Source organism: Thunnus albacares, chromosome 17, assembly GCF_914725855.1.
Source record: "Thunnus albacares chromosome 17, fThuAlb1.1, whole genome shotgun sequence".
Lineage (NCBI taxonomy): Eukaryota > Metazoa > Chordata > Actinopteri > Scombriformes > Scombridae > Thunnus > Thunnus albacares.
The window spans coordinates 13,976,068-14,120,246 of NC_058122.1; the positions used below are offsets into that span (position 1 = coordinate 13,976,068).

General features: G+C 38.9%; 3 long non-coding RNA genes across 5 annotated transcripts; 1 reads left to right on the forward strand and 2 right to left on the reverse strand.

Moving 5' to 3' along the window:
• Positions 1-3,771: 3,771 nt before the first annotated feature.
• LOC122966337 lies at positions 3,772-18,046 on the reverse strand. The gene is made up of 3 exons (XR_006398370.1): positions 17,954-18,046; positions 13,357-13,358; positions 3,772-3,783 (listed from the first exon to the last, which is right to left on the reverse strand). It is a non-coding gene; the product is annotated as an uncharacterized LOC122966337 (long non-coding RNA).
• Positions 18,047-30,795: 12,749 nt separating this feature from the next.
• LOC122967734 lies at positions 30,796-33,420 on the reverse strand. 2 transcript variants are annotated; one of them, XR_006398667.1, is made up of 3 exons: positions 33,004-33,420; positions 32,802-32,921; positions 30,796-31,275 (listed from the first exon to the last, which is right to left on the reverse strand). It is a non-coding gene; the product is annotated as an uncharacterized LOC122967734 (long non-coding RNA). The 2 variants fall into 2 exon arrangements; XR_006398666.1 differs by having other exon boundaries at positions 30,796-31,289; positions 33,004-33,419.
• A 79-nt stretch (positions 33,421-33,499) lies between these two features.
• On the forward strand, positions 33,500-76,923 carry LOC122967733. 2 transcript variants are annotated; one of them, XR_006398665.1, is made up of 5 exons: positions 33,500-33,880; positions 60,841-61,094; positions 76,077-76,195; positions 76,302-76,357; positions 76,531-76,923. It is a non-coding gene; the product is annotated as an uncharacterized LOC122967733 (long non-coding RNA). The 2 variants fall into 2 exon arrangements; XR_006398664.1 differs by having other exon boundaries at positions 33,504-33,880; positions 76,302-76,923.
• The last annotated feature ends 67,256 nt before the right edge of the window (positions 76,924-144,179 follow it).

The window sequence follows — 144,179 nt, forward strand, 5'->3', positions numbered from 1 at the left end:
AAAAAAAAGTGATATCCAGAAGGAAATCAATTAAATAGCTTGATGTGATTGAGATGCTCACTTAATCTTGTAGTGAGACAGACTAATATAAAATATGCTCACGGATCTCACAGGCAAGCCCCCTTAGCACAATAAAGATGGATATTATTAGCTGCTGATAGAGTATTTATCTCTCTCTATATTTTAATAACTGCCCAGTGTTTAGAGGGTTTGTAGGAGGAATGCACAGCACATCCTCAAGAGAACTGCTGGTCTCATCTTTAAGCTTAGTGATCAGAAAAACAAACTCTCACTTTAAATTAAGCAATTGCAAATCAATTAACCTTAAGATGATGTAGTTTGCCTCATCTGAAGGTGACACAGGTGCTGTTTGAGTAGCTTATGTGTTCCTGGTGTGTATTTTATCACTTCACATGGATGTGCGATCATCATCATTAATACTTGAGTGACTGTATGAAGATACATGATAATTATCTAGTATTTATTCAAATGTATCTAGAGTAATACACTTTTAATAGCTGGTTTGAGGCTATCATTTTACAGTTACTTTTAACACACTGTGGTTACAGGTCTATTAAGTGAAGCCTATTGATATTTCTGTGGCTGTACTACTGAACTTCCTTTTGGTTGAACAATGTTAATTACTAAGCTGGCAATCAAATCAAATGATTAATAGTTTGGGTAAGTCAATAAGTACGTAGTTCTGCTTTTCTGATAATCAGAGATGCATGCACTTTATAATTTCTGCAATTTGTCATTTTTGAAGGAATGACAATATATTGGAGTAAAAGTGCACTTAATTCACTGTATGTTACTGTGTAAAACTACAACATACATTTGTAACACTTGAGTTTTACTTACATACACCTTTACACACATATCATGCGATATACAGCACATACATATAACCCATGTATCATCACACATTGTAATGATTTCTCAAAGTTACCATTTACTCATGTCTTTCATTTACAGTTTTAATGGCAGTCTCTTGACCCTGAATGAATATTTTAGTAAGTTTACTTTACAAGTTTCAACTTTGTACATTTTTTGAGAAGGTTGTAAGGAGGGTATGGCATAAGAAAGTGTCAGCATTGCTTCAGATTCAGTGTATTTCACTAAGACGTAGGAAATATAAGGGCAATAAATGTTGTTTACCTGTATTGACAATAGCAGTGAAGTCTGTGAAAACACTCATTCCTATTTAAAATTCTCAGTCAAGCTCTGGGACTCACCCCAAACAACTCTGTGCAACTGGATCTCAAAAGGTCTGCTGCTGTCTCATAATATCATAACTGCGGGTGCTGTCTGCCAACTGTGGCTGTTTTTGATTAGAAGTGGGACACAGGGGATAGAGCGCGCTGAGGTCCAGCTGCAGCAGGTCGTGGCTGGGCTTCGGATGCCGAGGACGGGGTATGGGGTGGGGGCTTGGCAGTGTCCACACCCAGGGCACACAGGAGATTAAGATAGAACCTTCTGGATGTGTAAGGTTGCCAGATGTTGTCTGGACCAAATGTAAAGCCGCCTGGCCCAGCAGACACTAGCCAAGAGAAAGACAACAGCTGTGCCTTTGTCATGGCATCCAGTGGGCTTCAATTGCTGGACTATCAGCTGCCTGAGTTTATGAGGTTTGGGCTTGCTCACCACAGGGCAGAATAAATTTGGCAATGTTTATTTGTCTTTTTACTGTTCAAACAAACAGCATTGTACTGAGTCAATCTCACACTGCCACAGTCTTTCAGTCACTACTGAAAGAAAACTATGCCAGTTTTGTTTAACTTTGCTGGATGATAATTTATGTCATTCTTTGGAGTCACGCAAGGCTGTAAGTGCCACATCATGTCAAGCAGGCTGTAATCTTGGATCACACTGTAGAAGGTCAGTATCGTACCACAAAACATCATTATGTTACTGTGATAATATTGCAGAGTTCAGACTCACAGTTGCAGTTACCACAAAAGGAAAAAAGTGTTTGTTTATTTCTCAACATACACATATTGAATGGAGAACTAAATCCTTAAAGGAATTATGTGTAGCTTTGTCTAGAGATCAGTATCAGTGATGGGGAATGCGGTTCTGCTGCTGACCCAACATTTCATCTTGTATTTTTGTATTTTAATATATTTATGTATTTTAAACGACTTTGTTTGTTGATGTGGTGTCCTATATTGTTAACTGTCCTATTTTGCTTTGGGTTTTTTTTTTGGTGATGCATGGTGAAACCAAAGCTAATTTTCCACATTGTGGACAATAAAGTTCCTCCCTTCCTTCCTCCTTCTTTAGTTTTTTTTTTATTTTATCTTCTATCTTCTCCTCCCCCACATCTCCTGTGGGGGAGCATATCTACTTATTTTGGTGTGTGTGTACAGATGTACTGTGTGTAGTTTGGGTGCATTAATGTGACTGTCATATCCAGGAAAAGGCTAACATCACAGTACAGAGCAATAAACAGTCTGATTTTCAACATTACATAAGTGTAGGCATGACACTTCACTGGCAGATACAGTATATCACTGAACTCTGTAACTCTGAAGATGAGCTGTTAAAACTTCCTGGTTTTTAGCTGATACTCATTGTAGGGGTTACTACACTTGGAAATTAATATTGTGCACTTGTAAGATTAAAAGGGACACCACCTCCATTGATTAATGAATTAAATAGGAGGAAAATTATTTACATCAAATGAATCAGTCTTTTATCTGAAAGTCGTGACCTCTGAATACAGGGATCTTCATCTCTGTTGTAAAGAAAGACACAAATACAATGACTTGGCGATAAATCAAGGTGTTAATTGAACTATCAAGGGATAGGGATTAATAGGGAACACTAAGCATATATACATTTATACAACTTAATTTATACAATGAATGAATGCATGAATGAATGGGTAAATTAAATTAACAAGTTATTGCCGGCAGAATGAATTATTTAATGAATGAATGTTATCAAAAATGAGTCAAAAGCACACTGAGGGGGCCAAGACTAACAGAAGCCAATTAAAATTTAATTTTGAATAGCTCTTTGTATCAACTCTCAAACAGAATGCATGGAAGATGGTTAACTCTAACTGTCTCTTCATGGAGGGCTGATGATGATGAGACAACCTCCCCAGGGAGTGCAGCATAGCACAAAGATCTTCAGGGGGGCTGAGGTGACAGCCAGATGAGAACATCTGTGGTTCAGTGGAGCACTTTGGTGCAAGACTTCCCAGGACAGTGATCCAATGCTGGAACACACAGCAGGGGTGTGTGTTCCAGTCTTGGTGCATTCAGTGGCAGGCTGGAGAGTTGAAACTGGGGCTCTAACTACCAAAGAGTCTTGAAACATTTTTTTAAAAAAAGTTGACAACATAAAAAAAGGAGATTACAAAAATAATAGATTATTCATATGGCAAACGGCATGCAATGGCTAATGGTACTTGGCCTGTGGCTTTAGGCATCTATTCAGTCTTTCTTCTTAGTTGAAAGTTTCTTTTCTAGAGCTCTCAGCCAGAGTAAAAAAGGGACAATGCCTGAAATGCAATGAATGGACCATCACAACAAGGCTGGCAGAAAAAGGGGAGAAGTAGCAGCAGAGACCAGCAAGCACCAGACAAAAGTTATAAACCGTCTTATAGTCTAGGAGCCATGTTTTGGAAGAAAGGGGTTCCTTAGTGCTCTTTTGAGGGAATGCCTTGGATTACTAATTAATACCTTTGTGTGGAGAGAGAACTGGCCTTCAGCTAAAAGGGAAATAATTTTACTCTTGTCTTATACATGCTTGCAATTGGATACTGACTCATTTCTGTCATCAGTGCTGACATCTCATGAAAACCAGTGGGAAAACACTTAGAAACTGCAATATTGATTAACCAAATAAATACAGAATAAAATCAATACCTTCATTTTCTAATCTGTAAAAACTATTAAAAAAGGTCTACATGATCTTAGCACTGAACCCATAGCTAAATAATAAACTTACACTGGTTAATATCAAATATACTCATGTGCTACCTTGTAAATTAACAGATTTTGAAACACAGTTTGAATTTCCCATATCAAAATAATTAAATTGTTCTGAAACATAATAAAGGTAAACATTGGTTAGACAAGTCAAAATATTTAATTTTACACATTTTAGTAGCATTTTGTCTATTCTAGGTACTCATTGTGAATAAAAAGATGAGAGGAGGAGAGGTACACACTCAGAAAGGAATGTAGACTTCTTCCAAAATGTATGACTTTAGAGATAGTGTGAGTGGAGGGTGATTCATCCAGGTTGGGGCAGTCTGTTTGTATCTGAAATGAAAAACAAAGTTGTTAATTCCAACTGTCCATTTTCCCTTTGTGGCTGGGAAAGGCTGAGTTTTTAGTTCTGTTCAGTGTTTTTTCCAGACATCCCTCATGCCTTTAGGTCAGATGTCAGACTACACAGACAGACTGTTAGACCAAAAGAAATCATAATGTTTTTGAAAGAATTTTAGCTTCTTTTTGTATTCCTGGGTTCGTCCCGAACATCATGGTGAGCATGACCTCATTGTTGTTCTCTGTGTTTACTGAAAAATAATTACTTTCAGCAAATCCTTTAAGACAGTGGTTTCAGAAAATATGAATGTCCATATGTATGGTAACACATTTTCATGCTATATTAGTTAAGTAAGATAGCATATTATTTTTATGAGCTGAATTACACTGATGAAGCAACGTATTAAAACATAGTGCTGCAGCACTTCAGTTACACGCATGACCTGTGTGATGATAAAACCTAAGTGCTGTTGCACAGTACATAAATGGGTCATATGAATCATACAATATAAAGTGGATTTTTGAGTACTGCAATAGTGGCAGCAATAAAATTGTATTTTTATTTTATTGTGTGTGCAGTGATTTATGAAGCTCATGTGTTAATGTAGCTCATTCAGCTACACTGAATGAGTTCATGTCCTTTTTTATGTGTCAACTAATGCTTAACCACACCTGAAAATGCACAAAGAAATGTGGGCAGGTTGTCCATGTGTTCACCCTTAAAAAATTATTTTAAGTGAGACTTGGTTTTATTTTTACAAAAATGTTATAAGGGAATCAGTATCACCTGCACATGATAGAACAGATATATAGGCAGCTGTATACTGAACTACAGTATTTTCAGCAAGTAGATTTTAAGGTGACCAAATAACAGCAGATTATGTTCAATGGAAATATTTTACACACATTATACACTATTACATCTATCTCACACCTCAGCCAAGCTGCCAAGGGTCAAATCAGAGCAGAATGAAAAACTAAGTCCATACATTTTTGCCAGATTTGCTATTTCTAGTGTTTTCATTGCTTTGGGATAAGTTAAGTGTTCCAACAGCCAAGTGATTTTCTGAGATTGATGTAAACAGCACCTGTAGAGGCTTAACTATGAAATTCAGGAAGATGGGCTGTTACATAACCCGAGCAAACAGATTTTGCACTGGTGGAGATTGGCTCAGTGTAATATTCAAGCTCTCTTGTGCCAGAAAGTGTATACGTATGTTTGTTGAATGGTTGCATGGGCAATGCCAGAGAGTAGGGTTGCCACCTTGCTGAAATGGAAATACAGAATGCTGGCGGGTAGTGAGTCTACTACTGAAGTCTACCCGTCAGTAGTAGACTTATCTAAAGATATAACATAAAAATACCCTCATACTTGGTTGTGAGAAGTCCTATCCATACCATACGTAATCACATCAAGGAAACTGCAACGGCTTCAACCATTTACCAGACCAATTCTCGCTCTACAATGAGTAATCATGTCAGCGAATAATAAGCAAATAAAACATAACCCAGCCAGGACCCAGCCAGCTAGATTTTGGCCTAAATGCGCACACTCAGCTGGACCGTAATGGCCAGATAGCTGTGAGGCTTACAGGCCTGCATGTCAAACAATTTAAATTTATTTTTAGATACGCAACACAACATGTGCAATTGCTCACATATTTAACTATGGGACTCATAGCTCTGCACTCCAAATAATTTCTGTTTTGCAATCATCTATGCAAATATTTATTCAGATCTTCTTGCTTTTGTCTACCTTTCAAAGACCCATTATTTCAAAAATTAAATAATTGTCATGGTAAATGTTCCAAGATTATCAATATAAACTCTGTATTTGTGTGTGAGAGTGGAAAAGCTTGATAGACATAGCAACAGTTACTAATAGGGAGGAGGGTTAGCAAGCGGTCAATTATGCACTTCAAATCCCTGTGCTATAACCCTATTCACAAAGTGGCTCTGCTGTGCACACACGGTAGTAATATAATACAACATAACACTAGTTATATGGGGTTAAGGTGAGGTGAAATCAATGTCTAGACAGACAGACACAGCACAGGTAACAGATTTCAGACAGGCTGAAAACAGAACTGATATTTTATTTTAAAAAATGCAAAAGGAACAGATTTTGAGGACAATTTGTAGCACAAAAAGCTGTTGAGTAAGTTTCACAACTGCCACTCTGATGCTAATCAACTCCCTGTGCACCCTTGTGAAAATTTGTTTTCCAAGTTGTTATGACTGGTCTTAAGGACGAACTAATACCAAGATGAATCTTTATCATCTTGTATGACAGTCACATCATTTCAGTGCCCCTAGAATGTTGTATCGTCTAGTCCCTAGAACCGCAGCCATAGTAGGTGTTTTTTCCTCTTATTGCCAAAGGGGGCAGCATTGAGCTCATTCCACGCTTGAAAACAAACTTGGTCAAGGGACATAAAAGGGAAGACTAACCAGCCCCGTAACTGTGAATTCAGTATTCACAGGTGGGCCGGACTTTAAACATGATTGGAAACATATACTTTTACAGGGTGCCTGAAAACACATATCACATGACCATTCATGTACACTGGGAATGTGCATACCAGTGTAAACACTGAAAGTCAGTAAATCAGTCTGCACTGATCTAAAATTAATGTGGGTAATTCTTACAGTATCTGCTGTCCACTGCTGTTTATACTGTATGAAAAGCTTCTCCTTCAGTTCATTAAGTCCCTGCAGCATCTGAAGGCAGCAGGACTGGTATGTTGATAAATTCACAGGCTCTGAAAAGTGTTGTTTACCTCCATTAAATCACCTGATGACACCAGGCTGACACTATAACCACACACACCCCTACACCAGACTGGTCAACTCAATATTCTGCTTTTTTATGAAGGAGACTTCAGGATAGTAGGGCTCATCAGCCTCTTTTCCAACTTTCTTTTTAGAAAAAGTAGCATCTCATGTTTCATCCTTGAAACACATTGCAGTGCAAACACTATTGTGTAACATTAATTACTTAACTATGTGACTATGTAAGAGGTGAGATACATTAGAATTATTGCTGAAATAGTGTTGGTCAGATATAATCATATAAAAGGCTTTACCAAATCAATCAAAATTCTTTATTTTTTTATCGTTTATTATGTTGTTATAGTAAGTAACTGATGGAAAACACTAATCCATCTGTCTTTGGGTGCAGATTTGTGGTGATGCGTGTGCATGTTGTGACACTCTGAACTGTCCAGACATTTCCTGAAGAAAAGCTTTCCTTTTGTTGAGCTGTCATTATCGCATTTAACTGTTACTGGCACAACTGTTTCAGAGCCATGAGACCAGTGATGTGACTGGCTGAGAGAGTATTTATTAATCACCACATCCACTGATTTATATTCATCTTCACTCAGCCCTTTTGCATGTTGCGCTGCTGCACACACGTACCAAAATAGTATGTGCGCATAGAGAGGCCCACACAGTCCGTGCACCAGACCTACCATGCTGTGCTTGCCATTTATTATTCAAATTTCAACTGAGGGTGCAAAATATTAAATTGAGGGGGCAATGAATGCTTTTGCACCCTAGTAGAACAAGGCCTGGATCATCGTTTTCAAAAGTCTCCATTTTTGCCCGTCCAGATTAAAACACAATCCCGAAGTTTTCAAACTAAAACAGGGTCAGCAGGGTTTTCAAAAGTCTTCATTTTAGGGGTTTGAATGCCGGCCTTGTGAGTAAAAAAAAGCAAACTATCAGCCTAGCTAACTGTGTCCTCTCCTGGTACTGCAAGAGTTACCTATGACTATTCCAGCTCTGAAACAAAAATTAAGATGCTAGTCCAGCCTGAGAAATTCAATGAGCAAACAGCACAGAGACAGTGAGCGTTATCACTGCAACAAAAAACAGCTAATTTCTTAAGCAAAATACAAAATCCTCCTTACAAATAATTGCATCATCACACAAGCTGTGTGTGCACTTCAGCAGAATATGATGACAACAGGCTAGGATGCAAAACACGTGACAGCCACTCCCTCGTACCACACAAAACCAACAAAATCTCATGTAAGCCTACACATCATGACAGCGTGCACCCAGCCAAGCAACCATTAGCAACATGTGCATAATCACAGCTGAGTTGGTATATTTACAGATTGACCAGTAATTCTGCATAATGACTGTTTGGCAGTGGCAGCCAGAATACAGTCAGTTGGCACAGCGGCCTATTAGATTTTAAATAATTTACACTTTAATGGTCGCATTACATTACTTGAAAACAAAGTTCTGGAGTTGAAAAGCCTTGGTTTTCTGCACCAAATTAGCTCTGGTGAAGGTCTTCCTTTGCCAATTAACAACAACTTTTCATTAAAAGTTAACCTTGAAAAGGGTATGGATAATAAATTCGCAATGATGTCCTCCTCACTAGCGGTAACATTACTCAGCTTGTTTATCTGTTTATCCCCAGTGGCGGGTTTAACCCTCAACCTCATAGGTCACCTTTAATCTCACGGTTATGTGTGGGATTTGATGGTTGACAGTAGGCTGCTAAATCACAATGAAATTATGCACCAAAAGAGGTGCAAATGTAAGCACAAATGCAAAACAAATATTTTTTCTTTTTGTGGGGGGCAAACACTTGGTTTGAGGAAAGAGAGCTCTCTTTGTCGCAGTTTGCTGGTCTAATGAGCAATAAGTGCAACAGTTTGTCAGCCTCTCTGTTAAATTATTTGTTAATCAGTGGTCTGTGTGTAGTTATAGTGTGTGATTTGCAAGTGCCAGTAACTCAAACTCTGACTCTTGATGCAGGCTTAAAAGAGGTGACAGACTGATGGATTTGGATGGAAAATGCAGCATGTGGTTGTGATTTATCAAAGAGACTCACCAATAGATGCATGTTGATTCACTGGTGTGCATAGAGCAAGTTGCTGTCTGCTTTGATGCTCCCCTGCAGCTGATTTAATTTTACTGATTATATCCTGTATTGAAACATACCTGTATGATTATGGGTGAAACTTCGCCAATACACAATACAGCAATCTGATTAAACATTCATGCACGCAAACATAATGTTTAAATGAATGTGCATAATGTTTGTGTACATGAATTTCATTGGATTATTGTCTCCACTGTGTTGGCCCCAGAGCTCTCTGTGTTCTTGGCAACTTAGATGGTTGATGTTGTGGTTCTCTGTGTTTGATCCATATTTCACAAAATATCCAACTCCGAGAGACATGTTGAGAAAAGGTGGACACCAGAGATGCTGGAGTTTGTGTGTTTCTGTATATATGTTATTCACTATTATAGCAGACCTGTCATATATTTATATTGTGGCAAAACTGAGTGATTCCTTTTTCTTGCTATTCAGAAATAGACCATGGACATTTATGGTGTGTGGGCACTCAGCAATTTTATTTTATTGCAATATTTTCTGAAGAAAAGCTTAATGAGATTAAGTAGACTTATATCTTGTTGAGAAATGAGTTGAGAACTTAGTTTTATAAATTTAGAGGGTTCATTTGAATTTGACTAATTACCATATTCACTGATAATATGTTGAGAGGAACTGTGTGTTATCAGTGACTAACAGAAAAACTCTAGATTAGCCTCATTAAAACATTTAAAAAATGTGATTTCATGCGGCAAGCGTTGACATGTCATCCAGTCTTTAAGGAACATTTAAAATATAATAAAAGGATGTTTTGATTTTCACATTTTTGTACTCAAATATCAAAGTGAATTAATGAATTGATGTTATTGTTGCAGTATAGTCTAATTACATGTTTCTGCTGATATATAAAGCTCCTCTCTGTCTTGCCACCCCTCTAAGTCACCCAGTAGCCACTACAGTTCAAAAAACCCAGGAGCTGTCACTTGATGGTCGACAGCTCAGGTTTTGTGGTGACAAACTTAGCTGTGAAGCATGGCAGCTATTGTTTTCTCAAGCAGAGAAGACATCAAAATCTGTTAGCAGTGGTAACCACTTGAATACAATGGAATATACAGCGAATCATTTAGTTCCAAACTTCTTACTGCTACAAAAGAGAATACTTCCACTTCTCCTCCACAGGAGTTCCCAAATTGCCTACATCACACTAAGCGGCCATCATTAGTGTGAGATGCTCCTCTGAAAGTTGTCGCAGCCACTTCTGTTCTCTGTTCTCTGAAGGTGTCATGCCACTGGTGTCCTCCACACTGACTCAACCTCTCCCCTTCCTGTTGTGTGCCCCCCCCCTCCACCCCTCACTTTCACTTGTCCCTTTTCACAGTCTTTCTCTGGCTGGGAGAGGATTTGGCAACACCCGGATTTAAGACAGCTGTGCCATGTGAGATAAATGGAGCGGAATGTATCCCAGACATCAGATGATAATACTGCGGCACAGATGTGCCTGCACTTGTTAATTTGTTTGAGCAGATATACGCCATAAGCTGGGCATAGATAGTGACCTGTGCTTAAAGGCTACTTGAAAACATCCGATATGAAGGAACATTGTAGTGGTGGTGGACGTGTGGTGGCATAAGGTAGATTTGTGTTTTGAATGATAATAAAAATATCAAGAGGTCATTGATAGCTAAAATTAGATAATTAAGCGTCATTCTGTGTCTTTGTTTCACTTTCACAGGAAAACCAAATCTCAGTATCTCCACATTCACTAGGAAATCAGTTTGAAGGAATTTTGAGGCCTTATATTTTCTCAATTCCAAAAACTTTAAAAGATTTTTAAGGACCTTCAGAGCCTTGAAATTCATTCACTAAAATTGAATTTGCTTTCTCACATTCGTCCATCACAGCATTCACAATGTTGAATAAGTGAATATAAGTCTTTGTGCTGGAAATCTTTAATGCACTTCGGACCAAGTGTCCATCCATTTAAACATGCCACATTTACAAACACAATACAAGAATACCAATGACAAAGAGCAGCAGATCACAATGTCTCAGGCACGCTGAATTTGTAACATTTTTCAGGCGGCTTAACTACAGTCTTATTTCAAAGCTGCAGTTCCTTTCAAAAACATTAATCAAACTTATTTAGACTCAGTAGTTGTATTTTTGAGTTACGACAACATTTTTGATCAGAATTTCTGAACCATGCCTGATCCTCATAGCAGCCTCACCTTTGATAAGCAAGTTCTGTTTCTGAGAACTGACAAATACATCGAAAATCAAAGTGAAATTTTGTCAACATGGAGAAGGTAATCCATGCCTTTCTCTTTCCTTACCTACTGAGAGCACTCACCAGCATCTTAACTCCAAACAGGGAGACCCTATAATTACACACATCCTGGTTTCACTTCACTGGTTACCTGTCTCTTTGGAAATTGATTTCAGCATTTAGCTGATGAAATTTAAAGCTCATCTAGGTTTTGCGCCTACAGACATTAATGATATTTTAATCCCACATGAGCCAGAAGACAGCTTGAGATCCTTGGGAAGAGCTGTTCTGGCTATACCTTAGTCAGAGCAGAGTATGGCTGGTGGATGAGCATCAGACATTCTGAAAAAATAATGATGGCAGTTAAATTAGAGCTGAAATGGTTAGTTGAGAAAAAAAGGCAAATGTTTTGATAATTGTTTATTGTTTAAGTCATTTTTCAAGCAAAAATGCCAAATATTCCTCAGTTTCAACTTCTCAGTTGTGAGGATTTGCTGCTTTTCTTTGTCTTTTCTGATAGTAAACTGAATACGTTTTGAAATGTTTGTCAGGCAAATATAAACAATTTCACCTTTGGCTTTTAAAAATTGCAATGAGCAATATTCACAATTTTTTGATATTTTATAAACAAAACGATTAATTGAGACTAAAATAATTCAGTCGCAGACCAACTTTAAACACTTGTTTTCAAGCAATTATTTGCTTTTAACTGTTTTCTGTTATATTTTCAGTCTCTGTCCCTTGTGTGTTTCTTTTGTCCCCTGTATTTTGTCTCACAGTACGTTTGAGCTACTAAGCACCTTTTCGTTTAGCAGGACAATCTTGCAATTTTCTTGCATTCCTCGTTGTGCCCATGTCAGCGACCAAAACCCATAAAACCTAAAGCAAGGAATCATTTATTCAGAGTTTGAATTATTCAGAATTAAACATCTTCTTGTCTGCAGAACAAACTCTGCAACAAATTTTGCCTAATCACATCCGGGCTTTCATTTTGGTTACTATAAGTTTCTTGCTCACTCTCTCTCTCTGTCTCTTTCTGTCTCTCTCTCTCTTACCCTTGCCTGGTTTGCAAATGTGTTGGCACATCTACGTATGTATTTTGAATAGAATGTGTGCAGATTGTTGGCATAAAGCAGTGACGTAGGCAGAAATTGTATTTTGGATGGGCCAATACAAAAGTGGGTGGGCCATCTTTTCCCAGAAAAATGGACATGAAATGAAAAGTTAGAAGAAGAAAAAAGAGACAAAAAAAATGAGCGACCAGGTTACTTTGCAACATTCTGCATCACAAAGGCAATACAGCAAAACACTGCCTATCCGACATGCTCAACCAACAGAGCATCAGTCTATAAAGGCTGTACACAACAGTATGGACAAAAAGCCGTCTTTAGCCTATCCAGCCTAAAATACAGTATATATGCATCGATAAGAGCAGCTGTGCATCGGCTCTACAGCACACGGCACTGTTAATTAACTATTTTATTGCAGAAAGTGGAAACTAAATGTAAGCTGTTGACAAAACCAGAAATCGCATATGTAACATATCCCTTGTGCATTCATTATAGCCTACAGCCATTATTGCTTCAGTACTGGTCAGCTCATGAAAAAACAAATTTGTACATTTTACAGAGAACTGAACCCTTACACTCTGTTTTATCAAGAAAACTGTCCATACCACTTTGATGAGTAGCACCTTGATTTTATTTAAATCTCCTGACACGTCAACAGGATCAGTCAGGATCTAATGGTTTGGTTTGAAATTGTTCAGAGTAAAGCAGCCTTCCTGATAAATCCTAAGCTCCATCAGAGCTGTCTAAAAAATTTATTTCAGAAGATAAAAGTTTAATTCTGTTTTCTCTGAAGAGTTTCCTCTGTCCTGTCAAGTTGATAACTACAGTTTTTAGTAGTCGAGCTGCCGGAGACACTTCTAACCAGCATGTGTCAACCACGTCTCACGCTTCATTTCCCTACTCCACTATGTTTACGTGCAGGATCTATATTTGCCAGACCGGCTCACACACGAAAGAAAAAAAATAAAAATAAATAAAATATATATATATATTGCAATAACACAAGTGGGCCTATATTTTGGCAGCCACACACGTCATGTCATCAATAAATAAAGTTTATATTTATTTCCTCATATATATATTTTATATGTGTTACAAAATGCATTTTGATCAAACTTGGCTGGGTGGGCCAGTGAGTAATGTGGGTGGGCCAGTGTCGCCCAGACCCATTACTGGCTACACGCCTGGCATAAAATATCACCCACTGGCTCTGAAGGCCACAGTCATATAGCATTCTTTTTGTCCTCTCAGCCTCTTCCTTACTTTCTGCATCAACATCAGATATTCTTTTATAGCAGTCTCAGAGGGAAACGAGGAGGGAGGCTGCGCACTGAGCGCTGACCCACACTGAATGCAGACATTCTCCGCTCTACCCTGCTCTAATTCCTAATTTTACCCACAGTTGTACATGCAGCTCAAAGCGTTCACACAGTCCGCCTGTCACTGCTTCTTCATTCACCACATTTTTCATCACAGAACAAACCACAGAGCTGTGTTTTTTTTTTGTCTGTTTATAAGTCACACCTGTTCGAACCCAATTATGTGACTACTCTGTCTGCTGGGTGACTGAGGCTGAGTGACACATACAGTGAGGCTGCTGGAAGGAATACATGACCTTCTTACTGTGAGGCAGCAATGCTAACGACTGAGCCCCCATGCTGCCAGACAGACAATCACGCACACAGACATTTGTTGTTGTTTAAACAAGAACATTTATTGCCAGTGGCTTGAGATTATTATGGGGAAGATAACTTGATCTCAAAGCAATTATCTTTGTTTCAGGAATGTTCCATTAAAAGTGTTTTTTATCTAAAAATAAAAGAGAATAAGGGAGATAATTAGAGGTGCTTCAATCCAACTTTTCCCTCCTGATACATGAATTCAAACTTTCTGCCAATTCGAGCTACCAATTCAATACATGCTCTTGTTCCAGAATTTAAAATGTGTGTATCTTGCTGTGTTTAACATTTTTATGTAAGGTTACATAAAGCCAAGGATTGCTATGGCACTAAAAGAATTTGCAGCTTGCTGTGACTGAATAAATGCCAAATGTCATAAAATTCCATGTCTGTATCACTTACAAAGTGTCAAACTATATTTAATGTGAATACTTTATCCGTCTAATATTGTCTGTATTGGTGCTAATACTGATCTTGCCAACAATACTAACAGGAAAGACAAATGGTTATAGAAAAGCCTTGAAAATAGACAAAATGATTTTTACATACACATTCTTCTACCCTTGACTTATTGTCAATACACAGACTGTACACGGATGCTTTTTCAATGCAGTGGCTCGTTGCTTGCAGTAATGATTTAGCAAAAGAATTTTATGCCTATCCAATCACTGGAAATGCTCTGTCAGTCACTTGATGCAAAACATCCATAAAATGTCTCTTTCATATTTCAGGGAGATATTAGAAAACATGGCATGGAATATAGAGATTTTTCTACTGTGTTTGCCATACAGGCCTGTTAGTGTTGTGGCAAATCTTTACATATAAAACTTCTCTTGTTTAGTATTCATGGAGAGATTTTGCTTTAGTCTTTTGGATAAAGTTAACCATGAATATAAATAAGGAATGTATATATATTCTAAAAATCAGGTTATCAAATACTTGTGAGGATGGAGAACTTTTTTGGAAACTCACTGCCACTGTCGCTGCATCTAAAACAATATCCTCTCTGAGCTCTTACTTTCTCTTCAGTACGTGTTAGTCCTATTTTCCTTACTCGGTACCGTGGTGTGTATTTTGGAGCTTGACGTATGAACTTAAAGGGAGACCTTCTTCTGCAACCTAGCCGTGTTTGTGTGTGTGTGTGTGAAGTAAAATCCGTGACTTGACACAATGAGTCACTGTATTTGTGTGTATTCAGTGTGCGTATGTGCATATGTGTGTGTTTGATGTTCTTGCTCTCTGCGAGGACGGTTAGGTATCATTGTCTTCGACTGCTGCTGGAAAGACTTCTGTGGCTCCCCATCCGCTGTGGGCTGACAGGAGGGACTGCTATATGACAAGCCATTGATGTTTAGATGATCTAAGAGGACACTCTCTGCTCTCTCCCTCTCTCTCACAGTGTGTGTGCGTGCAAGAGAGAATAAGTGAGTTTGAAAAAAAAAAAGTTATAGCTGATTGTCTTTTGAAAGCAACTGAGATTTGATCTGAAAATATATCTTAAACTCCATCTGTGTCCCCACATGAAAATCTCATTGAAATCACAACACTAGATATAAGAGAGGGAGGAGAAGTAGATGACCACAGTGAGACTACCCAACTGCTGCCACAACTACATTTGCATGCAGAAGACAAATTCAGTTGCCTCCTCCCACTCATGTAAACAGATACGGTACATACTAACAAAAATGAACAGGTGCACGAAGACCTGATAAAACAAAATCCCAAATGGCAGGGGCCTGAAGTACAGATAAGTAAGTAGTTTAAACTTCCACTGAAAAGTTTTTCTTATAGCTAAAAGTTAGTAAAAATATAAGTGCAAAAGGTATCTTCAGTTTTTGTGTGACTGCAGCAGACAGTAAACCAACACAAACCCAAGTAGACTGTGTCAGAATCAGATTGGCATGATCAGTATAGGGGAAATTAGGAAAAAACATATGCATCATAATGTGAAATGTTGTTGATTTAGTAAAGAATGAGCTGAGGATGAGGATGCAGAACCCTGGCTGGAGAGAGAGAAGATCCAGAGAGACTGAAAAAACATTACTGGGTGAATCTTTCACACTCAAGTGATTACTGTGTTGCTTTAATTGATTTTTGCCTGTAACATTTTCCAGTTTGAGAAAGTTTTGGATGATGCAAAACTGGAAAGCTGGAATTCACAATGTTTTTTATTGGTAAATTGTTGTTGTACCCATCTGTATGATAGGATATAGTGAAAGTGCAATTGGCTTTTTCACAGCAGGTATTTTTGAGACAGAAAAATGACAGAATCATTGTTTCAGCAAGTGCAACAAAACAATATATGTTTACATCCTAGTGACAAAGACATCCAGGGGCTGTAGTAATTATGATGGGAAAGGAGGACATGAGTTAATATTATAATAGAGCGACAGAGTCCACGTAGGAAGGAGGTCCGGGTGGATGGATGAGTCAACAAGTTAACATTGTTTTTTTTGGAAACTATGGCTCCTTAGTGTCCCTTAACCTTAATCTGCGGTTATTATAAAAACCAAGACAATGAAGGTCCCCTAAACTTAAAGTATTTATTTTAATCCAAAACACAATGTTTCCCTAAACTTAACCAAGTGATTTTTGTGTCTAAACCTGACCAAACATGAAACATATTTATTATCCAAAAGTGAGTTGTAATGTTTTCGAAGAACAGACAAATGAGGTTGTCAACAACTAACAATAGAGGCGTCAGATCAGAAAATGCTTCTATGTGTCGCTCTGTGCGTGGACCAATGACATATTTTGCCATCCAATATGGAGTACTTGTTGACATTCTGACTTGTAAGTAGGAAAAGCACAAGTATTACTAATAACTTAAACAATGACTCAAGTGTCACAGTAAGTCTGATCACTGAAATACACCAGACATGGACCTTTTTTTTTCAACAATGCATCATCTTACGTCACTCTCCCCATCCCAGCCTATTCTCCAGCATAATAGTGCATATATGATGTTGCACTGTTATGTAAAATAAGAGTTATTCTCAAAAAGGACAGATGCATATTTGCAGTTTCAAGCTCTGTGCTACTTTGAAACCATCCTCAGGAGCAGGTAGAGGTGTCAGGAAACAGCTAATAAATACCAGGTGTGCCAGCTCAGCAGCATCTGTTAATGTCTCAACATCATGTAAAAACTTTCACTTCCTTTGATATCCTTCATCTTTTTTAAATAGTGTTGTGTCCAGAAGGGAAAAAAAAATTCTTAATGCGTGGCCTGTTTAAAAATTGTATTCTGATGTTTGAAGTTTGGTTTAGGTTGGCTGTTTTTTATGTCTAACATATTGTTTTTGTTCTGAAACTTTGGCTTTGGATGCAGGCATAGAGAGGAAGGAGTGAAGGACCTGAAGCTTTGGAGGCCAGCCATCATCAACCACTTAGCAATTTCATTCAGACATTTAATCTAATTTATTATTTGGGTCAGTGCACGTATTAAATATTATATCACTGAATGTGATTTAAACTTTTTTTTTATCTCCCCCAGCATATGAATTCAGCCCTGATGGAGTCTCTCAGAGATGTCACCAAAGACTATGAGACAGCAGTACTGCCCTGTCCTCCACTGCACCGGAGTGCCTTTCCAGATCCTGCCAGCAGATCACCAAACACGAGGATGATTTAACACAGTCCTGTGTTAAATCATCACACTTGATGATTTAACACAGTGTGTGAAACCCAGCACGGATGTTGTGGTTCTCAGTTTGCAGTTTGACATTATTACAAGTCAGATTAATTCTTCAGTTGAACTCATGTTTACCAAGAGGTTACATTTTCAGATTCATACAGACTTTGTTATTTATTTATTTATATGTGAAACCTGGTAAGAGATTTATATGAAATTTGGGGGAAAAATTTAGATCATGAATGACTGAGTGATGGGGTATTTTGAACATTTTCACTATTTATTTATGGTTATTATATTTTTTTTAAAAAACTGTCTCATGATTGTGTGTCTCTGTGGGTATTTTGATGTATAGCCAGGCGCAGATTGAAACATTCTGAAATAGCTAATTAGTTCAATTCAACTCAATTCAATTTATTTATATAGCACCAAATCATAACAGAAGTTATCTCAGGGCACTTTTCACATTGAAATTAAGCACTGTGCACCTTTGGTGGTATCCTCCCTCTGCTTTGTAGTTGTTTTAAAAGGGTAAATTGGTATTTTTTCATTTTACCATATACTATGTTTGAGATACATCCATTAAAAACTTAAATTCAGTATATAGGATCTAGCATATTTCATACCAGTGTTTTATAGGTTAGTGGTTTCCTGCTGTTACTCTATGTGTTAAAACACTTACTGATCAGTTTGATGGTGATAGTAACTTCCAAGTTAGTGTTTTGAATTTTGGTAGTTGGATTAAACCTTGGTTTACATGTGTATTACACTATGTGCCTTACTTTACTCAGTGCAGTTGGAGAATATTAGAATGTACTAATAGTTTTTATTGATGTAAGTTTGTTAGTATTAGCTGCTAATGCCTGCAGGCCATTAATGCAGCATCTGTTTGATAATTATGAAGCTGCTCTTAACAGCATAAGACTTTAATACATCCAAACACTTGGTTGTTATTGTGATAACTATTAATTGTCACCTAAATAAGGCCATTGAAACCCTTTGTAATGTCCTCTGTTGTCCTGTTAAAAACCTAGATTAGTTATAGATATATATGTGTATATATCTATAAGCTAACGCTGGTTAGCGTCAGGTTTGACAGGTCACACATGTCTGATCTTCACTTCAATAAGTGATATACCATAAAAATGTTACCTAGTTATTTGATATTTTTATCAACAAGAAAGTTAAACCACTTCATAAAAGTGACACAAGATGTTCCTTTATCTTTGCTGTTTTTTGAATATATTGTATTGAAATCTAGGCATTTTCCCCATTGTTTTATTATATCAGTAGTTAATTATAGTAATAATTTCTTGGGGTTTTTTTTTCAATCAAATCATGGGATATTAAATCGGGAGAGAGCAGAGCATTCATACAAAGACTGCTGTAAAGTAGGTTTTCATGGTTACAGCGGCAGGTCAGTATGACATGAAATGTAATGACCAGGTAGTACATAGATACTTTTCCCCCTAAATACTTTTTCCCCTTGTAAGAGTGGGCTTCTCAGCCAAATTATGCATATTTATCATTTCATGCCTTACATAAATAATCAGAAGTGTATTTCAAGTGAATATTAAGGATGTGGTCAGCTTGAAGAACTGGGTCCCAGTCTAGCTGTCACTTTCTATGTTATTAAAAAAAACTGAATTTGTGACGCCATGCAATGTAATATTCACACATGCAAATTGGAAATCCACCCCCTTTCTGTGTAAATAATGGTTGTACAGTAAAAGCTTGCAGCTAGTAGACCCAAGACTCTCCATCTATACCTACTATTTTCAAATACATTTGCCATTAAAGCACAAAAACCGTGCTTTAAAGCCCAAAGCTAAAGGTAAGTTCAAGGTAAGGTGTAGTCTTTGTAGTTAAATACTATCAACAGTGGCACATTATTACGAAATCTCTCCTAAGGAGGGCTTGCAATTCGGACGTCAGTGCAAAAGTAAACTTTAAAATGAGCTCCCAAGAATACAAGTTTTGTTGCATTATTAATGGTCACACTGAGACCAGATAGGGGTAGCGTAAAGGAAGAAAGGTGGAGAAAATGCAAGAAAAAGGAACAAGTAGGAGAGAGAGAGAGAGATGATGGCAAGAGGGAAAACAAGAACAAGAAGGCAGGAAAAATGGAGAAAAAACAAGCATAAAAATGAAAAAAGAAACCAATAAATACTGAGAAAAAAACAAGAAAGAAAGTAAATGACAGAGGATAAAAACAGCCAGAGAGAAATAGATTAAGATAGATCAAGTAGATCGATCTCATTTGAGCTCATTCAACCAATTAAACCAGTTCCCAGCTTTCTCCTCATGCGTGCTTCTGTCTGTGCCCGATCAGCAAGCCTCGCAGTCTGTGCCATCCTGACTCGCAGTACCTGAAGCACACGGTAAATTATTCAGAAATATCAGCACTGTGCTGAACAAACTCTAAAACTGATTGTCCCTGAACTTTTCATATCTGGTCCTATATGGTTGCTTGTTCTTTTGTAGTCATAAATCTCTTTCTCTCTCTCTCTCTCTCTCTCTCTCTCTCTCGCTCTCTCTGTCTTTCTCTTCTCCTTATGCACTTACTTATTCCATCATGAACAGGCTGGAAACAAAGCACGCTGTAACAGGACAGAGTGAAATTAATGCATCACGAGTAGTCTGGAGTGGTGCAGATGAGAGTTGTCCCTGGTTATCTCCAATCTGGATACAGCAAGCATTAGGATATCAGGCTTGAGGCACAAGACTGAAAATAGGGCACAGGCTGAGATACAGTGCAAGCTCTATTGATCTATTACAGTGAACAATGATTCGCAGGGTGGAAAATGGTATGTGATGGGAACTGGATTGTTTTCTAGCTTTGTGTGAAGTATCTCCTCAGCCATGCAAGCAAATGATAATGTCCTAATTGGAGCTATATTAAATAAAGGAGTTTTCAGAAAATAGCAGATCTTCTATATCTTACAGCACTGGCAGCAGATGAGCCACATTTGCAACTTTCATAATACCTCAACACCTCCCATTCCTTTGTTCTCTGACCCAGTTTGCTTCCCTCTCTTCCCTCTCAATGTCCCACCTCCAGACTCACCTCAGGGGCATCATCCCTCTGGCCCATAATCTTCATCCACACAGAGCGCAAACAATAACTCTTAAACCTAATTCCTCTTTATTTCCCCTGAGTGCAGTATTGAGTATGATTTTCAATAAAAAAGATTTAGTTTCCTCAATCAAAAAAAGGATATCTCGAAGCTTTAAGCTATGTTCACTCACTCTTACACGTCCTCTTGTTGTCAGTGTGATTGCTCAGTGTTGGTCTGCCAGGTATCGGGAAGTTTTATTGCTACTGTATATCACAAAGCATCAGCCCATTGGATCTTATGTGGGAGTCTTTCAAAACTCTAAATTGAACAAAACACAAAGGAGATACTAAACTGCAGCAGCGCTGCAGTTTTTATAAAGTTCTATTTTACTCAGTGGATACGGTGCTGTATGAGTCACACGTAACAGCATCACTTTTTGCCCACAAACAAAAGTTCTGTGACGTGATTTTTATTGAGACTTGGTAGTTTCATCATCTCCTCACCGTAGTGCTGCAGGCTGACAACGAGCTGCAGCTGTCAGAGGGATACAGGAGAGATACTTTCACTCCACACATCACACACATCCATCCATCAACTCATCCATCCCCTCCCTGCCATCCAACCTTCCCTCTCTTGGTGTCAGATTCAAATGCTGTCTAGAGGAAGGCTCACAGCAGTGTAAGAAACCTGTAAGTTGGCATTGGCAAAAACCATAAAAAATGAATGTGTTTTTGTATTGTGCTCTAGGGGAGGCTATCAAACCACCTTCTAAAGGCACCGAAACAGCTTCCTCTTTGTAGAACAAAGACAACTGGTTCCAGAAGTCTCACAGAGGATGGCACCCAAAACCTCAAAAGATGGAGAGAATCTGGTGCTTCTTCAGTTTTATTAACAAGAGTGAATTTTAGTGCCAAAGGTGAATGAAGAATATTTTGTCATTTATTGAATTTTAAAAATGTTGATGAATAATTCAAAATTGCATTAGTTACTTTGATGGATCAAAATAATTTCTGGGGCTGTGCAAGGTTTTTTGGATTGTGGACCGTTACAAAACAGGATGAAAGCCAGCAGTATTGAGGTGTATAGTGTGGTGGAAAAATGAGCAGCATCAATCCAAGAGGGATTTTTTCAGAGCTTTGATTTTTTTTACTTGCAAAAATAATTACAAAAAGTTCCACAACACTTACAAAGACATAAAAAGGTTGGTGGACAAAAACTGGACTTGCAGGTTCAGCAGGTTTCCATAGCAGAGATGATACACAACCTAACCCCTCTCTCTCTGACACACAGCACTACTCTTTCACCCAGCACTTATAGTTTAGGCCCCTACTGGCCCCATTACAGAGCAAAGGGTAAGTGAAAATGCACAGTGAACTTACAATTTAACCTTAATAATATATATATATATACAAAACACAAAGGACTTTTGACTACTACAGATTAAATTAAAATGCATAATAATACATAATAAACTGAAGTAATACCAAACAAAAAACAATTTTAAATAAATCTCCTCTACCTACTGCCGTCTCTCTCCACTGACTACTTGGTACAGCCTAACAAGGTTATTTGGCAGCAGCTGGAGCCCTGTGGCTGCATTCTCAGGTGTTCACCCCAAGAAAACATGCCCAGCAGGAAGTAGACCTCAAAGAGAAAGCAATTAGTAAGGGTTCCAAAACAAAAGCACAACATAGCAAAATGAACTTCCTGTATTAGTCTATGACCAACTTAACAAAGACAATGTTCAATTGTGTTTTTCACCCTAGTGCTTTCTAGCTCCCTCACAGGCTGCTGTATGGGCAGAACATTCAAGGCTGCAGCCCCAGAGATTTTTTTCTTTAGCTCTGAATAATTCTCCACTTTGAGCGGTTTGGCACTAAAGAAGACAGCAGTGTTGTAATTTTGTATCTTCAGTGAACAGAACGGAGGCAAGAACAATGACAGATGGCTTACAGGAAAATATGTGGAAATATTTGTTTCTTATTAGCTGACAGGTGTCTGTTAATTCTTCAAGTGATGGGGCTACTATGCCAAACACTAGATCACACAGTCAGTCAGTGTGGGGAAAATATGGATATCGGTGATTTTTTATCACTAAAGGAGTTGAAGCTGAAGCAGTGGCATGAACATCCTCTCATGTTGGTGTGTAAATGTCTGTATGAGTTCCAAGTAACGTGAACATGATATGAGCAGAGCATAGCTAACGTACTTTGCACTGCATTGTAGCCAGCTAAACCGTTAGCAATGATAGCTTAGTTGTGCCTCCCCTTGGCTAGCGACGCCAAACTAGCCTAGTCTTGTGTTAGATTGCCAAAAAGTTTCATATTTTATCAGTCTGGTAGTCCTACAAACAGTGATAACACCTAAGGCAAGTTTTATGAGAAATCCAACTTTTTTACTGATCATGTCATACATTGACAGCTAAGTTACCACAGCTTCCATAAAACAAAACTTTAGGCTACTAGCTTAGCTGATAACGTTAGTCAGTTTAAAATGCTGGCTCACTCACGAGCGATGTCAGATTAAGCTAGAAAATAAACACTGAATGTAATTGATTAAGATTGATTTAGTAAGTCAGTGGCAGGTGTAATATACCGTATATTGTGTAATCATATATTGTGGTTCATATCAAGTAGGTCCATCAGCAATAATTTTGCAACCAAATTATGAAAGTTTACTCATTCACTTTGAGTAGTTAGCAGTTTTCAACTCTCATTCATGAAATTGACATTGTATTATGGGTTTTGAGGATTTTTCATCATAAAGGCCTTGTAATAATAGTAATAGGTATCTGATATGATGCTCATTTTGGTTTGAGACATTCAAGTGGCTGGAATATTTATGTGCAGATTACATGGTAAATCAAATCCAAACTTTTCCTTCCTTCTCCAATTTTCACATTTTTAAGCAATGTGTATCCCTAACATGCAAGAAAAAATGCATGGAAACAGTCTGTTTAGAAGTACATTTTTTAAAGTTTTTTGATGGAGATGAATCTGGGCTCATGATGATGGTTAACAGTCCAGCCAAGTTCCCTGAGCTGCTATATGGTTACTCACATACACTTCAAGATAGCATAATTAAACACAGGGTCAAACACACAAGGAGGCAGACAAACTAACAAGCAAACCATCCAATATTTCAAGTTAAGCCAGGGCCAGAGGGCCAGGGCCTTTTCTAGAACTGATTTGGTATCCTGTCTTTCCCTCTTCCTGTTCTGTTCCAAGGTGTCAACATTAACTTTTCTCTATTGATGCAAAAAAAGTCTCAATGATGGACAGTTTATTATAATATAAAAGGCATATTTAATGTTGCTTATGCACATAAAAAACGTAAATACTTACTACTACTTACATACTTACTTGACTAGCTAACACTTTTCAATATAGTATACAAAATTGTGAGTAGTTCATAATAACAGTAATAAAAACTGATAATAATAAATTATTAATAAGTAGTTCTTGAATACAGTAACTCAGAATCAAGGACTATATAGTAGATACAGATGAGCTACTAGAGAACAGACAAGGAGGTGCTGTATCAATCACTCATTAAGTAATTATTAGTTCATACTACAAATATCTGTCAACCAACATACTGACCACTTTCTCCACGATGATGCTGATTAACTCTGAACTAGATGGTGAGCTGTATCTGGTTTGTTATTAAGGATCTAATTGTGAACTCGCCACTAAAAACTCAGTAGCTACTTGTTAGTTTTATAGGATGATGCTTTACTTTACTTTGAAAAGCAGATAAATGGTAGGAAATAGGTATTCAAGAAGTAATGAGGGACTATGTAGTAACTACTCATGATGCGCCATTTAACTAGAGGGTGCACATAAAGAGTAACTAATGGTTAAGTAATCAGTAATTAATGAGTCTTTTGTGCCGTAGGTTGAGTCACAGATATTTATGAACTAATCATTACCAGTCTGTTCATCATTATCTATTATAAAGGTCTCAATTCTGAGTTACTGAGGAACTACTTATTAACGACTCATCAATTATCAGGTTGTTACTAATTCATTCCTCACTCGTTCCTTTGTAACTACTCACAGATTTGGTGTACCATATTGTATACCCTTAAATATGTGAATGTCATGATATACACAATGCAGCAAAAATAAAGGTCCATATAATAATGATAAAAATGACTGATGGAATTTGTATATCACTGTGATGAATTATAAATAATTACACAGCAACATGCAGCAACTGATATGTCGCAGTGTCCTATAGTTTTCCCTTATAGCCAATATGCTGAAGGATCTGAAACGACACACTACTAAGTGGAGAAAAAACATAATGATGATATTTATGATGAATGAAGTGTGATATATTGGTCATTCAATACAAAATTGTGTTTGCAGCAGTATCAATAAGCTCTAAATTTGTACAGCCTAGATTCAGTGGACCATGACCTAATTCTTATGAATGAATGGAGAGTGCTTGTGTGAAATGCTCTAAGGAAGGAATGATCTGTCTATCTTTCAATCCATCTGTGTGTCTAAATTAATTTGAATACTTGCTGTTGTTTTGTCTCACTGTACAGCTTCAGTTTCAGTGAAGAGGTGTTTTGTGAATTCAGCTTGTGTGTCAGGTTAGCGGGAGGAAGAGTGTGTGGGAGAATGTCTGTGGAGGGCTGTTACATGGAGTGAAGAAAATTACTAAGTGCATAATCATCACTGCTTAACAGTTTGATAAAACATTACCACACTGAATGCAGCTTCGGAGTGGTGTGGCATGTTAATGCCTTACTGCGGTTATCAGGCGATGGTGGTGTTTTTAAATTTAAGCACACATAAAATTATTATGAGGCATTCCCTTCAGGTGTTTAAATGAAATCTGACATTAAGAAATAAATTGTTTCACAGAGTGGCCATGAATGATTCTTACATATGATCCCTCTCATAGCAGTATAAAGAAGAGGTAGAATGATCACTTGCAAGTTTATGTTTAGTGTTTAACAATTGACTACTGTTGTCAATATTTGAGCTCCCTTACTGCGTCTGCATCCTTGAAACAGAGTGCAAAGACTGTGTTATGAACGCTTCAAGAGGGTGAGGCTGCAAATAAACAAACAGGATGCTGCTTGTGCAGCTTGTGGGTTCACGAACACTCCAGTTTGAGTATTAAAATTAACAAACATGAAATGAAAAACTTGGAATTGATGAAAGTGCATTTTAGATTTGCAAAGGAATTGTTAAACCTTTATGTAGTTTTCTAAATTTCCTTCATGATTTCATAGAAGGTGGCAGAGGAATTGCTTGGTGTTGTTTTTTGCCTTTTACAGTATCTACTGCAGCCCCCGCCAGGAATATTCTGTATATTATGCAAACTAATATATTAATGTGTACATAAATGTAAGACTCATGGATCCCTGCTGTATTTTGTGTTGCTGTTGCCATTTACATGGATGTCTTGAATCTCTACAGAAAGTATATAACCATCATTTATAAAATATCTCGAGATGTCTAAATAGTCAGTAAAAAGCAGGAAGCAAATTGGTCCTGAATGAAAAAAAAAAAGATTTAACTAATTATTTTACATTTAGTATTCAAGTTGTGTGTCAGTTATTTTCCGATGTACATATTACATATCGATCATCCACATTTCCATACCCTGGGGCTTCACACAGGATAGGCCTGAAGGCCAGTTTAACGTTCACTTGTTTTACTCTTTGACATCCACCAAGAACATATCTCTTTTGAAACAGCAAATATATCATGCAGCATGGTTGTTGTGGCATGTTAGATCAATGCAAAACACACTTGCTAAAATGGTCCCTCATGCCTTGTTTGTTCCACAGAAATATGATGTAACCCCCTGGGTTATCTTGTTCACAAACCCTAGGATATTTTCCATGTTTCTATGTGTATGGTTTCATAACATGTAATGTTGTGTTTGAATGTCTGTAACTATTTACATGGGGAGCTAATTTTGTAACTATTTACATGGGAGGTAGTGTGATTTACTGATGACAGTGAATGCAGCATAAGAATTTCAGTTGAAAGTAAAAAAATATGGACATAGCCACCGTGATGTCACCCAGTGTGTGGCTCCGGCCGTCGCGATCTTGGCAGTGCCTGACTCTGCCTAACTCCTGACTAATCTGGCACCCAGCAGTCATCTTCTACAGAATATTCTCGTCAAGACAATGAGCTCTGGCGGTAATCTAGAATTCATAGAAACTTAGTTACATTCGTAACTCTTGTTCTATGTCTTTCTTCCTGAATCTGTACTCACCGAGAATCAGTTGCAGACCGAAGGAACAGACAAAACTGCTGTCACCACAGGATAGGGGGCAGCCACGTTAACTCTGTAGAAGTAGGAAAAGGTACAGGAAGAAGCCCAAGCAGCTGCAGCACAGATGTCACTCACTGGAACACCTTTCAAGGTGGCCCAAGAAATGGACATATTCCTGGTTGAATGACATTTCACCAGTGGGACCTTGAGGCCCCTGTGCCTGTATGCGTGAGATATGGTATCGATGACCCTGTTCAAGAACCTGTTTAGACCAAGTACAACCCTTTCTGTGCCCTCCATAACAGACAAACAGCGCACCAGTCTTACAAAACCAAATGCATTGCCCTGAGACTTGCAAGGCAAGGTGAGGCCCACTGAAGGAGCCCCTGTGTCTGGTGCCCCCCTGGTGATTCACATGAGGTTAACAAGAAAGGAAGAAATGCCTGAGGGCTAAGTGTACCGCACGTAGCCCTGGCACATTAATGTGCTGGAGCCCAGGTTCCCCTGACTGCCCTGTGGTTCCACATAGCCTGAGAAACACTTGGCTACAAATCCAATTAAACCAGCACCTGTACTGCTGTAAGGCTAGTGATATAATGTTAGAAAGAGAAACATTCAGCTACAAATCCAGAGTCACCGGTAATTCACACAGGTCACCCTGGTAGGTGTAATTTCATGTAATTACTGTTAACAGTGTTAAGTCAGTAGCCAAGGAGCAAAACAAAACACTCTTCTCTATGGTTCTCCGACTGTTGACACAGCTGTTGTCATGAGACGAAAACACCTCAGCAAGTCTAGTGTAGTGGTCAAGTATAAAACCCACCCAAGCTAATACAGCACATGATAGAAATTAAGCTGCAATGAGCAGAGGCGCTAAGTGGGTAAGTTAGCAGGGCACGCCTGCAGAGGAAATAAAGTTGGCTTCTTACTTGGAAAAGTCCAACACTTTGTGGTCAAAGTTTCAGCAATACTACCGGCGGAGATGAGCACTGGTTATGCAGCCTCTGGAGGACAGAAATGTAGCTCCAACTGATAGGTTACAAGGCTACTGGCATAGGCAGTAAAGCACTGATGCTAGCTAATGCTAACAGCATTCATGACCTGTGTGTTTAGGTGAGAAGATGAAAAGGAGACAATTGCTGGGTGCTAGGTCCCTTTATCAGGTTGCTTGCGTCACCCTGGTCACACATGTGACTTTGTTGGTATTATGTCTCGATGTCCTGTGCATACGTGTGATGCATTTCCAGATATTTCATACCATTTCTGATGGTCAGAAAGAATGAAATAGAACTTGAAATAAATTTTAAACTACAGTCAGTTTACATTCCATCACATCACACTGTGCTCCCTGTGTGATGTACTTACCAGGCCAGCTCCCTGAATAAAAAAAAATACTAAAAACCTTCTTCAAGGCCTCAGTGTCTCTTTTTCATGTGATGGTCTGGATAGAGAAATGCCAGGATGTTACTAATGAACACAAGTAGCGATGCCTGGAGAACTCGCCTTTTCATGGCTACTCAATGAACTGATTAGCCATTCCTTTTCTGCATTTGAAGCCAATCAAAGTAGCTGACAGAGCTTAATCACTTGATATATCCTTTCATTCCTCAAGCGTTTTTTTTTCCCGGTTTACATATTTGTTTTCAATTATGCTTAGAGCTGCTTTTACTCTTGGGCGCTAGAATTGAAAAATGGCTAAAAACCGCTAAAGAGCAGGACGTAGAGGAATCAACAAACAAATGTAGCAGTTGCAGTCTCTTGATGTTAGGCACGTGCAGGGATAATAGCTCATTAGGCCTTACGGTCTGTGAATGATAGCTTATAGTGATCATGATAAGCCATCATTCGCTTTAATTAGGGAAAATGCATTCATCTTCCGCTGTGTTCTCTGCTCACACTGGATTCTCCTTGGGGATTCTCTCACTCTCTTAATTCCTCTCGCCTGCCTCCTCTATCTGTCGTAAGACGATGTAAGAGAAGAGGTGCACAATGTAATACACTTCTCAGTAATGCACTTCTTAGTATTAAAAGAGCCAAGTATTAGTGGCACCAGGATGGCATAATAATTAAGAAGACTATCTTTTCTCCTGCAAGATACATTAATGCCCTGTGGCAGTGCTGCCCTGTTCAAGTGTCCTTGAGTGCCACTTTTTGGTTGCAGATGTGTTGCTAACCTTGATGTATGACCTCCCTATTGAGATTGTAGTTATGTCTCTGCAATCTTTCGTGTATCCCAAAAACCTGCTGCTTATATTATAATTTAGGCTTAAATAGCTTTCAAGAGTCATTAACTCAACAACTGTACTCATTTACCCAGTGACCTGTTTAATGGAGTTTAGCAGAAGTTCACGACGCCTACTTCATTCATCTTTCTCTCCTCTTCTGTTTCATTCATCACTCCTTTTAGGCACACCTCGTAGCATCTATCAATTCATTCATCATACACCTTGTCCTGTTAGTTTTAAGTCAAGAGAAAGCTCACTCCTGATTCACGCTGTCCTGGGGCCCATTTCACCAAATTTGCAACATGCAAACTGCAACATGAGATAATTTCCTCCTACCATGACTTCGATACCAGTTCCTGAATGATACTTTTTTTGGTACCAATTCTATAAAATCCATTTTAACAAAAAAATTACATATTACGGTACACATCTTAAGTTTTATTTTTCAGGTCTTTGGCATTTTTCCACTCAAACCAGTTTTGAAACAAAAAATAAACCTATTTACCACTACTTGAAGTTGTTAATATAATATCAATAAATAAAAATGTATGAAAGCCGGAATCAAACTGAGAACCTTAAGATTAGATGACTGCTCTATCTCCTCCTGAGTCCTGAGCCACTGCCACCCCAACAAAAAATATTACAGTACAAAGGAACAAAATGTAAAAGATACAATAAATCAGTGCAAATAGTTTTCATTGGAAAACGGACCGTTGCAAGTCAGTGTCTAGTGCTCACTGTTGCATTCTTAGGACCTTTACATCTTAGAGGTTTTACTCAGCAGTTCTTCTTCAGAAAAATCAACATGTCTGCTTTCTTCAGGTAACAGACGAGCCCACTCCTGGCTGATGGTGTCCCCAGCAGTAGAAAATGTACACTCTGAGGCTGTGGATGATGCTTGCACACAGAAACACCTGGATGCCAAGTCTGAAAGCACTGACAGTGTCGTTCATGTTCTACCACCAGGTCACTGGACTCACTGAGGTTAGGGTAGATGGCAGTGGCAGCTGGTGACTCAAAAAATTGGGGCGGACAGGAGGAAAACCAACCCATGGCGTCATGTTATTTTACACTAGTTGGCTACTTATCTCTACTTTCTTATGTTCAAGTTATGTTCTTATGCTCAAATGCAGGGCAGTGCAGAGACCTTTAGAGGGGCTGGTGCTTAAAGTTAAAAAGGGGCACAGGAATAAGATTTTAAAACATACACCAACACAATTTATAGCATAACCTATTGAATTATAGCAACCCATATTCAAACAGAATGTAACATGGAATCTTACAACAAACCGCATCATACTATATCATCATCCCTTATCCGATAAAATCAGAGCGGGGTACAATTTTATATGCCAATAAAACAATTTGCTTTCAAAAACAAAAACCCCTGAGTGGTGAAAAGGCTGCTTCTTTAAAGACATTTTTTTTAGCCCTGGAGTGTTTCAGATGTGTCATTTAAACAACAAAATTAAACAAAGCCAACTTCAAATTTATATTATTGTTCTACTGTGACAACAGATTTATGTTCTTATCAAAAACAGACAACATATCATATGATTTACATGTGTTTCCTTTGTATTTGCTGAGTACATAGAAATAAAGCACCACAAAGCTTATAATCTGATAGAGGTACAGATCAGTGCTAAACACTAGAAAGACTGAACACTAAAAACATTCACAGATCTAAAAGTGTAGGTTCACATCAAAAAGTGTTGTGCATGCATCACAACCCGGCTCAAGGCTGGACAAAGGAGGGGAGACCACACATGAGTTATAACTAAAGATAGATTTAATGTACATAACTTAAAAATAAATGAAACCAAACACAACCACAAACAACATGGTGAAAGCCAGAGGGAAGAGGGCAAATGACTGACTGCCTCCAGCTTATATGGAAGCTGGACAGTCCAGGTGACCTGAATCCTCCTGACGACCAAACTCCACCCAACAGGCTCCTGCAGGTAGAGGTCTGTTCAGAGAGGGTCATCACACACATAACAAATACATGACTTACACACTTTTATCTAAATGCACGACATACAAACACTGTTGTTATTCTAGTTATTTTTTACTATTTAAAAAGCCTTAATTCTAGTTCATTTAAGCTTATTACTCAATATACGACTCAGCTTAAAAACAAACAAAAATGAAGAAATTCTTACAAGCAAGCAGCCAGACCTCCTGCACACTTATTCACAAATCACACAACATCAACAGGTGACTGAACAACCACTCAAGTAAAAAGTGAATGAATTCCACAGACAGCTCACTTCAACAGCTTCATTGTCCAGGCAAACTACCTATAGTACATTTATGATCTCTTTGCCGCATTCTTGTTATGGAGATAAATTCACAGCCACAGAGAGACATTTAACCATCAGAGAAGAAATGTGCGACCAAAGAGACAGAGAGAGAGAAGGTGTATCTGACTCATGTTATGTGATATCTTCTTTCTTTCATGGAGATGAAGTGTCCATGTCATAACATCCATTTGTTAACAGAACTTTGTTGCTGCTGGTTAACTAGTCTGATATCTTTAGCAACAATGACAAACAGGCCACTCACCAGAGGCTTCCTGCTGCTGCCATTCCCCCCAGTCCAGATCCATTCTCGCTGTTAGCTTAACAACAGTCCTCAACAGTCCTTCAGGACTGCTACAACAAACTAACTATTGTGTTGGATAATGCAAGTAGCTATTTACTACTCGATAACAAAGGGAAATGTAGCTGCTAGATCTAAAAAAAGGAAATTTGGACTCTGTTGAAAAGGCCCAAACAAAATGTAATTTTTTAGTAATGCGTTTAAAAGTAGTTCCCAATTTGCATGTTATAATATCTTAATATGCTACTGTATGAATTGATCTATCACTTTACCACATACAGTGGTAGAGAGTTGAAGATAAAATTTGGAAACTGTCATTGGACCAACACAATGTCAATATTGTATTCTGCTCGTTGATTGGTTAAGGAGGATGTCCTCCCTTAAAGCGTCATTTTACATGTTTTGGCCAATCATAGATTAGCATGAAAAAAAAGAAGTACATTAAATTGATATGAGATCCCAACAGCAGGAGCCCATCCTCCTCTACTTTCCACCACCACTTCACAGACTGACCTTTCCCTTCTTGCCTGCCCTGCAAGTGTCTCTGTTCAAGCATTTTAATCAGAATTTCAATAATTGATTTTTTCCAAAGAAGAGATAAAAAATTATTTTATAAATGACGCTGAGATTTGACAATGGTTTATTTCAACCAATTACTCTTTTTTTTCTGCCTCTATGGACAAGCCTCCTCTGGTAGATGGTAAACCTCGGCAGCGCTGTATCTCTTCCTGAACCTTCTCTGCAGAGCTGACAGTGTCTTATGATCTTACTTCAATTGCCATGTTCTCCTCTGCAAATAGCTCCTTAAGGGCAGAGATCTTTGGCTGCTTCTGCGAACAAAAAAGAAAAGGAAAAAAGAAAAAGAAAAATAGGACACTACCAGGGTATCAGTGTTGCTACTGCAGCTGTACTGTCTTCATCATGAGTCGTCATCATGGTCACTGGCTGTCTCTTCAAGATCCTGTTCAATCTGCCGGTCCTCGGTCATTTCATCTTTATTCTGTATTCAATAGATTATGAAGGTCATATACATCGATCTACAATGGAAGAGGAGAAAAAAAATTACCAATAACAATAAACACCTGTTGTGAGGTCCTATTCATGAGCTTCTCCTCTAGTCTGGTCCGCACTCTATCTGCCACTTTCGTCTTGAACCTTGGGTCCAAGGCTGTGCCCTCCAAGAACTGCCTGATGCTCTCATTGTGCAAGACAAAGACATAGTATAGTAGTCAGGTCTCTGGGTATACCTAATGAAAACAACTAGGCAGTGCTGCTGCTCCGCCTACGCAGAGTACGCAGAGCGCGTGGGCCCTCAAGTACCAGGCTGGGGGCTCCCAAAATTAACGCTCAGTAGGGGCCCGCTGGGGATGTAGTGCTCGACCCCGCGGGTGCAGCAGGAATAGGAGAATTTAACTCTCTCAGCTTCTTCTATTCATTCTCTATGGTGGTTCTTATCACAATGGGTGTAATACCCCCTCCCACCACAGTGTGGGTTGCAATAGTAGAATGGCACTGTCCGTATTTCTGCTCGTTAACTCTGCGGGAGGTGAAGACCGCAGAAGCAGCGATTCAAAGTTAATGACTAATTTCGCTGAAAACTTTATCCAAAATATGAGATATTCGCGTCTTTTTATATTTATGGTGAATGAAACTTGCCAGACAAAGTTTCAGCCCTCTGAGGCTCATTAAGAGCTATTTGCGATCGTGTGTGGATGAGGCCAAACTATCCAACCTCACTTTGCTGGGTGTTGAGCGGGAGCGAGTGCATGAACACTAATGACTAAGTGGTTGGCAGGTTTGCCACCTTGAAGGAGAGGAGGATGAAGTTTTAAAAGGGGCCGTGAAATGTACAAAGTTTGTTAAACTGTTCGGATTATTTTGTTCCATGGAGGATGGAGAAATACACAAATGGACTAACGTTACACTAAACTACAGCAGTCTAAGCAGGGACAACAACTGGTGAGTGAAAAATCCATAGTCTTTATTTCTTTATTAACTTAAAAGTTGGTTATGAAGAAATGAGTCATAATGTTAGATTAATGTGTTGTTTAACTCCATTTTTACCGCATCTCAGCACCTGTATGTGTCACTGCCTGTGGTGTTGTAGACTGTCCACTTTGTCTTTGAATAGGCCTTGTAGTGTTGTGATGGCAACTACTTTGTCCTTTACACTGAATTCATCCAGAAAATCTCCTATCTTGTCTGCTATAATGTTCCCTGTCTGGGGTGTGTACACCGTCCTTGTATGCAGGATTTTCTCCTTCATGGTATCCCCTTCACATAATGGACTGAAACAGTTAAGTAGAGGTCCCACACCACACTCGTCCACCCATCAGCACTCACAGCCACATCCCTCACTCTCTCTTGACATTTTCCTTCTCTACTGCAGGTATGAGTGTATTTGAGCATGTCTCTTCTGGGGGCCTGAGACTTGGGGTTTAGGGCTCTTATCATCTCCCTATAATTGACAGAATACAAAATATCAACAATAGCATGGTTATATTAATACTGCTTATTATAGAAGTCAAATTATCTAGGCCAAAAGATTACCTCTGGTATATTTGCCAATTACCTTTAAGTTACAACAACACCCTTTACAACGTACTTACCTTACCACTGTAGAAAAAGGTAGCAAACCTTTAACAATAAAGTTGGAGCCCTGTGGCGCTCATCTTTCTTTTCCTTGGAAATTTTTCCTTTTTCTGCCAGTGTGAACAGATTGACACTCAATGGCATTGTGCTCACACCAGGGTGGACAGGGGCAGAAGCTAATGTGAAGAGCTTAGCTGTTTAGCCAGCTGACCCAATAGATAAGCACATTTCTGCTCTTAAATTTATTCCATGGACCTTCAAGTGTTCCATTAAATTTGGAGCCACACTTTTGCATTTTTTACACCGTCGCAAGGCACACTGTGGTCATACACACACACACACGTGAGCCCTGTCTCTGAGAGTAATGTAGTGTTTTTCCTGCATGCCTCTGCGACATGTAACGTTAGCTTATCACCAGCAGCATTATTACTTGTTGGTATAAACATGCTGCATACTTATTGGTTCACTGACAATGATGAGATTAACTCCTTAGGTATTGGCACCGAATGACAGGGCATTTTTTAACACTTGGTAGTATCGAAGCAATTCGGTCGGGCCCCTGGTGTCATGGGGCCAGCTAAGGTAGACATCTGGAGATCAATATGATGACTTTTTACTTAAATGTACAGCAGGTGGCACCAATGAAATGGAAACTAAGTTATGAATTTCTATACCTATTTATCACCTTTAATGTTTGTACTTAAACTAAGGAAGGTATTTCAAACCAGAAATTGACACAAAACTGAAATGTGGGCCTGGGGATTTAGCCTTGCCAGTGGCAGAAAAGAACGTCAACAACCAGAATTTTAGCAAGTTTTCTCCAAAGATGTATTCTCATGACAAACTGAGACATCTGGCACCATAAAAATATCATCTAAGCAAGTGAGCCCCAAATTGTATGAGAACCGATGTTGACTTGGCAGATAAAAACACCTCTGTTGTACTCCTAGAATCCCTATATTTTTCCTTTTTGTTGATTTTGACAGAAAACCATGAATTCTATACAACCACCCCTTCATAGCTGGAAAGCCTGATACACCGCATGAGCATTCAATCTGGACAGAATTCAAGACTCGACCTACTGTTATTCAAGGGAAAATGTCCTTTATGATAGCACTATGCTTAAAAGGTACAGTGTTGTTATTACTAATGGGTCTATTCAAAGAACACTCCTACATTGACATTCACACCAGTGCTGTAGTAGCAAGAGGTTAAAACCATGATTTTTACCAAAGGGCTGTACTGAAAGCATCATGCTACATTGTAACTGTACACAATCATAACTGTAGTGAAAGAGTTTGATTAATTTGACATGCAAGTGCTGTTGATGAATGGTGTTTGCAGAGTAAATCAGCTCCATGTACAGTGTAAAGGATAAAAACCTTAAGTAAATTGTAATATGCATAATAAATGATACTAAACAGAAAATATTCAAGAAACTTTCCATTTAATTTAAAAGTAAGCTGCCAACATCATTTGCACAAAGACAGAAAAATTTAAAAAAAACAGACACAACTGAAGGCACACTGGAGAGAAAGTAACTGTTTCTCTTGCACAATGCATTTATCAAATGTATCATTGACATGACACATGATGACTAAGTACTCCTGACTTTGCTACATTTAATATATTTTCTGTGTGTAGACATTTTAGTCTTTAAAAACAAACAACTGTTGCATAATGTATGCTCGTAACAGATCTTCGGTGGTTCTGGTTCCACGTTGCCTCATTGACATTGCATGTATGTTCAAAAAGAACCTTTTAACTGATACTATGTCAATATAGTAACTAATAATCTAATACGACAGAACAAAAGCTAGTTTTACTGACAAAAAAGTACAAAAATACTTGTAAAATGCAGTGGTATTGTTAAACCCAACCCACTGATGCAGATGTCTACTGCTTTGAAATACCATATGACAACCCACTAAAGCATAGGTTAAAATACAGTTAGCAGCAGTATGTCTCTATGTCTCTTCAGTGAAGTTTGACCTTCAACTGTGTTCTCTACTGAGCGCAGTCGTCTTACAAAATGAAATCTGGCTTTTTTTTTCTTTTTTTTTTTTTTTTGATGAAAGGGAAATTAGATTTCCCAGAATGCTCTGCCTGGTGGGCAAGGCGGATAAACCAACTAAGCTGAAGACTTGGTAAACATTTCACTTTTCATCATGAAAACCTCTCAAAATGTGCTTAAGAGGCGTCTGAAGATTCTCAGTGCTCCAGGTCAGGAGATCTGCAAGTAGCAACTCGAAGGCAACTGGGCCTGCTTTTTTGTTGACGATTCATCCAAGAGAAGAGGTGAAACATCCTCAAAACCTAACAGCAAGTCCAATTGCCTTTGACCTACTACTTGTGGATAAGGGGTGCAATCTTACATATATCTCAATCCTTAAGTCTCTGCACACTGAGTGAACAGTGATTTGGCAGCCGTTCTGTGTCAACAAAGCCCAACATATTCATGCACAGCTGTTCAACAGCAATTCTGCGTGATTTCTGTTCGGCGATTCCTAGTAAATACCACATACTGTTAACCAACACAACACTGTCAACATGAGAGATCCCTCATTATGCAATCTCAGTACTGTCAGATTCTGCTACTGTTGACTGAAAAGAAATACAGTCCTGTACAGACTTATTTCAGAATGGTTGTGGCTCAATGAAACTACTTGGGCTTGATTAATACATACGTTGATGGCAGGAGACAGAGAAAGAAAGGAAAATTCAGAGGGTTTGATTATAATAAAGGTCGTCTTTAAATCTAGCAGCATGTCGCCGTCATTACTAAAGTATGCTTGGATGTAGCACTGATGAGCCAGAACACTTTGTCTCCCCTCCAAGACACATAAAAGCTGAAGTGGATTAATCATTCATGCTAAAGGTCCAACAGCCTCAAGTACCCAGCAGCAATGACAAGGTCTTATGTGCATGCATGAAAACCTTGGGACCTCTACTGTTTGTTTGAAAGTCTCCCATCACTAACCCTCTTCTTTATACTGAGCTGAAATATTGATTAGCATTCAAGTCTGCATTCCCATCTCAATCATACCACTAACCAGTGGAGTACTTCTCAAAGCCCTAATCAAATTTCATTCCTTCTACAAGACTGTAAATTATTGTCCATATGGGATCAATTTAATCTTTCTATCATATAGAGTGTCTTCCATTAAATGATAAACTTAATATATTTGCAAATATAGGAAATTGCAAAGATTTTGGAGATTCTTTGGCCTAAACTACAAAGCATCATTTTTCTGTCTCAGCACAAGGACACTAGTTAAAGGAGAGCAGATTTGTTGACAGTCTTGTTATTAACCCAGCGCTCATAGTCTGCTTGAGAGGGACTAAGAAAGAGAAACAGGAGAAGGTCGTTGTGATCACTGGGAGTTGAGTAGCTGTGCCTGCCTCTTTCCCTTCAGTGGTGAACAAACATCTTTTTAGCATGCATAGTGTTTGCTTGGCCTCTTTGCATGTATGTTTTTGCATGCATTGTCGAGGTGTTTTGTTTCAGGCATCAGAGGTGTAGCGGTCTATCTCATAGGCTACTCGTTTTGCTGAAACAACACTGACCCCTCTGTATTGATAAACTGCGAAGACATATTGACCAATTTACTGGTGACTGGACACCCTCCCCACCGTGGAAAGTTTTGTATGTTGTGTGGGTTATGAAAAGATCCCAAGTGGTCGTAAGAAAAAGGGGGTTGCTGAAAGATTCATAGAACCCTCGTTCAACAGGCGTTTCCATGGCAACACAACAGTCTCTGGCTAAAAGAACCGAAGGCCTCAATGCAGACGCAGTTCCACCGCCTCAAAGACCCTTTGATTTCTATGTACACAGAGAAACACAGACACGCACGCAAACACACACAGCTCTTTTTTTGTGTGTGTGTGTGTGTTTTAATATTGTGACATGAAATTTCCCTGCTCATTTTTGTGCCCCTCTTGGAAATCAGTTTAATCTCATTCTTGCTTTGCAATAAACACTTGACTTGATTTCTAACAACTCAAAGACAAACATTGTTTTCCTCATTTGAATTCAGCGACGAGTTTAAACAGATTTCCACGCTGTTACACAACTGATTAGATGCAATTACTTGGATACGGGATATTTGGATGAACGTGGGCAAAGTTTTAAATGATCATCTGCAAATTTGTCCTCCCTCATACTCATACAAGAAAAATTCAAACACATGCTCCTCCATAATACGGGTGCTTTGTTAAAATGCAAGTCTCATTTCGGACATATTTGACCTGAGGGACATGTGTCATTCATTATTCCTTAACAAGGTAGATCCCTTTTCATTTTTCTACAAATTGCCCCTTGCTATCCATAGACTCTGGCAATTAACCGTCCACCCACAGTGTAAGGTTCCCTTATTTCATAAATAAAGCATTCTTCTAAGTGAAACAATTTAGTGCACAAGCAGACAAGGAAGAGGTATTATTCTTGCAGCATCTCATAGACCCCAGCTAAGATTTGGGTGAGGTCTCACCGCATCTCCTCTTAACAATCAGTCTAACAGAGACAAGGGGGGCACAAGGGGAGCAATATCTGCTTACAGAGCATGCATGCTGAATAATAAAATGCTAAATATGTCAAAGCCCCTGTGAGACTATAGCAATGAAATAGGCTACTTAATGAAGAAATAAGATGCTCTACATCATTCAACTTTCATTCATGTTTTGGCGGATTCAGCAATTGAATTTACAACCTTAACATAATGCACTTTTCCACAAAAAAACAAACAAAAAAATAAAACAACAAAAACACACATAATTCAGTCCAACATGGCTACTTTTGCAGACATACAGTACTAATAAGGCTGCCCTGAAGAAGCAGTCACATATACTTGTAGGATTTGTGATGCTAAAGACTATATGATGAAGTGAGAGGTCTGACCTAATTTGTCCATACATTCAGTTTTAATCCTTGTACTCAAACTTCCACAAGACTCTGGCAGTGCTATGTAAAATCTGTGCATAGGAAGGCCATCAAGCAGTGCACACAATACAGAATGAAGTGCAGAGGTTAGTAATGACTAGGTTTTAGCTCTTTAACACTGCTCCATCTTAATGTTGCACAAGCTAGGTGCATTCTTGCACTGTGTGATAGGTTACTTAAAACAAAAAGCTGCCTTGGACAAATGTTTTTTTCTTTTTTTCTTTTTACTCTTCCCTCACTTTGTTGAATTTTGTCTGAAGGCCTTTCAGCCCCAGCAGGCCTTGAAGCTAAGCTCACTACATAAATCACACACACACACACACACACACACACACCTGGGCCCAACAGCTCTACTTTCTCATCTGAACGACACAACCATCCTGATTCTCACTGGAGAGATTAAGAGATTACAGAACTCTCTTGCTGTGTGTGTGTGTGTGTGTGTGTGTGTGTGTGTGTGTGTGTGTGTATGTGTGTTGTGTATGTGTGTGTGTCTGTGTGTCTGTTCGTTCCTTTGCCTGTGTGTAATGGTGGTGCGTGGGTGGGGGAACACGTGGTGGACCTGTCTGTAAGTAGGATCTTGAATTTCAGTTTTCAGTTTATGCATGTTGTCACACATGTGGGTGTGTTTGTGTCTGCATGTTTGTGGAGTAGCAACTACCTACATTGTGTTTGTTCAAAATATGTTTGGTCCTCTCTGCATGCATTTCAGTACATCAGTACACAGATCCTAAATATTGTCTGCATGATTGTTTGTGTGTTTAATGACTCTTTAGAAAGCTATTTTCTGGACCCTGAAAAGAAACCAAATTATTATCTGTTTCCTACTGTGCTGTTTTTCATAACGCATGTTCCAAAGAGGCCAGCTGTAAAGCCATTTAATGCTGCTTTAGGTTTTAATTGACCATCTCATATTGACAAAGAACCATGGAATGAAGACTGAAAGCATTTCTCATCTCAAATGTATGTTTCTGTTTCTGATTTATTCCAGCCTTTCCCACTGAACAAATCACATCTTTGATGACGTGTGAGCATCAGCGTGTCTGGTATTTAGAAATTTTGCATTAGTGGCGTCTGGGGATGACAATGACGTCAAAACAGAAGGACATGCCATTGTCCCAATACAAACAAAAAACTTCAGCTGTAAGAGAAAATATCACAGAAGATAAAGGACGCAAGAAATGACAAATCTCTTTGTATCAGATGAGTTATTTGATACATGTGTCTGTGCCTACAGCCAGCACTTTTCTTTCAAAAATCTAGGAGTTAAAAAAATGAATGTGAAAAACTGGATCACCTAACTGGATATAGTCTGTAGCAGAGAGAAGTTTAAGCTTGCAGTGACCCCTGCTGTTATTTACCAAGTATTACAGTTGTGTTTCTTTATGTATTGGCTTGTAGGCAACAAGCAGCATACGGCAGGTCTATACTTTAGAAGATATTAATGTCACTTTGACATATAAATGTGCACGTGTTTAAAGGTATGGCCAGAATCTAAATAATTGTCGCTCAAGTAAAGATTTCCTGGTTATGATTTAATCATTATTTAACAACTTCATGACTTCTACTTGCTATGCTGGAAGACCCCATGATGCTTGTTATACTGTAGATATATAGACTCAAATCTGCCAGTTAATCATGTATACTTATGTATGTCACTTATGTATCTATATTGAAAATCATTTGAGAGTTACATTTACAAGGTCCGATCATATGGTATTGGATTGAATTAGAAAGATAGAGTCATAAAGAATGAAAGAAATGTACCATTATGTCCTAAGAATCATGAGATCTGAGTAAAATTTAGCCATAACTCAAATGATCTTAGCTCAATTTATAAGTACAGTTAAGAGAGTCTTAGTTATGTTGTATAGTTGCCTGAAAAAGAAAGTGACCATGTTGTCGGGTAAGTTTATTTTTTATTTGTGTTGACAGAATTGTATTTTATATGGAATAATGTTTGGACCTAATGATTTTATTTGATCATGTAAATTTATTCTATGTTTGTATTGTGATATTTAGCATTAGCTGACATTAGCTTATCAGGGATTCATTCAAGGACTTGCGTTACATCCAAAAGGATTACCAAGATCCTTGAAGTCAGATGAGTTTCTCTCTGTTTGACACAGAAGCAGAAATTGCTCTTAATGGGGATGTCCATTTTGGACATATATTGTGTGTAGATAAAGCATGAAAGAGAACTGATATCGACTGACTGAATGTCAAGTTTTCATATATTGAATAGTCTTAAAAAAATGAAATTAATAAATAAGATTAAATAAATGAATAAGCCGAGCTACTGGGGATGCACAAGCCAGTGCATTCTTAGCTGTTCCCAAGCCCAGATAAATGGGGAGAGTTGTGTCAGGAAGGGCATCCGGCGTAAAACCTATACCAAATCAAATATGCGGATCATAAATCAGACTTCCATATTGAATTGGTCAAGGCCTAGGATACCAACAGTCACCACCGCTACTATTGACCAGCAGGGTGCTGGTGGAAACTATGCTACTGCTGGGAGAAGGAGAGGGGGAAAGGCATGTCTGGAGGCAGCGGGAGAGGAGGAAAGGTAGAAGTGTGGAGATGAGAGTTGGAACTCTGGATGTCGGCACTTTGACTGATAAAGAGAGAGAGTTGGCTGATATGATGGAGAGAAGGAAGGTAGATATACTGTGTGTGCAAGAGTCCAGGTGGAAGGGGTTGAAGGCCAGGAGCATCAGAGGTGGGTTCAAACTGTTCTATCATGGTGTGGATGGGAGGAGAAATGGGGTAGGGGTAATCCTGAAGCCAGAGTATGTCAAGAGTGTGTTGGAGGTGAAGAGAGCGTCAGACAGGGTGATGAGTATGAAGCTGGAAATTGACGGTGTGATGATGAATGTTTCAGCACATATGCCCCACAATGGGGTGTGAGATAGAGGAGAAAGAAGAATTGAGCTGGATAAATTGGTGAGGAGTATACCCAAGGAGTGGTGATTGGAGCAGACTTAAATGGGTATGTTGGTGAATGGAACAGAAGTGATGAAGAGGAGATGGGCAGGTATGGTGTCAAGAAGAGGAATATGGAAGGACAGATGGTGGTGGATTTTGTGAAAAGGATGGAAACGGCTGTGGTGAATATGTATTTCAAGAAGAGAGAGGAGCACAGGGTGACGTATAAGAGTGGAGGAAGGCACAAACAGTTGGACTATGTCTTATGCAGAAGGTACAATCTGAAACAGACTGCAGACTGCAAGGTGGTGGCAGGGGAGAACGTAGTTTGGCAGCATCGGATGGTAGTCTGTAGGATGACTTTGGAGACCAAAAAGAAGAAGAGAGTGAAGGTAAAGCCAAGGATCATATGGTGGAAGTTGAAGAGGGAAGACTGTTGTGTGGAACTCAGGGAGGAGTTAAGATGGGCGCTAGGTGGTAGTGAAGAGTTGCCAGATGGCTGGGTAACTACTGCAGAAGTAGTGATGGAGACAGCTAGGAAGGTACTTAGTGTGTCATCTGGCCAGAGGAAGGCAGACAAGACTTGGTGGTGGAATGAGGAAGTACAGTTAAGTGTACAGAGGAGGAGGTTGGCAAAGAAGTGGAATATCCAGAAAGATGAAGAAAGTAGAGGAGTACAAGGAGATGTGGCGGAAGGTGAAGAGAGAGGTGGTGAAGGCCAAATCACATACCTGCGGAGGCATGGAGATGTCTGAGGAGATAGCAGTGGGGTTCTTAACTAGATTGTTTAACACAATCTTGAAAAGTGAGAGGATGCCTGAGGAGTGGAGATGAAGTCTACTGGTACCGATTTGTAAGAGTAAGGGTGATGTGCAGAGCTGTAGTAACTACAGAGGTATAAAATTGATCAGCCACAGCATGAAGTTATGGGAAAGAATAGTGGAAGCTAGGTTAAGAGGAGAGGTGATGATTAGTGAGCAGCAATATGCAATATTTACTTTGAGAATGTTAATGGAGAAGTATAGAGAAGGTCAGAAGCAGTTGCATTGTGTCTGTGTGGATCTAGAGAAAGCATGTGACAAGGTGCCGAGAGAGGAGGTGTGGTATTGTATGAGGATGTCGGGAGTGGCAGAGAAGTATGTAAGAGTGGTGAAGGCTGTATATGAGGACAGTGTGACAGCGGTGAGGTGTGTGGTTGGAGTGACAGATGGGTTCAAAGTGGAGGTGGGATTACATCAAGGATTGGCTCTGAGTCTTTTCTTGTTTGCAATGGTGATGGACAGGTTGACAGACGAGATAAGGCAGGAGTCTTCATGGACTATGATGTTTGTGGATGACACTGTGATCTGTAGTGAGAGTAGGGAGCAGTTTGAGGAGAGCCTGGTAAGGTGGAGGTATTCACTGGAGAGAAGAGGAATGAAAGTCAGTAGGAGCAAGGGGAATACATGTATGTGAATGGGACAGTGGAATGATGAGGATGCAAGGAGTAGAGGTGGCAAAGGTAGATGAGTTTAAATAATTGGAGTCAACTGTTCAAAGTAATGGGGAGTGTGGAAGAGAGGTGAAGAAGAGAGTGCAGGTAGGGTGGAGTGGGTGACGAAAAGGAGGTGGAGGTGGCAGAGTTGAAGATGCAAAGATTTCGTTGAGAGTGACGAAGATGGACAGGATTAGGAATGAGTATATTAGAGGGACTGCTCAGGTTGGACGGTTTGGAGGCAAAGTCAGAGGCCAGACTGAGATGGTTTGGACAGGTGCAGAGGAGAGATGCTGGTTATATTGGAAGAAGGATGCTGAAGATGGAGCTGCCAGGCATGAGGAAAACAAGCAGGCCAAAGAGGAGGTTAATGGATAGGGTGAGGGAAGAAATTCACGTGGTTGGCACAGCAGAGGAAGATGCAGAAGAGAGGAAAAGATGGAAATGGATGACCCATTGTGGCGACCCCTAACAGGACCAGCCAAAAGAAGAAGATGCAGTCTTAATGATGCAGACTCTTAAAATGTACATTCACTACTGCTAGTTTAAAGCACCTGCTATTCCAAAATGTTTGACAGTATAGAATAACTTTTTCAAGCATGCCAGCTAAAATGGTATTGCTGTATGTAATCCACCATTTGTCCGATTATTAATTTAGTAAGACACATTCTCACACAATCTCACACATACACACACACACACACACACACACACACACACACACACACATACACACACTATTACTCGGTTACCTTCTTTCAGCACCTAATGAGAAAAGACTTTCTTAACTCCTTAATTTGCTCTGTGCTAATAGAATGCAGTGGGAAATGAGCTTCTAACAGCTTCTCGCTGCCCTCTGCCTCGACTCCTGTCTCTCTGTTGCCTCTTTTCTTTCATCCACCTTTCCTCTCCTCCCCTCCCTTTTTCCTGCCCCTTCCTTAATTCCCTCATCCCTTATCTCCCCTCCCTTTTTGACTCCTGTCTTCTCATTCTCCCTCCGCTCAGCTCAGAACACCCACTGCTCATGGCTGAGCGGTGGGCGCTCTCTCTCCCCTGAAGCCTGTCCCACGCTGAGGGCCTTGCCAATTAATGGCTGTCATGTTTGCTCTCTGGCGGAGCTGCCGTAAGTGGTGCGGACAATTTGTATTACAGAGGGTCCATCTCATGCATGGGTGAACTAGGTGATGGGGCCTGCCTGAGCTAATGGGCTGTGGATGCAGAGAGGCCATAGACCCCAAGCACTCCACAACTGGAGGACTTAAGTAGGTGCTAGTTAAATGCAGTATTCAGCCTGGACAGAAACTACATGGTTACAGAAAATGGCAGGTATATGCATGGACAAGCATCATAGGTCACTCATGCAAACTGAGAGGCACACAGCTGTATGTGTACGTGTATAGTTGTGTGCTTCTTCCTCCCTCGCTCGTTCTCTCTTGTGCAGGCCCCTGTCTGCTGCTTTATGCCATCCAGACTTCTATAATTGGATCAAGCACTACAGATCACCTCTCATTACCTAAACTGACAGGGCCTGTCTTGGCTGCTTTGAGAGAGGACAAACAGCAAGACAAAGGAGAACATGGGTGGGAGCTCTGTGTGTGTGCTCATGTTTGTGTGCTTGTGTGAACCGGTGTGAAAAAGTGTTGTCCTGAACATTAAAGTTTCAAATGCATAAAATATCAATGCTTTGACCCTTGGTTGTAGGTGAATCACCATCAAACATCATGCAACATAAAATTGGCTGTGTTTGTTGTAATGTAGGAATACGTCACCCATTCATACTGTATGTGTTGAATAGTTTTTGCAGGCTTTTGCTACATAGACAATTGTTAGTGGGATAAATGTGTTGTTGTTTTCATTTATATTAATATGATGAATAAAATATGTTTATGAAACAGTGAGCATTTACTGTAGCTGATATAACTGATGATCAGTCACAAAATGGCTCCAGATAGGTACGCTGAGGCTTGTGTATTCCCCCATTTTTATTGCTCATTTATTTGTTTATTGGTGTGTTTCTGTCCAATCTCCACAGGTGGTTGCTAAAACCCCTGGAGCAGGGGAAAGGTCAGCCAATCTGCATAATGTCCTATTACTGGTAATATGGGAAGTGATTGGATTCAGGCAGGCTGGCAATTCAAATTTTCATTTTGTATTTCATGTGTATGTGTGAATGATCACCAAGCAAGTTATGTGTGTAAGTGAGTGTGTGCGTATGTGTGTGTGTGTGCACTACATATATTGTGACTGCTATGCAATGATAACTTAACTCTGTATTGTACCAATATGCTTATATATACTTACATATATACTGTACATAACCACCTATTATATGTATATAATAGGTGTCATTGTCCTTTACCATCTAATATTTATCTCAGCACTCTTTGCACTCTTCATTGCTTTGCACTATTTATATCCTGTTACAGTTCACAGAAACGGTTTCACCTATATATAGTCATTCCTTGTGTATATTCCTGAATATCGTTGTGTTGTTATACTGTGTTGTTATTCTGTGTTGGTATAGATACCGATGATTCTGATACTGATATTCTTATATACTATATGTGCTGTATAAGCTGTATAAAAATACTTTCATAAATATCAGTCGAGGAAAAAGTTTTTGTTCCTGAAAGTGTATTCAAAAGACAGATGTTGCCACTTGTGTCTCTCCTTGGGGGCGACGCGGGTAATTGTTCCATAATTAATACATTATCATGGATATGCTGAATGCAGTGCATATCCTGACAGAGAAATAAACACTGCTGTTAAAATCTAATATTGATAAGGGAATTACTGTACAATCAGAAAGTTTTCAGACCCCTTCACTTTTTTCACATTTTATTATGTTGCAGCCTTATGCTACATCACTTAAATTCATTTTTTCCCTCATCAGTCTATACTCAATACCCCGTAATGACAAAGCAAAAACATGATTTTAGAATTTTTTGCAAATTTATTAAGAACGAAAAAACTGAAACATCACATTGACATAAGTATTCAGACCCTTTACTCAGTACTTGCTTGAAGCACCTTTGGCAGCGGTTACAGCCTGGAGTTGTCCTGAGTATGATGTGACAAGCTTTGTAGCTGTGCAAATATATCCACTGATACTTCAGGACACACCTTCAGTGATGTTCCTGGAATCATTGGGTGTTTCGGGTCTTTCAACATCACACACTCTCCTCCGGGTAACCCAGCTAAGGCTGATCAGACCCAAGATTTTGACCAGATGGCAAACTAGCTACTCTGCCCCCATGTCTCTCCTCTCTTGAGCCACAGCGACCTTGAGGCTCTCTCTGCCGCATCGTTGGTACTGCAGATGGCTCTTCTCCTCCTCTCTCTCTCAATACCCAGTGAGCTAAGGGCTCTGGATAGAGATTGGGCTGCAAAGCTCCTGCACCCAACCCTCTATAGGCAAGCATCTTGCTCATCAGCCACCTTACTAACATTTTCTGACCAGACCATCATACTTGGTGAGCTTCCTCTCAAATGCCTCTTCAAGGTGGTCCCCCCAAGGTATTGTCAACTCCAGGAGCACGACTTGCTTTGTGGAATTGGACACCAGAACCAGGTCAGGTCTTAAGGTGGTGGTCGTAATGTGCTGTAGGAGCTTGAGTTGCCTCTCAAGGTCTACCATCAGCTATCAGTCCCTTGCAGAGGCCAGTATTCCTTCTGTTGTTCTCACAGAAGGTCCTGGCTGCTCCCCCGCTCTGACGAAGGCAATAGATTGTTTTGAGGGACGAGTCTTCTTGGCCGACTCCAGTGCTGATGGATTCTGTGATGGACCTCAAGACCTGGTAATGCCTCCATCAGTACCACCCCTCTCCCAGTTTTTTGGTGCAGCAGTTTAGGATGTGCTCGAGGGTTCCATGCTTCGAGCAAAGTGGACAGGCCGTTATCTCTACCTTGCCCTGTGTGTGGAGGTTTGACAGGCTGGGGAGCACATCATGGACTGCCTGGACAAGGAACTTGATCCAGTTGGACTCAACCTTCCACCGCTCAGCCCAGGTCACTTTCCACTCCATGGCATTGTCCCATCTGGTCAGTGCTCTCTGTTGGCTCATCGCCACCATTCTACAGGTCCTTTCCTCCTCCACCACTGCTCTCACCACCTCCCGGACTAAGTGTTGCTTCTCCTTCCCATTGGTGGTGACAATGACCAAAGGGATACACATCTGGATTTGTGGATTTTCTGCCATTCCTCCCTGCAGATCCTCTCAAGCTCTGTCAGGTTGGATGGTGACAGTTGGTGGACAGCCATTTTCAGGTCTCTCCAGACATGTTTGATTGGGTTCAAGTCAGGGCTCTGGCTGGGCTTCTCAAGGACATTCACAGAGTTGTCCTTAAGCCACTCCCGCATTGTCTTGGTTGTGTCCTTAGGGTCATTGTCCTGGAGGAAGGTGAATCTTCGGCCCAGTCTGAGATCCTAAGTGCTCTGTACCAAGTTTTCATTAAGGATCTCTGTACTTTGCTCTGTTCAGCTTTCCCTCAACCCTGACCAGTCTCCCAGTCCCTGCCACTGAAAAACACCCCCACAGCATGATGCTGCCACCACCATGCTTCACCATTGGGATAGTATGGGCAGTTGGTGAACGGTGTCTGGTTTCCCCTAGACATGACATTTAGAATTGAGGCCAGACAGTTAAATCTTGGATTCATCAGATCAGAGAATCCTGTCTCTCACAGTATGAGAGTCCTTTAGGTGCTTTTTTGCAAACCCCAAGTGGGCTTTCCTGTGTCTTTCACTGAGGAGAGGCTTCCGTCTGGCCATTCTGCCATAAAGCCCAGATTGGTGGAGTGCTGCAGTGATGGTTGTCCTTCTGGAGCTCAGCCAGAGTGACCATTGGGTTCTTGGTCACCTGCCTTACCAAAGCCCCTCCCCCCCCAGTCGTTCAGTTTGGCCTGGCAGCCAGCTCCAGGAAGAGTCCTTGTTGTTCCAAACTTCTTCCATTTAAGAATTATGGAGGCCACTGTGCTCTTGGGAACCTTCAATGCAGCAGAAATTTTTTGTAGCCTTCCCCAGATCTGTGTCTCGACACAATCCTGTCTCTGAGCTCTGTAGGCAGTTCCTTCGACCTCATGGCTTGATTATTGCTCAACTATGAATTGTCAGCTGTGAGATGTTATCCAAATCATGTCCAATCAATTGAACTTACCACAGGTGGACTCTAATCAAGCTGTAGAAACATCTCAAAGATTATCAAGAGAAATGGAAGACACCCGGACTAAATTTCAGGTGTCAGAGCAAAGAATATTTATGTCAGTGTGATATTTCAGTTCTTCTTTTTTAATAAATTTTTCAAAAAATTCTAAAATTCTGTTTTTACTTTGTCATTATGGGGTATTGAGCATAGATTGATGAGGGAAAAATGAATTTAAACTATTTTAACATAAGGCTACAACACAACAAAATGTGAAAAAAGTGAAGGGGTCTGAATACTTTCTTAATGCATTGTATTTGCCATCTCCTCTTGGCACCTCTGTAAGTGAGAGAGAAGTCTTTAGGCAGTTATTAAAGCAGCTGCACTGACACCTTATTCCCATTCACCCAGCACTCTGCTATGGTTGTCAAAAACACTCCCCACAGATTAGCTACTAATGCTAACATTTCAGTCATCACTACAAATGACTGCACAGGCAGACACACAGACACTGTCACTGGAGGGATGCCTTGCACAATGATAGTTGATTTGATTTGCATTAACTGGTCTCCAGTTTAGGGGTTAGGCCTAGTTCTAGACTGGCTTTTTGTACCAGATTAACTCAAATGGTCTTTCTCAGACATGGTTTGGAACAGTTCTTGATTTACAGTCAGGTAGTGTTGAACAGGTTTCCTAACTAAAATAAAACTTGAATTAAACTTCCAAGGAGACAAGTTTACCTAGGCTGATGTGAGTTTCTCCTGTTTTTGTCAAAATATCCTATGTGAGAAACACAGTGATCATCTTCTCATATTAATAGAAATTAAGAAAAACAGCAGCACCAAATAAGAGTCAATCCATGAGTTGTGTGCTTGTATTGAAGAAGATGTCTGTAGTTCTATATCTGGACAGTTGTAAAATACCAGTAGAATGTGGGCAGATAGATGGAGTTGATAAGAGAGGATCATCTGATATCATGAAAGGTTGTAACTCACAAATGTTGCACAGATACTTGAATTTGTTTCACTTAAACACTACAATCAATCAGCAATTATAATTTGCTTTTTTGTACACAATTAAAGTTCAAATAGAAACTAAAATAATTACAAAAAAGTTAGATATAGATTTGTTTGCTTTCTTCAAGGTCATTTGTCTATTTGCTACATTTCTACTGTGTAACCAACTACAATACTCTCTAACCCTTAAGTGGATTCCTGCCGCACTTGTAACTTCATGTTTTTCTTTCAACATGCAAAAGTTCTAGTATGCATCAGCTCATGCTCTGTCATAGTTTCATGCTATTTATTCTAATTATAGAACTCTTCCTTCTATAGAAGATTTCTAAACACAACCAACAGATTTGATATCAGCTACCTCTCCTTCTTGCCTGCATGGCAGGGCAAAATAAATTGGATACAGAAAAGTGAGAATGCTGGAACATATGGTTGATGTGGCCAGAATGTGTCATTGTTGTTGTGTAAAAGGGCAGGGCATTTTATAGCTGGAGGTAATAACTTCTCCTCACAGTTTAGATTCAGTGTTTTTTTTTTTTTTAGCTTTGTTCTAATGGGGCTCTCAGGGTTGGAAGTCTATCAACAGAGGTAACATGTACAAGCTTATTATAAAACTGTGTGCATGTGTTTGTGTACATCAGCGTGCATGCATGGTACATGTGTGTTTGATTAGTTTGGTTGCGGTTTGCTTATGCACAGTTGTGTGGAAATGAGAGAAAATAACAAAAGGTACAGAGGAGATAAAAAAACAAAGATGGTTACAGCATAAAAGTAATTTTTGAGCTGTAATGAGTGACAAATAGAAGCCACATATCATGTGTCAGTGTCATACTGAGTCATACTGGGATCTGTGTTGCAGAGAGAGGTTGTTTCTTCGCATCATTTTGTAGCTTAGAGATTTTGCATGTGTGCCTAATCAAAATGACTGCTTTTATAATTGGTTTCATTATTTTCTTTTCTGGGTCTCCCTGAGTACTAAAATGGAGGTGTGGTAGCTGAAAGCAGCTTTTCTATTTTACCAGTTTTTAGATCCTGTGTGTCTCTGATGTGTCCAGGCCTGTATTAACTAAAGTGTAAAGGATATCTTCATGTTAGTGCACTACAAGTACAGCTAATAGTAAAGAATGATAATTTACAGCAGTTTCTCACTCACACACACTGATAATTCTACAATAATCAGTCTAGTTGTGGTGAGAAAAGGTTTAGCTCATAATAAGAGAGAGCTCTTTGTTTTTGAGCATGCAAGTTATGGATGATGGAATCTTGCAGTTGTTTTGTTTAATCATCATTTTCACTGTCTGTCTTCATGATTGATGTCTCATTATATTGCCGTCTTTGCTGTCTTTTATGACTGCTGCACACCACGTGTTTGAATTTGTCTCCTGAGATTGAAATGCTCCCTGAAAAAGAGATATCTGGCAGGACGGCAGGTGTACAGAAAATAAATGCTTTATCCATTAGTAATAGCAATAAGTGCTATTACCAACAGCATGCAATGCTGAGGGCGGCATCTGTGATGCAGTTGTCACTCATCTTTTTCATGATTACAGAGGCAGAGGCTTTAAACACTAGAGGGCACTCACAGATCTCATCACAATCACACATAGACCTGGATCCCTTTGTTCCTTTGGCTGTAGAAAATAAATACACATCACTTCCTTGTAGACACACTCACAAAAATACTTATAAATATACAAATAGTGACTTGTAAAGCCAGTATAAGTCTTTTTGTTTTCTTTTTTCGTTTTGTATTTCAAAGAATTATACATTAAATTACAACAATTTTGTATTTTTTTCAATAAAACTAATAATGTATCATATTTACAGTATATACAAAAATATAATGGAGAATTTGTGTAGCAGCATAGATGTGGGTCTATATATATATATATATATATATATATATTTTTTTTTTTTTTTTTTTTTTTCTTACAACCCTCCAGTCCTCCTTAATAAATAATTGTTGGGGATATGCACTGATGCAGGACAACACACCATCAATAAATGCATTTGAAACTTTGATCAGTAACTTGTTCTTCGAGGTGAAAGAAAGAAAGATGAGGAGAGAAGTTTAGAGGTAAAGTCTGAGAGTTTCTGAGTATAAAAACATTCAATTCAATTCAAGTAGGCTAAATTCAAGTAAATTCAGTGGGCTTTATTGGCATCAAAGTTTCAAGAACGATGTTGCCAAAGCATTAAAATACAATCTGGATAGTACAAAATAACAATAATATGAACATTAACACAACATTAATTATCAGTGGGTATCTGCCTTATTCTGCTCTACATGCATTTATTGGTGTTTTTCTGTGTACATGTAAAATATATCTGCAGAATTCTGCACGTAAAGATTCTGTTGGATGTTTGTCCCAACGGGTATAGCTATAATGATTGAGTGGACCCCATACTCCACTACCATAGAGCACAATGGGCAGGATCACACTATCAAATATTTTAACTGGGTTGCCACATTTTAATTAGAATTTGGAAATTTTCTCTTAATTGCAGTTAGAGCTCTTCAAACTTTTTCTTTTAGTGCATTCACTGCCATGTTGAAACTCCCTCATGCTGTTATGGTTATACTAAGGTAGGTATACCTCATACTACGTTCAATTATATGATTATTTATGGTGAAGTGGTATTTATTCTCCTGACATCTGGGGCATTTTTGAAAAATCATGACATTTGTTTTCTTCATATTTACTGCCAGGGCCCAGTTCTGACAATATTTTTCTACTATGTCCAGCTGTTACTGTAGTCCTTGTTCAATAGGAGACAGTAGAACAAGGTCATCAGCATAAAACAGAGACTTCACCTCTCTACCTAGGAGGGAGAGACCAGGAGCAGCACATTGATCCAACTGAACAGCAAGTTTATTTATATACACATTGAATAAAATCAGACCTAAATTGTAACAAACACCTCATCTCTGGGTGAAGAACTCAGTTTGTTTGTCTCCAATTTTAACAGCACACCTATTTTCCAAATACATTGATTTAACCAGATCATACATTTTGCCCCCTATAGGCAAAGCAAAGCAAAGCAAGGCAGGTTTATTTGTATAGCATATTTCAACAACATTGCAATTCAAAGTGCTTTACATAAAACAAAAAAGGCATCAAGAAAGAATGTGAAGCAAAACGAGGCAATATAAAAAGACATTTAAATATAATGAAAACAGTTACGGTGCAGTGTAAGATATTAATCAATACCACAATGTAGAAATCTGTAATAGAGCCCTTCATGCCAAATAGTCAAAAGCTTTCTTGAAATCAATAAGAATAATTTCCTTACGGTAGTTACTAGGGTCTGATTTGTCCCCACTCTTATGAATGTGGGAAATGAGCCCTTTGCACCAGATGTTAGGAAAACATCCTGATTGTAAGACGATATTGAGCAGCTTCTACACTGCACCCTTCATCTCTGGGGTGCTGCATTTGAGCATTTCATTTTTAATGCTGTCTGGACCACAAGCTGTCCTTGGCTGAAGATATTTTGTCTGTGTGGTCAATTCTTCCCAAGTAATTGGGGAAATCAAGGGGGTTTTGTTGTCTTTAATTGTTTCTTCTATTGTTTGAAGTTTTTCTTTTATAATACATTGATCTAAATTAATTAGATTTATTGGTATTTCTTTGTACAGATTTTCAAAATGTTCTCTCCAGATGTCACCATTCTGGATGGGTAATGCTTGTGGTTGCTTTGTGTTAAAGGTGTTCCACATATCCCACAATTGATTTTGATGAATGGCGTTCTCAATATCTTCAAGTTTCATGTGGGTATAATTTTGTTTTTTATTCCTAATTGTATGGTTATATTTGTTTAAAATTTAATGCGTACTTAATGCGTAAGGCTGGTTGTTTGGTTGGCAATGTTTTTCATTTGCTATTTTTCTCAGGTCTTTTCTGATGGTTTTACATTCTTGACCAAAACATTTGTCAGTGTTTTGCCTTTTAACAGGCTGCAATTTTTATAAGGTCAGCTTTAATAGCTGCCTCATGGCCTTTTTTTTAACACCATCTCTGGTAGGGACATATTGATTTTGGTCATATATTGATATGTCATTCATCAAATCAGGGGAGTTCAAGGCCATGATGAATCTGTCTCCACTGTCTGGGGCCCATCAGATAGTTTTGTGTCACTCATTTGACCTGAGAGTTTAAAGAACACATTTATTTGGTCATGGTCTGAAAAGAGGGATTTTTGTCTGACAGTGAATGCACTGATAGTGGAGGGGTCCATATCAGTGATTGCATAGTCTACTACACTAGACCCAAGAGCTGAGGGGCATGTGAAACTCCCTGAAGAGTCCCTGCTGAACCTACCGTTAACTATGCATAGGCCTAAGGCCCAACAGAGATGCACTACCTCCTTGCCATTTTGATTTATTTCAGAGTCAAGGTTGTTCCGATGGGTGATGGTTGGTGTGGTAAACAGAGGAGACTGACCAAACACATGGTTGTTTTCCTGCGGGTTGATGACATCAGGTTCAATTCCTGCTCGTCCATTCAGATTTACAGTTAGAAGCACGTTTCCCTGGGCTTGGAAATAGGCAATTTCTAAAGGAGAGTCTCAAAAATGTCTTCTTCAAAATAAGAATCTTCTGGGGTTATACAAATAGCACAGAGATATTTATTGATCCCTATCAGTTATACCCAGGGTTTGATCTAACCTTAACAAAATGTTTGATTTACCCTGTTTTACTGGTAAAATCTGATGGCAAAGATCTCTTTTATCTGTCTTCCAGCTCAGAGGTAGTAGGGGGAGGGACTGTGGCAATAGGCTGGGCTACAACTGCAGCACAGCTCCACTGCTGTGGTTGGGGAGAGGGACAAGGGGCAGCTACTGCTGTGTAGCTCTGCTGCTGATGAGGGGGTTGGTGGGCAGGGGCTGAGGCGGGGGAAGGTAGACTCCTCTGAATGTGCTTCACAGTGGTGAGGTAGTGGGCATGTGGGGAGTGGGTAAGTAAGTAAGGTGGCACATCCTCTTCTGATCTCCATATTAATGTCATAGATGACATGAGGAGGGGTGTCTGTCCTAGGCAGCAGGGTGGAGACCACAATGAGGTGCTGAAGCGTTTAGACAGCACTTTGTTACCAGGAAAAAGCTTGTTTGTGGCCAGGATTTTCCCATTAGAGTCAGCCAGCAGGACCACTTGTGGGGCTTGCTCTTCAGGGGGAAGTTGAGATGGGCAGAGCTGGCAGTTTGCAGCTGGCTGTGTGGATGTATCAGGATGTGCCAGGGTGTTGTTGGGCTGGGTGCAGAGCAGAGCGGGTGGAACAGAGACAAGGCAGGGGTTTGAGACACTCGCAGGGAGAGTCTGTGTCTCTGTACTTGTCATTGTGGGGACTGATGAAAGTTGGTTTGTCAGGCGTTGGACTTGCCTGGTGAAGCTCCTCTCTTTATTCTCAGCATTCTCCGTCACTTTGGCTAACTGAACACGGAGCACACTGATCTCCTATTTGAGTGCCTCTACACTTCCTCTGAGGTCAGATGCCAAGGCCCGGTTGTCTCTCTTGAGCTGCTGGAGCTCCTCTTTAAGCTGCTGCAGAGTGTTGTCTGGGGGGTCAGACAGTCTGGGTTGGGTCAGCTATTTGAATTCAGCAAAGTCCAGCTCTAGCAGTGACATACTCTCCTTCAGCTGGTTGGTGGAGTTGGCAGGTGTGGGAGGGCCAGAGATGGACAAGGTGGTGGGCTCTCATCATCTTCACTGTCAGAGGGGACACTGATCTTCTTGGTGTCCACCTCAGCTTTCAACAGGGGGAATGTCTCTTCAAAGGACCTCAGATTGGCTTCATTCCCTTGGACCATGACCTTTCCTTTGGTGTAATATGTGATAGTAAGCAGAGGGTCATCCTTGTCAAGGTGTTCATCTTTACAGATCTTTAATCTGCCTCCTGAGCCAATGCCCTCACTGGATATGTATGCATAATCGCTGCACAGAGTATCTCTCGGGATGTAGAAGGAATCAGTGAAGAATATGAGGTTGTTCTTCCTTCCTTCTTTGTGCTCTTTGTGTTCCTGCCTTCTATTTGTGTTTCTCCGTAGCTGTTCCACTCTTACATTTAGCAGGGTTGTCAATGTCCCTGCACTCCGCTCTGAGGGCTGTGCTGTGCTTAGCTGTCTGCTGACCAGTTTCCATGGCGACCGCTTGTTTACTCCAAGGGGAGCTAGGCTAGGCTAGCTTTTCTAGCCCATCAACACTGGCTAAAAAACAAAACAACCCCCCCCTCCCTCCCAAACTACATACAGTTTACCAGATACATTAATGATACCAACAAGGATCCTTTAATTTTTTTAAGTTTGTCTTCTTGTTTTCATAAAATAACTCTTCTGTTAGCTTTTGTCCAAAGATGAAATTTCCTCTTCTGTTCTTGCTGATTAATGCTGTTACTTTTTCTTGAGAGTCCTTTCTTCAGATTATTTGAGGGTTATTTTGCAAAATGTCCCACTTTTTTTAGGTCCAAGTTTGAGATGTATTCAGGAGCTCATTTTTGGTGCAGCTACTCTTCTGGAATTCTCTCTGAATCAAGGCCAAGTGTTGTTAGATTGTAGCACACTGCTTTTCCTCAGAAGTCCCAATCTCTTCCTCCATAAGTTCCCCAGCTCATTCTTGGTATCCAGTTGTTCGTTTTTTCCCATAAACGATATCAGTCAACACCTGCCATTTCCTTTTCCCTGGTTGACACGTGATTAATTGACAAAATGATTTACTGGCAAATGTCATATACCACACAGACTGGGGTAAACGGAATGGAGGATATTGGTATTTAATAGTGTGTGTTTATGTGTATTTGGTGTTTGTTTTTTGTTGTTTTTTTGTTTTTTTTAATCTAATCATTACCCTGTTTATCAGTTATCCTGTTCCTCCATGTCCGGTTGGTTGATTATAATATTGATGTGAATGTATGTATAAACTGTAGCCTCCATCTACCACTTTTCCTATGTGAGTGATGGCTATAGGGGTCTTGCAAATAGCAATCCAATCTGCACAAACGTAATGAACATGGAATTATGTGTAATATGTGTATTGAACACTGCTGATAGAGCCTAGATGACCACACACACACACCCATCTGTAAAATATGGTTCAGGGCACAAACAGAGATCAAATTAACATGGCTTATAAAATTATTAACACAGAAATGTAAATGACCAGGAGCAGTAAGACCGACTACAGATTTGTTAACAGCCACACATTATATATGTCACCAAACTGTATTATTACTGTTTTTTCAAGAATCAATTGATTTTAGGCCAATTTTGTAGTGTTTTCCATTTCTGGTCAGAGGTTAATGTCAAAAAAGGACAATGAAAATAAATGAAAAAATAAACACTGTACTACTGTGACAATCGCTCTGCTCTTTTAGGCATATTTATATAAAGCAGTTTAAGTCTGCTACATATAATGCAGGTCCTACGAGTATTACAAATACCGCACCTGAGTGCAGAGAACTTTAAAGATTGGCTCTGTAAGGGAGCAAAAGAAGACAATCATTTATATCGACTGGGTCGAAATGTGTGCATGCTGGTCTGATGCAGGAGGGAAATGGTGGGCCAGTTTGACTCTTCAAAGTGGAGTATGGAGCACTTTGTAAGTAAATTACTCTAATGATTCAGCCAATGGAGCTGTAATTGCCAGCAGACAGGGAGGCATGACTGAAGAGGGCTACTTTCTTTCCTTCTTCATTCCCATGAGAAACTTCTCTTATTGCTCATCTCCCACTGTGAGGGCGGAGAAAGAGACAGATCAGCAGGTTCAGAGTTGGTAGTGCGTTCATGGTGTTCTTATACCTTATATATACCTGTATGTGTGTGTATATATCTATATCTATATCTATATTATTATTATTAAGTGTTTATTTACTATATTTTGTAAATTAACACTTATCCTAAGTTACAAAACTCGTCTGGTTTCCCATATTTTGTCGCAGCCTATGAGCCGGGCTGTGACATATGACCTTCGCAGTCACCAGATCTCAACCTAATTGAACACCTGTGAGATTTTGGACTGATGTGTTAGACAGCGCTCTCCACTACCATCATCAAAACACCAAATGAGGGAATATCTTTTTGAAGAATGGTGTTCATCCGTCCAGTAGAGTTCAGAGACTTGTAGGATCAATGCCAACGCTGAGGAACACCATATATATATATATGCACTTACTGTTACAAATGCATTTTAATTTCATAGGACACTCTACAAAGTGACTGAACGAGGGCATTCATCTCATGTAACCCAGACAGGTACTAGTCTGACAGATAGTATAGGATACGTGTCTATATACAGTTTGACCTTTGTAAAACTGTTTCTTTTCATGTTAACCTTCTGCAAATTGTTTTATTTGCTTTTTGTTCTGAAATTAATCAGATTATTTTTTACATCAATTTATAAATTTGTCTATATAATAAGTCTATAAAATATCAGACAATAGTGGAAAAATGTGCATCGCTTTATCCTACAGCCTAAATTAAGTCTTCATATTGCTAGTTTTATTCTGTCAACAGTCCAAAACTTAATGGTATTCATTTTACAATAACATTACACATAAAAAATGAAACAAAACAAAACAAAAACACATTAAATTAATTGTAACAATAAAGCTTGTTAATTCACCTTTTGGTTTAGTACAAGTTACGCTATAGGCCATGCACCTGTCGTATGAATCACAGGTCATACGACAGATATTATGTGATTCACAACCCCCTCTTCTGCTCTCTCCCAAACCACTTTAAGTGTAGCTGGCAGGCAGATCAATGGCACAGCCTTAGGGGGAGTGAGAGAGGGGCTGACTGTGGGTGTTCTGTCTCTTAGCTCTTCCTCTCTCTACTGGGTTTCTGCACTTCTTTATCAGAGATATAGAGAATAAGCTTTCCCCAACACACCCAGGCCTTTCTCCTACTCTCACATGCTGTACTACTCACTCATTTAGTGTGCTTTACCTGTACCTGAGTGTAGGCCATTTGTGTGCCAATATGCACTGCATTGGTTATATTACTTTCAGTACACCAAGCAAATGTGTTTTTTAACAAGTACATAGTGTTTTTCAACTATAAATGTGTACGCTACACAATAAAATATACGTTATTATTTTGCAACAATAAAGCAGTTTTACTGCATGATCAATGGAGTCATTAATCATCACATCAGTTACAAGTGAATCAGTTTGCTGGATAGTTTGCCAAACTAGTGCACAAGTTTAGCCTACAGTACTTCTAAAGCAAAGTCATATAACAGGCGTGTCTGTTGATTGCTGATAATGAGCACATTGCCCTCATTTGTGCTCAGATCATCACAGCATCACAGTGTCATCATAAGTTTAGTATCGCTTTTTATATGTTTCAGTTCCGTCTGGTTCCATCTCTGCCTCCAATTATCCCAGTCTTCATCTTCTCGATCACATTTAATTCTTGTTTTCTTGTTGTCTTTACACTCTGCATTGTGAGTAAAAAAAGAAAAACTTGCGTGCAATTCATTCCATTTTGATTTTAAACGCACAATATTTAATTTCTGCTGCTAGGGGTCTCTCAATCAAAACGATAACAAAAGACGAAGTTTGATGACGTTGTGAAGTAGTGCAGGATCATGGGAGTTGTCTTTATTGTTAGACAACCAGCTTCTCTGGCTTGGGATTACTTCTAAAACAGATCTGACTAAATCAGACTAAAACAGACTGATTAAAACAGGTAAAAACAGTGAATAAAGCAATTTCTTCATTGCTGTTAGGCAGGCACAGGACATCCAGGAGGGGCTGCTAGCCGAGCTGCTGCTAATGTTTGCTCAGCTTGTTTCTCTGATAACTTAAGATCCAGACGTCTAACGACTAAAATCCTTCTTCCAGTTAAAAGTTACAGTTAAAAACGACCAAGATCTAAAAGTTTATTGTAAAAATGTTGCTTAAAACTGCATGAAAGTCCATTTATAACAGTTTCTGGCGGACAACCAAAATGCCAACGTATCATCTTGTATGCGCATACTTTTTGGTAAACGCCATTGTGGCGGATAACCACAACGCCAACACATGCATCTTGTGCAAGTATACTCTTTGGTAAAGGGTAACAGTTTTGCTGCAATGATGCACAATTGAGACACAATTGAGAATGGGGTTTTGGTTTTGATGACTGTTTCTGTTTTGTTACAGTCACATACAGTGTTTGTTTATTGTATTTAATTTCATAAATAACTAAAAAATGTATGTTGGTGGAAATAAGCGGTTATGTGTAGGCTGTCAATCAGCTCCAATTTTAAGGCAGCTTTTAGATGACTAGTAAGGTGTTGCTTACTTAACAACAACAGGCTTAAAGCAGTTTATTTTTGGCGTCATCAGGCAAAAATAACCTTTGCATATTGTTATTCAAGTTGTCTGAGAGAACACTAGACTTCTGCACCTCCTCTTGGCTCTGTATTCAGGCTTTAGAATATCTAGCCCATTACAGGAGATTTAAGCCAAGCATGGGTCATTCTACAAATGCAGTTCAGATGGTGAAAGCCTGTTTCAGTGGTGGAAAATCCAGGAGAAAAAGTTGTTATTCCAGCATTGGCAACAACCACCTACACTCCACATTTTTATGTACATGTCCAAGAGGTTCTCCTTCAGCCCACCTGTGTGTATGAGGCTTGTGTCCTGCCTGCAGGCCTAGATTATAACCATCATATCCACAGGCCAACAATGAAAAACAGGGATGGAATTTTGCTATATGTAAAACCCGATTACCGTATTAAACCACTGATTTACCTGTATTTATAATTACAATTACAAATACAACTTCTACAAAAACTACTACAAATTAAGTGTCATCATGTACAACTTGTTGTGTTGTCTTTTTTTCTTTAGGTACTGCAAATTCTGGAGCAAAAATTCCAAGAGATTAAGCTCACATATACTGGTGCAGTTCCAAAGGACTACAGTGCATGCCAGACCTGCAGAGACCCATCTTGAGAGGACGGCTGGCTGATGACAAGGGGATGCCAAGGAAGAGAGTGATGCATCCCTCAGAACCACAGCAGCTTGGGCTTGTCTCTAGAGTTCTAGCCCTGACATCACAGAGCAGCTCCTTGAGCATCAAGTCAGCAGGAGACTTGGAAAAGGTATACTGACATACTTTACTGGAGCAACAGGGCACCTAAACCAGACTCTAGGAGCTGCACTTTAATAACCAGATTCATTTACCTGACAGATCTAAATAGAAAGATATCCTTCATGCAGAAAACATTAAACTAAGATTCTGTTTCTTGTTTGCCTAAACGGCAAACTATTTTTAAAAATATTTCTTTAAAAAATAATAATTTGGAAACAGTTTTGTTTTTTTTTGACACCATCAGTACCACATGATAACCAACAGTCGACCAGAACAGCCGCCTTCCAATCGACCTGGCAAATGAAAAGAAGAGATAACCATGATAGGAGATGGATACTACTTTAACAGTGTACGTTATTTTAGGGTTTGACATTTTATTTATCATGATTGTGGTTGGTAATTCTTTCAAGTAGAGAGCTGACACATTTAGATGAAATTATAATTAATAAAATTTAAAGGTTCTATATGTAAGAATCAGAAATTCCTTGGTAAACGGTAAATGGACTGCACTCATATAACGCCTTTCTAGTCTTCCGACCACTCAAAGCACTTTACACTACATGCCACATTCACCCATTCACACACACATTCATACGCTGATAGCAGAGGCTGCCATGTAAGGTGCCTACCCATCAATTTCTGTTGCTCACACTCTTGTCAGCGCGATCAAGTAGCAGCGCTATTGCAGGTAATATCTTAACATAACATAAAAGATCCCTAACGTTGTGTTGTGCACCATGCTTCATCAAAGCATCTCTCACTCCCACTTAGTCATCCCATCCACTGTACGTACCTGCACACCACCAACTTTACACTTTACAGTGGTAGGCTCAATGTGGTGTGGCCGGGGAGCAACATGCTGCGTTTTGTTGTGAAATGTGTGGTGGTCGATGGAGGCAGCTAGCCATCTCAACCTTTGTGAGACTGAGAGCTACCTGAAGGGTAGAGCATAATATGGGGGTACAATCTTCCTAAATAATATAAATTTGCTCGGTTTACTTTTTAAATAATGAATATTATACATTTAAGACGCTACATATGTTAGGAGACTGTCTGTGTTCACTGATTAATGTTAATGATTCCTCGAAATCGATATTAATGTTTATCCAATTGATCATAAGAAAACAAATATATGTATATATATATATATATATATATATGTATTTAAAAATGCAAGTTTAATGATTTCTCTGTTAATCTCAACAATTAATCTGTTAAAACATTTGAGAGTCATACAATATCACATTTGTCACATTTACAATAATATTGAAGTTTAAAGTTAAAGTTCCTAAACTCCTTTTTTATGTTTCAAAAGAAAACATCTATAAACACCTGTAAAGGTCTTTTAGTGGGAAGCTTGGCATTGCATACTGTTTACAAGTGCACTGTAATCAGGGATATAACTTGACACTGCAACTCTGATTGAGTCGTCTAGGTGTGTATCAATAAGGCGTGTTCTGTGTTTATTCTTAATGAAATTCATATCAGAAAAGGCTGATTCACACTGATGGGTTGAACCAAAAAGACAGGCAACTTTCATAGCTGCTGTGCATACACCTTTGTACTTTTCTGGGTTCACAAGGCACCAAAAGTTTGGGCTTTGAGGTTAATGTCACTATGCAACGTGAGAATTTCCATCTTTACCTCACCAGCATCCAGGCTGAATGCTGCACTTAGTTGCTCAGCAATGCATGTCATGTTCATTTGCATGAAAGGATTTGAAATGAATAACACACATGGCTCCAGCTTATCAAAGTCACAGAACCTGTCCTCAAACTCTTGCTAATTATGAGTTGGGAGTACTTTTCTGCAGCCCTGTTGAAGGCCCCAGATGCAGAAGCATTGTCATTCAGCACTGACTTTATCTGTAAATGTCCATCTTGGCTTTCAATGTGTTTACAGCACTGATCATGTCAGAGATAGTCCTGCCTTTTCCTTGCAGTTCACAGTTCAAGGTCTAGTATCCCCTCAGTGTCCTGAAGCAGCGAGGCGTGCTCCACTCTGGATTCCATGAACTCTTTGATTTCGCCCAAAAATAATAAAAAAACACTGCAAAATTCTTTCCCTGCTGAGCCATTGGATTACAGTGTGTAGTAACCAGTCACCATATTCAGCTGACAGTTCCTCCAACAGAACTTTGAATGACCTGTGTTGTTTAGCTTTGGAGCAGATGCTGTTTATGATCTTCATGACTGGAGTCATTACATGATCAAAGCCCATCACTTTTGCACATATCGCCAGCTGATGAATGATGCAGTGGTAATGTAGAAATTTGGTGAAATCTGGGTCACCTTTGCATTGCATGACAAAGCCTGTGTGACAGCTGATCATCACAGACACTAGTTTTTTCAACAGTACCTTTTTCTCCACGAAATACCCCTGCACCGCATTGTAGATATCAACACCCCTTGTAGTTGTCTTCAGTAGCAGTAGTGTCAGGCGTTCTTCTTTTGTGGAGAAATCATGGAACACCATTCGTACAAACACAACTAGCTGCGCCATACTGCTGGTGTCCACTGACTTGTCGCACTGGATGATAAACCACCTGCACATACTCAGATCTTGGTCCAGCTGACAGTCTTCTGGTGATTGTATTTACCCCCAGTTGGATGTCGGAAAAAGCAGAGATGACTTCGGGCCCATTCTTCTCGTCTTTGAAGATATTTGTGATCAGCATCATTGCTCCTTTCTGTGTAGCTCTAAACAAGGCTTCCGTTGCTGCTTGGGACTTTTTCACTGGCCTAGTGAAAAAAGATTGCTGTTTGCCCAAAGATGTCTTAACTCACAGGCTTTTTCTACCTGTAATGATTTGCCTGGCAGGTAGCTAGCATTTAAGGTCTTGCGGCATGTATTGAAGTGTCTCTCTATGTTGTGCCGCTTTGCCGTTGCTCCACAAATAAGACATACACCCTTTTCTTTTACTTTTGTGAAGAACTCTTCCTCCCACTGCTTATTAAAGTTGTATTTTTTCCTCCATTTTTCTGCCATATTTTACTGCATGCGTAGTTATTTTTTATTATCATCATGGCATTTCATACTTTTTACTTATGTTGTATAGCCCATGTAATGATGACAATAAATTTTTTTAATGATATACATAAATAATGTGTGTGGGTGTGTCACCTGGTGATACATCATACAATAAATTATACAATAAATTAAAATAATAAATAAATAAATAATGACAATTTTACAGCACTGACTTTGATTGTACAATGTTGTAGTTATTCTGAATTAATAGAAAAACGTCTTTGATCCCAGTTCATATTTGAGAATTTACTTGAAGTATTCCATAAATCCATAGTTTATTCTTCTATCAGAATTTCCCGCCTTCTTCTTTAGAAGAGGAAGATAAAGAAGGAGAGAGGAAGAAAAAAAAAAAGGAAATCTAAGACAAAACATACAGCATCAAAGAGCTGAGACAAAGGCAAAGACAAAAACAGAACAAAGTAGGAAGAAAGGGGGAAGAAAGAGGAAAAAAAAAAATTACAAGTCCTCACTCCAAGTAAGTTACATGTAGTGCACCCCTAAGTGACCCTCAGCCTCGAAATGTCCAAACCACAAACCGATAGCTTCAATTCCTTGTTCATTTACCATATTATAATAACTTGACCATTTGGACCGTCTTTTTTCAAATAGCTTCAAATTCCCCCTGATTTTATAAGTTAAGTATTCTATCTGATATATTTGTTGGACTGTGTCTCTCCATTTATCTGTCAGAGGACATGTTTTTTGGAGCCAGTTTCTTGTTATCTGTTTAAGTGCTGTTATACTGTTATATATCCTTAACAGGTATTTATCATTTTCATTCCGTATTTTGTCTACTGTATTGCCTAACAGCACAAAGTCTGTATTCAGATGAATAGCAGAATTTAAGATAGTATTGATTTCTTTCTGTATATTGTGTACAATTGTAATGATGGGTAAAACCAAAAAATATGACTAAAGTTAGCATAGGGTCCACCACACTCCCTCCAGCAGTTCGGTGATATATTACAATTGTATTTAGCTTGTTGAGCTGGTGTTAAAAAGTAGTGTGATTGTATCTTCCATGCATACTCTCTCCAATAAGGAGATGCAGTGGTTGTGTGTAGATTACGATTCATTTCCTTCCAAGTGTACTCATATGTTCATGTTAAGTTCTTCTTGCCATTTCAGTTTTACTCTTATGTCTTGTTGATTGTGGCTGTTTTCTAAGATAGCGTAAATTGCTGAGATTTGATGTGGCACTCTGATATTACTATAATTCTTTATCAGAAATTGCACAAGTGGATGAAGATCACTGCTGATCTTCCTTCCTATTTTACTATTCTGAATATAACTTCTCACTTGTAAATATCGGAAGAAGTAGGAGTGTGGTAAATGGTAATGTTGCCTTAAAGATTCGAATGTCATTATTCCATTTTCATTTAGGCATTGTCCAAATATTTTTAATTCTTTTTGTGCCCATGTATTAAAGGCTGTATCTTGTGTGTTAGGGGTAAATTCAGGGTCTTCCTTTATTTCTCCCAATGCCATTAGGTCATCCCTCAAGTCACAGTTTTTCTTCATTTTACCCCAAGTCTCCAGAGTATTTCTGATTAGTGTATTATCAGTTATTTGTGCCCTCCATTGACTCTTTTTACAGAAAGGTATTGTTTTTATTGACACTCGACACATGTACTTCTCTATTGGCCTCCACCTTGCTTCAGAGTTATCATTTAACCAGGTACGTATTGGTTGCATTTGGGCTGCATAATAGCAGTGCTTTAGATTGGAGAGAACAAGTCCACCCTTCTCTTTAGCCATTTTAAGTGTCTTCAGTTTATTCTTGGTTTTTTACTGTCCCATACAAATTTGCTCATCATTTTGTCCCATTTTTTAAAAGCATTTGCACTTATATACAGAGGTATTGTCTGGAATAAGAACAATAAACGGGTGAGTACGTTCATTCTGATTGCATCTATTCTTCCACCTATTGATAGAGAAATAGTTCTCCACCGATTCAGATCTTGCCTTATTTGTGCCTCCAAACAGTTATAGTTCACTTGATATAGTAACTTGATATTCTTTGGTATCACAGTTCCCAGATATTTGACTCTATCCACGTCCCATCTCCATTGATATTCCTTTTTCAATTCTTTGCTGACAAGTGCACCTAAAACCATTGCTTCACACTTCTGCATATTTAGCTTGTACCTTGATACTAAACCATAGTTATTAATAATTTTCATAATTATTGGTAATGATTTTTCTAAGTTTGTGATATATAGAACCACATCATCTGCATATAAGGCCAATTTGTGATATTCCTGTGCTATTTTCACACCTTCAACTTCATTGGTCGCTCTGATGTATGCTGCCAGGGGTTCAATAAAGATCGCAAAAATTAAAGGTGAAAGTGGATCCCCTTGTCTCATTCTCCTATTTAATTCAAAGCTATCCGACAGGGTCCCGTTTGCTCTGATCTGTGCTCTTGATGTGTTATACATTGCTTGGATCCATTTGATAAAAGTGTCATGGAAACCGAACTTAACGCAGGTTTCTAATAATAAGGACCATGACACCCTGTCAAAGGCTTTTTCAGCATCCAAAGTGAGGATCAATGTTTGAGTATTCATTTTCTGTGAGTGGTCTACTATATTCAGGGTTCGTCTTACATTATCAGATAAATGTCTGTTTGTGATAAAGCCTGTTTGGTCTGGGTCTATAATGTGCGGAATTATTTTTGACAATCTATCTGCTAGGATACTGCGTGCCTAGTTAGCTCATCATCGTAGCTATGCTGGCTAGCTGACATAGAATGAATACGTGAGAAGAGGAGACGCATGACATAAAGTCAAGCTAACCTTTGACGGGGTTGAAGCAGGTCAAAGTTATAAATTATACATCCATAATAAATTGATATTTATAAAATGTTATATGTAATGTTAAAGTAGTTATTTTCTACATTCTACTAATATTATACTAGTATACTACTAATACTAATACTAATACTAAAGTGAGTTTTGAGTGTGGAAACATGACAAAATTAAATATACTTAAAGCAGTCAGTATGTATATTAAAAAAAATTGATTGCTGTGCCAGTTTGACATCTGACAGAGCAGGTATTGTCTTCTTGTTAGTATAAAATGGCAAAGAATGTTGATTTCTTCTATACTAACCGTAAAAACAGTATACCATAACGATTATATATAAGTAGTATAGGTATATAGTACACACTGTATACAAGTAGTAAGTAGTATAGAATTGGGACACAGTTATAAAAAATGAATAAAAAACCTTGGGTGTCCTTCTTGAGTCCTCTTTCTTTGCTACTCATCAAAAGTAAGACCAGAAAACCTAAAAAAATGAGCTAAAAGCAGCATAAAGCTTCAGACTCAGGTATTGATTCTCAGTGGGATCGGTGCTAGTACCAGGCAGTCATCTGATTCAGTGTTAATTTCAGAGCAATTGCTTAATTGAGCTTTAACCTACCTGCTCCCCTTCATTTTGTCACTGTCCCCCCTCCACTGTCTCCTTGGCAGAAGTCGGTCGAAGTGCAGCCAGAGGCATTTGGACAAAGACCTAATCACTTCACACCACACTCTCCACTTCACATTTTCCCATCCTAGGGTCCAACCCACACTTTTACAAGGACACTGTGCTTGTAGCCTGGGGATACTGCTAGTTAATGTGAAGAAGTCAAGTTAAACCACACACAATATTTGACATGAAGAGAAAGGAGTTTCTTTCTGTCCTTGGAGGCCATATTCTCTCCTCATGTAAGAGAAGGTTGTTTGGGGAAAAAAAAAGCGCATATGATTTAAGACTGTAGCGCACACAGTCGAAGTGACTCATTTATCACATCTGGAGCTGTATAGGGAAAAACCACGGAAAAGGAGTGACACAAAAGGAATATAAAGCAGAGAGAAAAGAAGTAATTTCTTTAGGTGCTTTAGACTCATCAACCTCTTTTCCCCTCATCACCTGAGCCCCATCCAAGGCTCTGTCCCAGCGGAGCCAGTCAATTACATTGGGGCAGTGGTGTGTGCGCGTGTGTGTGTGTGTGTGTCTACCACAGAGTATTTGCGAATATGCATCTTCAATTATTTTGAATGTATAGCTGTGTGTGTGTTTGTGAGTAACACCTGAGAGGCACGAAAGATTGATGTACTGCCATGAATCAACAGAAGGTGTTGTAAGGGATTGTGTGCCTCAAAGCTGTGTTCAAGCTCTGTGTGTGTGTGCATGCACTCATGTGCAGGATTGTGTTGATCCAAGTCTGGCTGTGACAGCGGTTTCGCTGGAGTGCTGAACATGATCTCTATGGGTAAACTTAGCATTCTGCAATTCTTTTAGTCATAAATGTTTGTGTATATGTCCATGTCAAAGTGTGTCCGTGAGGTATGCAGGTTGGAGGTAATTTCAGACAGCTGAGCCAAATCAATACAAGTTTAAGTACATTGAGGGCAATCAATGTCTTAATTTGTCTATAAGTAGAGAGTTAGTGGGAGGAGCGTGGTTTCTCTGCAGTGAACAGCAATAGCCCTGTCTTCTGTATGTATGTGTTTGTGTGCACATGTCATGGCCAAAGGCTTTTTCATTGATTGATTAGACAGATATACACTCTGGGTTTAAATAACACAGGGACTTGGTCTGTGTTCCTCCATTGCCTTGAGATAATCAAAACATGTAACCTAAAGACAGCAATTCCCCTAAACATATGTAGGCATTCTTGAGGTGAACACACAGCATGCAAAAATTACAGGAAGGAAAGAAAGTTGAACCACTCCTCAACTTTATTGGCAGTTATTTCAATTTAATTGTCTTTTTTTCATTGGTGCTGTAGCCTCTAATTCATGTTACCCAGTATCTTATTTTGGCTGGGCTTTGAAGCAGTTCTCTGGTGAATCCCATGGGCCCCTCAGGCCCGGGTTCCCACGGTGTTGGTGGGTAACGTAGTCATTATCACCACTTTTAAATAGCTGCTATGTATATTCTCCAGAGTACTGTATAATGTGTCGGTTTGTGTGAGTGTGTATTCATCAATGTGTGTTCTTATGATTTTTGTTTGTTTGACAAGACTGTGGTGCGAACTGCCTGCTAAACAGCTGTCTACTCCCCTCTGTCTGGAAGGCTACTTTGATATCTCACTTTTAATAAACCTCTGAGGGGGATTTATTGAGTGACTGAACACTTAATGTAGATGATATTTATTTGAGCAACCCGCTCTGATCTCTTCTAATGTTAACATCTGTGTATTGTGTTGGGGTCACGTTTCTTCTACCCTTTAAGACATGGTGAATATCTTTATAGGATGGTACAATGCTAGTTATTTAGAAAAGAGTAATACATAACAAAATTGCTTAAGGGACTCTTCAGAATGACTATAGACTAGGCCACCTTATGGGTCAATCAAATGCAAACAGTGACAATAATCATCTCATGCCATTGCAAAGTATGCTTCACACCCTAATCTAAACAGTATTCAGATATTTTTTCAAATTGGGATGAATATAGTATATACTTAACTTAAGTGAACTTGAAATGTATGTGCCAGTTATCATCACACATAATTTATTGCCAATTTAGGTTTATTTGAGCCATTACAGCAAAAAACAACACTGTAGTTTTCGCTAATTTTGTGTTTGGAGCTTCTTTGTCTCAAGCACAAGAAAAAGTGGGTTTGTGCAAAAAAAACCTGGCATGCAGAGTGAAAGAGACAAGACCCATGTCATACACAGCTCTTTCACAACAGTAACAAAGACTGTGCTGTTTTATAATTATAGCTTTGTTTGCAATATGTTACACTACTTTGTGACAGCTCCGATTACTAAAACTTTAGTATTTGAAGTTCATTACATAACTACAAAGTTGCATTAATTCAGGCTCTACATTTATCTATGAGCACACTGGTGGATAGGCTGCTATAACCTCCATGGATTTTTCAGACTGTTGCTTTCATAATGCTAGCGCTGGCTGAGATGTACTGAAGGGTCTTGAGAAGTTTGGTGAAAGATTATTTAATATATAGTATTTTCCCCTGTTACTGAGCCTTGAGTTTTCTTTTTTTCAGACATTTCTTTATTGGTGGGTGCTTAGCTTACACGTGCTGCTGTTACACGTTTCAGAAAAGGCATATACTGCGGGTAGCATTGTGCTCGTACAGTAAATAGCGAAAGTGCACATAATGACTCATAATGAATCTAATAAGGAAAAAATATGGTGCAGTTAGAATTTCTATTCTAAGCTGATGTAGCTGCAATTTTTGTCATCAAAAGAGTCTTTGATCAGATACTTAAGTTGAGTCTCTGTAATTGGTACCTGTTCTCTAGGATATTGTTGGTTATGTTTACAGAGGTGGAAGTCTGTATTCTTCACTTGATGTCTCATGTGATCTGCATACCATTCACTCTTTCTTTAAATTTAAGCTGCTACGAGCTTATCTGTGAGAGGAGGTGAATGTGTATGCTATGTGCTTTCCACAGTGGATCCTCAAAATGTCATTGTGTTTACATAAAGCCATGTTATTGGGAGAAATCAGGCTAAGGCAGGAAATTTGAGGATGCGCTACATGCACTGCAGTAACATGTTTATTGTAAAACTGCTGTTGACGCTGCACATGGTCAAAAATCTTCCCCCCCTTTGATATTCTTATATTTGAGAACCAAGACTGGCATATATTTAAGTATATCATTGCTATATATGATGCAACAGCCAGATTTCTATGATCTTTTGGCCTAAGTGAGATGGCATGGTTGTAATGAGAGAGCACACTGACGGACTGTTTCTGACCGTCTTCTTGAATGGAGGAGATGATTGCAAGGACAGGTGAAATGGGCCTATTGAACTGAGAGCAGAAGACACGCACAGACACACAAAAGATGCAATCACACATTTGTCACCCTGCATGTGTGAGGGTTGTGATTTTATAACTGCTGACTTCTTTGTCCTCATAAAGATCATTTTAGTCACACACACAAGCACTGGTGTGTCAAAGGGTCATCATCTTTAGCAACTTCTCAGCAAGTGTTTGCTGGCTTTCAGTAAACTGGCCTCTCTGAGCTTGTAAAACTGCATTTTCTTCTGCCCTTTGATACAGCTACATGTCTGGCCTTTTAAAATCCGTGTGGGCAGCAGGCATATAGACACCCACCAGACAACAGACATCTCATGGACCACCTGGTACATTATACTGTAGCTTAATATATGCACTGTGTTATTACCCTTTCACAAATGCACAGCATGCCAATAAATAATCAGTCTTTGTATTCTAATGAAATCCCAAATATTCTCTCAAATCATTTCACTGATATAATTTATAGATGCTAGAATCTAGCCTGCAGTAACTCATTATATTAGGCATTATACATTAAAGGTCGTGATAAATGAAATACATGTCATCTAAAAATGACAAAAGACAGGAAATTTCTATGTTTACCACAAATATCCCTACTCAGTTTTATATTAACCTTACATTTATCTACTTTCTATCAACGGGTGGTTACATAAATCTGAGCTAATGACTGAGAAAAATGGAAAAAAGAGGGGGAGTACGATGGGAGGGGGAGAAGGAAGAATGAAACGCCATCACACACTACCCCCTTGTCCTTGTGCAGCTTTTTAATAGAGTCATAAATACATGAAGATGTCAAGTGTTCCATGATGGTGGCACTGCACAGCTTCAGGGCTGTCATACATCCATGAGACATAGATACGACAGGGCAGGTAGACTGGAGCAGACAGCTATTAGAGAGCACGGTATGGCCACAGTACGTCAGCGGGCATGGTGGATGGCTACTACATCAACGTGCTGTCCGTGAGGAATTGTAAAGACATGCATATACTCTTTTAACACATAAATAAAAAACTATATACAGTTTGTTCTTCATATGTAAGATGACACATGCTCAAACCTTACCTGTCAAACTGCATGTGCTGAACAAGTCATAGACTTTATAATGCATCCATTCCAACAAAGAGCCATTGGAGAATTTGTTGCTATTTCTCTAGTTTTAGGTGATCATTTTTTTCGGTCATCAAAGAAGCTAAATCAAGACACAAGGAGCCTTGTGCAAGAAATGAATAGCATTCACTATGAGTAAGAACATAAAACTTACACACCTTGAAATATTAAAGGAATAGTTCCACATTTTGGGAAATTCACTTATTTGCTTTCTGGCAGAGATGAGAAGATATCATATCTGTCTGTTAAATATAAGGCTATGCCAGCAGCTGGTTAGCTTTTTAATCCATACAAAAACAAAACAAAACAAAACAAAAAAGCGTAAGAAATTACAATTCAGTTTTTTCTTAGCTGGGACCAGTAACTTCCTGGATCCTACAGATTAAACAAATTAGAGTAGCATGTTAATTTGTGATCTTTAGCAGTGCTGGTACGCTGATTTTGTTTAAATTGGACAGAGCTAAACTATGCAGTTTCCCCTTGTTTCTAGTCTTTTTGCTAAGCTAACAGTATCCTTTCTCCACTTACACCAGATATGAGTGGTTTCAATATTCTCATCTAACTCTCCGGCAGCAAATAAGTGTATTACTCAAAATATTGAACCACATTTTTTAAGATTTTGTGAAGCTGATGTTGTGTCTTTGTTTGATTTTCCTAAATGAGCAGAGTCTCAGTGCACCTCTGAGCTCACCTCATTGCCCATGCTTGTGTCAATGATCACCAGAGAACTGCATTTCTGCTCACCCATAAACACAGAACGAGGCAGAGGGAGTGCAAGCGAGAACACACCCGGTCCACCCACACACACCACAGCTAACGAGACTGATCACTCAGGCAAATTGCATTCATCACAGCCATCTGAAATTAATGTATTGACATCAAAGGAAATATGAAAAGTGAAAATGATGGCAAGGTAATTTTCAAGCATGAATACACATTTATGCAAAGCTGAAACACTAAAGCAAAAACACATCTATTGAACATAATTAAGCCATCACCAAAACGCGGTTAGAGAAAAAGACAAGCTAAAGGTTAGATAAGAGCCTGCAAATGCTGCTATGCTAAGGCACAAATATAGCCATAAATTGTTTTTCCAATTAAGCAAAAGTTCATCAACGGACTTGAAATAATCACTCTGGAAAAAGGTTGCTGTCAGTACATTACATTCATGTGTAGCCTTTCTGTTATCGTTCCCATTATTCGAAACATTTCCTTTGCTTTTCTGAGGACATTCCCTTTGCTTCAGTCTGTTTCCCTCTTTTCTAGAGGCCACTTCAAAATCAGTCATATCCTCCCTATGTTTATTGTCTTACCACTGTTTTTAAATCAGTGACAGTCCTCCACCCAGCACACCACCAGTGTCCAGGATTGATTGTTTTAGTATCAGAGGTCCATCATCTCACACATAAACTTAGGAATTTTATGTTCAGGTTCTTTTATCAGGCAGACAGCAGCACTGGGTAACCAAGGATAACGTGAAAGAAATTAATAAAATAATAATTTATTACAAAACTTTAGAATGAGAATACAATAAGGTAAAAATGTCAACACAATAAATAAATAAAAGGTGCGCCCATGGGTATGCTGAAAGAGAGAGATACCCAAGCCATCAATGACCAAAATTGCACATACCTAGCAGCGTGTAACGCTGCTCCCCATCTCTGTCGTTCCCCTCAGGAACTCTCACACCGCCGCCTCCTCCTCCTGACACATGCTCTCTTCTCTGCCCTCTTTTCTGTTTCCTGCTGCCGCCTTTGACCTCTGGCAGGTAGCCAGTTGTACCTTCTCTGGAGGTACAGTTCCGCCTTCCCAGCCGCCTCTCTGGCCCACTGCTTGCCGGGATCTGCATGCATTGATTAATTAGAGGTACTAGACTGCACAGAGGTGTGGGTGATCTGGCATGATCACACAGGCAGGTCAACATACATGCAAAGAAATCCAAAGCAACTAACATGCAAAGCAAAACTACATAAACACAAGATAACTCAAAATACATGCAAATACTACAACACAAGATCAATCCAGAATAAATACATAAATATTTAACTCAAATCTCTGCTGTGTGACAAACTCATCTACAACATCACTCAGTTACATTAAGATGTTTGAGCCAGCATTGGCTTTTAGGCCCAATTATCTTGTAAATAAGTAAAGTAATTAATCTTTTGTTGGTATCTCCTTGTTGAACTACTGTTAGACCTGGTATGGGTGGATGCAAATAATCAGGATGACTTGATGCTTTGCCAAGCAAGCGTAGGGCTCCAGCCAGCTGCCATTGTACAGCACTGAGCAGGATGTGACTGCTTGGGTTGACAGATGGGCTCTGTCCCTCCATTTTTACTTCTCTTTGATCTTTGCTGTCTGTGACTGTCAGTCCGCCCCCCCTCCAGCTGTTGCAGGCAGGGTGAATGCCAGACGATGCAAGACAGTTGCAGAGATGCCAGCTGCCAAGATACCCTCAAACTGGCATCTCAGAAACTCTAGAGGGGCTGAAGTGGGGTCTATACCACCCTGGATCAAGGAGATCAAACTGACAGTCTCAGTGTCTTCTTTTAAACTGCTTTTGAAATCAAAGTTTTATCACAAAGCTTTTTCACTACTTTATGGTCTATTGTGTTGGTTTTTTGTAAGAGATGGGCTCAGTACCACATTATAGCCATTTGGTAGCTGTATATCAGTGTTGTTGTGTTACAAAGGAAGCGCAAGACTGTAATCAAAGCATAGGAAAATATCTGAAAAGGCATTTCACGGCTCACTCATTTTTTCCATCAATTGTCTGTCCTCTGAATTTGACTTGAATCAAGTTTACCGAAGAGGCTAATTTTAGTGAAAATAAGCTGATTGCACACTAAGGTGAGCAGAAATGAACTAAAAAGAAAATCACATAGTCTGACAGAACACTGTGATGTATTCTTTGTTTTTTATGTGGCTTCACTAATTTGCTGACGTATTAAAACGGTATGACATTTTCAGCAAGCATCTGAGGTTGGATGATGTAACAGGGTCAAACGTTGTGCTAATATGCACTATTTATAATGTATGTTATACAGTATGAAGTACAAGCAAGGTGCTCAAGCACAGCACCCTACAGAATATTACAACTACAGCTGATGCATCTTGCCTGCTTCATTATGAAACACAATCTGTCCTCGTGTCACTTTGTGCTTGAAACGTAAGGTAACTTGAGTGCAACATGGAGAACATGAGAAGAAAAATCACTTTTGGCCACAGAGAGAGTGCGGGAACAAGAAGGATGAGATATACTGTAGAAGTTTTTGGCCAAGGAGAAAGGAGGGGTATTATTGTGATGATGAACGGAGGATGAAAATAGAAAAGCAGACAAACAAACAAGGCTCAGTGTGAGAGTCTGGTATGTAAGAGACGTGAGGTTCCTGCCAGGTCTGGAGCCACCGCTGATTTGGCCTCCCCCTCGTCTCTTTGGTTGTCTGATCCCAGCTCAGATGCTCTCTCTGTGCTGCAATTTGTCTCCAGCACATATAAAACTTTAACACATACACTCACAAATCTCTGTACAAGCTAGAAGGCTGGCTGTGTCTTTCATTCGGCTTGCTTGCTAAGTTTGTTTCCCTATCATGTTTGTTCTTTGTTTCGGGTTCCCTTTTTCTCGTCTTTTTTGTTTCTCTCTTCATTATCACTGCTTCCCTCTTTCTTTCTGTGTTCAACTCTTTTCTGTCTTCTAATCCTCATGCAGCTTTGAGACTGTACTCTCCGCCTCACTTTATTTCAGGCTTCAGGTTGTTTTAATGCACCAATTAGTCTGTTGTCTTGACTCATACAAAGTGAAAAGAGCAGAGGGGGGGAAGTAGATTCTTTGGGACAAAACAAATTCATCATAATCTTTTATTGAGAGAACAATTGACTGACTGGATTGAAACAAATACAAAACAGCAAACGGGCCACTTGTGAGCAGTTTATAATCAGTCACATGCCCTCAACGTGTGGGACTGGATATTGACAGTGACCCCGAACACACATACACAAACAGAACCTCTGACTGTCTTGGCCAAGTAGAATTAATTTGATTGTCCTTTGGCTCCCTGCAGTATCCCAACTGCCAGGGTCAACGGAGCATTGACCTTTGACACAACATGGAGGTTCAGAGAGTTTGGGCTCTCTTACCTAAACCTCTTGTGGGCTGCTATCTAACAGAACCCTCACTGAGGTAAGTACGTTCAAAGCCTTGACCTGCCCCTCTGACATCCCAGTGGATACCTTATGCTGTCATGAATATGGTCATGAATATTCAACAGCCTCTTTCTTCCTTTCAGATGGAGTTGAGAGAGGGAAGGTTCCACCGGCTGTTCTTTTCCACAGACTTAAAGAGGTGCCATATGCTTTAAAATGTCACTCCTAACTGTAGGAATCCCTTTGACAAACCCGGCTGTTAACAAATTCTGTTGTTTTAAAGATTACAAACAGAAATGTTTGTTTGAAATATGAAATATGTCTATCTCTTGCACATTCGGGTAAATTTATTTTCCTCCTTATCTCCTCCAGCCTATTCCACTTGGATCAGGAAGGTGTTTCTAAGCTCTGAGTTCATTAGTTTTTATAGGTTATGGTTGGTGAGATAACCTTCAGGTTTAAGGAGGTTATGGCATGAAATTCTTTTTCCTCTTCAGGCATTGCATATGTATTCTAATATTACACCGATAAAAATATATTCCCTTTAATCTACTGTAGATACTCTATGAAATGTGTTATGTAACATCAACTCTAGCATGTTTCCGTCCTCCAAAAATCCTTAACTCAAGCAATTACCATATAAAAGGGCATAAGTAAAGAACATCTTGTTGATACATTTATTACCTATTCATTAAAATTATTAAGCATTTGCCAGATGTGATTTGCATACAAATAATCTATAAATAAATCATAAAGTGTTTCTCACAGTTTTATATTCTTTTTTCTTCATTTGTTTCAGCATTAAATACTTGACTGTCATCATGAAATCATTCAAACACCATGGTAGTAAATAACGACTCATAATGTGGTCAGTCACTACTTGGATGTGCTGAATGCAAAGTTATTTCCAGGGAAAAGGGAAAGGAATAGCGATGATGCAACTGTGATATTTCCACATTTTTACACTTTTTACACATGTTTGTATGATGAACAGTGTAAATATTCCTCATAAAAATGTATAATGTGTCATATTTCCATTCAGGTTGTGATACACAGATAGATGTATTTTGCATCTCCTGGCCCCAGCTGCTGAGGGAATTACTTGTGATTCCTCTGACAGTTGTTTCGTGATTAATGCTGCAGTGTGCAGGACAGTAGTGTTAACTCATATACCTTAAAAGTTGCAACTTAACTGTCAGTAAATTTGTTCTTTGTGCTCTTTACTTTAGAAAGACAGTGGAATATAAAGTAAATGATGCTGATGAAATTTGATCAAATTCCAAATCCATTTCCAGCAGTTTCACAGTTTGCTCTGCACGACTCCAGAGAGACCCAGGTACACACACTCTAAGGTCACCTTCCCATCACTGTGTCCTTGTTTTGTTGCTAAGATACGATTGCAACTGTTATGTTACAGTGAGAAATGACTCAAAGGATGCCATTAAAGTAAAATCTGACTTGAATATAAATCAATGCTAATGAATCTGTAGCTACAATCTATGGTGTACACATTTGTTCAAATGTTCTGGACTAACTCTATGTCTCACTAACAAAATTAAGATCTGATGACACAAAGTGTGCCCATTTGTTAATGTGATCATTTTTATTTATGCGAATTGTAGTAATTGCATAGAAACCAAATGTACTTTTCTTTTTATGAAGTGTAACACAACAGAACAAACTGTATAGATCTCTCAAAAACATGTCAGTTTCATTTTTTAAATTATTTTGCAGAGCTGCAAAAACTAAAGTTCAAGATGCAGACGAGTGTAACAAGCCACAGGCAAATTTATACTGCATCGACTTTGACAGCATACGTATCCACCATCGCCGCGGTATAGAGTATGTGTGTGTGCATGCATGTGTGTATGTGTGACCAATATTTCCCCCCATCACAATGCCCTTTGACATGGGACAAGCTTGTAGACTGTCACTTCAAAACTCCTGCAGGCCAGGTCAGACATCAACCAACAAAGGTGCAGAGGAAGGTGATGAAAGAGGGGGAAGAAGGAGGGAAAATAAACCGGAGGAAAATGCTCAGAGACCCGTCAGACCCCCAGTGTGTGTTGATATATTGGCCTAACCTTCACGGCCAGATTCCACACTCTGTCTCATTGCTTTGCTGCTTTGCCCTCATTATGGTGCTCTGACTGGTGTCTGGACTGAGAGTGTCCAAGACAGTAATACAGTCAGCTTCAAGCCCAGAATGCCTTTAATACACCAGTTGCCAGCAACGGACTGTATGGAGTACAACCAGCTAGTCCTCATACCTTAATAATAAAATATGTTGTTTGTTAGTGGCTTCATAAACAACTATTGACTATTCCTATTCCTTTTTTTTTTTTTTTTTTTTAAACTGTTACCACTAACTCCTTGGTTAAGGTTATGGAAAGACTGGGTTATGGTTAAAGGAGTCATGCACATTTCTTTATTTATATTCTGGGGCTCTACTAGAATATATTTGCATGATTTACAGTTCAAAAAAGTCCTTATTTATCTTATACTGGCTCTATCTGCAGCCTCAGTCTCTAAAAGGCCATTTTACCTTCAGTCTCAGTCAGACCCCCTTCCCGATGAGCCCACTCCGCTCTTATTGTCCAATTTTGGTTCTGGATGCTACGTAAACAAACAGTAGTGGTAGGATTTCATTTCTTTTTCTTGTTCTTAAGTTAAAATGTCAACTTTTCAAATACATCCATACATGTTCAAGCCTGTATCCAATCTGAAATATGTGAGTGGGCAACATGCACAATGTGTGGGAACAACCTTGGCAACAAAGACTACAGAATGGACAGCAGTTTGTGGACATGCATGAACAATGTGACATCATCACGAGGAGGAAGTCGAGGTAATATTGCAAACCAACCACAAGAGCAGGTTGGAGCCCTGACTTTTGACTTGTAGGGAGCATATGTTCACCTCAAGTTTTATAACTTTGACCATGTTTAACATAGACATCTGACATCATGACAAGATTGGGTTATGGTTAAAAGAAATCCTCTGTCTCCGTTGTCGATAGGTTTACTTTGCAGCTTAATGAAGTGAAACACTAAAACATTATGAATTATAGGCCTCATTACAATATGTCATCTTAATTGACAGTTCCATTTCCTCTGCATGCCCTAGAATACTATTTTGGTCATTCCTTTAATACAGTGGCGACCTGTTCAGGGTGTTTTTCTCTGCCTTATGCCCAATACATGCAGGGATAGGCTCTGTCTGTCTGAGCAGGAATAGGAAGGACTTCATACAAAGAATGAATATGAATCGATAGAACGCAAACACTTAACACACGTTTACATATCTACACACACGGACACACACACCTTTTAAATAAGATATTAAGTGATTGGTATTGAGTGATTACTCCGGGAAGTGTTTCACTCTTGTGGAGGAGAAGAAGTGGAAAAAGAATTGCTTGGCTTTTAATTAACAAAAAGCTGATAAGGTGTTCTAGGTTGGCTGAAGGTGTGTGTATGTGTGTGTGTGTGTAAAGTTTTATGATGTCAGTGTTTGTGTGCTCTGCACACGAAAGGCTTCCTTTTTAATCAGACACACAAATGTCACTTACTGGCAACCACGTATTTACATCTCACATATATTATTGTTCAAGATTTAATAGTTTTGTTCTGATGTATTTATACTCATTTTTAATTAACATATACATATGCATTATTTCAGTTCATTTATATTAACATTTTAAATATCAAGCCAATCATCTACAGCACAGTTTGTAAACAGCTGTGCCACCCACTTATCTGCGTGGAAAATAAAGATGATGCCATGTATGAAGCCCTCAAAAATATTTGGTAGATTAAAGCTTTAAAATGTCATTGCCAAAAACAAAGGTGAAAACTCACATGGCAACTCAAAGCATCATACATCATACATTTCACACAGGACATCTCATGTCACAGTTATTTTTACATATATTAAAATGTAATGGTATATTTTCATGACTTGTATCATCATCTCTTATATGCTAATATGCATCTCTAATGTATGAAAATATTTATAGTCACATATTTAGTGACTGTTAACTGATTTTCCATATGCAAAACAAAAAAATGTCATTTTCTTATCAAAAATATGTGCTTTGAATTCAATTTGGGGTAAAACTTTCACTTTGTACGAAACACAGTAAATGTTCTTGACCCAAAAAATTCACATTCTTTAATGTTTTAGTTTGTTGCCATCATTTTTTCAGGTTAGTAAGGACAGTTAGGTCCAGTAAGCAGGTGATATAGGATAAATAAATGCATCACATCTGTTAGGATATACAACAAGATGATTATACAACATCCTACACTGACAAGGAGAAACAAGATCCCCGTTGATTTTCATTAAACATCTTTATCTTACGTGTGTGTGTGTGTGTGTGTGTGTGTGTGTGATTGCAGTCATACTAAACATCCAAAAAAGAGTGCAATAATACACTTTACAAACATGATCATTAAGGAAATGCGTATCTGAAGTTACATCCACTGTTCCTTTAGCACTGGTGGTACTTTCCCTGCCTTGCTAATGAACACGGTGTGTAGTCATGTTCTCCCCCTCTTTGTGCATGTATTTGTGTGTGGGTGTTTTCATAAAACCCCCTAAAATAATATTAAGAATGTACGTATGAGTGTGTGTGTTTGATGTAATTTTCAGGCTCAACTGAAGAGGAAGGATCCACACTTGTTATGCACTTGTTAATGCAGAAATGTACCCAAATACTGCAACATATACACAGGAGATCAGTGAGTCAGTGCTTCCAGTATCTGATTATCCCTCATATTCCACTGAGAAAAATGTTGTCTTTATTAGTATACACGTGTGCAAAATGAAAAAAAAAGTAGTTGCAAGCCTTAAAATAATTACAAGTGAATCCCAACTTTCTTTTTTATTACAAAAACAATCCTTCTTAGTAGGGCAGATAATTCCCATGTTTTCTATTTGCCTATCAATCCCACTTTTCATTTCAAACCAGGATTATAATCCACTTTGTTGTTGTTTGTAATAAAGGCTCTGTGCCCCTATAATGTGATTATAGTGGATTGAATTTTGGATCAAAGACTATCCTTAGTGAGAATTATGAAATGCTGATGGTATGCGCAGACAATACATTTAGACAACAAATTGATGTGGATTTAAAGACTAGTACTAGACAACAGCAAAATCCAATTTTTATGAATGTTCCCTTTAAAAGCAAGCAGTAAAAGAGACATAATTTCCATTGATTATGGACTAAAAACATACCAAGGACAAAGTACAAGAAAAAAAACTTTGATTTTAAATGTGAATTTACTGTACCTCAGATTTATATGGTAAAAACTTCCTGATTGGGCCTTTAAATGTCTTTTTTGTGTGTTTGACTTTGAAACTTAAGAGCAGTTGTGGATGCTGCTGCCTCCTCTGGTTGCTGTTAATGATTTTAATAGCAGTCTTAAATGAACTGAGTGACTGTGAAACAGTTACTGCTTAACCTCACACTGCTTACACACACAGTTTGAGGAATACAGCAGGTGTAGATTTTGCAATAAAGTTTCTGACAGTTTCACTGCACTGGACATGAAATTTATGGTGTTTTTTATGGCTGTTTGTTTCCACTTTCTGTGTACAAGGGTAGAATATGTGATTGTTGTACTTTTTCTTTGTAGCCACACCCTGATGCTGCACATTTATACTATACATGTTTTGTTTTTTTTTCAGTATAGACCTATGACTGTATTCAGAAATGCGTCTATCTAAAAGAACACTGGTATAATAATTATATCCCATAATAATATCCCAATATCTAGAATGAATTAAATTCAAGGGGCACACCACCCACTCCCATCTGCTCATATGGCTGTGAAAGAACTTGAAGAGTTCACTTCAAAACTTTCTACATTTGAAATGCGAAGGCTGGTTACTGTGAGGCATAAAAACACATTTTCAAAGCAAACAACTAATGTATGTATAGAATGTTGTCTCTTAGAAAAGATAAACTGTATAGTAGGAGATAATGAGGGAAATATCGCTCTTGTGGTCCCATGGTGCAGTTGTTTTCCCACAAAACATTTCTCTAACACTGCACTTGTTGTTTTTCAGAAATTTTAGGGGTATTTTAAGCTGTTTGGGTTTTGTTAAGCTGTAAAAAGATTGTACTGTTAACTTTGAGAGCTTTTGCTACGATGGAATTACAAGGGTTTTGTTGATGATGTTCCTTTAAAATTAAATGTAGTTTCAGCTGACATGAGACTAATTAGATACAGTAATGTCTCAGGTTTCATTTTTCCTATAACTATTCCTTTAAATAAACACATTAAGTCATATCAAATACAAAAGGGCCAAGGACATTGTCAGAGGATTTGTCTCAGGAGGCATGCCCAGTGGACCAAAGGTGTCTGTGTGAATTCTGGTGCCTACATCTGGACAGGACTTGGACAGGTCCAAGATCTCTGACTGGGTGACAGGATTGTCTGTGAGCCAACCTTGGCCAGCTGAGATGGGGGATGTGGTGGGGTGGTCAGGAGCAGGGATTAGTAAGGTGTCAGGCTTTGACAAGGGCAGACAGGACGGCCAAGTGTCAGAGAGTGAGCCTATCTCTGCTCCTCTGTCTGCTCAATTCTGTTCCCCATTTTGCTTCCATATTTCTCCACAAGTCATTATCAAACAAGAACACAAAGACAGATCAGTCAAGCTTTCAGGAATATAATGAATGAATTACTGCTTTGTTCTGATGCAATTTTCTTTTTGCTTTGAAAATCTATCCAAGCATTAAATGGCCAGTTCTTAACAAAGCTTTTGAAATGTATTTACAACTTTGGCTACTGTGAGTCACATTTTCACTTAGATTAAAAGTGATTATCACGTTTAAACTTTTTTCCACTCATGCCAAGTCATAATCAGTATGCTTGGAGGAGAAATCCAATTCTAAATAACATTCCCAACACAATGCCTCAGCCAAGCAGCAATGGGCTGAAATAAATGAGAGATTTCTGGCTGCTGAAGAAACACTGTTGTCATCAGTCATATTGTTGAGATTTCTCTCCTCAGCATTCTCTCTTTTTGCCTATGTGTGTGTGTGTGTGTGTGTGTGTGTGTATGTGTGTGTGCAGCTGAGCGCAAGAGAACATACATGTGCGCCGATGAATGCATTCTCCACATGTTTATCAGCTATCTGTGTTTGTGTCTAATCTCTTTTCTTACTGAGACACACAAAAGCAGAGGCTCTCCGTAAAGTCCAATAAAAGAGATTAAAAAAGACAGGGGTGGTACAGAGGCGCCGTGGAGCAGCTGCAAACCTCCCAAAAAGCTGTAATTACTTTCCCCTTCATCTTTCCCTCTCTCACCCTCTCCCGGAGTCTGATTACTTACATAGGAGAAAATCTAATTGACACAGCAAATTGGCAAACACACTCTGAGAACTTCAGCACTCAGCCAGTCGATCCTGACTAGATAATTGGGAGAAATATAGCTTTGCACCTTTCTAGGTCTTTGTGGGAGGGTTTAAAAGGGGATGTGGTATCTGTCTTTTCAGAGTGGTGATTAGAATCAAATAGAGTCAGTAATTACAGATTGGAATACCACTGGGAAGGCTAAAGACCTAGAAAGAAACAGGGTGAAGAGTTATTTGTAAAGACTTTCTCCACTTGTTAAGGCACACACAAGACTTGTTGGGGCCACTTTGAAGTTGTTTTTGTTGGCTCTGTGAGTCTTTATGTATTCTTTTTGTTCCCATTTGTTCCTAACTTGCCTTGGCAATGCTACTAGAGGGCTTGTTTTGTTACAGGTGATGATTTAAATCAGTTGAACTTCTAAAATTTGTTCAGCTAGTAGAGTTTTTAAGTCAGTGTGGTTCTGTGTTGGTTAGCTGAGTGGGCACATGCATTTTTATGTTGGATTATTAACTTTGGAAGAATTTTTTCTGCATGTATTGACCATTTGTTGCTTTGCAGTCAGTCTGAGTTAATCATTGATTAACTATTGTGGATATTAATCTGACTTTGGATCTACAGTTGAAGAATGTACCAAAATCTCCAGCCCATACATTCATTGTTAAAGGCAAGCTTATGTATAGCTGTTGCAAATTTCTGACTTCATTTTAAATAAATTATTTGAATGGATTCAAGCCATTTTGAAATCCAAGGCAACATTTTCAAGGTCGTAGGCAATGCCCTCTGCCTCAGGTAAACACAAGTTCACAGAGAGCCCAAACTATTTGTTTTTAACAATAAATGCTATGAAAACTGGTAGCACTAAATTCTGTCATGCCACAAGCTAGCGTGATGTCAGCTCTGGTGTACTGTGATGGTGCGTTTTTTTAATGGTGCACATCCTGCTAGTTATCCGAAATGACACACCAACCCTTCTATCAACAGTTGGCTTTTCAGCTGTGAAATTAGTTTGGTTGTAATGTTTTGGTTTCCAAATGCAATATCTATTTTAAACAAGGCCAAATAGACTGTCACTACTTTCTAATGCACCTTTATACACCTGCTCTTATTTATGTATGGAACTGGAAATTTAATGTAATTTTATGTGAGTCTTTCATGGGTGTATGGTTTTATGTTGTTTGTGGCCCCTAAGACAAATTTCTATCATGTGATAGACAATAAAGTCTATAAAAAATCTTGAATACTGTTCAGTAAGTTGCAATATAGTCTTAAAAACCAACGTGAAAAAGAATCGTGATAAGATTGTGGATCACGATCCTGTCTGAAAAAATTGTGAGGAATTTTTCCACATCACCTACCCCTATATAGACTGTTCATGATATTCTTACAATAGTAAAAACAATATAACAACACAGGCGATTCAGTCTGAGACACTTCACTTACTTCATAGAATTCACCATTTATAACAAATGGTTACAGTTTGGTGGGAAAAAAGCTTTGATCTTTTAGGGGGTTCTAACAAAATCTGAGCAGCAACACATACATGAACATTACATCTTAGTAAAAGTCTCAAAACATAAGGGGGAGCTTTGGTTGGTGGATAGAGCGGCATCAAATTGACTATTATAACATAACTACTTCAGTAGAGTAATAATGAGAAGTGTCAGGTTATAGTAGCCATGCTCTACACCTGATTGGATGTTATTTGTCAGCTGGTAGCCAAGCAGCTGATGAATGAGCCAGCGCTGGTGAAACATAATAAGAGCAGCTGATGCAAATGGGATTTTGGGGCTCTGCTTGCACTACATAATTCAATATGCTATATCATAGGATAATCATCTACCGTATGTTACAAAATCTGTGTAAATAAAAGAAAATGCACTCCTTAAATAGTCAAACCTTCACCATATTTATTTACTGAATTATAAAGGGGGTTTTAGTTTGAATTCTATAGACAGCAGTGTGTACCAAAGTCTGAGCCTTTTTAACAACACACAGCAAACCACCATAAACTGGCAAAATTTTGCAAAGTTCAAATTAGTTAATATATAATTATAATTGATTATTAACCCCAATCACATGTACAGTAACTTCCCCCTGCACAGGCCTACTCCTGCATGCCAGCTGCAACACATTTTAATGAGTTCTGGCTGGACCTCAACATCGACTCTGACCTTCTAGGCTTAGTAAGGGACGGCTCAGTTAATTTATTTGTTTGATGAGAGAACTTCTCTGGAAGTGTTGCAGAGAAGGTTTGACTGTATGACTCAATACATCACACTTACGCTACTCCCTCCTCGGAGACAGACTATCCTACAGGGAGTACTGCAGGGAACGCTCCTCTTAAAAACCATAACAATCTTTGTGCCAACATAAATAAACAGCACTACAAGTGAAATTTATAACAAGGCCACTTACCCAAGTTCCACAGGGGAATCAGCATTAAACAGAATATTGGGACAATTTGTTGCTCATTCTTATCCCTTTGTTTGCTACCCATGAATTTCAATAAGAGTTATCCAGTGTTTCAGTCAGTTGATTTAGTGGGTTGTCAAAAATGTTACCCTCGAAGAAAGCTGGACTCCAATCACCACAAACAAAATGGAAAATCAATGCTTTTACTACACAGATGTCATCCTGCATCATGGCTTTATTATAATTCCTCTTGGAGCATTTCACCTCTTGTCGTTCCCTCTGTCCCTTTGACTGCACAGTGGAGCTACAGGGAGGGTCAGTCTGGTCAGACCAGGGTTGGAGCAGAGGTCTTGTGCACCAACCCCCCCCACCCCCTACGCTCATCTCAACATGTAAGAGCCACAGCAGGCAGGCTCCTCCAGGCGGTCTGCCCAGCACAGTGACCCCACTGACAGGGAGGGAGTCGGAGAGAGAGTGGATGAAAACAAGAGAGGGAATATGTGAGAGCAAGAGAGGGATGGATGTGAGAAAAAGAAAGATAATGGATAGAGAGAGAAAGGGGGAGCCAGGCAAGAGGGACAAAAGTGAAAATGAGACAGAGATGGAACAAGATGAGTGCAGAGTACAGAAAGACGAAACAAAGAAAAGTGACAGAGAGAGAAAGGTGTGATGCCCAGAGATTAAATCTAGAGAGACAAAGGACAAAAAAAGAGAGAGATAGAGGAGCAAAGCAGAGACGGACAGTCACTGTGACTGCTTATGCACAACCCTACAGGCCATCGCGGACCAGTCCTCCAAATGTCAGCACAGTCAGGACCACCCTGGGAAGCCAGCAAGACCCCCTGGGACCTCTAGGAAAGCAGATAACAACTGACATGGGAGAGCTGAGCAGCCACTTGCACACATACAAGCACACGACTGCCTCCTCTCAAGTCTGGGCTAGTTGTGTTGCCATGCCTGAATTTGCTCCCTCATCTACATGGGTCAGAGCCTGTTTTCAGACTTCACCACAGCCAGTGTGGGCTTGAGTTTTCCTCCAAATTTAATTCTCTGGGACTTGGAAGACTCTGTTTTTCCCCAGACATAGACAGCCTACAAAAAGGATGATAGAGGGTGGTAGTAAAATGGCCTCATTCTTTCAGTCTCTTACCAACAAGGAGATGAAGAAGAAATGAAAACCGTCCAGTCGAGGGAGCAGTCAGAAAGCATGTGAGAGGAGGGGTGGGAGAAAGGGATGGTGGATAGATGGAGAAGCAAAGATAGAGAAACCGAAAACAAAAGAGATAGACAGAGAGTGAGAACAAAGCGCCCTCTCTCTGCACAGGGGATGGAGACACAGAGAGAAATTAGAGCCAAAGGGAGACGGAGCAAAAAAAAAAAAAAAAAAAAAAGGAGGCAAGCAGGAAAGAGCAGTCTGATTAATTGAGACAGAGTCAACTGACCGCAAGTCATTAAGCTGCCACTGGGCTGAGCGCCAGTCACTATTCATTCTCCTCACTACCACTCTCTGCTCCTCTGCTCGGAGCCCTGTATCATCCCTGCGTCACCTCCCTGTTTCTTTCACACACTCACTAACACATGGGCGTAATTCCTTCCAGACAGGAGGCTGTTCTCAAAAAGAGCTTTTGTCTTCATTAGGCATCCACTTGGAGGGTTGTCATTTGGGACGGCTGCTCTTGAGTGTGGGATGACAAATGATGATTGTTTCACCGTGCCGAGACCCAAAACAATGCGCTTCACCAGTCTGAAGGCATACGAGGGGGGGGGGTGGGGGGGGTGGATGACATAGCGTAAGCTCGTTTCACACATGGAAAATGGAACATTGCTGGTTGGTTTGAGATATTGGTGTAATTCATGCAATTTGGGGGATTTACGCACATCTCCTTCCTTGTGTCTCCTTCCACACGAACATTAGTGATTCCATGTAGACTCTTTTTGTGACATGGCCGTTCTGGATTGAGTGGCTTGAGCTTTGCTGGAGAATGACTCAGAAAAAAATGATGCCATAGAAGAAGTGTGTTCCCAGCTCCCACAAAGACCACATTAGCAATGAATTTCAAAATGTACTTCTAAGTTTTTTGTAGTTGTCTAATCATCATTTCATACCCCTACTAAATCAATTTAGTCACGACAGCTTTAAAAGGTAGCTGACAATTAACATGTTTGAAAGTCTTCAAATCAACATGAGGCTACAATATAACAGATCTGCATTGAGACAAAGAGAGGACTAAGCACTTCATTTCACAATGACCTTTATCAGATGATTGCTGTGCAGTGCTTCGAGCTTTAAATTATCTCATGCATCCAGCAATTTAATCTGGTCCTTTGCAACCCAGTCTCACATCAAAATGTGTAATAGCTATGTTGGTCCACAGTGCAAAACATATTACTTTTACAATAACAGCTCTAAAATTGTGAGATTCCTACAGTTTTTTGGCCTATTCTTTTTTTATTGACCTACATCCACATCATGTGACTGTCAAGTTTCTCTCTGCAGAAAAATTCTCATTCTCAGTGGAAAACGCTGTATTTTAAAATCGTTTCGGCATTAAAATGCATTTTGATAACATTTCTAGTGAGGAATGTGCATTTTATTTTCATAATCTTCATTCAGTGAATGTATATGATGTTTAGTTTGTCAGTTATCATGAAGATTCTTTCAGGCGTTCTATAGTTGCTATGGTGGTTGCTTTGGTGGTTGCTATGGATGCTACCATCGCTAAAATAGTTGCATGTTGTTTGAGTCATTGTCTTTGTGTTGTGCAGTTATCTGAGCTGTTATGTTAATTGTGTTATTTTATGTAACTGTTTGATAATATTCTTTCAATAAAAAATGTAGATTTTAGAATGCGCAAGGGATGAATTGAATTTGAAATCCACAAGCTTTGCAATTGGCTGATCGGAGGACCCGCCCAGAAGTATTTTCTTCACTGTCACCGTGTTAAGGTTCTCTTTTAATGATAAACAACACAAAAACAAGTGTTCTTGACAACTCACCAATACGATGGGTTAATGTTAAAGCCATCAGTTTTAGCGACAGAACGGTATTGTGTATTTGACTACTGTTTTGGGTTGCCTACCATCAGTGGGCTTCATTATATTTCTACATAATATTTATATATAATATGTGGCTGAGGATATTTAATATAAAATCATCTTTCTTAAAGCTATAATATGTAACTATTCTGCATTAAAATGTCCAAAAATGACATATCATATACTTTGTAACTTAAATTATCAAAATACCAAATGTTTCCAACAATTTTCAAACCACGGGAAATCTGTAATTTTAATCAAAGTAATGGTCTGTTTCATTTGGTCACCTGTCAATGGCATCATACCCCCTCCAAAAGAGTATGGGCCCTATCATACGCCCGGCACAAAGTGGCGCAAAGCGGCGCCAAGCGCAATGCAAGTGTCTTTGTTAGTTTAAGACCGACGCAGTTGTCATTTTCCCGTCCAGCATCCACGATGTTTAAATAGCAGATGCACTTGTCTTAAAATGAAGTGTGGTCAGGTGCATTGTTGGTGCATTGCTATCTTGAGGCAGCGGGGGGAGCGACTGTACTATTGACCAACAAAAACGTGGTCTGAAGTCAATGGCGCAGTGTTTCACTGTTATTTTAAAGGCGCATTATCAAGACAGTAATATGCAGCTAAATTGACTGTCATTCAGTTTTAAGCCACATTTTTACAATAAACTTTTTTAGATCTTAGTCATTTTTAGGTATATCTTTTCACTGGATGAAGGATTTTAATCATCGGACATCTGGACTTAAGTTATTGGAAAAACAGCTGAACTAATGTTAGCAGTAGCTGGCCTCACACAGAGCCCCTCCCGGACGTGCTCTGTCCACTGTTGGAGAAAAACTGATTTTTAATGTGAAACTGCTTTATTCAGTGTTTTTAATGTCTTAATGTCAACAAATCTTATGTGCAGGGCCAAACCAACAATGAACCGATCCTACTTATTATTGTGTGTGTATCCAAAGCCTGATATATCTTATTCCTCTATGCCGTAGACTTCTGTTGTTGTCCAAAAACATTAAAAAGACATCAGTGAGCCACATCATTGCACTGGGAGGCATATTCTTTATATCACAGAGAGTTTGGGCACACACATTTGTTTAGAAACAGCTCCAAAAAATAATAACAGATAACAGATCACACTTTCAGTCTCTGGAGAGTAGTTCTGCATAAGGCAGACAGCACTGCACATGCACTGACTGATTTCAGCTACTTCAACAAATGTAAATTTAAACATTGTCACTGAAATGCTTTTAAAGCGCATTAAGACTATGCGCCCTATTTAAATTTTTTAAAAAACTCACTTTCAAACTACATGCTGCCACTGCACCATAATCCTGCTCACTCAGAAATATTAACATATAATCTCCAATATTATAGGAATTATGTTCCATCATTGCGACCAATCATATCATGAATGACAGAGATAATTGTTCATTGACCCTACGTGTCTAAAGCCTCATACAGAAAATTTAAACTGAGGTTACACATTATGTGCAATAAACATTTCAGTACAGGAACTGCTCTAACAAACTGACAGCTGTCTTGTGTGCACAAAGTCACAGTGTTATAAGGTACATGCAGAGGTTTTATTCTGAGCTGAGGGTGAATTCATACTGTGTAATATTTGAATGTGACAGCAAAAACCGCTGCTCAAAGAAATGACTGATAGTGCATCAAAGCAGTAATTTTAGATAGTCCTTGAGTAACACACTAAGATCCAACCCGGATTTTGATTCTGACATACAGTCAACCTCTGCTAATTAATACGCTTCAATATGTGCTTTGATACGGACTGAATGAATGAGGAAATGAAACAAAGTGTCTGGCTCTGTAAAAGGGAGGAGACAGAGAAAAACTCAGGGTTTGTTGAAGAAAACCTGCCAGAGAGCAGGTTAGCTTCACAGAGTCAGTTGCTACAGTAAATGACACAGAGTTTAAGTTATCTCTCTTTCTGAAACTGAAAACCCAGAGTTTCCCTCATCTCAGGGTTAACAAATTCAGAGTTTTCACTAAACCCACTTTCCAGATGACCACCCTATTGTGCTACATATGACCATAAAATAGTCAAATTTGATTTTCCACCTGGATTTTTGTAATTCTGATTGCACAAACAGTATAAATAGGCCAGGAATATGAGATTGTGTCACAGCAGGGGGCACAGCTACAGTGTCATGAACAGCAGGGGTCCATTTCACAAAACTAATTTGCAAGAACTGTTGACACGCAGAGTACAAATGGCAGCAGCGTCATGTCTCAAAAAAGATTGTCGCTGGGAAGTTGCAGATACAGTACATCTGCAAGTTCACATGGCCATCTTAAGCTCATGCACGAGTCGGAATCATGTTTTGATTATTGAAACATGAGCAAAAGGAAATTATGTCATGTAGCAAATTGCTGTTTGCATGTTGAAACTAGATAAAATGGAGCCCAGGGGCACAGACAATGTCCAGTCTCCAGATCTAAACTTCTCATCATACAGTATGATCAGTCAGATCCATTTTGCATATAAAGTAATCAGCATCCTGTTCTTATGAAAGACTCCTTTAACAGCCCTTTTTGGTTCACCTCTTGCTGAATATAAAATTAGTGAGACAGGATGGTGTGCAGACAGCGTTCAGTGTTGGGATTTGCCCACGCACACTCAATTTAGTCCATTTAGATAGCCTTCAATCAGAGACTCCTGATGAGGCTAAACAGTGCCAGAGAGAGCACGATGGGGAGCTGTGCTACATGGAGATGAACAGTTATTAGCAAAAGTTTTAGTTTTACTTTGATTAAAGCCAAGTGCACTCTGTGTCAAGTCGAGTTCATGCATCTCATTCATATATATGTGTTCTGTTCATCAAAAACTTCTGGAGCTCTTTTAGTCTATTTTATTTAGTTGATTGATGAGTTCAATTGGTATTGTCACTGCTTGAACTGAAAGGTCAATAAGTTAAGGATTAAGGCTTTCTTGCATACTTGTTATTAGCACATAATTTATGCTCATTGAGCTCTGAACTCTTCATTGTTATTTTCTGTCTACTCTGTACATACTGCACCTTTTATCTGCCTATCCAGAGAGAGAGATTCTTCCTCTGCTGCTATTCTCCTTTAAGGTTTTTAATGATTTCAGTGCCATTATGAGGTTGACTTTTTCGGTTTTGACTGAAATACCTTGACGGCTTTTGGTGGATAGCTGTGTTACAGATATTCAAGGTCCCTCGAGAATACATTTTACTGATTTTGGTGGTTGCCTTACTTTTCATCTAGAATTGTCATCAGGTCAAAATTTCTATTTGCCCAATACTTTGGTTTATAACCAAATACCTGAAAAACCTCAACCATACTTTGTGTTTAGTGCTACTGAGTAAATGATAGCATGCTAACAGGCTAATGTAAGATGGTGGACCTGGTAAATATTATATGCTGGTGAGCAGTATGCTGATGTTGCATTTTGCTCAAAGCACAGCCTTGCAAAGTCTTAGTCTTGTTTGTTTATTTTTTTCTTTTTTCAAATCAAGTGTCTGATTATAATGTAGGGTGTCGTATATTGCACATATTTTAAAGCCCTCTGAGATATTGTTGCTGGTAAATTTTTGCCCATTTATAACATTTTGCTACTCTCAAGTCTCAAACAATCTTAATGCTTTATTTTGTTATATGTATGTCTCCTCTTAAGCTGAAATTATAGTTGCCGCGTCCGCGAGGGTCCGTGTGACGTAAATTTCATCATCAGATGGTGTGCGCGTAGGCTCTGTGCAGACATCCGCGTACCTGCAATTTGTTGTGTCCGCATGGATCTGTCCGCACCAGTTCACGTGGTCGCAACACTGTGTTCCTGTAGACGGCAATCTACTGCACAGGTGTGGAACACGTCCTCCACGCGGACCCCACCCAGAAGGTAGTATAAACACATCAACAATCTGTCCATGGTGTCCGCAGCTGTCCGTGTGCGCATCCGCTCAGGAGTATAAATGAGGCCTGAGATCACCCATTCTTGCCATGCACATATTGACTATTAAGAAGCCACAAATTTTATCATCTGTATCACGCTGAAACTTTCATGTACTCTCTCTCTTTTCTCCTTTCACAATCACAAACTTACAGCCAAAGATGATATCACTTTACCTACCAACTCAAGACCAGGCTTGTATGACAGTTCCATCTCCCAATTGTTTCTACACACCTCCTGACACACCCCTCCTGCCTGCACACCCAAAACAACAGGAGAGAGTAGGAGGCGGAGATCCACTCAAATTTACCCTTTACACCAAATGGTATGGAAACATTTCCTCAAAGCTTAGTCACTCAAATGGCTGCAAGCCACCAAGTTCTTTTTAGGCATACAGCTTCTCATTGAAACATTGGCCTGTGTTAAGCTTTGTACTGTCAGGCTGTCCATTTCTATTTCCTGCCCTGTGTGATCTGGCCCTATTACTGATTCCATCACCTGCTGTGACAGGATTGGTTCTAGATCAACTCCAGTGCCGGGGACGTCATTTGGCTCAATATTCCTCAGTCAGTGAACTCTGTCATCTTTCGCTTCACATGGCCTTTGATGAACAGCCTACTACAGTATGCAGGGGGGGTCAGAGTGTCTGCGCTGCATGTTCAGCTAATGGATTACTGGGTTGGTTTTTCTTTGTAAAGCTTTGATGATAGCCCTTCACTATGGCTCTCTGCAATGGCAGGTTAATATAAGTCTCATAAAACAATGGAAGGAAGAGCAGGGTGCCAAGAGGATGGTTAGAAATGTAACAGAATAATGATTTAGACTTTGACACAGGAATAATTTATCTTATTTTCATAAGATGACAGGGATTCATATTCACAATTTAGTTTTTTGAAAAATGTAAAACGAAATGTCCAATGCCAGTTTCATACATGCATTGACTGTTATATTTTGGGCCATGTACAGAAAAGTTCAAGATAAAGCCAACTATAATGATTAAAGTGACATTTTTAGCCATGCTAGTGGCATGGTTCCTGAGGATATCAATGTAAGTCTGTCAATTGGTCTACCACTTTGGTCCTCATGCACCACCATTTGTGGTTTTGAGTAAAATGGCTCAACAACTATTGGATAGATAGCTATGAAATTTGGTGCACACATTCATGTCTCCCTCAAGATGAATTGTAATGACTTTGGTGATCTCTTAACTTTTCTTCTAGCACCATCACTTTGTTTATGACTAACTACTAATGGCATTCCCTTCAGCCTCTGCTGTACTTAAAAGTAATTGATGATATATAATAATTATCAGATATAATTATTAATTCTATTAAGCAATAAGATTTAATTTACATTAAATCCTCCTCAGGGCACCACCCTTAAAGAAGGGAAAAGGTAGCCTATTCACTGATTTAGTCTCGTAAAATGTACTAAACTATCAATTTGGAACTCTGATTAATAATTAACTTAATTACAACCCAAATTACCATATCAATAGCTAGTGAAGGTTGAAGGATTTAGAAGTTTTGCAGGGTAGAGGCTGGCAGTATTCATCCCTGTACAACATTAAACAGACGAGCAGGTATATTCAGAAGCAATCTAACTAAATGTACTATATACAGATGTAAATGTGTATGTGTGTGTGTGTGTGTGTGTGTGAATTGCAAAAAGGGAAAGACAAAATGGTGAAACTCAGACCATGTGCTGGCTGAGACAATGGAAAACTACAAACAAGATGGGAGAATCAAGGAAAACTACAAGCAAGATGGTGGAATCAAAGATGGCTGCCGGGATTGCATGGTGTAGGCTATGTATGAGAGAGAGAGATGATGGTGGAACTAAGTTATCTCTGTGCTCAACTCTGTGCTGGCTGAGATCACATTTGCGTGTGTGTGTATATGTGTGTGTTTGGTGCCAGATTAGAAAAAGGTGTTTGTTAGTTGCATGCAAGACATACTAGTTCCTGTATGTAGCTCCAGTCTTATGAATATGTGGATGAAGCATAACTAACATCAAGACATCATAACAATAAAGTTAAAGTGATTTACACTAAGCCAAATCAATACATTAACATTGACAAAGGTTAAACAGCCTTGTGCTTAGCCATGTGCCATTGCTATGCTATGTTATGCTATGCTATGCTATGTTAGCTAAGCCCAATTTGTTACCAGCCTTTGGAGGGAGAGAGGAGTTTTGGCTTGCTGCTTTGTTGAGCTGGAGATGCCGTTAGTTGTTGATGAGCCAAGCTGGGAAGAGTTGTGGTGTGGTTCTGATGTTGGATGATGCAATCTTTGCTGTGCAGTCTTTGAGATGCTGGAGGAAAACTGGTTGCTCCTTTGTTCTGCTCACAGAATTAGCAACTTGGCGCAAACTTACGTAGTGGCTCCTATTGTTTGGTTAGCAGTGCGTACCTTGCTAACAAAGGATCTTAGCCAGGCTGTCACATCAATGCTGTTGAGAAAAGTGTTAGGTAGTAAACTCCGGAAATTGGGGAGGGTCCATAAGCATTAGGTCACAATTACAGGAAGTGACTGTACAATAAACAGCTGTTTGATTGATACTCCCTGGAGTGCACACAAAAACATATCATTTAGGATAATAAATACAAACAGAGATATCCGTTATTACAAAAGAACCCCTCAAATATGTTCTGTAATTATTAAACAATACTTGCATGTTATGAAATTTATTCTCATAAATAATAAAGTGAACAGTAGGACAAATTACATTTTTTTGATCTCTCTCTCTTCCAACACACCTGATTCAAATGATCATCTTGTCATTTAGCTCTGCAGAAGACTGATAACAACCCATTCATTTGAATCAGGTGTGGTGGAGCAGGGAAACGTCTAAAAACATGCAGGGCAGGCGTGCCCCCAGGACCAGGATTGAAAAACACTTCGATAAACAGTTCTCACGAAAAGCATCACAAAACTCATATGGCTGGAAAAACAAAGCCAGCATCAGTAAACAAACACCAATACATTTAAGCCCACGGCGCCCTGATTTAATAATTCATCCGTTTTGCATAAAACAAACCTGAAATGAAAATAAAATACCAGATTTCAGCCACAGCACAGCTCCAGGAAGCTCCAATAAATATGGCCTATCACTCACTCACTTAGAAAACACCATTAATCTCATGTTAGGTGCATATTCATGATATGATACTCGCCTGTGAAGACCCACCCTGATCTGTCATTTTTCCAGAAGGCAAAACAGAAGAGAATATGAGGAATCAATGCACATAATTTAGTATGAGTGTATCTTCCGCCGACTAATTAGCGTAAGCTAACATAATAGTCTAATTTGTTAGCTAGCTTAACATACCTTTTGGGAAGCAAGATGAGCTAACCTAACTAAGAAACTTTGATTACCATTACATAGCTAACCAGCGCACGTATTTAAACTACTGTATAAACAAAAGGATAATGGTTTGTGATATCAGAAAACATACCTTAAACATCAGGTGCCAGCTCCTCTACTGAACCGTCAGAACGGTCATGTAATGTTAGAAGCTGGAGATTTGAGGTTGGAGGTTTTTTGTTTTTTTTTTCTGTTCGGGTGCCATGGGATAGGACAGGCACCCAAACAAACAAGCTTATGAGCGTATGAATTTCTTAATTTGTGATTCGTAGAAAAGGATTTGTGCACCTGCAATGAAAAATTTAAGAAGGTGTAACTGTTGTGTTGTTTGTAGGATGGAAAAAAAATTCTACAAGTTTACAACTGCAATAGCTTTTTTTTTTTTGTGACTTCAAATTTCCTGATACACTTGTGTGACTATTTTCTACAACTACAAATTCCACTGTGACAGGTGTTCAGTTGTTTTGCTCCAATAATACCTTCATATTGGGCTCCTGAAGAGCAGATGGCATTGCCTCGGTGCCACAGGACAAACACTGACATACAAGCCTGAAAAGGCGTGCCAAATTGTGAGGGCGTGTGCAAACACTCTGCCAGTGCCAGCTATGCGTTTTTTGACGTCCACTTTTAGGTCGGACCACATCTTTTTAATTTCAGCAATGGTCTGACCTTCTGAGGCAGCAGCATTCACAGTGTCAGCCACATGCTGCCACTCTAACACCTTTTTGGCATTTGTAATGCCCACACTATGTCCACCAAACAAGATCTTTTTTTTCTTGTCTCAGCCTACCCAACAAGAACCTCGATTTCACACTGTGTGAAATTTGCATCTGAAATCAAATATTCTATGTAAGTAGTCATGTGTAAATGTAAATCTGTATGTGTATGTTTATGCATTCTGTGTCACCACATGCCACTCCTTGGCTTGTTTATGCTGTGTGTGTGTGTGTGTGTGTGTGTGTGTGTGTGTGTGTGTGTGTGTGTGTCTGTATGTGTGTGTACTGCATTGCTGCAGATGTGTTTTGGCCTGTCTTTCTGTGTGTGAGTTCTTCGTAGAGGTGTCTCATTAACGCTGCAGTGGCTTGTTCTCTCTCACATCCAGCACCTCAGGAGTGGATCTAGTTACTGACTAATGGCCGTCACCCACCCCAGTTCCCCACTGGGGACAACCTGACCCAGCTCCGCAGTGCTGTCTTTGAGTCACACCAGCCAACTCGGTCCAAGCGGGGGCGTCTGGATGGCACAGTATGAGCTGTGGGTCGATTTTACTTGTATTTCAAATACTGTGTGATTCTTAGTTTACTCACATGGGTTTATGTTTTCATAAAGTGCAAGGAGCATATGTGTTTGTTCTGTCTTATGCATGGGTTTACGAGTGCGTGTAAGTATGTGTGTACATGATGCCTGCATATGCCTGCTGTTGTCAAAAGAAAACAGGCTGGATGCTGTCTGTAGTGAGTTGTTTACCCTCCTCCTTGTATCACTGTTCCCACCTACCATTTCAGTATGTTTAGCCCTCATACAGCAACACTCGGGGAGACACTGATGTAGGCAATTTAAACAACCAAGACCTCAGCAGTTTAAATGTATCAGTCATCAGGAGTTGTCTATCAGACACACTATCCTGCCTGTCTTTGAGAGTGCTGCTTTTCTTGCTGTTCAGAGTGTTTACATAGCGTATGCAGACACTGACAATGCAGAGTTGAGATGACACTGATGTGTATCATCATAATCCACCAAAACAACATCATATCAAAAATTGTTAAGAAACAATACAAGTCAAAACCTAGTATATGGCTGGACTGTGTATGATAAGTGTGTGAAATTGTGGCAAATTTGTTACATGGATAGTCAATGGTTGTGTCTATAATATGAATTCCTGGATGTTAAATGTTCATCAGCAATTTTCTGTAGTGGTCCCAGTAATATTTGTTGTCAAATTGTACTGAAGTAGCATATCACATGACATGGTTAAGCAACATTTGAGAAAAACAAACAAAAAAAAAACCCAAAATAAAAAAAGGGTGTAAATGCAGTTGCAAGAACAACACTCATATGTCACCTGGCCAGCACAGTGCTGTTAAACCAGAGACACAGTGGCTATTATTATTTTTATATAGTCAATGGGCTATACATAGCATGGCATGGTAATGCCAACGATGCAAGCCACGCTAACTATCTGCTAGCCGCCGTGCAAGCTGGTCAAATGGATGCATTGCGTCTCTTTGTATCCACGGGTTTGTGCTCCTGTCAGTGTTTGAGCGTCCATGTGAGATGCTTCAGTCAGTAAATGTGTGTTTTTAAAAGTTATTTTCACTCTTAGCAGGACTGAGAGTGAAAATAGGGGGCTCCGCTTTAAACGCCCCCTGAGGACGTAATAGAAACTGTTTGCACCAATTTTATTTTGAAAGAGCAACAGCCAGTGGGGAAACACTGGGTTGGCCAACCAATGGTGTAACTTCATCACTCAGTGATGCAGTGACTCAGTGACTCAGTGACTCAGTGATGGACAGACATTTGGGGTTATAGGGCTGGTCCATGGCCAGTCCAGCCAAAAATATGCATCTAAGCTATAATGGAACCGCACGTGTATTTTTCCCATACCACTGTAGATACACACACTATACAAAAACAAGTTTCAGAAAAAGTTGTTTTTGTGCTCTTTCAGCTGACCCCTTTAATTCAGTTGCACTTAAAAACACTTAGCAAATGTTACTAAGCACCTTGTGCCCAGGCTGATCGACTGTGCAGAAAACCATTTTACTTTACAGAAATGCCTTTAAACTTAGTAATGCTTCAATGGAATATCCTCAGTTATCAACACATTCTCATCCCAGGGCATCAAATACCAACATCTTGTCACTCAACATTTAATGCTTTCTGTCATAATGCTCTTTTAAAACCCCTGTTTAGATCCTTGTGGACCAGTGTTTCGTGACAGTTTAGCAGTCAAGTCAACCTAATGGTTAATGTCTTTTATGTTTACTCTATGCAAAGCTCTGCAGTTAGCTAGATAGTAATGTGGCAGTATTAATTATATTATTGTAGTTAATGTTAGCTGGTCTGTTTGCCACAGTAGGTTGAGGATGACGATCATATTACATTTGTAATAAACGTTGCTGATCGTGGTCGTGGACGATAACTCTGCTGCAAGTCTCAATCATTGTGGCTAATATTAAGATAACTAATGGAAGCTAATTATTATGACTGGCTCACAGAAATAGCTATAGCCACAGCTACAGCTACAGAAATGGATACATACATAGCTACAGCAAGGCACACCCATCTGCACTGTGGTTGCAGCTAGTGGCTATAGAAACAGTTGGAGGTCAGCTTTCTTTGTTGTGTGCATGCGTCAGACATAGTAATACATGTGTTGATTTCTGGAGCTTTTATTGTTGAGCACGATGTTCGCATACCAAAAGTTAGTTCTCACTACAACAGCATGCCCCCCAGTTCCAGGTTTTAACCAGTTTCACTCAGTTCTGTTCCGTTGTCTCTGTTAAATAACACTGACATCACAACACATATACACATACAACCTGACCACAGATCCACCTGTGACCTCCAGGTCCTCTTTAATTCTGCTTTACAACTTTACTGTGGCAGTGCAGCATACTGCAAACTTTACTAAAACTTATCCAGACATTGTCAAAAAGTCTTTTACGCTCTTGTGAAACACCTGAACACATACAGTACAAACACCAACCCATGTGTAAATTACACCAGCTGCGAGGCAGTTTAGGAGCTGGGGGTCATGCTGATTTTAACTATCCCAAACTTTTTCACTGTTGACATGAGATATTCCCTGACCAGCCTTCCCACTTCAAAGTTTCCTAAGCTAACATACTTTCATAAAAGACAGAAGCGTTGTGCTTCACATTGAGCCCCAAATTGTATGAAGGGACTTGAAATTAGAGCTGTTACGAAGGAAAACATGCTGTGTTTTTTTCTCCAGTGTTGACAGAATTGAAGAACCAGGGTAAAGTTATGTTCTGTAGGGAGGGAAACTGAGGTCTCTCTGTCTTGTATTTGTATCATGTTGCCTAGTGATGATGGCTTCCGTGCCACTTAAATTATGTACCTCAAACTGCTCTTATTACACATTCCTTCCACTTCTTGCTTTAGTTCTCTTACGCCTTTGTAAAGCTTCATCAGCAGTCACAAGTCAGTTCTTTATAACCAAAGTACGATGTGTCTTTTTTCCTTTTCACAGTGTTTTCTGTCTACACAGGTGATATTTCAGAGCACATCCAGAGGTGATAATTGAAATGCTAGAGTGCTCTTACTCATCTTTTCTCCAGTTCCCTCATTAAAACAGTACAATAACTTCTCTCAGCAGCTAATGGCAACTCATTCCATTATCTGCCCTGCGCTGATGTACATCCACAACACAGCCTAAAGGGATAACCAGCACAGTCTTTTTTATTTTCTTTGAATCCCTGGATCAAGTGGTAAGACTTTTGTGTTTAATGCTCTGACGAGTAGTCAGGACCCCTGGGTAGGAATCCTAGCCAGCTGTCTTCTCGCTGTAAAGCTCTTTGAAATGAAAGTGAATTCCCCCTGCTTAAACAGCCTGAGTAAATAGCTAACTAATAAGGACTGAAGAGAATGGAGCTGAGCGAAGATGTCAGGATAATAAGTCAGCAGCAGAATTAAGTTAGACTTTAAACAGTGCAGGATGTAGTTTCTGTCTCTTTCATTGTCTCTCTGTCTTTGTTTCCCTTTCTCTAGTCTTGTTCTCCCATCATCTATCTTTCCATTGGCTACTCAAAAATGTACTATGTCCCACATACAGGTGTTTACAGTGTTTTGGTGTAACCAAATAGTAAATTGGAAGAGATTTTATCAGTGTATAGGTACCATCACCAACCTGGGCAGCATGCCAAGTAGGCATTTTCTCACAGGAATGTTGGAGATAATCAGTTACTGGAATCGCTGACTCACTTATCTATGTGTTTGTGTGTGTGTGTGTGTGTGTGTGTGTGTGTGTGTGTGTGTGTGTGTGTGCGCGCGCTTGTGCATTTGTAAACTACACAAGAGAAATTCATAAAGTAGGTAATGTTTATTCAGCCTTTATTTCAGCCAGTACTGTACAGTACAGCCAGTCACCTAAATGAAAAATCTTGAGTTATTAGTGTGCAATTGCGCAGTTCACAACAAAAACTGTGGATAAGGTCCCTGTCAATGTTCCAGTTAATGCCTGTAGTGCATTCTGTTTTTTTTTCTGGCCCCACTATCTAAGGACTACATTACTTATCTAATGGCTACATAGGTGACTGTCTGGTTCAGTTTCTACCTGAAATGATGGACTGAATGTTGTATTGATGTTGTATCTGCTTTTTAGGTACAGATGGGCCTTAATGTCTGTAATCACACTCTTTTTTTTCTCTAATTTTTCATCCTGTGTCTCTTTATGATTCATTCTATCCTCCCTCTCCCTCTCTATCACAATGCCTCATTCCCCCTCCATCACCTTGGAAAATATTTTAGGATAATTTAGATGAAATTTTTGCCCCCTGTGTAAATCAGGCAGTATAAATAGCTCTCTTTAACTGTGGTAGTGATTTGAAGGTCATAGGTGGCTTGTTGAGCAATGGATGGCTTTTAATTAAAGGCGTAAATTTTCACCACCATTAGGGCTGGGTGCCGAAAGACAACAGATTAATTATTAAGATAATAAAGCATGTTCAGGATGCCCTCAGTCTTGATTGGATTAATTGGAAGGGCTGTTTCTGAACAAGTGGTCTGGGATCATGACGAGCCACTAATTAAGACTCCAGCATAGACAAAACTGTTGCTTTTTAATAATACAGGAAGGCATAACTAAATGTAAAGGTGTCTGTACTCAATAATAGTTTCCCACAAACACTTTCTCTCCTCCACTGGAGCTATTGAATCCCTCTCTGCAGTTGGGGCTTGTGTGTGTTTGATTGATCCACTTGTTAAAAGCAGACTTATTTTGTCTTTTGTTTACAGGATTTGCACTCTGTTTCATTTGCATTTATTCTTACAAACTTTTGCCACACAGGAGAGCTGTAAGTTGACATTTTAGCATGAAAAGTAATTGGAAGAAACAGCTGCAGGCTGAAAAGTTAAGCCAATTTTCATATTGAAGTAACTCAAGGTCATACTAAAGTATGTATGACAGTTGCAGTAATGTTAATGTTGTTTGGCAAAGGCCTTTTTGTTTGAGGACATGCAGAAGTCTTCAGCACACAGCCACACAGCCACATAAATGCCAAAAACTGCCTGGTTCCCACAGTCTTTTTTCTTGGTAAAAGGGAGTGGATTTTGGCTAGAAATCCTGGTAAATACAGGGATTTCAATTCGAGGGTTACAAACCTACAGTAGTAATCATCTGTAAAAAAAAGAGAGATTCAAGGCCCTGAAAAACTCTGAATAAGACCTCTCTATTCTATCCTATTTGGTTAAGAATGGTTTTCTTAGCCTTATGAACTGTGGTGATGGTGTGAGGTTGCTTTTGATTGGACACATGCACAGTCTGCACTGTGACTGTTGTGGTGTCTGCCCTGATTCCCGAGTCATGCTCTCTGAGAATGTCAGGTATTGACGTAAAGCCACAATAGAGCCACATGTTTCAGATGTGTAATCCATGGCAGGACTGCAGGAGAATATTATCCCTTTTTGAATCAAGGGGATGGTGCCCCACTTCATGGCCACTGATGTTGTGTATATATGCAAAGAGGACAATGAGAAGAGGCTCACATGCATAAACCTTAATCTAAAAGAAGACAAAACCAATAGAGTAAAAAGAAAAATCTTCAAGCCATTGTTTGCACTCTCAGAAGAGGTGATACGTATTTCTCGTGTTAAGCCAGCACTAAGTGGTGGAGAATACGGGCAGAGCTGTCAAGCTTTTTGTATGAGGTACTCTGCATTTATGAAGAAATAGATATATTCTTTTCGTCTCATATAATCTGCTATCCCATTCCATGCAATAAATTCATAAAACCTTTGGCAGGTTGAATGTAAAAAATGCCTCATTATAATCCTTGGCAGAGCCATTCATGAAAGGTAGCATTTGTATTCAAAGTCAAAGTGCATTCACCATCAAAGGACTGTATAGAGGAAATCCAGTCGTCTCTACTTCATTTACTGTAGGTAATAGAAAGATAGAGGGGAGAGGAGATTAGGGGAAGGGAATGTAGAGAGTGGAAGAAATGTGAGATAAAAAGTAACCTCTGGGGATTAGCACTTTCCTACAGTAGCAGCAAGTTAACCATTTATTACTTTCCCTACTAATATAACATTCGTTTTAATTTCTTGTGAGGATGTATGCATGTATGTAACCAAAGCAGAGCCCTTTAATGTGGTTACAACAGCAGACTTAGGATACGAGTCCTTTTCTAAGGCCAAGCATCGCTCCACTTTTAGACGGAGAGAGACAATTACTTGTTCTTACCCAAAGGTCACAACCAAATGCACAAATGTTATGTTGTGATTGTAAAAACACTGCTGAACCCCATTTCAGACAAAGCAAACAATACAAGGAAAAATATTCATAAATGTACCCAAATGTCTCTTAGCTTTTAAGACTCCATTTTACAATAAAACAAAATATGAGTTCTTTTGATTCATTTAACAACTAATTTAATAAATACTCAGAGTAGTTCCTTGTCTTTGAGGCCCCACTATGTTGACTGACTGTTTGACAGAAGCTCTACATTCCTGCTGCTTGAAGGGGGAATAAAAATGCAGCGTTTTTTTGCAGTTCTTTTTAAAAAAAAAACCTTTGAGGACTGCTCCAGAACAAGATAAAAATGGAGAGAAAGACAGAAGTGAATATGAGAGAAAACAAACAGTCCAACAAAGTGAAACAATTAATTAAAGTTCCAGGATGTACAATACGGTACATTTATAGCAACCTCACATTACATCTGCTCATTTAATATCTCTTTTTATTGTGCTTCCTCTCCCACTCTCTTTCTTGATCTCTTTCCCTGTATTTCTGCTATTAATGTAGAAGTTTTAGATTTCTTTCCTAATTCTAGCAGGAGTCATACATATATATATATATATATATATGTACTACCAGTCAAAAATTTGGACACACTTTCTCATTCAAGTGAATGGGAAGGTGTGTCCAAACTTTTGACTGATACTAAATTTTTCTCATCATTTTAGAATTGAGATGTGTTGACTGAGCATGTGGAATGGGGGAAAGATTGAAATGCTCAGAAACATTTCAACACAGGGTGGTGCAGGTGTTGACTAGGTTTTCAAGCACCAAAATCTCATCAAAAAAATTGGTCACTGGAGATGTTGATGCCAAGTGTGAAGTCTGATCCTCCTAAAATGAATCTAGACACGATCTGAACATATTTGGTACAAAACAATCAACAGGAATTAGCCGTACCTTCTCTTTCTGACAGCCATAGTGGTAACTCAAAAAAAAATCTGAATATGTTTACCCTTTTAAGGGATGACAGTTTATTCCAACAGTTCAGCACTTTGAACACCTTGTTGTTTCTTTGTAAAAACAGATAGACACAACAACAAACACACACGTGCAAACCAGTGCATACTGATGAGCCCTTATTATATCTGCATGGCTAAAGAATTGAATTTGTCATTAAAGCTCCTCCTTTCGTAATGGCAATGTTTCAAGTTGGATCCAAATTGCTTTCCCATTTTAAAGGCTAAAATGATAAATTCCACCTCTGATTGGCTTAAAAAATCAAGACCCATGTCACTTGTGCTCCATCTCCACTATGAGGTAATATCGATGTTTTGCTCAACCTGAGATCAATTGCTTGTCACGGCTCATTAGGCCAGATAGAAATGCTGTTTACTTTGCACGCAGTCGTGGGGTCTGTATAATCTCTGACCATAGAGCGTCTCTGTGATGCATGCTAACAATGTAGGTCTCATGGGTGTTTGGTGGCGGCTCAAGGTCAGGGGTATGTCACTCAGGTCTTGGATTAACTGCCCTCCGGAGGTTTTTCATCTTTGTGAAACAGAGAATATATACCTTGGTGTTTGACCTTGGGGAGGTTGTTTTCTGCCCCTCTGGATCTGACAACACAATTTCAAAGCTGTGGTCAGTGGCTCCGTAGCCAAGGTGAATGTTGAGGAAATGATCTGGCAAAGTGAGATAAATTCTCCAATTTTTCTTTTCCATTTCAAACTTCTCCAGAGCAGTCCCTTTGGGATGGTACAAGGCTTGTATGTGTCTTACAACTGAACAACTTACACACATTCTCATATGAATCTATTGATTGCTTTACTTTAAAAATATGAGCTGGGAATAGTGGTGCCTCGTTCTTTGTTCTGAGCCAGAATGTCGGTAGACTGTAATATGACAACAGCAAATATGACTCACCAGACATTCTGCGGTGGATCAATTGTTCTTAAAGGATCAAGTGTTTGTGAGACAAACATGAAAGAGTTTTAAGGTAAAATTTCACAAAGACAATCTAACTTTACTTCTCTTGTATTTCTTTTGTGGTTTAGTCTTTGACATCTTTTCATTTTTTTCGAGTAATAAAGAACCAACAGTCAGCAGCTAATATATCTAAGGATTTCAACACGGTTTTCTTTATTGATGTGTGTCTTGATGTCTTACAGCCTCATTTTCTTTGATCAACTTAAAAGTAAATCTTGGCACGCCATGAGTTGATATACTTGCAGTAAAAACACAACCTGCTCAATTATTTGTTTTTATTGTGTTTCAAAAATGATGAATGGAAACGTCCTCCCGACAAACCTTCCTAATCTGTCTGTGTGTGTTTCACTTTGAATAATTTGTCTAGCTTTCCCTCTTTTTTTCAATCCTTTTTGATACTCTGTTCTCACTTTATCTATTAATCTTAATCACCAATTAAGAAATGGAACACTTTCCTGAAAGTGCCTGCAGCCATAGTGCTGGTTAGCTCAAAAGTCCCCATCAAAAAACTCATAAAACCATTACAGACCTATTCAAGTCACGCTGGATGAGATTTCAGTAAAGAGCCTTTGCCAGATGGTTTTCTGGGAAAGGATTTTCAGTTAATACTACACTATAATGTGTCTCCTTCCACTCTGTGTTCCCCCCATTGTTCCACTCACTCCACTGCCTCCACAGCTCTTCTACTGTATGCATCTAATTACCAGGATGCCTTGATAAGGCTGTCTGCATACTATATTTTATTACTCCCTACTGAACTTGATAGCATCATTATGTATTGTATATAGCTGGGCATTCCCAATCCCCCTCTATGTCTCTGTACTGTAGCACTCATGCCAGATACGCTGATAAATGTACAACTATATGTGTCATGTCTATATCTATGTACATGTCTATACCTACCGGCTGCAAAAGTCCTGCACATACATGCAGATAAACACACACCCAAGCACCCATACTAACACACAATGTGACTCTTAACCTAAAAATGAATAGTCACTGCTCATTTTTAGGTGTCATATAAATGATGTTAAACTACAATTTATATTAAAAATACTAATTATATAGTTGGTAGTTACTGAAGAATTTAAAAAAAAAAACATACACATAATTTGAGTATGGAAGGTAGGAACAGTATGTATGACAAAATAATCTCAATTCACTGGTCCACTTACTAGCGTCACAAGGATTAAATGTGTGAAACGTCAGTCTCATGATAACAAGTCGTCATATATGGGTGGGGATCATCGTCTCTGCTTTAGGAGGCTCTTTGGTACTGGATGTGGCTTACTTGATGTGTCTTCATTTGTCTACTGATTGCTGGTCCTGATTACCAGTTTTCTGCTTGTACAGCCGCTAAACATGTTGATTGCATCATCATCATTCACAAAATTTGTTTGACGTCATCCAGGTTACATCTAGTTTTTGTTGTCTTTTATGCTGTGCTACCTTATTCATTGTGTCTTTAGAAGCTTTTCTTCACAGCACAGCAGCCTATCAAAATGTCAAATTTAAGGAAATATATACACTTGGAAAGAGTCTTTGCAAATAAATCTGAAATTGATATATTTTGATGAGATACCTCATCTATGATTATAATCTTTGTACCAGTGAGTCAAGTACGATTTGAATCTCTTCAAAGTTGTGGAAAAAGCACACTACCAGATTATTTGCTTATACTGTATCAGTTTTTTCTGGTAAACCAAATATACAAGTATAATCAAATCAATGCTATAAGACTCCTCTACAACAGAAACAGAAGCTGCAACAAAACAGTGTGCAGACGATTTTGTTTCTAGTCTCCCAGCACCTGTATGGAAATTACCACATGTGCAACTTTTACCCTCAGTGATAAACCAAATATAAATTCCAGTTAATCTTAATGTCTGTCTCTGTCATGACTTCAAACATACAGTATTTAACTTTGAATCTCTGAGTTTGCAGAAGCATTCAGGTAGGAGAGTCTGCTAGCAACACCAGCCATGGCTGTATCTATAGGATTACCTCTCCAAGGTCAGAGTAGTTATCTTTCCCTATTTCCTGCCTTTCTTATCCTCCACCTCTCTTATTCTCTACCTCTGAGCTCCCAAAACGATGGTCCCAGCTGGAAGGAAACAGAAAAAGATGAGATGGTTATTTAATATGGTTTCTGATTGATCTCTATCACAAGATAAGAATCAGATGCTTCATCTTCGTGTAAAGATGCCACATTATTTATAATTGGGTACAGGAAGACACTCCATTTGTTATTGACATTGTCAGGCAACAGAATGGGCAGCCCCCCAAGTATTTTGTTATCTAGGTGATATATGAGGCAGCAAATTAAGGTCCCCAGGTAGTTTGGCTGAGATGCAGAGATGGGATATGCCACCTGAATGTATGTGTGTGTGCACAGTTATGCTATATATGTGTGTCAGTGAAATAGGTTATTGTAGGCTGGGATCAGATTCTATATAACACAGATTGGTTGTGATGAATGTCAGCCTAATGTTTCTGCTCTGCTGAGTGGCAGACTGATGCATTTTAACAGCAGCATATGCTGCATTTGCTCCTGACAGTCATGTGTGATCACAGTTTGCATGAAAGGAAATAATCATGAGAGAGTGAGTGAGAGAGAGAAGATTCTGATAAAAAAAAAGTAAGTATTATTCATTGATTTGTTCTTTTGGGAAATAAAGATGAATACTTGAGAAATGGAAGAAGTCATTCATGAGATAAATGCTTTGGCTTTCTTTTACCAATACTATTGCACAACTACTCATCCAATAAGCCTTAATACATTAGCTCAGACCATCTGTGAGAGTAGAGGTGGATTAGATAAGAATGAAGTCAGTGTTAACCAAGCTATACTCTAACAGACATAGCTTATTGTTATTTCATTTGGATGTTTGAATTTCAATGTGCAGAATGATGTACAGTATGTGCAGAGTTTCACACCATGAAGCTATTTTCACATTCATCTGCTGGAAGAGGAAAGTTTCTCTGTACTCACCTTAAATCTGAGTTTATGCCATGTACCTGCGAGCATGATTTTGTGAAATCTGGAAGCCAATCCTGGTTCAAAATTCAATTTATACAAGTGGGATGTGGAAATGTGAAGCATCCAGTGCGCATACACTGGAAACTGACTTTTCAGTGACAAAGGAGAAAGTTATGTCCAGCAGTTAAATTCTAATTCTTAGTTCTAATTCTTAATTCTAAGAATTTTTAACAAGTAGCTTTGTTTTCTTTTTTCTTTTTTTGCTGAAAAGCCATATGAAACACACACACTAGTCTCAGTAAATAAGGTTTTAGCTAATCTTTTTTTCCTCTGAGATAATTTCACATCTGTCTTTTCACCTTAATGTCTCTGGCTATTTTTGTAGCCCAGTGATCTAAGGTTCTCCATTGTAAAGGATATGCAGTTTGTGATAGTGAATCTTTTAAAAATGTGTCAGGAGTTTACTTTTCTGATTATGATGTGCCAAGCTTGTTATTGCTAATGAAAGAATACATTTTCATCCCTGCCATTTATAGAAGATAAATAATTGTTTAGGGAGTTTGTCTTATTCTTTAGAATGTCCTTGCCATTTTCATTAAGTTTTTTTCTGTGATAATTTTTTTATTGGCATTTAAACATGATTATATAGAGGTGAGGTTATAAGTTGGTAGATCACAAATAAAGTAGATAAATATATAGTAATCACCATTTTCATTAAGTTTAAATGTTTTAGTGAAATCTTATAGTATTGTTAAAAGAAAAGTCCTAATAAGGCATTAAGGGAGGCCTACCATGTGCAGATCTACAATACATGCCTTTCCAACATGCCAGCAAGAGTAAAATGCACATGCTTTTAAAAAAAAATACTAAGGGGTTGAAAAGCCCAATGGTGTCCATTAATCACAGATAGTAGCACTCTGCACTTGTGTATCAAATGAGCAACAGGGACAACCTCATAAAGGGTCTTCTGAACCACGACATAATCATCAATTAACTGTGTAATTGAATTTAGCACATAGACAATCCACATTTATGTCACATTCACTAATGAATAGCCATGCTCTCAGTCCTTAAGACCCTATTTCTATAGGCACTGAGTTGACTGTTGTTCCTAATAGAGGAGTAGCATCAAAGCCTTTCTCCCTGCAGCTTCTGAGTGAAGCCTCCCGGGCACTGGCTGGTCCCTGGGGTCCTGGCAAGTTGACAGCCCAGTGATTCCTGCAGGCTTCTTCCCAAGGCCAAGGCATTTAACTAGACTTCCTGTCTCAGCCATTATACCCTGCTTCTGTCTCCCTCTCACACACAAACTTGCACAATGTCAGTATACTGTATGTACTGTGACACACAAACTTAGCTAGACACACAAAACTTGGCACTGGGGAAAACTTTATATTTTATTAGGGAGGAAATAAGATAATAACACAGGTTGTGCAGGTTTATAGCTCATGTATTGTTCTATATATTCAACACACGGAGGAATACTTTTTTTTTTCTTTTGTCATTGTCTCATCCAGGCAAATCCGGACTCACCAGCTCCGCTTCTGCACATGTTGTTCACTCCCTGAATCCCCAGGCTCCAAGCTGATTATAATATGCCCTGCTTGGGAGAGGAAGAACTTGATACATATCGCACACATGCGCATACACGCACACACACACTTTTCCTTTCATGTTTCATTCAACCCTTCTTCTCTCCCTTCTTTTAATATTGTGCATGGCCTCCCGCTATTTGTTGCCATAAGCATCATCCATGATGCCAGGAAATTGACTTGCAATAGCAGTTAGTATGTTCCTTTTATTCCTAAACATAGCTGAAGATGGCAGCTTCTGCCTGGAGTAAATCCTGCAGTGACCTGTGTTACATCTTCATCTGTTGTCTTGTCAAAAACCAGATATAATGATAATCTAAATGTATGAGTTATTAAGAGTGCTGGTGGGCACCAATCACAAATGTTGCTAATTTACAGACTAAAAATGTATCTAATCACCCTGTATAGGAAAGGAAAAGTTGATGATGAATAGTAGTGTTGAAAGGGTCTAGCAAGTAGTGATAAGCAATGTTTGCTGTTATGCTTAAATATAAAAGTATATAAAAAAGTTTTCATTAATTGCTTTATAAAATTGTAAGAAAATTTTCTGTTGATTTAACCAGGAGGTGGAAGGACTTCCGGTATGCTGAAAAGTACCAAGATTTTAGCTCTCTGGCAAATCCTAGAATTTAAAGTGTAAAATTACCCTTGAATCTTTAAAACCACTGAATATTCTAAAACTTCTCCTAACTACCTCATGGGGCAGAAAAAAAAATGTCAGCGCAAAAGAGATCAGAAATTGGCAAGCAAAACTTGCAAAACGACTACAAAGCATGTGAAGCTAACATGGCCACCACACAGCAGGGGGACACCAACAATGCTAACCCAAGCAACGGAGGCGTTGTGAGGGCAATCGAAGCGATGGGAAACTTTGTCTCTACCAAAATAAATGGAGTCCTAACAGCTGTAAAAGAAAAAAGAAAAAAAAAGAAAAACTTAGAGAGGCTGAGGAGCATATATCCTGTGCAGAAGATGACATAGGAAAAATACTCTTCTGTCAAAACACACTGGAAGCCCAAGTCAAAGCCCTTCAAACTAAAGTGGATGACTTAGGATAACGCAGCTGAAGAAATAATCTCAGAATCGTGGAACTGCCTGAGAGAGAAGAAGGCCTGGACATGGAGCAGGTCCATTTTTCCCACAATTTTTATTTATATATATATATATATATAAATAAAAATTGGGGGGGTGTCTTCCTCAAGCTCAGGTCCTCTATCAGAGGCAGAGACCTCAGATGTTGTACCTGGAATCTGCTGGAGCCACTCTCCCAGTTTGTGGGTCACAGCCCTCAGAGCTCCAATTACCACTGGCACCACTGTTGCCTTTACTCCCCACATCTTTTCTAGCTCTTCTTTCAGCCTTTGGAATTTTTCGATCTTCTTGTGTTCCTTCTTTCTGATGTTGCTGTCGCTTGGGATTGCTACATCTATCACCACTGCCTTCTTCTGTTGTTTGTCGATCAACACCGGTTGGTTAGCCATTACCAGCTTGTTAGTCTGGTAATGGCTGGAAGTCCCAGAGGATCTTGGCTTGGTCATTCTCAACCACCTTAGGAGGTATCTTCCATCCTGACCTTGGGACTTCCCAAGCTCAGTGGTTAACACTACTGACTTGGTGCAGGAGGTCGGGGGTTCGAATCTCATTCAGGGCGGGGTTACACACATCCAGTGTGGACCCTTAGGCAAGGTCCTTAATGCTGTTAGCCTACCTCAGAATGAGTGAAACCATAAACCTGAGAGTCATACCGGCTTGGACATCGCCCAGGTCAACAAGGTCCGCGTCAGGTGTTGGGGAACTAGGACACCGTGATGAGAAATGGGCTACTGGAACAAGACATAGATGGATTAGAGCAGAGAATAGGGATCTGTTGGACATATGTGTATATAGATATATTTGACAACGATATACCAGACAGGATTTACATTTTGAACTTGTACCCTTCAAACTTAAAACTAAAGAAGGATTATACACTTACAGACATCTGTATCTTGCAGGCCAAACAGCTTATTGCTCTTTATTGAAAGAAAACAAAGACCAAGTATTAAAGAATGGATTAACGAAATGGCATTGAGAGTACTGCCTAGAATGCAGGCATAATTTTTATGTATTTTTTATTTTTGGTTGTGTATTTATTTATTTCTAATCCACCTCTACAACACTTGTGTTTGCTTTGTGTTATTGGGAAGGGTCTGGGGAAGTGGGGTGGGGGGAGGGGGGACATTATTTGTCCTTGTCATTTGAACTTATAAAGGAAAACTAATAAACATTATTCACACACAAAAAAACAGTGGGTGGAAGGTGGCAGATAGTGAGATCAAAAGGTTACAGGTCCAGTGCTGTCCCAAGGTTGCGTAGGTGGCTAAATGCTGATTCACAGCAAATCATCATTGCTTTCATCTGATGTGAAGTGGTGCCAGGGCTTAGGGTGTAAGACGGGCTATCTAACAGCATTGATCAACATTTTGTGCTGAACACGCTAAAAGTGGAAAGATAAGTTTTTGTGGGGATTAACTAATTTGATCTCTCCTCTTACTTGCGAGGGGAGGTGAGAGAACAGATTGCGAGAGTCTGCTGTTATCCATCTCAAATGTGATGCTATGGGGGGTCCAGTTAGTGAGTGTTTTTACCATCTTTTGTTGGAGGCATCAGCATAATGCAATGACAGATGCTCCTCTGGGTTCATTTCTTGCATCTCATAAATGTTGCACAGGCAGGACTCTTTTGAAGGATAGGAAACCTGGGCTGCCGTCAGGTACTTCAAACAGCAATATGTAGCAATATGCTAAACAAATGATTAGTGACCCATTTTAACACACCACAGCTTGTGTGTCATTATGTGTGCATGAGTGTCAGTCTGTCTGTACATTTGTCTGTGTGTGTGTGTTTCTGGCAACATGCTTGTTATTCCTGTACAACCTTCTATATCTTCTGCGTACATACCACCATGTTCTTTCTCTTACAAACAAACCTATTGTTATTATTAGATTGCAAATATCACACACACAGCTGAAAGATATTGTGCATGAGCCTAGAGCTGCTACAGTTATGGCATTATCGTGGTAACACAATCACGTCACGCCCACCGCAGAGTCAAGCTGATCACCACTTCACCGCTGAGTGAACAGCTCAAGTGATGGGACAATAGTTATTCTCTCAGGCTTGACATAAAGAATGACATGCCTGCTGAATGCTGACCAATACACCTGCTGTAAAATTGGACTCTTAATAGAATAAAGATAGACATTTAGACTACAGAGGCTATAAAGAATAGACTACAGGAATAAATGCATTCGAAAAGTTTACCGTATTGGTCCAAATATGAGACAGATTTTTTTCCCTAGAAAAACGTCTGAAAAAGTGGGGTTGTCTTATATTCAGTCTAGACAATTACATGTTCACAACATCAGATATTCTTTTTGAATGGATAAAGTAACTGTACAACTGACTCCTACATGGAACATTGCATTATAGGTTGTTTGTAGCCTTAATGTTGCCAGGCTAGTGAGTGTCTTAAAGTCTGTTTATAGTGAGTGTGTTAGAGTCAGTCAGCCCAAGTGTTTCATTAGTCCAGTTCAACCTGCAGGAGTTTCTAGAGGCTTGTGTAACGTGTTTTTTTGCCACGGAGGAAATAAATTCATAATGAGTGAAAATGAGTCCAAAGCGTCTTCTGACATCTCTACTGCAGAAATGGAATATGTCAAGCTGCCAAATAATACTGTCACAGATGATGAAGAGCTCAAAAAAAAAAATAGGCAGTCTTATAAATACTAACTGCCAGAGAAAATAATTTTTGACCACTTCCAAGAGCCTGGGGGAGAGTGTGTGAGTATGTACTATACTTTGATGTAAGTTATACTCAAAAAGTATTTTACCAAAAACAGGTGTTAAAAGGCGGGGGGGGGGGGGGAGGGGAGTTATTTTTTTACGGAAGTTACCGTGATCGTTTGAATGGCTTTGCTAATTTGTGTCGTAAGGAAAAAAATCAGTACTGCGGCAGCTCTAAATCAGCCTCAGCTGCAGCAAATAACTCTACGCGGGCTTTGGCATGATTCTTTGAAACAATGAAATGTGTCTGCATTTGAAACACTGACATAATATTATGTAAATGATGTGCTATGCTATGATACCAATAATATGGAGTGACAGACAAGCTTAGCCGAGAGCCAAGAGAGCGATTAAGCAACTCTGAACATTTTCAGTTTATGGGGCTATTGCCACCATATGGTGCTGCAGCCATTGTGATTGTGCAGTTTGGCCACTAAGCCTGATATCTCAGACTAATGTGGTTATGAGTGGAGTGCAAATTAAGTGATAATGAGAGAGCACAATACTTAAATTGATATTTTAATTTCTTCTGACTGTAGTTCTGAATTATTTCTGTAATTTGGAAAATGGAGCATGAACTAAAGACCTGAGAAGTAAGTTCAACAAATGCATTTCTTGATGTTTGTATTCCTTTTTATCCTTAATTCAATAATGAGATAATTTGAGAAACAGAATAATACTGCTTCTTTAAGACAAACTTTTGTGATATGATTAAAAGAATATATAAATAACAATAAAATATGTCCTTGACTCATTATTACTCTGGAAGAGTAGTTCAAGCAAACAAACTTCAAAATTATACCAAGCAAATTATGTGATTTTTTCCATCATTCTCAAGAGGGTTGCCATGGAGTTTTCATATGGAGGGAACACAGAGATGTGAACGCCTACTGTCTCCAAGAAATAGTCTCTCAAGTGGAGTCATAACCAAGCTGAGAATTTGAGATAAAACAAGATTCTGTCACAAACAAACACCCACTGTTTCATCTTCTTGCGGGCAAATTCATATTACTCTAATTTTCATCTGGAATCTAAAGTTGATATCTAATTACTGTACTTGTCTTGAAGAGTATTCATTTTGCAGTTTTTTTCCTCTTTGTTGTGCAGCTCTCTTTGGGACTCCAATCTTTTCTATCTTGTCCTCATTTGTACACAGTGCAGATTTAAGCAACTTTAAGCGTAAATTACCCTCAGGGCGTTGGAATATGCTTCCAATTTCTTCAACAGTAAATGGCACAGAATTCATGAACAAATGCAGATGAGCAGACTTTGTCAACATTCAATAACTGTATCCTAACTGCAACTGTTGTTCTTGGATGACATATTTTAATCAGTAAATCAGCTGATGAAGGATCTCCTCTGATACCATTCTGGACATTCTATTAATTTATCCATTAGTCTGATGAGTTGTGCATTATTTCCGTAATCCTCTAAAAGTCGATGAGATGTAATAAACTGAGTGCAGCTGTGTGTATGCATGTGCCAGCAGATGTGTCTGTATTTGATTGAGAGGCTGCCAGATGTGTGATTAAAATTGATTTAGAAATGTCAAATGTCATGGACGCAATCATAACACAAATACATGATTGAAGTAAAATTACAGCATATAACAAAACTGAGTACACTCCTTTGCAATATCACTAAAATATTAAATGATTCAAAATTGTATCATCTTACAATAATTTCAGTACTTCTAGGGTGAAGTTCAGGGTATTAAAACAAACAGGTTAGATAGATTACATTGAAAGTGAGTACACCTGTGACCACTGAAAGAAAAATATTACACCTGTGACTTCTAGTTAAGACTAATTGCCTGAACAAGGTAGGAAGCTGAGAACACCACAACTTTCTCAGTTTCGGCCTGGGTTGTGTCTAATGCAATATGGCGCCACATGGTGAAGAATTGCCTGAACAAGTAAGTAACCAGATTGTGAGACTTCATAAAGATGGGATAGGGTACAAGATCATTAGTAGGCTACTGAACAGAAGCCAAAACACAGTTGTAGTAGTTGTTAGGTGGTACAGGAGGACCCATACTGCCAATAACAGAAGGGGCAGTGGCCGTACTCAAAAAACGTTGGCACACACAATTCACACTATATGCAACCTTGCATTGAAAAACAGACAAGCAAGAGCTTCTGACTTGGCATAAGGATTATTTGCGAAAAATTGGTGTTTGAGTGACCTTTCAGACAGTGCGAAGGACATTGCATGAAGTCAACCTCTATGGACATCATCCAAAAACAAAACCATTACTCACAAAATGGCACAAAACTGCGAGATCAAACTTTGCCAAAGAACAGGAAAAGAAGCCTGATGAATATGGGCAGCACACTCTTTGGTCAGATGAAACCAAAATAAATTAGTTTGGATCAGATGGGGTCCAGCATGTTTGGAGAGGAGGACTACCACAGTGACTACACAGAGCTGACTGTAAAACATGGAGGTGGGAGTGTGCTGATATGGGGCTGCATGAGTGCAAAAGGGTTAGGGTAGATGACATTTATAGATGGCACAATGAATGCAAGTTTATATACCCAAATACTGAATGAAAAGATGACTACCAGTCTCAAGAAGGTTGGCAGGAGAGGAATTTTCCAACATGACAATGATCCAAAACACACTGCAAAAATCACATAAGAGTTTTTAAAGAAGAAAAAAGTGAAACCTATGACCTGGCCGAGTATGTCCTCTGACCTGAATCCAATAGAACACCTTTAGAGTATTTTAAAGAGGAAGGTAGAGCAACAAAACCCCTCCAACAAAGAGCAGCTGAGAAGAATCATCTGTGAAGACTGACAGAACATCTCCCAGAGATTGGGGCAAGAATTGTATCACCCACAAGGATGGAATCTGTTATCTGTTATTCGTTCTTAATAAATATGGAACTTTCGTTACAGTTTACAAGTCAAACCTTCTGTTTTTCAAGTGAATTGGCTTAATTGTTCTTAGGTATTGTCTGAAAACAACAAATATTGTATTAAATTGAAATGATTTGTAAGTAATTAACATTTTGATGTTATTGACCAGGGGTGTATTTGTTGCACCCATGAATCACACTGGACTCAGGATGAACATATTTGTTTTTTAAAAAAAAGATGGATGGTCTTATTCTGAAAGAATAAATGAAAACAAACAGTGACTTTGCTGGTCTTCAGTAGCTTCAGTCTTTACTAAGTGTAACTGCCAACTAATCTGGCTTGTACAAAATAGGGTAACAGGTCACAGTATTGTATAAAAAATCACAAAAGGTATTAAAACTCATTCATTATATATTGTATATTTTATAGAAAACAATATATGAACCCAAAGATTACGATAAATTAAATGGTATTACAAATTAAGCTCTTTTCTAACAGTTTACCAACTACTAAAATCCCACTTCCTGTGCTAAATACAATGTATCTTAACTACATTTACAAGGACACCTGATTCTCCACTCCCACATCCCATGTGAATGTTTACCGTTGCTATGGCAACGAGTGACAGCCGACGTTAACGTTAGTTAGCTTAGCTCAATCGTCCGACAAACAATAACACATAAAATTACAATTCAACATATTTAAACAAAATCATCAACAACTACCAACAACTATAGTCCCTACACCCTTAGCCAATGTGTTGTCAAAGATTACAGCTTTAATCCCCGATGAACTACGCTAGTATACTGACAGTTGCATCCACTCGTATTCAGTTACAGTTCGACCAAACAACACAACGAAGCACAATACAGACCATACAACAAATTAACCATTAAGGTTAGACTATCGACAAAATCTGACGGTGCTTCGATGACATTTACCCACCTGAAAGAATACATGAAAACAAACAGTGACTTTGCTGGTCTTCAGTAGCTTCACTCTTAAACTAAGTGTAACTGCCAACTGAAGAACGCAGCGCCAACCAACCGTTTATACACCCAGATTTGTTCTCGTGCCTTTTCTCAAATCAGTTATGCTTTAAATTGAATGGGGGGTATCTGTAAGATACAAAATCAATATCATATGCATAAAATAACACACAATTGAGTGGGCAGATACACATAAATATCCTATATGTCACGTATTCAGTTTTGTTATATACTGTAAGCAAAACCGAGCCTCACCTTGAACCAACCTTCTGCTGTAACCTATATAACTTCTAAAAGTCACTCAGGTTCATTACACCAGATTACCAACAAAGTCCATCACCTCACCACCTCAACCTCCTGCACCAACACATCCAATCCATCACTGTATGACTAGACCCAGCTGGGTATCATGGGTAACAGCGGTTATTGGATTCCACATTCATCAACAGGTTGTATAAATTCTGTGTATGCCCTGAATAACATGATGAATCCTTAATGATCCCAGTGTGGGGTTAACATTAAGGGCATGACGAGTGAATAATAGTGATGCTTATGATTTCCCACTGTGCCATGGATGAAATTAATATCCTCTGGTGTGAGTTAATTGGCACAGAGCCCGAGGGTTGAAAGATGAGCTGGGTGAGGGGTAAGGCATATGTGCTTGTGTACTTGTGTGTGATCAGAGATTTAAATGTTTTCATGCATTAGAAGTGTTGTATCTGTATCTTGTATTCTTCACTGCATACATCTCTGCCTACACATACCCCAAACGCAGCAAAACAACATTTGTCTCATGCAAACTTAAAACTTGATTTTCATTTTTCTTTTGAATTTGCTGGTGTGAAATTGCTTATCCTTTAAAAAAAAATCCATCAGTGCCTCGGAGAGGGAGAGAGAGAGAGAGAGAACATGAAAAACAGAAGAAAAAGGGAGCAGACAAGTCTCAGATTTCCATCCACAACATCAGTGATCCTCTCTGAATTCCACAACACAGCATAATCCTCAGCCAGTGGGGAAATGTGAGAAACTTCACACATTTATACTCTAATGTCTACTTTCCCAAAGAATAGCAATGGGACATAATTTGAGGATACCACAGTTATTTTTTCCTTATTTTCTAAGATAATACCAAGAGGCCTATATTGAGTTCTATCAACTTATTATTTTTTTCATTGAATGAATAACATGCTCCGAATAGTGAATACACATCAGGGCAAACAGATTGTTTCCTACATGAAAATAGGCATCACAGGCAAGAATTCAATCAAAAGTTTGAAACACATTTATGAAATTTACTGGGTGAGCAGTTGGCAGAGAAAAGAGATAGTTGCAGGGGTCACTAATTGAACTTTTTTTGTTGAGACAGACAAAAATGATTGATATTTATATTGTATTTGGTTAAACCTAAAGGTAGGTGTGTGGCTTCTCACCAGATCATGACTGCAGTGTAAAGCTGGGGTAGACTTTTCAAATGACTTCATCATTTCAGCTGCATTACCACATGATGATAAGTTAACAAGAACTATTCACTGTAATGATCACCCATCATTTATTTCAACCTGAAATTAATGGAAACCAAAAAATGAAAAATACTCTTCCTAAACTTTCCTGATGGTGAATTCAAGACACAAGGCTGATCTCAATTTCATCTAATTTTATCCAGTGTATTTGAAAGGCAGAATTTGGGTTACTGGCCCTTCGATGTTTAGATGAGGAACAAGTTCAAGCTTGCTGCTTGAAATTCGTATAAAACTCTGTCAACAACAAGGCAGGAGCAAGTCTGATAATGTCTGAATTGTGAGAAGTGAATTGTGTGTGCACTTGAGTGTTATCTATAATTGCATAAAAAGACACATTTTTTGGCCATTGAATCGCTGCAGAAATCACAAGTTTGCAACTGTTTTAGAACCAGAGAAACTTCCCATTCATATATGAGGAGAACTGCTAAAATAAAATCACCTCCAGCTTACTGGCATTCAGGGGCAGTCCACTAAAATTTTCTGATCTAAGAAAAAACTGAAGTTACAATACTGTACATGCTGCTGATTGCTGTCAAAATTCCTGGTTTTCATGCAGTGTATGTGTTGTTGACAGAGTGACTTAAGGTAGATATTTAACATTTATCATATTCTGTAGGTTACCCTGTCTTTTCTTCAATTTTCCCTCTTCATCTCTTGCTTTCACTCCTTTCCTTTTACCTTTTCCCTTATTATGTCTCCCCTTCTGTCATTTATCTTTCCCCCCTGTCTCAGTGGCTGTTCTTCCACTCTCTTATCTCTCTCCCCTCCTCAGGCCATCCCTGCCTCTCCTCTCCCTGCCTCTATCCTCCTCCCAGCATGTGTGGCTCTCCGTGCTCCATTGCCCTTTATGACCTGTAATCCATGCTTATTAAACAAGGTGCCAGTGCCATTAAGAGTGGAAAATGAGCCCTAATAGCGACGCCGCTGGCAGCGCCTGCTGCCTCAATGCCATTTCGCACTTATGGGCAACGCTACATTAGCACCCTAATTCAAGTGGCCTTGCATCGCTGCCTCTGAAAATATTTTCATCATTTTCCACTCCCTCTACTAACCCTCCACTGTCTCCAGATTAGTGGGGAAGGCTGCACTGGATTGTAGTATAGTCTAATCCTCCCAGAAGCATATGGCCTGGGGGTTAAAAAACAAGATGAGTCTATCAAAAGGACTCTTGTTTTTAACCTCCTATGCTCCCGAAGGAAAGGACCTCAATGCATCATTTGAAAAAGTAGTAGTGGTGGGAGTCTGATGGAGGGAGTTGAAGGGGCACAGAGAGTTGAAGGTTCCCTATAATAGCAACTTGATTTATCTTTATCATACTCATGTATGCTATGAGTGACAAATCAGGGAGGACAACAGAACAGCTCTTGGTATGTGGACCTGGATCTTCCTGCACCTCATGAGGACAATGTCTTTGAATCTCTGAGACACTGGAAGATAAATGTGGGGATGCAAAGTCCTGATACCGATGTTGTTGAGTGGATGTTATTAATCGGCCACGTCAAATACAGTTTTCTGTTCCGCTACATTTGCTTGGGTAAGCTACATTTGACGTGTTAAGCTATTTCTGATACTCATCACTCCCTCAATATGCTTTACAGGAAATGCATTGTTTATTATGAAACTGGAAGTGTTAATCATGATAAAATGGACTCACTTGAGTTTTTCTAATAGTACGTTTTCTGTACGTGGTCACTGTGAAAAAGCACCACTTGGACTATTCTGCCCTCCGTCTCTTGAAGTGGTATGTTCAATCTCTATAGTGTAGCTCATCAAGATCGGTGTTCAGGAGAGTTTTTCTTTCTGTGTTCAAGGATTGAAGCTAATTAAGTTCATAAAAGGGTGTTACTGCCTTTGGTTTTGGCTGTTGTGTGCGTCCCTCGAATTATAAGTACTCTTAATGTAGTTACATGTGTATTCTTTCTTTGCTAAATAATTACTGCTGTTTTTGTTGGCTGTTACTGCGGGTCATGCTAATTAGGATAGTTTTAGCTTAAGTGTTGTACAAGGTTTTCTTACTTTGTTTTTTTAATTCCCTTTTTAGAAACCACACACACACAGACACACCTGTGATATACACCCTGTTAAGCCACCTTTTTGGCAATAAAGCTTTTTAACTGGAACTTTTGGACTAGATGACATTGTGTCATTTAAACAATTTTAATTGTGTAAAAATGACATATATTGTCAACTTAAGCTAAAATAAAATAATAATAATATATATCACGCAGTAGTGTGTGATACGTGCAAACAAAACCCTAACCAAACTGGCTGGTGGAGGTCTGGGAGGAAGAGAAGAGAGATGTTTGAAATTAAGTGAGTTAAATAGGCTGGGGCCCAATTTACTCAAGTGTAGGTACTAGGCAGTTTCCTGATGTCCTCTCCAACTCTGTCTATTGGCTCCTATTTGCTTATAGTAATCAAGTAGTCTGCTGACAGTGTTCATTTTGGGTCTTTTCATATATGAAACATATGGTGAAAAAAATTAAAACTTTTTGTTTGTTTGTTTGTTTTTTAACTTAACTCCCATGATACACATATAATATGCAATTAGGGGCTTCGGCACCATTATTGCCTCGCGGTAACCCGTCTGCTTCCAGCTGGTCACCTGAGGCTGGTGCTGCATGCACATTGAAGTCATGATGGGAAAAAGAAATTCATATTCTCTCAATGAAAATGAAAAAACTGCCAGAAACAAGCCAATCCAGCAGCTAAATAACAAGCATTTGAAACTGCTTTACTGTATTTTGAAACAGTCAATAAAATTCAGTAAATGGCAAAGCTGTCCTTTTTATTACTTTATATTCATGTAATATATATAAATGTCGATTATATGGTAATCTGCATGAAAAATAAAGAAAAATTGGTTATAATAATCATCTGCTTATAGTGATCAATTTGACCCAGACAGACTTGATCACTATAGGCCTAAGCGGTTTTGACAATATCACAAATCAGAAATTTGTGATTGAACAAATTTGTGATGAACAGGGGGCTTTACAATGCTTAGTACCTCAATTCTAATAAGGAAAACCACCCCAAAAAATCCTTTAACAGGGAAAAAAATGGAAGAAACCTTACGATGAACAACAGAGGAGGGACATGCAATAGATGTGTGCACAGAATAGACCAGATAGCAAAATTGCAGAAATACAGCAAAACAGACGGAATTATAGATTACTGAATCTTTCTGTCATATTCTAGAGACAATTGTTTTAAGACAGACTTGACACTTTTGTCTTATGTTGATCCAGTGTATTACTGTTGTCGAGGTCTCCAGTTGTATCCAGCTTTGGTTCTCTTCACTTTTATTCTAACTGGCATGAGATGCTATGCCTCATCAATAAACTGTTGGTATTGGTAACTGACTGGTATGCATGTCTTAAAGGGGGTGTGATCTTTGCTTGGTGCTGCTGCATACGAGCAGCTTTTAGTCAGAAAATTTATAAGAAAGAACATATTTTGCCATTGTTATGACCCAGCCACAACAAACAGGAGACATACCATGGTGAAGTTTTAACAAAACAATATTTTATTAACCCAAATTAAACCATGGATATGTGTGTGGAGGTGTTGTAAGGTGCAAAACCAGGCATAAGAATAAACTTAAAGCAACATACTAAACCAAATGAACAGGTGCCTGAAGGGGAACGGGAGAGAGGCCTGCAACAGTAGCCTGGCAGAGCAGCAGACAGAGAGCTAGAGCTGCACTACAGCCAGGCTTAAATAACCTTGGAACACACTGGGGCCCTCAGGTGTTCCTAGTTACACTAATGATCCACCTACAGAGTGAACAGAGACAGGTGAACCACATAGCAACACAAGATGACACACCAGGAGTCATCACACCATTGTTTTGTACACTGCATGTATTTTGATCCCATTTTACTGCAATCATGCAGTGTGAAGAGACTTTCGGCTCGTTGCTTAATTCTGTTTACAATGTATTAGATGAGTATTTCACTGCTGGCAGGTGAAGTATTGTGACATTAATTAAAGTTAATAGGCAGCTGAGGGAGAAGGATGTGGAGGCTCCTGTCAAACAAACATGGCATTGAGGTTGTGTGAAAAATGCTACGAGCAAACTGCATTTCACTGCCTTTTCACTTCACACACAGACACACACGCACACAAACACATACTGAGACACTGGCCCAGAGTTACAGAGCAGGAGGTTGAAAGTGGGCAGATGTTGAGAAATGACTCATGTTGTGCCAGAGGCTCTGTGCATGTGTGTGAGTATGTTTCCCATGTGTGAGAGTTGTGCATCAGTGAACATGGGAGTGTCAGTTTGTGGAACTGTTTTTTGAAATCATTGTCTGCACAATATGTGAATTAATGTTTTTTTCCACTTTAACTTTCATGTCATCGGTGGGTTGATCCATAATGTGACATCCACCATTACACAAAAAGACACAGAATCCTATTTTGACTTCTGACGTGAAAGGACCATACCAGTGGCAGCTGCTACTAATGATGGGCCCTAGTGAGAGGTTGTTTGGGCTTTGCTGCATTATAGATCAAGTCTGATTTTCTTTACATGTGAACAAAAAAGTGGGAGATCAGTGACTGTATTTCTTTTTCTTAGCTTTACTCGCAATGTTGTGTACCCCCAGCGCATTCTCTCTCCATCTCTCTCTCCTCATCATGTCATACCACAGATTGCAAGTAACACAAGTAAGGCACAAATTGCAAACATGATTCTCCACAATAAAGGTTTTTCATTAGCATGGACTACAGACTTCGGTTCAGCAGTTATCCCAAATGTGACCATGGTCCTAATGAGAACACAGGTCCTCTTAGATCATAAGCACTGCTTCAGGCAGCCATTGGTTTGTTTTATATGAGTATGGAACTTGAAACATCATTGACATAGGAATTCTGAAATATGAGAAATGACTGTCGAACCACATTGTATTGACTAGACATATTCCTCCATTAAAGAAGTCGTTGTTTGTCAACTGACTTTAAAGTCTTGGAGGTTGGAGCTTAACCACAACAACCCAGGAGATGTTTCAACCAATGCTTTCTGATGCATTACCACATAATAATAATGCAATGCAAGTTAAGTTTGAGTTATCAAGTGATACTAGCTGGAAAAACATTTTATTTTTCTAGAATAGCACATTTTTCAAAAAGCAGAATTTGTTTTTTAAATACCGCCTGATGTTGTGTAGCACTACATGCACTGTATGCATCAAAAATGTACATTAATAATGTCCATTTGTGTGGTCAAAGGTGTGAAGACACCCTAAGTTCACTATGTCTAAAACTGCTCATGTTCTCAGTCTTATTTACATAGCATCATGCAGCCAGGGACTTGCAGTTACACTTTCCCTTTGTTTTTCCCTACCTACGCATCTCTGATGAACAACTCTCAACATGGAGGGCTCCCTCCTCCGATCTGATTCTCAGTGACCCTTAGTGCTCTACAACATGCAGCTTTCCTCTTGCAAGCTATGAAATATTCATAGGGCCTCCACATGGCAGTGGAGTACAGTACATTTAGGCTGCTAATTGTTCTATGTATGGTTGGACCTCAGGGTGCTGTCATCTGCTCGACCCGGACACAAGCAAGGACTCTTGCTGCCATGAAGGCATGCAGCTAACATTATTACTACAGCACATTGTGGTTCATCAACTGGAACAAGGTTGTGTGTGTTTTGTTTTTTTTCTGCTTGTTTGTTTTTTGTTGTTGTATGTTTGTTTTCTTTTAGCTTTTCATATACAGACTGTAGCTCTTCCTGCAGAGGCAAACAGATCTATTAGTTGTTCCCACGGCCCATATTCTTTCAAAGTAATTAGAAAAAATTAAAGACAGATTCATATTCCCCCAAACAGTTTTTACAACAGTAATAACAACATGTCAAGTAGTAATCAAACCCAAGAAATACCAGCACATGTTGGTAGATGTCGTCAGAGACCTTATGCACCAACACTGCATATTTTCCAGATCCTGATCCAGCTGATCATGTCTGTTTAGTGCAGAGCAGGGAAAGATGTGGCTGTACCCATGAAAACCAAGACACTTTTACAGACTGGACCACCATTTGTGCCACCATTTGTCTCTGGCCAAATACTGAAATAAACCAACCAAAGATGAAATACACAAAGCTGCTACTGAGGATCAGAAAAGCAGCAGGACCTGACATCTCTGCTGAGCCACATTGAGCACCAGAGATGCTCTACCCTCTGTTTGAAAAGATGTGTAAAGAAAAACAGGTATAAAGAGGAATATAACATGCCAAATGAAAGGCAACTTAACACCTGATATTATGAAGTGTCAGCCCAGAACACAATATACACTAATGTCCTCTTGTAGTAGTAGTAGTCTTGGCCTGAGCATGGGTGCCTACTATCCCCTTTTCTCTCCCTGCTGGCAGTTGACTGGATATCTTGATGATGCAAGCAGTCTACAGAAAGGTGGGCACATGAGACTGCCTTGAAGACAATTTGACAATGTGGACTGCAGATGGCCTCATACCCCAATTACATATGAACACCAACCCAGTTCACTGGAAGGTGAATCTTTGGAAGAGAAGCCTTTATATACCTAAACAGCCTTTTTATACATAAACAGTGTTGTTACTGTTAGCAGACTAGAAGATGCTGACACAAGAGCAAGAGTAAGCAAAGAAAAAAACAAGCAGTTCTACAGTAACAGCAATTCCATAGAAATTACACTATAAGCCAAGATCAAGTTGTTTAATGTATAGTAGGCCTTGGAACATATTGTATGCAAGACATAAGACCATAAGATATGATCATAATTAGTTTACCATGAGCGCAATCTTTCCCAATCGAAATAGTTTTAGATATTGTAGGAATACAGTAATCTATTAAAAACATGTTCATTCAACTTTGCCATTGGATGTTATTCATGATTTAGCAAAATTGTTCTATATCAGCTTTGTATTTGGTGTGTGTAAAGAGCAGGAGTCCAGAATATTCTTCAGATCTTTTAAATGTCACTTTTTTTTCCAGATGACAAAGGCTGTATTGGAAGATAAGTATGAAAAGTAATTTATGAAATCTATCGTTAAAGTGAAGTCAGTTTTATGATAATGTATTTACATGTTTTAATTCTTTCATCAGTTTTTTTTCATGCATGCATGCGCTTCAGCACAGGCATAATAGACTGCTGGCACACAGTAGATGTGTTTTCCCTCTTGACTGCCTCAATCAATTCTTTATTATCATCAGCAATTAGGATACCTCACAATGATCAATGATTCCAATAAGACTCTCTGTGGGTTTAGTTGGTAGGTCTGTCTGCTTTATCTTTCTGCTTCTCTCTATTCACATGGCTAAAAAAACACATTTGATTTGCAGGAGTTTAAATACCAACTCACAAAATGACACTTTCAGTCAAATTCAGTTTATGTCCTCCTGCAACATAAACTAGTTTGAACCACAGTCTTCACACATTATAAAACAAATGATAAATTATTTGCTACCTCTGGTGATAATTCGCCAAAATGCACCACATTTGGCCCTGCGTGGACCCAGAGAGGGGCTACTGAGCTGTCAGTCTGTCAAGAGCATCAGTTTCAACTTGACTCTTGTGGGGCTTCATTTCCTTCCTTGATGTTACCCTGTCTAAAAGTTGTTGTGAACTTTTAACAATATGTAAATTTGACAAAAACATTGTTGAATCCCAAAACTATTCCTCATTTGCATGACCATTTTTGGAGTCTGACAACTGCAAACACATCAGTCAGTTTTAGTTTTTTGTTAGAAAAAAATCTACTGAAATAGAAAAAAAGAGCAGGGGTTTCTCCCTTCTTTGTAACTGAACTGATACAAATACTTCAAACACATGCATGTTTACATGCATGCAGACATGTCATGTACACTCAAAAATGCATACACTCACATATAGAGAGATGCAAGTGTCTGATCTGTTTCTGTGAATTAGCAATCAGAAAATACCAGTGGTGTCAGAGTAAATGTCTCCCCTCTTTCAGTGGATTGCATTACAAAGCTATTTCTGAAAATCCACATATACAGTATTTCCCCACAGGGAGTCATGAAACTGTTCAAGATGGTTGAAAGGGGAAGGATGGTTCACATGCAGATGTAGCATCACATTTTTTGCTCTCTTTCAGCATAAATGTTGTCGTGAACAGCATTATAATTTGGAAAATCATATTTAATCATATTTTTGTTTAATCAATTCATTTATTTTTTGTTCATTTTGAAAGGGTCATTGCATGTCCATATTTATCAAAAGACTGGGACTACAAGCTGACTTCAAACAAGATTTAATCAATTAGAGAGTGGGCTGCGTGTGTGGTTGACGAATTCTGAAATGACCTTTTGACAGCTGTTGATTTTCTTGGTATGAAAAATAACGAACAAAGGATGATCATGTCGAGTGGCTGCACCATGTCCAGTCAAAGACATTTTACAGTACAGATGATGGTTCATTGTGCTCAAGATGAAAACCTGATGGACAAACTCTCATATTTTATTCTAATTTACCTGACATGATTGTCTACTTCTGCTTCTCTGGCTTGAAGGGGACATAATGATTTTTCATATTTGTTATTTATTTGTTTTGTATACTGCTACGATGTTGAACATCTACGTTAAACATGGTCAAAGTTCCCAAATTTGTGGTGAACATATGTATGTAATGCATGTATTTGTGAGGTTGACATTTTGAGTAAAGAATGAAAAAAAGAAGTGAAATCCTGCTCCGGAGGCTACAGGGTACAAACACATTCCAGTAAAGCCCCAGAATAAAAATATAGACCTGGAAATGTGCATGTTATGTCCCCTTTAAAGTCTAAAAAGCTGTCATACAGTATTATGTAAAACATATTTTGGATTGAAAACTTTTCAAAATGGACATGATGTAGTCTGAAGTTTAGTGTAATTATTTTGTTAGGTCAATTATTTTCTGAATGAGGTAAGGTTAGGACATTACTTTCATAAAATTTTACATATATATCCGGCATTTAGCAATGCCAAATGTCATTCATTTCACCTTGATCCACCTAGATATAATCTGCTTTGTTCAGTGTACCAAAAGTGCCAAACAAGTAAACTTTTAGCTGCAGGTGGGAGCTGTATGTAGGGCCACACTAAAAAGAGATAAACACTGGCGATCCACCGCAGTGAATGAATAATCCCTCCCTACTGTTTTGCTTTATTCCACTGCTCGAGGGCAGTGGAAGTTAGGCTGCAGCGTTTCTCCTCTACCCAGTCTTCCCCCCGCTGCTCTTTGAAGACTATTGTTTCCCCACTTCAAGACATCTCTGATCCTTTCAAGTGATACCTCCTTGATTACACAGGATAAATACTTGGCAAGTGTTTTTTTTTTTTCTACCCCCCGAGGCAGGTAGACAAACTTTGTTCATTGCCATAATAAGGTAAATCAGACTGTAAAGTGTTGTATTGCTTCAGCAGTAGCCCCAAAGAAAACTGCTGACAGAGGCATAACACGCTGGCAGATCTTCAGGGGGAGAGAGCTTGTTTGTAATTGCCTCAGCTACAAAGCTGTCCCCCCTTTGAAATATAGACTCCACTTGACTTCAGTAAGTAGAGTCGATCCATGCAGTTTGGTACTTTGATGAGAAAGTGGTTGATAATTCGGGTGTGTGCACTTCTTCTGTATGGGCCCTAAATGAGGATAGTTGAGAATGAGAACCTTTCAGACTGAATGTAGTTGAGATAAACATACTGTACATTTGTACCTGAACATGTTACTCTGGTTTTTGTTAAAACAGGAATAGGTGACAACATAACTCTCAATTCTGCAAAATAAGTCAGAGTAGCTTGTTAATCACTGAGTAATACCTTTTTTTATAGCAACTATACACTCAGTTGCCAGTTCATTAGTCTGCCCTCATTGATATAAAGGGGGTGGACAAAAAAACACCTCTCCACATAATGCAATTATACAGTAGCACCACAAACTACAGCCCAAAAAATTATCATAGAGTTCAATCAACACCTCTCTAAAAGATGTTATAACCTTGATGAAGGTAAGATTTGTTGCAGGACTTTGGTTTTAGTTTGGTATACCTAATAAAATGGCTACTAAGTATGTCTCTTATGACTTGGTCTATTTGAATTTGCATGCAATGAATAGTCCACAGTTACATAAATATGTTACATATATCCAAGAAGAAGAATTATATTTTCTCCACATGATCACAAAAAAGATCCAGATCCAGTACCGACAACAACAAAGTTTCAGTACATTTAATCGAAGCCAGCCTGGTTTTCATTCAAAACCAACCAGACAAATCCAGATAGTAATACCTCCGGAGAAAACAACAAATTTTACCCCATACCATGCACTGTTAAACTGCATTGCTACCCCCTCTGTCAGACCTTACTTTGTAGACCTCTCAGGGTTCTGACTCTAAACATCCTGCTGATGGAGGGAAAGTGATCCAGGTCTGACTGCGGGCAGCTTGGCCACTGAGCCGAGGCTGATGACTCACATCTCTTTCTGAGCTTCCCAGAAGCGGTTCAATACCTGTACTTCCTCAACATTTCAGGGCTGAACTCAGCCCCCCTGTGGCCCTGTTTGGCAGTGTAGAGAAAAGGGTTTATATGATGTTTGATAAGGTTGTAAACGATGATAACAAATTGATGTGATGCTCAAAGTCTGACAGCAAGAAGTCTATGGGAAGGAGGGAAGTTTCAAAGGATGTCTATGGCCTGTCAAACTTTGGATTTCTATATTGAGTCTTTACTGCTGGACTGTATGTTGATTTGCAGCATTAACAATGCATGTTTCAACTGCACAGTTTGATAACAGTATATCATTTAAAACACTGAGAAAACATAATTATCCATAGTCTTTCATAGCGAAGGAGGAAAGAAATTGGATCACCTAGCACTGTCTAAGTACAGAAGTAAGCAGTGAAAAACTTTAAAAAGACTTCTCTTCTTTCAGACTTAACAGTGCTGCAAAAACAAGTTTTCCAGGAGAGATGGTTCAAATTTCTGACCTTTTGCCCATCGATTTTAAACAGTGCTCACAAGGAAGGAGAAACTCAGAAGCTGAAAATGCCACTTGCCATTTCTCTCCATTACACTTTTTTCATGTTCGGTAAGCATTTCCTTCACCCTAAGTGTGAATGGATGGATAATGACAGATAATTATATATGTTGATTCTATTTAGTTCACACTTAATACTAAGTACATAAGTACTAATTAGTACTTATGAAAATTGACACCTAAATTAATGTAATAAGTAGTATAAGTCAAAGTCAGCTAGATGTTTTAGTCTGCAAGGTTTAGATTCAAACAGATATTCTATGACCGAGAAGACTGAGAATCTTTATAGACAAGGTAATATATAATACTGTCCACACAGTGCCTCTTCAGTATTCATTTAGATAAATATATCCTCATAATTTATCATATGCATTTTTGACCCAGCCATTGTTATCAAACACAACAATAATTTCAAACATTTTGTTGTAATTTTACATTAATTGTTTGCTTCTAGTGCTTTTTCTAATCATTATTGAAATGTCACCATGTTATAAGATATGGTGCTTCAATAAAGCAGTTTTCAAAAAGGGATTCAAAGTGTATTACTAGAGTTTTTGACAAATTGGCAATTTATATTGATATTGACACATCATCACCTTATAAAGTTGGTATGATGAACGTCAGCAAACTGTTGTCTATTTACACGTCAGTAGCATTGGGCAGCATTAGCATTCATTTGTAGTTGTGTTTCTGTCCACCTGATGAATATAAGACCAATATTCACTCTTCTTTCAGTTCCATTTTGGTCTCCACCAACTCCCGTTTACTAGATAGTCACTGACTATGTCTGCCTTTTGATGCAATCTCCGGAAATTACATAGACGAGAGCAGTGAGACTGAAACAAAACAATAAACCTGCGGATAGTTCAACCAAAACAATGAGCTGAAAGACTCTAAAATGCCCTGTTGAACTGAGGGGAGCTGCAGTGTTGCATGATAACTCTCCAATCACATTGCATTACACAAAGTACTTTGACCAAAATCTTGATTAGTGCAACTTTAAATAAAAATTGACTACATCCTTTGATTCCATTACCTTCACAGTTGTTTTCAATCAGTTGTTTGTAGTACAGTAATGACTGTTGTTTTGTTTTTTGTTGTTTTTTAAAATTAATTTAGTACCTAAATTGTTTTTCAATGATACACAGTATATCAAACACAGGTATGGGTTTTGCTCCCAGTGACAATGGACTGAATGATTCTCTGAAGTAGTGTATGGATTAGCATTAAACTGGAGTTTGTATAATTATAGTAAAACACACCTATACTCCCTCAGCCTCCTCCAGTGCAGTGAGAGAGGAGAGAGAGAGAGAGACACTGATCAAATTTATCGCAGGGTAGCTTTATAATTATTTACTCCATTAGCCATTAGTGGTCGACACAAAGTGCACTGGCTCGCAAAATTAGAATTCTTATCTGAATGTTCCAGAACCTTCACTGTATTCTCAAAGAATGTGTAAATACAGCAGGATGTGCCCTAACCAGGAAGCAACGGGCATACAAGGACATTTTGAGGACACGTCAGTATGTGGCACCAAGATGTTTTTGCAGTGCAGTCAGAGATTCCAGAGAAAACGTAATGATTTCCTGAAGGGATCAAAGCTCTCATTTGCATTGAAATCATCAAAACTGTTTAAGTTGCTTGTGCCTGTGGTTAGATCATTTCAAGGTCATACTAATTAATTCCACATAGTCAACATCTCAATCTTCAGTCTTCAGTTCATAGCGAGTATACCTGCAGATTCACATTCCTCTAAAAGTAAATGTGCTGCTGAAAACTTTGTTCTCAGTTTAAAAGCCTCTGGTGAAAGGCCATATGCTGTGGGTGCTATGACTGATTGCAAACATGTTGTCATGTGGCACATCTTGATATCTTTGAGTCACTTCAGACTGCTGCAGGCAAGGATATTTTGTTGCCGGTGAATCAGTTTTCTGTTTCCGCATATCGTTGAAATGAATTTTATCTTGTCTCATAACAAAGGCTATTGCAGAGTGTTTGTTGATAGATGGAGAAATGGCTGGATTTATTTGCACTGGTCCATTTGTGTGGGATGTGGCAGGGCATAGTAATATTTTACTTGAAATGACTGAAGTTGACTTTACTGCAGCATAATAAACAATTGATGTTAGATTTATTGATCTTGATCTGATTTCTCAGATCAGCTCTTTCACTGTCCGTTTAAATATTTTTAGCCAAGAGATGATCAATACTTTACAGGACAGCACATTAACATTTGAATCCAGAGGCAGCAGGTTCGTGGGAAGAAAATATCAGGGTTCAAGCCCACAACATGTGCTACATAATCCCTGACTTCCCATTGACATGGAAGGCTTCAACTGACCCCCTCTAGGCCCTCAGTGGGATTTTGACCTTTCTGCTTTGCCGGGAGGATAATTGAGGTAGAGACTGGCAATTCTGCAGAGCACAGCCTCCAGTTTGATCTCCAATGCGTGCAGAGTACTGTATCCTACATGACATCTTGTATTGTTTTCAGATGCTAGAGGCGAGTGAAAAATACAAAAGACGAAACCCACAATGCGGAGCATGGTTTCTCACTATGAGGTTCTCTTAGTTTGATGGAAAGATGGAAAGATGATCAATTAAAATAAAGACTAACAAGAACTGAGGAATATTTTCTGAGAGATGATGCACCAAAACATGCTATAGGTGAGGAAATGTGTCACACTGTATCACAGAGAACTTATAAATCCCTATGGTCTTCCTGTAGGAATAGTAGAAGCAAATGGCAGAAAGGGCAACACACATCTCAGGGGCACAACAGAGACACAAAGACCTCCAGCACTGAGCCAGATATCAACACAATGATAGAACTTACACTCTGTCTGTGTCGCTTCCTTTCTCTCTGCCAACCAAGGGAAACTTCAAGTACCTCATCAGCTCAAAGTCTCAAGTGGAGTTGTACTGGGATAGTGCAATCTTCTGCAATTTCTGAATCATATTGCAGTTTACACACGGTCTCTGCTGTGGCTGCCTTTACACTTAGAATAACTGAGCAGATGGATTTGGAAAGTTCACTTCAAAGGTTGAAATGTTTGATGGTTGTTATAATGAGGGAATTTGTGGTTACACCGGAATTCATATGATGCTATTAAAAGCTTCAAATATGAGAGATCTATACTTTTTCAATACATTAAAGGTCTAGTGGATGGAAAATAGATTTGACTGTAGCTTAGAAAATTCTCACCACCACTAACCATGGGATCAGTGACATGTTCGTTGAGAAGTATGAAAGATACAGTATCAAATTAATATTAAAAAAGCAATATGAGGCCATCCAGCAAATTTTATCTTTTCCATTTTTGAAAATGAGCCAATTCAAACAGACACTATTTCTGAAGCAATGCACTGAAATCCCCCTATTATTTACCTTAAATATCTATCTCAATAGCTGTGAAGAAGTATATGAAACTGCTAACAAAAAGTCTCCTCAATGTAGAGAAACATTCTATCCAATCTGGACCATGATGAGTTGAGGAAAAAGAGAGTTGTGGCCATGAATATAAAAGGTATGTTTTGCTTTGAGTGATCACCAAAAAAAAAAAGGAAAGTCTCTGGCTTTCTGCAGCCTATTTCTAAGCTCATTTATGACTGTGATAACTTAGGAAATATGTTTGTAACAGAAGAAAATTCCAAAAGGTTAGGCTAAGTTAGATGGGAAGCAGGGGAAAATGTTTGAGATGGGCAGTGGTTGCACTCCATATGTATCTAAAATCAATGATTTTTACAGTTTTATTTCGACAAATGATTAAACGAAACTCTTTCTTTGTTTTATTTGTTAAAATATAATTGTAAGTCATCTGCATGGTTGAGTTTTGTTAATGTTGAAAATGTTTTTACTTTGTTTCTCCGATAAATGGTGTAACAGTTGCAGCTTTAAAAACACCTTGAAATATCTAAATAATTACTCATGTTGTATACTTGCAAAGTAAATGTATCCTTTCCAATTGAAAGTCTCCTCTTATTCAAAAAATCTCTAATAGTGTAGGATTGAACCACCACACTACATCGAGAGCATGACGGAGAGTGAGACTGAGCATATAGCAATTGCCTGTCAAGGTGATGTCTGTTATTGAATTGCCTAGAAAGCGTAAAATTGACACCAAGACACACACAGAAATCAAAAACACACAAGCACCCTGTGAGTGAAACCTCTGCAGCCCAAGGTTAGTTACACAAGCATGGTTTTCACATAAATGATATTTGAATGTGATCTCAACATTATAGTTGCTGCATGTTTTAACCCTTTCAGTTGCGGCCACTCTTGAAACATCTCTCGTTGGCCTGATGGATTTTGTTCTTTTCACTGCTCAGGTGCACTCACTTAAAATGAAATTGTAGAGTTTAGTATACTCTTTTTCAGTTTCTATTTCAGAGTAGCTCTTTTGAAACAGCCTTTGTGGATGCTTGCTGTGTATCTATGCCAACCACTTGAGAGAGAAAATAGAGGCACATATGTAAAAAGGGACTGTGCTGACCTTAACACATGACATCCACAAGGGAGCTTAAACACTCTGGCTAAATGAAGGCCAAGTCAGATAGGCATTAAATGGGAACACAGTAAGCCCTTCTCTGTCTCAGTATCCCCCTGAGCCATGCTGCAATCAGCGTGTGCTCCTCAGTTACTGCGCCGTTCCCACAAACACCCTCACTTATGCTTGCATGACATATCACCCACACACACACACGCACACACACACACACACGTAGATACAAATATTGTGCTGTGCATTCTACTATCTCTCTTTCACACATTAGCAAACATGACAACTACCTTGCTTTTTATTTTTGGTCTTGCTCTTTTATAGCCTATACTACAATATATCTTTCTTTTTTTTTTAATACCACCAACACTACTGTATACTATACCCACACTAGAGTGAAGCTTGGGCCGCATATTTCTGTCTGAACCCCACCCAAGTCTGAGAGGGTAGTAAGCGAGCCTGACCCGAATCTGACAGGCATTCTGTTTTTTATGTCCGAACCTGACTGAAGCACTGAGTTTGTGTTACCCTGTCACGGAATTGTTGTTACCATAGTTGCAGCTTGCCTGTTTACAGGAAGTAGACAAACATAGACAGTAGGTCCATCATTTTTATTTATTTTTACACTATATGTTCACTTAAACCAAACCAAGTGTGACACTGTGAACTAAAAATGAAAGCAAGGTTAGAGATAGAATATTATTCAGCCTTCTTTCTCAGTTTGCAGTCGACATAACTATTTTTAATAAAGTATGTGTAAATTTGAATGAATTGCTTATGTCAGATTTGTTCATCACATATATTGTTATACATTTGGACAGTTTTGCGTAGATGTATGTACTGTGTTTAAGCAGATCGAGTAGAGAGCAGTATGAGAAAATATTGCACGTCCACATGCTCTCATGCTTGTGAGCTTTTCCCTGTGAGAACTCTCTCTCAGATGCTACAACCTTGAGACTTTAACCTCTGAAGCACTCTGTTCTCCTGTGGTTAGATCTCTTGGGTGACCACTTAACCTACATCTTGCCCCCTGGGACCGAATGACATTTCAGAGACTGTGGCAACACCCACCCAGACTGAAGCTGCAGTAACCAGCCAGTTCCATGAACTTTACTTGTCTGACCCAAGTCCCAGCCCTTGCAACAGAAACAGAAACTGTGGTTTAAACAATGACAATTGCAGATACACAAAAGACGTCTTTCCCAAACTGTTGACGATGATCAAATAGAATAAGCAAAGCAAAAGATTCAGGATAGTGCACAGAAATGCTTTTTCATGACATGTACATTTTATCAAATGTGCAAACCTCCCATTTTAAACACTTTGTGGAGTTAGAAGATATTTACTTTTCCCCTAACTGCAGCACTTGTCTGTGATGGCTACTGACTACTAAGAACTCCAACTCAAAAGACTTGCTTTGCGTCATCCCTTCAAAAATAATGGCGCTTTCTTATTTCTGCTGCTGAATGCTGGAAATCTTGTTTTCGCAGATGCTGCCTCTGCATCATGTTACTCTCTCTGAGGTACACTCCAATCATTGCTTTAAACTCCATTTTCAAAGTGGTTCCCACTCTCCTGTCTTAACAGATTTTTGCAGAGATTTGTATTATTTAGAAAGCAAAATCTAGCCACTTCAAAAGTTACCTATTGTTGGGTTTGCCTCACCGCACAAAAGACTTTGATGTTAATGTGCTGTCCCCCACACGGCACTCATCAATGAGTCAATTATCCTGAGATTGCGCCATTCTGCCTCACACTTAGGTGCATAGTGTGCATTTACATCTTTCAATCCCCCACTGCCACTATAGCTCCATCAGTTTGAACATTCACCCAGTTTCAATGCAGCAGAAAAACAGGTGGCTGTTCTCATCATGTGCACATGTTGCTTTTTATCAAGTTCAGGTTTGCAACAAAGGGACATGAGTCTTATCTGAAGTCCTACCGAGCATTATTATACTTTCTGCAGTGGTCCCAGTTCTTTCCAGTTGATCAATCACTGGAAAATAATGCAGTTTCTTAGCTTTTTCAACTTCAATCTGGAGTTTATCAGTATTGTCCAAATATTTTGTACATACCATAATTAGATTTCTTGAACATTTCGTTTGACATGACACAAATTATGGGTGGCGGTCATATACTTAGAGGTAATGTAACCCCAGGATCTGTTATAAAAATGAAAAAAGAGGGAAAACCACATAGCACATGTACCTTTACATGCGGGAAATCAAGTCTGGCTGAATAGTTTTTGATAAAATATTTAAATATCAGTATTATACTCCATGTACTCAGCTCTTTAAAAAAAACAATGACAGTGACTACACCAATGTGCCACTGTATATTTATTCTTCTTATACATAAAAATGAAAAGAATAAGAATTCCCCTAGGCCATCGCTCAATTAAATAGCTGGCATTCAATACTTTCATTTCATATCTCCCTGAAGACCTCACATCCAAATAATACCTTCGTCTCACACAACACAGTCTCATTATTTATACAGTACCTGTCTGGGAAAGAATATTGGAGATTGGAGTAAATAAGGCACGCAGTGTGTGTCTAGAGGCAGGAAGAACATGAGCATTTACTTTAAGATGTCTCTGTGGAGGACAGCTGCCAGGAAGTGGAAGTGAATCAGTAATGGCCTTCATAACAGGAAACCCATCCTTGATACCTGACATTTACACTGCAGAGGACAGAAGCTTCTCATAGTCTCTCTCTGTCTTTCCCTCTGTTTCTCCTCCCAACCAACACAGATGCGCTTCGTCTCCCGGCCATGGAGTGATCTGTGCTAAATTGTCTTTTAACTTCAAGGACCTCGTGGCATGCCTGGAAATATTTTATCCAGTGTTTGTCAGGTTAACCTTTAACATTTACATGAACAAAAATCAATTCAGAGCCTTTGTATGAATCCAACTCAATATTCCATTACCTTGGGAAGGGCATGAAGCATCCTCTGTCGACTGAGACTTCAACACATTCTTGCAAACTTTAATGAAAAAATTGGAAGGCATCCACAGGCATGTCCTCAACATGTTTCTCACTTTTCACCTTATTTCCATTTCAAGATATTTCTTTTTATGTCACCTAAATGCATTTTTTTTTCTTATGAAAAAATATCTTTCTCTCACTTTTTGTGCATACAGTGTAGGAGTGTACAGCAGCACAAAGTGAACATACAGAGATTAATTAGCATGATATAATGTATCTCAAAACTACATTTGTTTAGCAATCCAGCAAACATTTTGTAGATACTGACGAACTGCTGCAGACCACCACAGAATCCACTGAATACATTTTGGAGGTAGCAGATTTTTCAGAAGACAGGCTTGTCTCTGTTCCCTCACTGAGGATGCTGTTGAAACCACTTTGGGGTTTCGTGCAGAAAGAAGCTGTTCGCTGTGTGTTGTCTCTCACATCTGCTGGAAGGCTTTGATTTCAATTGTTCCTCATTAGTGCTTCTATTTGGCAAAAAATGGTGTTGGCCATGAAATATTCAACAGTTCCAATTGAGAGAGTTGAAGCTGCCTCTTCTGGATTTAAACTTTTTTTTTCTTTTTTTTTTTTTTTGCATCTAAACAATTTTCAGGACATATTTCACTGTTTACTTTTGAACACTCAGAGTTTTCTTTTGAGTGATCTCATAAACCAAGCTGCACTCTGAGGGAGTAAATCAGTCAGAATGAATGCAAACTTCAATTTGCAATAGCTTCAATACAATGAGAAAGCCAGGATCCCAATGTACTGTAAAATCTGACTGAGTCAGAGATTTACACTATAATGTCAAATGTCTCTTACATTTGAACATGGATGTCTGCAGATGCCGCAGTGTCTAATTAAGAAAACACACTATATATAATCCGAGGATATAAAGACATCAATTTCTATAGCAACACATTGAAAGTCAGACCATGCCTTTGCACTACGTCATTCATACAGTATAAAACCTTAGTAAGGAACATACGACCCATACATGCCAAATTTGATACAGCCACTGGGGAAAAGAAGATAAGTGTATTATGGTGTATTTCATTATTTAAATAGACCAATACATGCCATGTAGCTGACCGAAAGAATTCATCCGAATGACACTTACTTGATTTGAATTCCAAAAGTGGCTCTGTGTAAGCAGAATAATCTTGTATTGGCTAATATTAATGTTTTATTAGCTGCCCAAGCTTTGTTCTGCCTATGAATGGATATTATCAAGTCATATGAAAAAAAATCACTGCTAAGCTCAGAATTAAGTTAGTACCATTGGTATTCATCTTGTTAAGCTCATATTCTTTTTTTTAAATCAGTCTTTAGATTCACAGTTTCTTTAGTGTGGAAAGCCATTTTCATATTAATGAGTAGAAGCTCAAATAGCTGGAGAACGTATGCAGTATGTGTCTCGGGGAAAACTGGTGTACATGCAAATGAGCTTTTAGAATTAATCAGATTATATTATGGAGTTATATCTTTCAAGTCCAGTGTGTTGTATAGTGATTAAAGGTAGTATATGCACATGCTCTTCTCATAAGAAATAAGCTTTAACTGCAGTAGCAGTACTGGAGGAGCACTTTCAAACTTCAAGCATGCACTTAAGAAATGAAATTGAGGAAGCATAACCTGACCACCAACCACTTTAACATAACCTTCAAAGGTTAATGCATCAAGAAAAGAACCATGCTACCACATGTTTTCATATTTTTTTATGGTGAACGAGTTACATTAAGTATGAGGAGAACGGGAAGTGATGAGGCAGCCTGTACTCTGTGTAACCTTTTTTTTTTTCTTTAACCTGATTTGTGATTCATAATTTTTTGGAATTCAAAGAGGATTCAAATAGTTTTTAGACTGGTGTGATGTTGAAAGCGACTTCTTTAAAAAGCTTTACAGTGTCTTTTGTGTGAGCTGTCTGTGAGATAAATGCTTTCTGGGCCAACATCAGCCCCCATTGCAACCTGACAGCAAAATCCTAAAGTATTGTATTGCAGGCTGTACCCACATTTTCATATACAGTCTCACAGAGCATCCTCCTCACAGAATATGTTGGAAGTTTTACATGCCCAGGCATCAGAACACCAGGATACAAAAACTTTCCATCAAGGTACACAAAATTCTTCCTGATAATTAATGAGTGGCTTCTGAATAACCCTGAATCTAGGACTTTGCAGTAGATAATAATACATTACCTGAGAACTGATGGATACAGCAGTTGCTGTACAGATGGAAGAACTGGGTCGTTCATGAATCTCAGGGTTGGTATTTCGATTCCTGACTCCTCTTCTGAAGAGTCCTTGAGCATGGCACTGGACCTCAAACTGTTCCTGATGTGCATGCCAGTGTGGGTGGGTGAATGTGAGACTGTGTTTAATCAGACATTAAAGATGAACTCAGAATCAGGTGCTAAATCAAGCATGTTAAAATCAGTCATTACATACCATACATATTAGTCACTATGATTTAGCTATCAAGTTATTACTATTTTAATTATGCTTTTAATTTATTACTTAGCTGTACACCCTGATTTGTTCCTCATTCATTCCTCTATAACCATTAAGGATTTTGTGTATCTGATTGTAAAGTGTTACCAAACACTGAAATATGTACTGTGTGTATACATTAGAGTCTAAAGTGAACTCATCCTCAGTCGAATGCTTCTCCTTTAGGCGTTATAAATATAAATAAACACGCAAAGAGACACTTTTCCAGCCCAATTCCCACAGTGCTAACAGGAAGTGCACAAACTCTGTCACAATAACATCCTACATTTAAATGTAGCCAAATACTATACAATGCTCTATTGCTCAGAAGGCTGTCCCCAGCACATCCAGGCAATTAGGACTACAAGCCTGAGAGACTATACAACAGACATGAGAATCCGTGCTGCTAATAGGGTTCTGCTGACCACCAGCTCTTTTCATAGCATCACAAGTATAACATGCTTTGAATTTCATCTCGGCAACGGTTCTCTCCCTCTTTCTCTCTCTCACACACAGAGCAAGAGTGAAGTTGATATTGTCAGTGACTAAATGCTAAAATTATCTTCTATATTACAGACATCAAGAGAGGTTAACAACGTTTGAACCTTCAGTAGGAAGTAATCATGTGGGTGATACTGTATGTGAGAACAGAGTCAATCAAAATCTGAGAAAGCTATGAAAATGGGTGACTGGAATATACTGTAGAGAGTCAAGAATTTTGCTTCACCTTTCAAAGACATAATATTAAAATATCTTGGTTTTCACAGTCTATTAATATGGCAACACTCAAACATCTGGGAATGAAGTGACCATGTAACAACAGGACCACGCTGCGAGCAAGAACTCTAACTCCCTTTTTTATCCTTTTTCCTCTGTCATGCTAATGTGATTTTTCCCAGGCTGTTTCTTTGCTATTCTGTTGTTGTTTTCTTCTTCTTCTCTATTGTCTTTACTGGTTCTAAATTGTATTGTGCCTGACTCATGTAACAAAGCCTGTGTTTTAGAAGGTTTGTATAATAATCACTAGCATTTCAAAGTGCAGTGCATACCATATTATTAGCACATTCTACATTTTGTTTCTCCACCTTTCTCTGTCTTTCTAGCTCTCTTTCTTTTTTGACCCAGTATAATGCAATAAAATGTCAAACTAGCACATCAATCCCAAAACTATATGTCCCTAGGCAACGCCTCACCTTGTCTTTCAAGGTTACACCAGCTTTGATTGACATGTCAACACCATTCCCTGTCCCTACAGACAGTGAATGACACATTGAGTGCAAAAAGACATCCATAAATAAAACCTGGCCACCATCACAATAAACTTTTGTTGTGAGCATCATAGCAACTTTTTTTTTCATACACTGACTTTCACATCTACTAATTATATAGATTTATTACATCTCTCTGTTGGGCTCCAGCAATGGTTTGTGGCCATCAGAGAAGATTTGATTGAACCAAAGCAGGTGAAAGCAGCCAAAAATAATGCAAACACTGAAATATCAACACTAAAGTAAACTCAAATATATTCAAGTTGATGACATGTTGTCTTTCGAGGTGTATGTCAAATCTACATTCTGCTTTTTTATTTGCAGGCTTTTTTACAGGTCCCATTTTCAGAAACAGCATTAATGTCTGAACCTCTCTGTTGCTGTTGTTACTTTAGTGTATATGTGGTAGGCCATGCGTGGAGCACCCCATTTCTTTTCTTTTGTGGGAGCCTCCAGATGAGCTGTCGCCTCCAATACTATCAGCAATAGATGGCAGAATCGATGGGATTGGTTCGCTGAGCAGAGGCATACTCAAATTCAATTTCAAAGTACAGAGAGACCCTAATTTCAAGAGTCACTATCTCAGTGACTGGAGTGGGGATGAGCAGGGAATGAATTCTGACATTGTCATCTACAAAACACGTTGTAGTTTACATACAGCCCTTATTTCACGCTGTACATTAACACTAACATGTCAGTGCAGTTATTCTCTTTCATATTTACAGATGTTTACAGCTTTGCCTCAGGCTTTTCTTTCAGAAGAAAGATTTACAGTCAAATCAATGTTCATGCCACTCAGAATGTTGACAGCTCTCAGGGAGCACAAAAACGTACAATTGCATGGAATTTAATAACGTCTAACTGAAAAAAAAAAAATCCATCAGCAGCTGAATGTTTTCATTGTGTCCAATGTAACATCTCAACGGTAATGAATTGCCACTCTTTGGAGGAAGAAAATTACCCAGTAAAAATTGAAGTACATGCTAAGTGTTCAGGAAGGAGGGGGGCAGAAAAGGGAAGGGGGGCACTTCCCACCTGCAACACAGTATTATCACGCTAAGAGAACTACTTGACCTTCTCCATCTCTACATTTTGGCGCTGAAAACAATGTCGTGGGCGATTCTTAAGCACTGCTCATTACGAATGATTCATATTTTTCATCACCACAAGGTCATTTGGGGTCTAATAAAGAGCCACTTGAAAAGCATTGTTGCCGTACTTGCTTTCATGTATCACGCAGCTCAATCCACCTTAATGACTATCTTGCACGGGATAATAGCTCTGCATTTGTTTTCATGGAAGCTGCATCAATAAAAGTTTAATCAAACATTTTCCCTACATTTCAAGCACTGTGATAGTCAAGTTTTAGTCATCATCAGTGACCTTGTTTTAATTGTTTGGCAGGCCAAATACTGCAGCGGAAACCCAGAGGATTCCTGTTCATTAAGTTAACAGTGAAGGATGAGAGTCAAAGGTCATGTGGGTATGCATTGAATCAATTACACTTACAGCTGATTATGTCCACATGCAGTTACTGGCTACTGAAATGAAATATATCATTTTAACTGCCTAATGATCTATGCTAATGTGTTTGACCATTTGGTGCAGTGTGGTAGTGCAGATTTATTATTTAACTTAGTGGTCCATTGTATCTCAAATGCAATATTTTCCAAAGAGGCCATATATCTGCAGCCACACACTATGAACATACACATATTCTTTTTCACTACCCCTCTGAGGAAGCAATTTCTGATGTTCAAAAAGTTTTCAATTTGTTTAAAATTTAGTGTAAACTACGAGTCAAGGTAGAGGTTCTACATCGTTTCTATCTTCTGCCGTAGATAGATATGTAGGGAGGTAAGCAGATAGGTTAGTAGGTAAATGGTTTTTTACTTTCATCACCCCTGTCATTCAGTTAGTAGGCAGCATCAACACACCATGCACATAGCCCCACAAATACACTTTGCTACATATCATTATCCCTTAATTCCACTCTACGCCATTCCTCATACAGTGTTTTTGTTTTTGTTGTATTACTTCTTTTTTTAATGCTGTTTTTTAGTCCTATGAGAACGAGCATTTAGACAAACGTGAATGTCTGAGCTGCCAAACTCTCATTCTCTGCAAACATCACAAAGGGGCTCCTGTCAAAGGAAATTAGCCAGTTACAGAGATTGGACTGGATACAAAATGTAGTCTTTTATCCAAATGTCAATTGCTGCGGTACTGTGGAGAGAGGTAGTTATCCTTAAATAGATAGTGCTTATTGTGTACTGATCAATACTTGGAAAACCAGCAGCCCATTAAGTGGTGGAGAAATAGCAGAATGATGAACTAAAACCTATACACAGCTTAAGATACTCCTCAGTATAAAGGTTTTTTTATTTAAAAACCTTAATTTCTCTTTGTATTCCTATATTTTAAATGGCTCCAGATTTTAATTTGCTACTCTTTGGACTGAGGCAAATGTGTAGCAGTAGTTCAGCC